The sequence below is a fragment of the Tachypleus tridentatus genome, chromosome 13 (genome assembly GCF_004210375.1).
Source record: "Tachypleus tridentatus isolate NWPU-2018 chromosome 13, ASM421037v1, whole genome shotgun sequence".
Classification (NCBI taxonomy): domain Eukaryota; kingdom Metazoa; phylum Arthropoda; class Merostomata; order Xiphosura; family Limulidae; genus Tachypleus; species Tachypleus tridentatus.
In genome coordinates, this window is record NC_134837.1 from 228172070 (window position 1) to 228316248 (window position 144179).

At 32.2% G+C, this 144179-nt stretch overlaps 1 protein-coding gene across 7 annotated transcripts; it reads right to left on the minus strand.

The window, feature by feature from the left end:
• Window positions 1-5226: 5226 nt before the first annotated feature.
• On the minus strand, window positions 5227-113070 carry LOC143240849 (unconventional myosin-VI-like). Of its 7 annotated transcripts, none has more exons than XM_076484021.1 (29): window positions 112227-113070; window positions 111376-111473; window positions 85479-85557; window positions 84446-84566; window positions 83739-83808; window positions 81548-81621; window positions 79338-79467; window positions 71703-71867; window positions 71162-71259; window positions 70341-70505; window positions 63636-63801; window positions 61475-61718; window positions 54593-54750; window positions 51176-51267; window positions 50863-50935; window positions 49049-49272; window positions 48489-48786; window positions 44371-44501; window positions 40441-40648; window positions 38778-38868; window positions 36517-36667; window positions 32446-32663; window positions 31737-31815; window positions 25192-25241; window positions 24581-24688; window positions 23675-23778; window positions 16316-16447; window positions 9581-9769; window positions 5227-7754 (listed from the first exon to the last, which is right to left on the minus strand). In XM_076484021.1, the coding sequence occupies exons 4-29, from the start codon at window positions 84557-84559 to the stop codon at window positions 7591-7593; spliced, it is 3696 nt and encodes a 1231-aa protein (XP_076340136.1). In that variant the 5' UTR covers window positions 84560-84566; window positions 85479-85557; window positions 111376-111473; window positions 112227-113070; the 3' UTR covers window positions 5227-7590. The 7 variants fall into 7 exon arrangements, with proteins under 7 accessions (XP_076340136.1, XP_076340135.1, XP_076340141.1 ...); XM_076484020.1 differs by having other exon boundaries at window positions 112641-112883; XM_076484026.1 differs by having other exon boundaries at window positions 111380-111473; window positions 112641-112857.
• Window positions 113071-144179: the final 31109 nt, after the last annotated feature.

The window sequence follows — 144179 nt, forward strand, 5'->3', positions numbered from 1 at the left end:
ATTTAATGATCAGAAGGGTGACCATATAATTGGTAGTTGATATAAGAGAATAAATGTAATTATTGGCCAGAACATCAAACCAGCAGTAAAATTACAGAAGATGGTAAACATGAAACAATAACTGATGATTAAAACTCTGTTATACTTATCATTAGTATGAATATAATAACACCTAGAATAAAAAAACAGAACAAAATTCTTACAGTAAAAATAAGTACACTGCCATTCTTAATCACACAGGAAATAAGAGAAGAAATGTAGCTCATAGTCAAAACATTGACATGTCAGTTAATTGAATTAAGTTTCAAATAGTCTGAAATAACTGCAGAGTAAACTGAAAAAAATATCAATATAAAAATAAACCATCATATTTACTTTTTATTATGAACTAATTATGGCATTTCAAGCAAATGCTTTTTCGTCAGATCAAAATACAAGTTATTAAAAGTAATGAAAAAATGAAAAAGTAGAAGATATGACAGTAAAAAACAGACATTTAATATAAGAGAAATCACAACTTTTCAACAGTGTTAAAAGATACTAGCAACAGTATGTATTTGTGATAATAAGGAACACACTTTAAAGTAAAAAAATATATATACCAGAGAAACTGTTACTTGTTTTGTGGTTTTAAATAAGTTTTCATTACCCATAACAGCTGCCTCTAATATATATATATATATATGCCCCCATTGGCACAGTTGTATGTCTACAGACTTTCACTTCTAGTATCCTGGTTTCGATACTTGTGGTGTACAGAGCAGGGATACACCATTGTGTAGCTTTGTGCTTCATTCCAAACAATCAATCAACTATGCTACAGAACAGAAGGTACTTTTGTGAAACAAAATAATAAACACTACACACAAAGTTTCAGAGGTTTTGAGATTTTTAAAGACCTTCACTTTTTCCTTTTAAATACTTTTACAAATTTTGTATTTAAACCACACAAAGAGTGGTTACTCATTGAAACTTCTTTTATTTAATAATAAAGAATATCTTGGGGATTAGAAATCTCTATTTTATTGGGTAGTGGAATTAAGACATAATATTAGCTGAAGAACAATACATTGATTTTCTTAGAAGAATTTAAAATAAATGGACAAGTAGCATTTTACAAGGGGTGAGAATCCATAAATACAAAGGTTAGTAACAAAAGGCATCTACATATCTTATGAACAGTATACAACATAACTGAGGACATTTGGAAAAATGACATGAGTTGCTTCCATCAAATAACCTTTCAACTTTTGCATATCTTAATCAGCTGAAGAATGAAATGGGTATTCATTTCATTGCAGATAACAATATTGTTTTCAGAGTATGCAAGTACACAATAAGCTGTATCTGCATTCTGTCCACTAGGAGAAATCAAGTCCCAGATCTTAGTATTTGTCAATTCCTTAGATGCAGTGCTTAAGGATTTCTGTATCACCATTCTATTAAAAAGGGCAAGGGAAATAGTCATATGTTAGATAAATTATGAAAAGCCAGTAGAGATGAGTGATTTACTTTGGACATAACAATGTTATGAGAAAGCTATTTGGATTTTGTTTGTTTAGAATCAAGCACAAAGCTACATAATGGGCTGTCTGTGCTCTGCCCACCACAGGAACTGAAACCCAGTTTTTAGTGGGTGAGTCTGTAGACATTAAACTGTGCTGCTGGGGGGCAGCTTTTTCGAATGAAATTATATGGCAGGACTGTTTCCAAGAGCACTGCCAGACACTGTGAAGTGGATTTAATAATGTGGTTACAGTCCAAAATTGTTTTAATGTAACACACCTCATCTATGTGCATGTCAAGAAAGAAATTGAAAGCTTTCCCAAAATTCTGTTTTATAGATTCTTCCCCAGTGAGATTTGAATAACCTGAAACTATGCCAATTAAAACTTAGGTTCAATGTACTGTTTTTTTGTTATTGTTGAAAATAGCGTTTTTGAAATGGTTATCACAAGAATTTTAAGAATGGCACACCATTTTTGAAGTTAGAATTCTTCTAAGTGAAACATAGTTTATATAAAAGTATATGACATATACAGCTTTTACATTAAGTACAATGCTACAAAATTTTCTTTAATAGACATGTTGGAAAAATTTCAGTACTAAAATGATGAAAATGTTAAAGCATATAATGTGTATCTCAAAAAGTAAAATGTTGACAAAATTATAGTAGTTAAAATGTTAAAACAAATAACCTAATCTCAAGAAAAAGAAATCTTGTCTACTCAGGTCAGTCCCATAGTTTAGTTTGTAGCATAAACTTCAAACACTAGTTTCTTTGCCCTATAAGTCATTTAATAAGCTAGTAAAATGCAAACATAATTCCATATTCTCAAAACCAGCTATGAAACTTTGCATCATGGAACAAAACATAAAAGACCAAAGGTCTGGAGGCCATCTCATGCCCTAAAATATTTGAAGATTCTAATTGTGTCTAATTTGATTTTATTAATGCCTCTCTAATGTTTATAAAAATATGTTTGCATATGTTGTCTTAATAGCATGGGTGGAGGGCAATTAGAATTTTGTGGTATACAAGTATAATTTCATATTCTATTTTTGGAAACTTGTCAATTATTGTGACATATGCAATTTTCACATAACACATGGTCAAGTAAGTCATTAAGTTGTTTTGTTCTTTATCACATTCTTGATGTAAGGCCTGATCTCTTATTAGTTGATTATCAGTGATTGATTATGGTTGGATCTTGTTGCATTAATGATTTTAAGAGTAGATTTGAGAAGAAACATCCAAAAACTTTTTATTGTGTTGAAAAGAAACCACACAACCATAGAAAACTTTGTATAATAGCTACTAAATATGTAGATCCACGTGAAAAGGACTGGAAGTCTAATGAGTTTGCTTTGTTATTTCTTAGTTAGTAAACTTACAACATTAGCTAACTGTAGTACACCTCCTCTGAATGGAAATAACGTAAATTCAAGTTTAATGAAAGATTATCTTAGGACATAAAATGTAGCTTCCTTTGTATGTAATTGCAAAGAAAGAAGATATAAAACATCTACAAAAGCTGCAAAATACAAGAAATATGTGAAACTACAAATTTTCATTTATGTCTACATGGACCCTACACACCTTCATGCCAAATTTGATGAAGATTCATCAACAGGAGGTGAGGTAGTGGTAAACAAACTGCAAATATGTCTGCAAAAAATCACAAAATACAAAACTGAAAATTTGTATATACCCCACGTGGACCCAATGATGCTTTACACAAAATTTAGTGAAGATTCATTTACAGGGGGCAAAATAGTAGTTAAGAAATGCAAAAATGCCCTTAAAAACTATAAAAAATTAAAATTTTTATGTACCCCCACTTGGACCTATGAACCTTCATACCCTGGTGAAGTATTGCATGGACAGAGAACAAACAGTATTACTACATTTACATAGATTTATGATCCATTTAAATATTTTAAATGCTGTTTAAGAAAGTACTTAAAATACGTTTTTATAATTTTATTTGAAATTGAAACATGTCAGAAATATAAAGAAAAAAGTTTAATCTGTATTATGGTTCTTGCCATTCAATTTTACATGCATATATGAAGCTTCATTTCTTGCAATTGAGAAAATTCTTCTAACCTCCATAATGTTTTGAAAGAAGTTACCAATGATAAAATAAGTGATGCTCACATCATTAGAATATAGAATTTGGGTTTTAACACTGATGTCTTAGACAGCTCTCTCTTTCTCTGGCTTAAGTCATATGTTTGATAAGAGAAATTTAATTTCTTTCTGTAAATAATAAACTCTACAGTTTAACCTGTAGTGTTAATTAGTTCTTGATAAATCTCTTACTAAGTTGTCATAAAAGTTTAGTATTAACTATATAGCAAAGGTTCTGTCCTTTGTCCAATTTCACTCAAAGCTACATGAGGTCTATTTGCACTAGCCATCATTAATTTAGCAGTGAAAGACTAGAGGGAAGGCAGCTAGTCACCACCACCCACTGCCAATTCTTGGGCTACTCTTTTTACCAATGAATAGTGGAATTGACAATCACATTACAATGCCCCACAGCTGAAAGAGTGAGCATGTTTGGTGTGACAGGGATTCGAACCCATGACCCTCAGAGTGCAAGTTGAGTGCCCTAACCATTTAGTCATGTTGGGCTCCCTTCTCCAAAACACTTGTCATATTTATTGTTTTTGAATTTAAATAAATATTTGTTTGCACTTGTGTTGTACACTTTGTACAGTCTCATTCTTTCTTGAACTCAGTCAAAGTCAGAATTACTTCTTAATAAATAACTTGTTAAACCTCCTTTTATTCTGCAGACCTATTCCATCACTGTTAGGTAAAATCATTGTCACTCTAAAATACCATTTCATCATATTCCAAAATTATATATAGTGAATTATCTTTATATTTACATGCTTAAAATGTATTTGCAATAGAGAAAAAATGTTTTAAAATTCATTATCCATCAACAATATGTAACTATATTTAATTCTTATAATGCATTTTGAATTCACTTGTAGCCTTTTACTCTCTTTTCTAAAGCTACACTGAACGAATCAAGCATAATGATGAAAGTCCATTTGTTTTTTTCTTGTAATGTTTAATTCTCTGGTTACATTAGCATCTTTCAATTATCAGGAATAGCACATGAATCATCTTTTATTATTGTTTACTTAGAGTTATTTAGATTAAGCTCTCAAGTGACTGACTTTTCCTAAGGGATAAAAAGGAGTCACATTGGGAAAATTCACTTTTGTGATAATGAGTACAAATGTTCCCAAGCACCACTTGTAATACAACCCTTCTGATTGGCTCAAGCAACCCAATTAAGTCAGATGGAGGTCTGTGGTTTCATTATGATCTGACAAACATAAATTATATGCATGATGTGAATGAAAGATCATTAATTTTCATAAATCAGTCAAACCTTTGAGATTTTTCTCTTCATTGGTTCAGGATATTAATGGAAACATGCTAGTCAGAATAAAATCGGTGGTATTCCATGAGTTTACAGAAAAGCTAATCTTTGAAAACATTACATTTGCCTCTTTTGAATAAAACAGTAGTAGTTTTTTTCTAAGTTGAAATTGTATAGTCAATAAACTTCTTTTTTAACAACAAGACTGGCCAATATGAACAATAATTTGTTTTTCTTTTACTTTGATGAGTACATAAATTACTTACTCATTATAGAATAATGAATACATATAAAATTACAAAATCAGTAATTCAACTAGTTTGAACCTTTTATAATCCTTTTATTTCCCAAATTACTAAAATCTACACTTATATTCAAATTATATAACTACTTATTTCAACCCAGCAGAAGCAAAACTTTTATGTTCCATCACATTTTCTAACATTAAACATTTATTTTTTGGTGCACTGATAAGAAAATATGTAAAATCATCTCTATTATTCACCATAACAATCTGATATTATTAGATACATAACAACAACTTATGCAGTAATCATGATATTGTTAGATGTACATGTAAAACAAATTAGTGTAGTCAGTATGAGATTTGTCACCAATACTATCTATCAGTTTTAAGCACTTTTGTGTGACTTCTACTTAATATCATACAAAATAAGAAAATGCTGTCTTGTTATGCTCTCTTTCCTTTAAATATTAAAATTTACATTCCTGTTATATTTATACTATCAGAAGTATGTTTCTTATTAGTATTTCAGAATTACACTAACTTTATTTTCAAATAGAAAGAAGGATTGAAAACAAAATGTTATCTTGAAATAATAAATATCTGCACAAATCTTATCATAAGAATTTCACAATGAACCTCTCCTATAAAATGTTTTTGTCATAAACTTTACAAGAAAGTTTGGATAAAGAAATCTCATATACTTTATTTTTTTTTTCCTTTATAACTTGATAAATAACTAAATCAAAATAAATTGAATTTGGACTCTTGAAATAAAAATCTTTATTTATTATTATTGAAATGACAATTAAAGTGTATGGGTAGAGCAAACAGTCATAACAAATCAAGTAATTGTTCATTAATCTCTCCCAACACCTATATATTAAAAAATAAAAAATAAACTCCTTTCAGAGATCCAAATTATCACAGTATCCTTAACCACAGATGATCCATTAATAGTAGCTTAAACCAAAATTCTATATATAAAATACATGAAACAAATAGCAATAAAAAATTGTGATTATACCTAAAATTAGCAGGATACATAATGATATAAAACATATATAATATTTCAGTTTAAAAGATTATAAGCCAATGCTTTATTTTGTAGAAGGTATTTTCAAAAGCACAGTAACATACTTTGATATGATTATTTTATTTATGTTTGCATGATATATTGCAAGACATTGTTTTGTTACTTATTAGGCTAAATACCCAAACAATACAGTCCACAGATTAAAGTATCCAAGTAATAAGATAACTTGACATTTAAAAAAGTTTCATTTTCTACCTCTACAAAGGAAATTAAAGAAATGGAGGAAAGCAGAAACGTATGTTACTTATTTTGATGAATGAAAAACAAAAGTAACTAATTCAAGGTTAGATAACAGGTAATTGTTCAGACTACTAACCATGATAACTATACTATAAAAGTTGATGGATAAATGCAATAAAAACAGATAATCTTCACGTTAAACTATTTTAAGTATCAGAAGAGTCAGTCTTCAGTTTAATTAATTTTAACATTACATATGTTCAATAAATGAATCAAGTATTAAAGAGTATCTAAAAATTACAATACAAAAAACAAACAAAATTAACAGTACAATTGTTAAAGTTAGACATGGTCATTTTTATAAGGTTAAAGTATAGTAAACAACTTTCCTTAAGTATGCTTTAAACTGCAATAGAACACGAACATGAATACAAACAAAAGCAAAAAAAGTCTACAATCTTAAATACATCAATATGTATATCAAAAAGTGTAAATATTCAAAATGTAATTCTTTAAACTAAAATGTAGCAAAATAATGTTAATAAACCAGCATATACCTTTGTGGAATTTTAGCAAATGACTTATTTAAATCTTAAAAAAACATGGTAAAACTCAAAAGGTTTGAAAATAATAAGTTAAATGCAAAGAGAACCAATTTCTAGATGCAGTTACATAGCAGGTTCTTAAATATAGATCTTATCAAATTAGCATATCATATCACATCACAATTTGTAGCACACATTTTCAGGTATAAACTAATAGCTTAACATTTGAAAATGCAAAAAAACAACTGATTTCTAAATTGTTATAAGTTATTAGGAAGTAATTAGCTCATTCTTAATTATGGAGGATGCAATGAAATAATTTTAAAACATTTATTCATTTCAAGAGGACACGATAATTTGTTTATGCTTCTCAGCAAATTCTCTAATGTGTTTAGCTAACATTTAATTAGTTGCTTTTGATTAATAAAGAAAAAAACAAGCAAATTCAATAAGCAAAAACTAGGCTTTGTTTCATTCCACCACAAAAGAAAACAAAATAAATCACCTTAAAATTAGTTCAAAATTATCTCATACTTGACAATTCTTACATCACTTGAAATCTACTCTTATTCCTTTTTCCACATATTACATAAAAAATAAAAAACATTCACTTTAAGTTCATTTAATTTTTGAAGTTCGTGCAACAGCTGGAGGAACATATTTCTTCCCACCATACTTGGCCCAGCAGTCTTCAAACTCATTTTCCAGGATTTCTGCTCCCCTTCTGTAAGTGATGCCAATTTCTTCCAGGGGTAACTCACACATTTGCATGTCATCCTTACCTAAAAGAAGAGCAAACATTTCTGAGTTAAACAAAACATGTGGTGATCATGGTATGCATAAGTTGAATGATTTGTTAACCAAAACAAAGTTAAGCATACAATGAACTTTAACTCTCTCAATATAGGCTCAATCTATCTGACCACCATGTGACCATTTTGTACTTGTTTAAAGTCTCTTTAGGTTTAACACTTTCATTATAACATAGGTATCTTAACAAAATTTGGCAATCTTTCAAATACAAAATAAAATAATTTTTATTGAAGTATTTTTAATAAAATAAAATACACATCTGTCCATGAATATATTGAGTATTTGCTTTGAATAGTTTGTGAGTAAAGAAATTTTTATCTTCAAATTAAAAATACATTTCCTTATCTCAAAAATTTCAAATTTCTTTTGTGTAATTCCTAAAACTTTATTAATGCATTTCAAACGTTTTTTTTCACTAAAACTTTACATTGTATCTATTATTTTTTCTACTGTATCTCAAAATGTGATGGATTAATTTGACTGACCTCATAACAACTAAATAGAAAAACTGAAAGATCTAAAATGTCTTCAAATTGTAACATGAAACTACACTTGTTTATCCTAAGTATCTCTAAGTTTGTAATGGTATACATCTATTTATAATTAAATTTTATTGTTTTATTGCCCATTTAGCTGTGTCTAACTATTATCTGTGCCATTATAAGTTGTAAGTCACTCAGGGCACATGTAGCTAACATTACGCTAACGAATTTCCAACAAGCTGCTTGCACATGAACCTCATGAAACATCTTTATTATAGTATTATTATTTATTTTACTTAATCTAATCTTAACTAACCCAAAAGGATCCTAATTTTTACATTTTAGTTACTTTTACAATTATGCATAAAGAATAAACAATAAAATACATAACCAATCTTCTTGCTCTCAACTGTCAAAGAATGTTAACCCTAATTTTTTTACACTAATGATAGTAAAGCACTTAACAATTTTTGTTTAATTAAACAATGCTCCAAACAATATAGACTAGTCAAGTGTAAAATCAGAGAAACTCCTTTACCTCTCAAAACTTTTCTGGCTTTTAAACTCTGCAACAAGAGTCATTAGAAACTCATCCAAATTAGTTGTTAACTTTCACATGGGAATGATGCTGGTACTCTGAGTGAAACTGACACCTAACCATTTATACTTAATGTTATACAGTATGTCATTTGATAGACAAAAATCTTGAGTTTCTATTGGTTATAGGTAATATATAATAGAATGTAAGAGAGAACTATTAACAAATTATGAAAAACAGGATGTGACAGATGGGATCTGATTTTCTAATTGACAGTTCTGTAACCAAACAAAATTGAAGACTATAGTAAATGTTGTTTGTTTGAGCAATGATGATTCACGGACAGTAGTTTATGTTTCATTTTGTTCTTTTTTGAGGGGTGGTGGATAAAATAGGGATGATGTCATGCTAAGAGAAATAGGGAAATTCAGAATTTTTTAAATATTGTCTTCTAAAACTAAGAACTTAAAACATATATATGTTAAAATATAGATTATGACTAAAGATTTTATGCTACAGGTATAGCATAAACAAAAAGTAATTTAATAAAACTTCAATTATAAGACATTTAAACTTTTCATCATGTACAGTAAAGAATACCCATGGTAATAGGGTTAAGAAACAACACAAATATTCCAAATCAAAGTGCATATAAATGAGAAAAAAAACACATAAAATACACTTTCAAAATTCCATGTTTAGAACTGATACATTCTTTATTCACCTACTAAAGTATTAAAAATATTTTAAATATTAGATGAGACAGAATCACTACCTGCCACAAGAAGTAATGGTGGACTTCGAGGATGGAGTTCTATTTGTCGAGCAATATATGATCCATCAAAATGTGCATACCACATTCCTTTGTCTGACTGTGAAAATCCAGGTCGAATAAATGGAATACGAAAGTATCTCTGGCGACGATCTGGGTTTTTTGGTTGTCGTGGTGGAAGAGGCGGAGGAGCTATTGTCATAAAAATATATTAAGTAATGTAGAGCTCATACATTCTAGTTAGAAGTCATTAATACTTAAAAAGAATATTATATTTCATTCATATATGATACATTTATTAATAACAGTAGCAACTACTACTAAGTTCTATAACAAGCAGAGAGAGTTCAGTTTTAATTAGTTTGAAAGACAGAAACCAATACAGAAATTTAGTGAAAATTATGAATCTTACTTCAAATTTATTTAGTTAAGAACTTACAGAAGGATTAGAAATGCATTTAGTAAAAGTGATATAAATATATACACAAAAAGCTGTTACACTTTTAACAAGGTTTGATGCAGTCTCCGCAAATAATTGTTGTGTGAAATGATTCATTTTTACCATTTCATTCTCACATGTAATGCTGTTCGACCTTGTGAGACTCCTTGAAAGGTCGATTTATTTTACAACAATTTTGCAGCTACCATCAATCTCCATAAAACGTAGATCAGACTGTAATTTCAGAAAATTTGCTTTAATAGGTTAATAACATTGTTAAAATTTAAATAGGTTTGTATGAGCTTTTAAAAACTTGGAAAATGCTTGAAGTTCTGTATATGTAAACATTCAGTGATACTTTTATAATTTTTGATATTATGTCCATTGTCAATAAAGAAGTTGAAAATTTGCTTTTTGTTAAAAGTACTGTCAATGAAAGTGTGACTGATATCATATCATTATATATATATATATCATGATCAGACCCATTTTAATTTGAATAGTTATAAATTGAGAACTCACCAATATTATAATAATGAAATGTTTTAAGTATCAGTTACAAAATGATGTTTCACTTGTTAATTATAGATCAATTTTTTAAACTTGTTAAATATTTTGCTGGATACTTCTATGAATAATGTCACATTTGGTTAGAGGTACAGATGAAATAAGTGCATATAATTGTTTTTTTTTGTTTGTTTAATTACAGAGTTCACCACTACTTAGTTTTTATAGTCTGAAACATAATGTTTAGAAAAAAATTAGACTTAGAGCAAAATGGAAGTTTTGGTTTCTACAGTTAAACACTCAGTAGAAACACAACATTGTTTCAATGTTTGTGTTAGGTATTGGGGGCTATTTGAAAGTTAGAGAAAACTGTTTATTACATCATATCACTTTAAACTTGAAGAAAAATGTACCACTAAGCTTTAATGTTTCAGTTTTGGTTATGTAAAGCATCAAAGCAAAGACCAACTTGGATAAAATAGTATAACACATGTTATAAGTGAATAATTGTTAGTTTAAGTCAGTGCTTCGGTCATGAAAAAAAAAACAAAAAAACGTTCCAAACAACCCAGGTTGAAACATTTATTTTAAAAGTATAAAATGTAACAAAAACTCAGCAATGTTAATACATTCTGCATGTATTAATGAGCTGCACTATGACAGTTTCCAATTCAGTTACATGCACATATGAAACCCACACAAGACCAACTACTGGTACGCAATGATGTGAATGATGGAATATTTTGCCATTTTCAATATACTTTACATTTAGCTAAGCATGGTTACCTATTTTAACATTTATAATCAAACCATTGTATTGTTCAAAACTCTTGTTTTATATAAAAGATGGTAAAATGTTCATATAATCCACTAAAATTATAAAGAATGCTTATTTCTGGATTTCCTTACTGACTTTTCCTTAGGAAGCTATGTATGCTCATTAGTTATACTATTTCAAACAGCAATTTATAGTAACTAACTTGTTATGATACTATTATCCTAACAATTAAGCAAAAATATTAAGCTTAAATAAATTGTTGTGCCTCTAGTAAATGAAACAATAAGGTGAAGTCTTACGTAAGTAATGTTTTGGTGTTCTAAAATTGATAGTTCCATTTCTCTAATTTTGTTTTTGATCAAGTTTAAAAACTCTAAATATTTAAAAACAGTTAACATATTCTTTACCCAAAAAATGTATTTCCAATAAATACTCACATCTGTACAAATATAGCTATTTCCTTCTGAGTTCACACATTCTCCCTGTAAGATCTGCAAACCACCACCCTTGTGAAAACTCCCACCTAATTTCATGTTTCCATGTGTACAATAAGAGTGTGACATACATCCATGCATATATACTTCCTTCACATTTGCATTTGAGAACTGTCATTCTTTGACGAGGCAATAAATACAAGTGTACTGGGATAGTGGGTAGAACATATAGGTGAGAATATCTAACAGAAATACATTTTCAAGTAGGAAAAATGTTAACTTCCAATTTGAATACTTGCTTGTGTACACAGATATCTAGAATCTCACATTGAGATCATAGAAGGATGAGTATAAAGATTACATGTGATCTATCTTCAAAGAGCATCCAAAGGAAGTGTTAAAAAAGGAAAGGATTAGTGAGAAAGATGTGAGTGTAAGCAAGTGATACAGTTACAAGTAACCATAGCCCACTAGGAGACTGTGATGTATATAATGTATGGGAGGTGAACAACACTACACTCTAGAAACACCTCATCTCAAATTCTCACCTTATTCTAACCCCAGCAGTTAGGTCACTATCAGTTACAATTCTCCATGACCCTCTACTCCAGCTGCTGGGAGATGGTAAATAGCAAGAAGAAGGGAGTGAGGATAGAATTTGTATAGGGGAGACCCAGAGAACATTCCTGGAACCCACTGATCTCTCTATCCAGAAAGGTCCTTCACTGGAAACAGTGCACTGGATGACAACAAAACCCTAATTTAAAACCTGGCAAGTATAGGCCAGGGAAATGGGCAAATATGCAACTCTGGTTCTGGCTTTTTCTATGATATTTCATTGAATGGGTACAGTCTTGACAGCACAAAAGATATACGTATATTTAGAAATACTATGATGAAACGTCAAGTGGTCTAACAAAATACCTCATCTCATAGAAGCACATGTAGAGTCAGGGTAGAAAGAATGAGCATTTTCTGTTATTCTGGGTTGATGTGGGATTTGGGTAAGTATAATCCAGAATGCAACACTAGCTACATAGTGGGATCCTTTAGAGATTGGGAAGTACATACATTTAGTTGATTGGTTAAACGTAAGGTGGACTGAAGAACGGGCATGAATAGAAGTAAAAATCGTAAGAGATGAGACAGCCAGAAAATTCAAATAGTGTGGAATGAAATGGTGTGGAAAAATTCATTCACATGTGAAAACCTGAGAGGAGAAGACTGATAATCATCCATTTCTAGAGGGAGCACATACAAGAGGTATTAGCTGGTATCCCAACCTGTAATAAGGGAAGGAGAGAGCCTACAAATGAAGGAGGTGTCCCAAGATATTTAAGGATAGTAAGGGGAATCACAAAATGAGAAAATGATTAGCAAAACATTGAGTGGTCAGGACAAAATATGAGCATCTCTTCAGATTAAAATGATCATCTAAAAATGAAAATAATAGAAGGAGGGGATACAATAGAAAAAAGAGTGACTACAGTACCTTCCCATGAAATGCAAAGGAATGAAAAACCAGCCAGGATGAAGGAGGAAGTAACTGCAGTAATGAAAAAGCAGGAGAAAACATGGGCACAGACATAAGAACAATGGCATTGTGTGTAGGGAAGTGATAGAAGGGTGACAAGTGTGAGACAATGTGACAGCTACACAAACAGGGAGGTGGCCCGGACAAATCCCATACACAGAGATAAATTGATGTTTAATCCTAAGAAAAGAGTGATGTGTGAGGGTGGATCAAAAGAGATGGAATATTGGGAAGGGAAAGTCAGAGCTGAGACATGAGCAGTTGGAGTAACAGAAACCATAGTTGGGATTGCCTGTAAAGTATCATCAAAAGGACCCCAGAAAATGTTTTCTAAAATAAAGTAAGAACCTCGAGGAAATTAGGATAAAAATGATGAAAAAGATGAGACAAGCCCTGATTGAGGGCACAGACATGGCTGAAAAATGAGGCAAAGGAGACCAGAAGAAAGGAAAGTTAGTAATGAAGGGTGTGGCAAAAGTAACAAGTTGAGTGCATGGGTTGGAAGTGGTAATGTCAAGAAGACAGCTTGTGATAATGTACAGTGCCCTTAGAACACGAAAGGCCATGAAAATCACTTGAAAAGATAAGCCCAAAACTGTCTGAACATTATCTTCCATGTGTATTTGCTAATGAGTAATGAACTAGATCTAAGCATTATCATCTAGGTGTGTGTGTTAAGAATAAAGTAATCACATGAACAGTTTGGTGTACATAGAAAGAAGCAATAAACCATGATCAAACACTATCTTCTGTATTGTTAATGAGCTAAGAATTAACTCCCTCAATACCAACCACATGACCTCTTTATACTGATTTAAAGTTTTTACAGATTTAATACTTCTAACTTTCAACATTGTGTATATATCTTCACTAATGTTGGCAGTCTTCCAATTAATATAAACTTTCACATACAAAAATTTCATATTTTTAGTGAAGTACTTTTAATAGAATAAAATAAAAATTTGTCCATGAATATATTGATTATTTGTTTTGAACAGTCTGTAATTTTTATTTTAAACTTAAAAATATTCTTCCTCATCTCAAAAATCTCAAATTTCCTTGTGTAATCCTTAAGACCTCCCAAAAGTTTTTCTCACTAAACCTTTGTAGTTTAACTATTATTTTATTACCCTATCTCAAAACAGTATCAGTCAATTTGACAAATTTCATAACCAACAAAAAAAAAGTCCTTGTAGAATTAAGAACTAAAAACTTTCATAATATTAAAATATGGATTATTAATTAAAATGTTATGATATTCTAATTGGTATAACATAAACAAAATGTACTTTAATAAACTTTTAAATGTAAGACATGTCATGTGCAGTAAAGGATATGTAGGTAATAGGGTAAAGTAAAATGAAGGTGACACTTGAAGATTGATTGAAAAAGATATATTACACTAATAAATTTATAAAAACAGGTATGCAAATTATCTTAAACAAATAGTAAGTTTTAGAAAATTCATCTTTCATATTACATGAAAAAAAGAAGCAAAAGATAGAATTATTTTTCTGACAGAGATGAAACTAATGAACAGAGATCACCGATTCCAGGATCTAGATTAATTCAGAAAGGTTGAACAGTGTTTTGGTTAGCAATGAATGTAGAGGACATATTTTCAAATGGAGATGAGATGTGTTCCTAATGGTGAAGGATTTTGCTGCATGATACTTCATGTAGTAGCACAAATTCACGAGGACACATTTAATTTGGTGGGAATTTTCACAAGGCTGGAGGCATACAAATCTCTCAGGTAGAATGCACAAACTCAAGAGGAAATAGTATCAGAACAAATTATTTTAATATTTTATTACAGGATGGATGTAAATAATGTATGAATCACATCCAAATTGGTTTTTTCATTTGTTCTTCAGCTACTCACATTTCAGAATAGGTAGCAATTCAGTTACTACACATTTTACTGAACCAAAATGACAAACCCAGAAATAGAATGATCAACATAACATTAACTACAAGTGTAGTAAATACAAAACAAAAAGATTAAAGTTATATTTGGTGAAAACAAAAAACAGAAAAGTAACAGCAGTACTGAGTAAAAACAAAAGAATAACCAGAGAAGTGACAGTAATATTCAGTACAAATGACAAAAATGAAGGCTGTGCTCAAATATTTGTTCACTAGCCAGGAATTCAGAAATAGTTTCAAACATTCAAATGTTAGTCAAGCTGGATCCAAGCAATTTCAGGATTTTTTATCTTGTTAACACAAATCATTTGAAAATGTTTGAATAGTAATCACACATCAAATGCTATTTACCTGATTTTTTATTCGTATAACACCCATTACTTAAATGTAAGTTGTATTAAAAAAACTTTTTCTTTGCATGGGTGCAGATTTTTATAGTGGAGGAGAAGGTATATTAGTAAGTGCAGTGTTTGAATAAAATGTACTTAATGCCTTATACATAAGATGTAAAATAAGTGTAATGATAGAAAAAGGATAAGTGAAATAACAGCTAACACTAATACTTTTAATGTTGAAAAAGGAACACCAGTATAACTCTATACTTCTTAATAATAGCACTTTCTCTTCTAATTTGATATAACTGCAGAACTGTATTTGTTTTTTAACTGGAATGTTAGTGTTACTCTATTCTATTTGTTTATTAAGTTCAATTGATTAATGATCTTATGTTAAAAAATTATTATTGTTAACCTTCTTGGAAATGATATCATAAAATAAAGATCTATTTTACTTAAACCAGCTGCATTTTTTTTAACTGTTTGCAACAAGGTATTCTTGCAATGCATGCTTGCTGTACATAGTTGTAAGAAAGCTGCATGTTGCATCAAGTACTGTACTGCTGTTCTATGTAACAATATATGTGTGTATTTTATTTCATTTATACAGATTATTTGTGAAATAAAAGGATTTTCAATCAAATATAAACTAGTAGTTATGGTGACATTTTTAAAGGATTATGCCTATCAATACTACTAAAGGTTAAAACCTTTGTTACGACTCCAATAAAACTTGAAGAAAAAGAAGGTATCACAAAGTTAAAAAAAAACACTTAACATACCTGAGTCCATTACTAATGGTGGGGCTCTATTCTTGGGTTCCTCACCTTTCTTCAAATTTTTACGTTTCCAAGCATGATATACTTTCAATCTTCGATGGAACTCCTCTCTACAAGCTTCTAATAAGTCCAGATCTAAAAGTCAAAAGATAACATGTTCATAAAAAACAAAACTATTTATGCTTAAACAATTGATAAAACATGGTAACACTTTTGTATATATATAAAGAATAATTATTCATTTGTCTGTCTATCATGAGAAACTGAACAAACCAATTTAATGAAAGCTGATAACGGAACTAAGGTGAACCTCAAAAATAGATCAAATTTAAAGTTGATAAGTAACTGAACAAGTGCCTTGGGTGTAACATACATTTCAATTTCACCAACTTAATGACAACTCAACTGAATGAAAAGATCAGGTGCAAAATACATGAAGTTTATGCCAATCAAGAGTGATGTTTAATGCCATGTGTAGCCTAAGTACCTATGCATCAGTAGTATAGTTCACATGCTATAATTCAAAACAGAAGAAAGGATGTCAACATTTTCATTACTTTTTGAGCCTGACATTGCCAGGTATCTTTGGTAATTAATGTACAATGTTATTTATTACTAAGCAACAGAATATAACTAAACCAATAAACATGTAGAAATCAGTTAGAGAACTTTGTAATACTAATAAATGTGTATCTAGAAATAATTAAAAGAGCACAATATTGGTATATGTAAATCCAGAAGTAACTATCAGGAAACGTTAATTTTTCACAAATAAAAGTGCAGATTCAACTAAAATTAGGTGGAAATTTTACACTTAAAAGTATATGACTGTAAACGATAGTTTGAACACAAAAATATCTAGGAATAACTTATAGTAAATAGTAATTTAAATTGCAATCAGGGAAAGAACAGGTTTGCTTTACAGAAGTTAAGCAACTGAGAAACTACAGTAAAGTATTTGTGATCTATCTACTCAAACTCTAGCACTCAAGCTCCAAATACAAAATTTTACACAAGTATACGATGACACATGAGAATGTTTCTTTTGAGACAAAGCTCTTAGGACTATCAAGTAATATTGTATGATGCCATTTTTGGGTCAAAAGTTACAGAAACAAGTTACTATTGTTTACCAAAAACTACCCTGATAGATATTTCCCATCAGATTGTTGAAGGTGGATATGTGTCTGTAAAAACCAAATAGTGCTGGAGAGAAACTATTTGATTCAAGAAATTAAGCAAGACTAACTTTTCTCTCTTTAATGTCTTAAAAAGTTAGCCAGTTAAAGCAAAAGCCTATGTAATTGGTGTAACTTGTGAGATACAGTTATATCCCATATTTCAGGAAAGTTTCTTCTTGCCAGATGCTTTTAAAAAGGAAAAGATGACATAATCTTGTAGTGGATATAATATAGTATGAAGAATATACTGCCAGTATATGTAGTACTAGTACAATTCCAATTCCATTTAATACATGTTGTATTATTTACTTCCAGTGGGTTGAAAGTTTAAGAATAATATTTTCAGCTAATATCTTAATGGCCAGATAATCAGTTGGAGAAACACAAGAATATTTAGCAAAACAGCTGCTATCTAAATAAGGGAGGAAGATACTTTTCATTCACTTAAACATTTTTAAAACTAATAGAAGAGATGATGGAAGTTTAATCCATCAGCTATGTCATGGTTGAGTTCTACCTTTAAGTAATGAGGTCAGAATATCATTAGTAGCCTGTATGATCATCCTTGTCAAATTACCAATTAATTACTACTCCTAGATTGCAATAAATGGGATACATACAGAAATGATCCCAGACTCTATTCTGCCAAAGTTGAAGATCAAAAGGTATAGTAGTTAAGGTTGAACTTGACTGGCTCAACTAGTATAGTACTTTTGAAAGCAAAGCTTGATGGTTATACTATCTGAATTCTTTAGAAGCAATTTTAATATTGACTTAAAGGTAAACTATAGCTCAAAAATAGATCAATATAAAATTATATTCAACATAATAATAACTGACCTATTTTCTGCCATAATATGGCTAAAATGTAATATGAAACTATCTCTGGTCTTGAAGAACCTACTTTGAATTGAAAAAAGTAATATTGTTCTTCTAAAAACAGGTCTTAAGCAAACAATTGCCTATTAAAATCCTTGCCACATCATCTAATGTCTATCAAGCCTATGAAGAAAAAGTTTGTTCTAAGTACATTCATTTCTCTGCACAACCACATAATACAAATGCTAAATAATTGTGTACTGACATATACTACATGACCAAAAGTATGCAGAGACCACTTCTAATTAGTGGGTTTGGCTATTTCAGCCACACCCATTGCTAACACATGCATAAAATCAAGCATACAGCCATACAATCTCCATAGACAAACAATGGCAGTAGAATGGGTCGTAGTGAAGAGCTCAGTGACTTTCAACGTGGCACTGTCACAGGGTGCCACCTTTCCAACAAGTCAGTTCATCAAATTTCTGCCCTGTTAGAGCTATCCTGGTCAATTGTAAGTGCTGTTATTATGAAGTGGAAACATCTAGGAGCAACAACAGCTCAGCCATGAAGTGGTAGGCCACACAAGCTCACAGAATGGGACTGTCAAGTGCTGAAGTGAGTAAAAATTGTCTGTCCACAATTGCAACACTTGCTACCATATTCCAAACTCCCTCTGGAAGCAACGTCAACACAAGAATTGTTCAGCAGGAGCTTCATGAAATGGATTTCCATGACCAAACAGTCATATACAAGCCTAAGATATTTCCAATTTGAACCAAGAAAAATGTTTACATTTTAAATTTATATATGAGATACATACACTACAAAAATGTGAGACTATACCTTACAAAACATGAAAATAAACTTTAAAATCAATATAAACTCTTTAAATACTAAAAATAAAACATGAAATTATACTTATTTTATAAAAATAAGGAAAAAAACAAGGAATGTACATCTATAAAGACAAGAATACAAAATGAAAAATACATATGAATTGCATAAAATAAAACCACAATTAAACATATCTACACAAAAAAGAAATACAAATAATAAACAAGTAGCAATGTAATCAAAATGCATGTGAAAAGAGAAGATACATAATGGTGGGCAAACATAAAAAGGTGTTGAACACACCAGTTGACCATGGGGTATGAAGATTCAAGATAAAATAAAAATGCAACCAAATAATGCAGTGTTAGAACAAAGTATGAAAATAAATATTTTACATAAATGAACACAATGAATCTGGAACAATAACAAAAATCAACATAATGAAAAAAGCCTTTAAAATCTCAAATGTAACAGTGCCAAAAATTAAAACCTTGAAATATACAGTGTAAAATAAGATTAATGATAGTGAGCAAACTGTCCAAAACACCAGTGGAATACTGACTTTTTGCTAAAATTCTCTAAATAAAGTCTCTTGGTCAGGTCTCTTTTTTAACTTTCTCCAACTTGCACAGAGCTTCACATAAGATTACTGGTACTATGGAGTAATTTAAATCTTCTGCTGCAAGGTTAATGATAATTGGGATAGAGAATGAGGTGTCCAGAACACTAAAAAAATTGTCAGTTTCCAGAATAACTTTAGTCAGCTTGAAAACATTTAGAATCGAACTGCTTCTCTACTTCAGTTTCTACATCTCATCATTAGGTTAAACTTATTTGGAAAAAGAAAATTGGGAGACAACAGTCCATGTTCATCAGTTTGAATCCTAGAGAAGCATCTGCACAAACAAAACTGTCAGTAGTCTTGACCAAACTTTCCAACTCCACCATAATATTAATGTTACGATCAAGGATATACTCCATGATGAAACAAAACTTTATTTATTTTGCACTGTTAGTAGCTCATAGATAATCTAACTCTAATTACTAAGCTTTTATTTATCACTTAACTGATGTCTCCCAATTACAATTTGAACCAGTCAGAAAACTGGGTCACAAGAATCCCAAAATATCATTGGTTCATGTTTCAGCTACAGAGTAGTCCACTTATAAAGGTGAAGCTGAGTATAATTATACCATGAAAGAGTAGATAGCTTCTGTGATCAGGTCCTACTACAGAAAGTAATAATTATGGCTGAATTTAACGCAAACAACCTTGATAAAATTTAGAATGTTACAAATCAAAACTCATATATCTCACAATGGCTGGTATGGGCATTAACACTTTTACTGATAAGGAGAGAACAACGTTTCGACCTTCCTAGGTCATCTTCAGGTTAAGAAAGAGAGAGTGTTTGAACATGACCGTTGACGGACACGTCTTAGGGATGAGAGTATAAACAGGTACCAGATTGCAGAGGGAATTGCAGGTGGATGCTAGGTTATTAATTAGTATAGGTATAACGGTGTTCCTTTGTATTGGTTTAATTTTGGTTTTAGTTGCTGTATAAGTAGGGCTACTTTGATTTTGCATTTGTTTATATTTGTTTCTCTTCTTAATATCTGAGTGTTTTCTTTGGTTATGTTGTGTTTATATGATTTGCAGTGTTCAAAAATGTGTGAAGGTGGTTTTTTGTGTTCTTTGAATCTAGTTTCTATCTTTCTGCTTGTTTCTCCAATATAGAAGTTGTGGCAGTTATCACATTGTATTTTATAAATTATGTTGGTGTTGTGTTTGTTAGTGCAATTTTTATATAGTATGGACTTCAGTTTTGTACCTGGTTTTTGAATAAATCTGGTGTTTACTGAAATGTTGTGTTTTGTTATAAGTTTTATCCAAATGTTGGTTATTTTTTAGTTGATGTTGGGAACATACAGTATGCAGCAGTATAAGGTTTTGTAGTTTGTCATATCTTGGGATTTATCGTTGTTTGTTTGTTGTTGGGTCTAGGTGTGTGTGTATAATTTTTTCCATGGTTTTTTGAGGAAATTTGTTGATGTTAATGATGTGTTGTTTTAATTTGTTGATTTCATCGTTAATTTTATCGGGTGAGCATAGCTTTGTGGCTGTGTTTATTTGGTTTCTTAATATGTTGAGTTTTTATTTTGTTTCATGTGCTGAATCCCAGGGAAAGTATAATCTAGTATGGGTGATTTTTCTGTATATTTCTGTTTTGATTGTGTATCAGTTCTAGCGATTTTGAGGTTACGAAATGCTAGTTGGTTAGTTTTTTCCTGTTTCCACGTGAACTTAATGTTGGGGTGTGTCAAGTTAATGTGATTGAAAAAACTAAGAGCATGTTCTGTAGATGTAAATCCAGCAATTCTATCATCAACATACCTGTACCAGTATAGTGGCTGGTGTAAGGCTGAATTGATCACTTGTGATTCAATCTGTGTCATAAAAATATTGGCTACAACTGGTGACACGGGATTCCTCATACTTAGGCCATTTATTTGTAGGTAGTTTTGGTGAATATGAATTCTATAAGGGTTGCTAATAGGTTGCTGGGGGTGTGTATGAATGGGTTGGGGTCTTGGATATAAAGTTCTAAAGCTATCTTGCAGGCTTTTGTCATTGGGACATCTGTGAAGAGGGAGATTACATCAAAACTGGCCATTAAGGCTTTATGATTTAGTTGATTAAGAATATATTTAAAGTTAAAAGAGTCTTTGAGAAAGGAGCCTGCTGATGTTATATATATAGAAAATGCTTGCACTATGTATTTACCTGGGTTACAGTTAACTGATTCATAGGTCAAAATAAGGGGTCGTAGTGGACAATCAGGTTTGTGAGGTGTGGGAGTGCTGTGTAGTTGTGGTGTGTGTGAGTCGATCTTTCATAGGTAAGAATAAATGTTTTCTGAGATTATTTTGGTTTTATTCATTTGTATTAGTATTTTGTTCAACTGGTTTTCATGTATTTTTGTTGGATTTGTGTTTAGTAGTTAAATTTGTCTGTATCTGACAAGATGTTTTTCATTTTTTGAAAGTACTTATTTGTGTTCATTATAACTATAACATTGCCTTTATTTGCTTTTAGAATTTTGATGTTGTTGTCTTGTTTTAAGTTGTTTATAGAATTAATATATTCTTGTGTGAGGTTGTTTTTTAGATTTCTTTTCTGTGAAATCATGTTGACAGTTTTGTGTGAAAATTTTTGAAAAAGTTGTTTAAGATACTGTTTTGAGATGTTTCAGGGAAATAGATATTTTCAGTTCTACCTGGAAAGATAGGTTCTTGGTTGTCGATGGAATTTTTGTCAAAGTTGTCTTCCTTCTAGTAATTGTTTTTTTTGGTGTTTTCAGTTTGTCTAGAATGGATCACCAGTCTTCTAGCTAGGTCTTCCAGGCAGGTGTTCATTTCAATTGATGGAATATTTCTAAATGTTACTGTGAAGTTGATTTCTTTGTTGAGTAGATGATGTATTTCTTCACTGCTTAATTTTTGGTCAGATCTGTTAATTACGTGGTTAGTTGGTGGTTCATCATGTTGACATCATTTTTGTTGTTGGCACCTTAATTTATCTAGTTTCTTGTTGTGGCAGACCTTCTTTTACTTATTGTTCTTACAATTGAGTTGATTGATGTTACATTGTATGAGTCCATAAATCTCTGGTTGAATGCAACAGGTTTGTTGATAGTCTAGATTCAGTTTTTGTTTCTGTAGGTCATTTAGTTCTTTATATTTCAAGCTTAACATTGCTTTTAGTACTTCTTTCCCGTAAATTATGGATAATGTTTGTACACTGGGTAAAATTCTTCGACAGTTTTATCTTCACAAAATTAGGTATTATTTTTCCTTTCTGCACTGTTGGATGAAATAAATGTCATTTCTTCCATTGATATACTTATACAGCAACTAAAACTAAAATTAAACCAATTTTAAGGAACAATTTCATACCTATACTAATTAATAACCTAACATCCACCTGCAACGCCCTCTACAATCTGGTACCCACTTAGGCTCTCGTCCCTAAGACATATGTCCATCAATGGTCACATTCAAACACTCTCTCTTTGTTAACCTGAAGATGACCTAGGAAGGTCGAAACATTGTTCTCTCCTTATCAGTAAAAGTGTTAATACACATACCAACAATTCTGAGATATATTTCTATTTCAAGTGGGTTTCTCGTCATCAAGAAATCAAAACTCGGTAAATTCAAAATTTTGTTAATATGAAATATACATTACAGGAAAGTGAGATATATGGTTTTTGCAAGCTATATTATTAGTTATTATTTCAAAATAATAGTGAACTCTCTGAATTTTCAAAAATACACACATCTTGCACAAAACTTCAAATATTTGTGTAATAAACATTTTTAATATCTATCTACCATCCTACAGAGTTCTCTTTCAAGAATTTTACCTCCTGAAAATGTGTTATTAGAACTGGTTTTATTCAAAGCATAACAGTTTGTATTTAATAAGATAAAGTTCAATTCATGCAATTATACATACCACAAGATGTGTTGATAGTCTCTCGAAGTTTAGAGTATGTCCACTTAGAAAGGTCATACTTTTTGTTGGCAAGTTGTTGTCTCTGCTTGATAACAGTGGAAGATCTATAACACAGAATGGAAATATTTTAAAATCTATTTCATTGTTTTTTTAACACGTTTTATTAGTATTAATTATTATTATTTTACTATACTTACTGTATTTTTGCCAGCTTCCAAATATCTAAAAGAAATCTAACCTAAAAAAGTTACAATTCAGTATTTAAAAAAAATGTATAAATATTTATCCATGCAGTTACAATAATGAAACATTCTTAAAACAAATGAAGTTTAAAAATTCCATTTTGTATTTGATATAACAGATATGATGAATTATGTATTAAGACATACCAATAATTTTATCTGTGTAACTCTAATAACAAAGGACTGTATAAGACGATTAACATTAAAACATTTTTAAACATATTCAAGTTATTTCTTCACTGACACATAGAAAAACGATTCATTTTAAGTTAAATGCTTATATCCAGCACTGTTTACTATATAAATCATCATGATTGTTTGACTGAAATGTATGTATATTGTACATAACTAAATTACTTTAGTATTATTACAGATAAAATTTTATATAATTTAATTTTCTAGGTACAAATTAGATTCCCTTTCTTTATTTTCATGAAGAATGCACTTTCAGTTACTTATTACATTTTTATTTTGATTGAAATGTTAAATGCAAAACTGTTTACTTGTATACTTGAATATTGTCTTCTTTTAGTTGCTAACTCACTTTGAAGTTCTAACCAGTAATTACTTTTAATATTACTTTAAATGTAGTTTTCATGAATTGCTGATTATAAGAGTATTTAGACATCATGTGCACAATATCTGTATGGATAGATAAACAAACCTTGGAAGAGTTGGAGTTGCTGGAACATCTTCTACTACACCATTATTATCTTGAGCCAAGCGTAAAGCCAATTCATAGTCACGACGTTCTTGTTCTAACTGTTCCTGCCTGAAATGTTTATAATTTTATATCTTGAATGCAAGAATGATTTATACATTAAAAATAAGCATATCTGTTCTTCTATATTTTTGTTTTATTTTCTGTACTACATAGCAACAAGCTGAGTATGATCATCTTGATTATTCCTAGTCTTCCAAATTCTCATACACTATATAACATGTTCCAAAAGTAGCATCTAGACATGGAATTAAACACTTCATGTACTAACAATTATTGTTAAATCAGAATGATGATTACTTTGGGTTAACCTTTGTCTCTGTCACAAATTACTCTGTTAATACAAATAAAGTAAGACAAAATAATGTTTTTTAGTAATTGGATAATTATTTTAATCTCTTACACACAATAGGCATTAATCTTTTATAAAATTTCAATTAAACACCTTTTAAAAAACTATCAACTTGTATGATTAACCAATCTGTAGAGATGTTTTCTAAGTCATTCTTGCAAAGATTTAGAGTATCTATTCATAATATGGTTATTAAATTAACCTTTTAGATTCTTCTTCTTGTTCTTTCTTAATTTCTGCTTCCATAGCAATCTACAAGATAAAATATCAATCTTGTAATAAAAATACATGAATTATTCAAAGATATTAAAACAAACATCTCACATAGTAATAAAATCATATATACAGTGCTCTCTACAGACACTACTTTGGACATATAATTTTAGATAGTGAAATCATGTAGCATTTAAATACATATCTGATATGATATACCTTACTTATTAAATACTATTGTAAGCATATTATGTCATAAAGGCTTTGTTGAATTAAAAAAACAACAACAAACAGCACCCATAATGTGTTTATTCCTAGCTGATGATACATAATAGAATAATTTTATGTGATATAAAAATACCCAACAAAGAAAAAGTTAAAATACTGGTTCAGAGAGTGGAATACAACATAAAAAAATTGTATTTATGTCACTTTTTTGCCTTTAGATTTTAGATGCAAGTATTATTATTATTAAAGTATTATTATTATAGTATTTTTAATAATGCACCAGATTTTTTTCTTCTTTAATTACAAAGCATCAATTACCTTCAGAATATTTACAGTTTTAAACTATTATAAAAAATATTAGTGTCAATGGTAAATTGCTTGTTTTTGCAGGTAATGCTGAATAGTGTTTTATGCTTGGTAGCTAAAATTACATAAAGTCATAAAAGTGCAAAATTATCATCAATCACATTATTATATAAATTTTAATATTTACTTGAGCCAAAAGTTATAATTTTTCTACACTGAAAATGTATTTTTGAAAGGTACTCACGTCTCTCACACAATTAGCTATTCTTATTCAGAGCTGCCCTCTTATATGCAAAAAATGCTTACACATGCTACATGATGATTTGCATGACACACACATTGGAATGAGTTATTTCCAATGGAAGAGAGGCAAAAGGCTCCACCAATTAAAGTACTATAAACTCTTTTTATGCATGTAACTCCCTCTGTTCAATCCTACCAAATTATCACTTTGAGATTTGGCAGAAAATTTCCAAACTTAACATGGTAGTAGTTTTGTTTTTAAACCTCTATGGGAAAAACCCAAGATGTAAAGCAGGAGTGCCCATAACTGTTGTTTCTCTTCAGCCCCACATGTGTTCATAGGTTAGGCCTGTATTGAAGGATAGGGGAGTATCTTGTTACATGTCTAGGAAAACTGAGAAATCAGAAAGGCTGTGGAGAAGGACAGCTGGGCCATTTCAATGGGGGCAAATTCAAACTTGAGATAGGGACTTCAGATGAAGACATTTGTGGAGTAGCAGAGAGATCCAAGCTGCAGCTCATCATGTTTTATCACAGGATGCATTGAATTAAGCAGATAGAGAGGTGAGAGAGGAGAAAAAAAAAAGAGTAAGGAGAGGGGGAGGAGGAGGAAGAAGTATAAGAGAAGAAGACAGGAAGGACTAAGAGTAAAAAATACAAAAAAAAAAAACAACATTAACGTAAAAAAAAAAAGAGATGGAAGAAACAAAAAAAAAAGAGGTTATAGAGAAAGGGGTCCATTCAGGGCCTGGATGCCAGGGATCCATAAATCCAATGGCTAGAAATTTTGGTGTGGGAGAAACCGGAGTGCCCAGAGAAAACCACTTTCACTGGACAAGTGCTGATAAGTCTACCCACCCAGTGCCCAACCTGAAATTTAAAGCATTATAAACATATACATAAGATAGTACTAATCAGTGTGATTAATGATCCAGTTTAGTGGTGATGTGTACTTGGCCCAGGGTTGTGGAGTGTCAGCTAGTTGAGACATTTGACGTGTTTATGTGTTTTTGTCTTTTGCTTTAGTATAGTAGCGATAAGTTCATTTAATGAACCAGTCTTGTATTGGTAAGAGTTCTTTTAATGAATTGAGGTATGTTGAGGGAGTGTAATTGGGCAGACAAAAAGCAATTTTGATGGTGCGATTCTGTAACACTGAGTATTGGTTTTCAGACATGTTACATGTAACTTCACTGCTGTACTCAAAAAGGTGTCTAATGAATGTTTTGTATATGGTGAGAATGATTTTGAAAGAGCAACATTTGGAACTAGTGCATACCTGATCACCTTTGAACTTCTAACTTTCATTCTTGATTACTGATAACATTCTTGGCAAATGCTATCACAGTAGTTTGGCAGAAAATGGAAGAACTATTTTTCAATGGGGAAGAAGGGTGGGAAGTGTGAGAAGAGGTAAGTACATATCGAAAGTACTTTTCCTTTATAGGAAAATTATAACTTCCGATATGGTACATTATCTCCTTCACTTATCTAATTAGTTAGAATCCTGCACTGAATAGGTGATGAGGCCAGTGTGAAGGAAAATAAGCTTCCATAAGACACACCTTGAGACTAGAGTCAGATTTGAATATCCAGTGTGGGAAACTGCACTACTTCTAAACCAGGTATACGCTTCATCCATCTGAGAAAAGTGTTATATATATAGGTAACAAACACAAAAGCACATCCAACTGGTATGGGAAAAAAACAATAAAAGCTTGTTTGTTTGTTTTTGAATTTTGTGCAAAGCTACTCGAGGGATATATGCACTAGCCATCCCTAATTTAGCAGTGTAAGACTAGAGAGAAAGCAGCTAGTCATCATCACCCATTGCCAACTCTTTGGTTATTCTTTTACCAATGAATAGTGGGATTGTCCATCACATTAGAATGTCCTCACAGCTGAAAAGGCAAGTATGCTTGTGTGACGGGGATTCCAACCCGCTACCTGCAAATTACAAGTCGAGCTCCCTAACCACCTGGCTATGCTGGGCCAGTTATTTATAAATGTTAAGCAAGCTAAGCTAAAAGTTAGTATAAACATACTTCGAAAATGTTAGAATTTGTCTTTTGATTAAATTAACTGTTTATAAACCAATTTCTTGAGAGCTTGGATGGGGATTTGAACCAGCAACCCTCAAATTACAAGTCAAACTCCTTAACCCACCTGGCCATGCCAGGCCAACAACAATATAAGTACCCCCAGGTGTAGTGAACAGGGCATGACACATTGTATTTGGCAAGTCAACTACATCCAAAACCCATGCCACTGGGAACTGACATCTATGAGAGTTAGGATGAGAATCATATCATCTTCACCTAAAGTTTAAGAGACCAGAAGAGATATCAAACTCTCCTGACTTCAGAACAGGACACCTGTTAAGAATGTGTGATTTTTAATATGGCTCCAGTAATGATAACTGTTTTAATTTTACTTTTGTAATTCTTATTGAAACCAATTTCTTTCTCACAACTGTCTACAGGTGGAGAATAGTTTTAAATGAGGGATTTTGTGGGCTTGAACATCTAGATTTGGAGAAACTTACTGATAAAAGTTAAACTTATTAGGTGTTCATCACTGCAGATAATTCTCTTACTAAAGTATATTCTACTCTTCCTACATTGTTGTGTGTACTTTAGTTCTATACGTCTATCTTATAAGTGCAACAGTTTCTAAATATAGAAACACACACACACACACACATTTTAATAAATAAAATAATTATGGGACTAGGAATGACAACTTAAATAGATTTTATTAATAGTACAAAATATTATCACAAAAAGTGCAAAAGAAAAGTAAATAAATTGTACAATGAATTATTTTATGTGAGCTCTTTACTCTCACAGAGCATTACATTTATCTTCTTTGCACCCACAGAGATCATCAATATACTAATATGAAATTTTGTTCCAAATCTTGTGTATTACTTGTACAGTTCTGCTAAGATGTTTAGTCAACTTTGAACCTTCTCAATTTTTACATAAGCCCATACAGCATCAAGAATATTCATACTAAGACTTGGTGCTAGTCAAGCCATGGTTGTAAGTGTTATAGCAACCTCTTTATTCTCAAGAATTGTTTTCACCATATTTTCTATATACTTAGAATCACTATCTTGTTGGAAGAAAAGTACCAGCATGATGACTAGTATTCCAAAAGGAATGATATGATGAATCAGAATCTGTTTGCACTTGTCAGCACTTATGATGTAGTAGATTTTGTGTAGACTACCAACCTTGTAATGACCCACCACTGTAGATATTGTACACTGACTTTGATACCAATCTCATCTCCATTATGGAACAACCTGTCACTGCTTGTTCCTGAAAAACTTGCATTTGGATTCATCTGCAAAGGAAACATGTTGCCATCTTCATTCATTCCACTGTTTGTGCTTCAATGCCAACTTTAACATTTTAGTTTGGTTATCTCTTTTCAGAAAGGTTTTTGAACCATTACACATCCAATGAGAACACTTTTGCTAGTGTGTATCTTATTGAACTCAATGTAATATCCACACCTGTATTACAGCAAGATCTGTATTTAACTACCATATATCTTGTCATACTCATGGATTTTTAACATAAATTTGGAGAGTTTTGGTTTTCTACCTCAAACACTTCAAGTATTTATAGTATCAGTTCAAAGTACCTCTTGGAGTCTTGCATACATATTATACTGAAACATAGAATCTTGCTGCAATTGGTCATGTGTGGAATCTTTCAATAACAGAAACTCTGATTTGTATACACTTCTAATGCAGTATACCAGTGCTATAAATTATGACTGAATTCACAATACTACAAATGTTGGGCATACTATGAATGTCTGTATTTTTATAGACTTTGTACTAGCATGGTACTTTGAACCTAACTGGATAACAACTACTCACAGTGTAACATATCAACCTGTGACTTTGCTCTAGGACAGTTCCTTTTCCATAACAACAGGGTGGCATTCTTGAAATATCTTCCCTTTATACTCTTTCCCCATTGTTTCCAGTACTATATACACACTAAGAAAGGGTCTATTATTTTTGTACTGAATTATATAAGTACATTCCATTCTTATGACATATTTACATAAATCATGGGAAAAATTTTGTGTGAGACTAAACTGTCATAAAACTATTTTACCTGTCACTTACATAAAAAGCATTCCTGTGTTTCAGATCAAATTTTATTGTGCAAATCACCTAGAATTGTGGTAAGAATATAATTTACTGAAAATCTATAAAAGGTTTTATAGCAAATAAACAAAATAAACTTGTATTTATCCTAAAGTACATTCATAACTTGCAAGAATAGGATACTTACTTCCATAACTACATTTCTTCATTATAGACATAAATCACTATTAGATTATAGAGAAAATCAACATTTATATTTCTGGTGTACATTTGACAGAAAAATTGCTTGTTGTTATTTCATTTACTACACTATCAGTGTACAAATATTATTGAAAGGATTGGTTTATCCTTAAGTAGTAGTCAAGCATATTTTAGAAAAAAAGGTATTGCTTGAACATGTTGTACAGGTAAGTAAATAAGTACTTGAAGGAAACCTTGCTGCATCAAATCTTGATCATTAGCATAAGAAAATGTTAGTTATAACTTCAATTACAGAAGAAAAACTGTTCAAATGTGGAAATTTAATAATAATAACAAAAAATAATGTTGGTCAGACAAAAGTAATTAACACAAAATAATGGTTGTCTAATTATAGAAGCCTGTTGTTTTTCTCTTTTTTTCTATGGATGGTTTAGAGCAAAGCTGCACACTATATATTCTGCATTGTGCCTAAACCAGGAATTAAACCATAAATTATAGTATTATATGCAACACTGTCAAACTTAATGCCAAGCCACAAGGGGAGCAAGATATCTGAAATATATAAAAAGTTTAGATACAGGAAAATCTACATCGATTAAAGTATTAGAACAGAATAAACCAGTTTTGTGAAGTTAAAATGACCATACAGAGAAAAGTAAAACAGAGGTGGCTTATTTTTATATTAAAATGATTTTGGAACCTGAACATGTACTTTACTATCATTTCTAAAACGTTTTCTGGTAAAAATGATTGAAATAGATTAGAATTACACACTGTAATTAACTTTCTAACAGAGAAATGCAAAACTGCATTCAGAAGAACCTTGTGTAACACTGGCAGTGAAAAAAGGTTACATGATATTACATGGTACAAAAAGTACACAAATTTTCTCCTCATTTGTGAATACAACTATTTTCTTACACATAACTCTGCAATGAATACTAATGCCTCATACAGTTAAGTGTCACAGCTGAAAAGCTTTTGCCAGACATGAATACTTTTTTTCAGATTGGCACATCACTTAATGTGCTTATATCCTTACATTTTCAAAAACATGTCATAACTGTAGTACAATAAATTAATTTAGAGTGCAAGAAAATAAAACTGATGCTAAAATAACATAAATAAAAAGAAATATTTTTATTTTCTACTTGCAACTAAAATTTTCAATAATTAAAACAAGAGTTTTAATAAAGGTGTAGGTGTTTTCTTATAGCAAAGCCACGTTGAACCATGTGCTGAGTCAACCTTTTCAATAAAGAATACGAGTTAAATAAGTTAGTCACAAAAATAAGTCTTAAAATCAGTTCTTCTGTAAAAGAAGAAAAATTTATAAATGTTTTATATATTAGATAGTACTCATTAACACCTCTTATATTTCTGTAAGGTATTCATTATAAAATGCCACATTTTGTATCCCCTACCGTAAGTTTTCTGTCTTCTTCTTCTTGTTTTTTACGCTTCTCTTCTTCAGCCTTTCTTTCCACTTCCAGTTCAGCTTTCCTGTTTATGAATATGTCAAACTTACTGTTTTATATATATATATATAAATATCTAAGTTCTATTATTATTCAGTGCACCAAATTATTAAAGTCCAAGCTTTATTTGTGCTTTATGGTTTAAACAGAAGTTAATAAAAACATGTTCTTCAACTATTTGTAAATGCTCCAGATTTTAAACAAAGTAAAAATTCAAATTAAATGATAGAAATATAATTTTCTTATCCTTCTATTATTAGAATGTAAAAATAAAAGGCTTTATAAATTTACTCTAATTAAAAAATATACACCACCGGATCTATGCAACAGAGTTGTTGTTTGTAATCTTTTTAGTGCAAACATTGATAAAGAAAGGTGTTCATTTTAATAAACTTCTCATATTTCAACTGTACAAACAGGATTTACACTTTAAAGTAAGTGGATTTTACTGTTTTAGAAATACATGTTCTTATATCATGACTAAAGATAAAATCTTTATTGTGCAGTCAATAACTGGGTTTTTAAATGCAGCATAGTATCATAAGAGTTATGAATGCACCATCTTTAAAACATTTCTTTTAAAGTCTGTGACTTTATTACAAAACATATAATTCATATTCATTGATTATATAATAAAGTGTTTATGTTTCCTCACTTTCTTCTAATTTCTTCTTCTTCACGTTTCTTTCTTTCTTCTTCCTCTTTCTTCTTTCTTTCTCTCTCCATCTCTTCTTGAATTTTTTGTAAACGCTTCTGTTCTTCTGCAATCTTCTGCTTTTCTAGCTTACCTTTCAATGTTACTAAAGTATTATCCATGGCTTTCATCATGTTTGTGTAGTTCTTCTGAATTTCAGCTTCCTTCATATCTGTTGTCTAAAGCCAATATTAATTCACGAGTAATTTTCGTTTCTTTTAACTCAACGTTACTTTCCCAAAAACAGTAACTTATGTTTAACCTACCTTGTAAAAATTCCTGGGTATACCTTACTTATTATAAGTATTATATTGTGAATAGAATATACACTATGGACATTTTTCTACATAGTTTATACAATTTTGAACATGTAGGATTTTTCAATCTTACATTTTTAAATGTTAATTTATATTTTATGTATTTTACTAATTGTGAATTAAAATTATGTGAAAAATGATATACGATATACATATTTTTCTGGTTTTGTTTCCAAAAAAATTAAACAAATTAGGCTTCTTCTTTAACCATTTTACACATACTTGATATATTTATGTTACATTTTCCACTAGCTATATGAGGAATGAATAGATAACACTGTTTATCACTTTCATGGCTTCTGGAATATATTTTAACAATCAAAAGTTGCCAACATTAACCCTTTCACCATGGGCTCAGTCCCTGGGATTGACCTCATAACCATTTTGTGCTTATTATAGTTTTCATGCTATCATTTTAAATTAGTAAGCACATATTCATGAAATTTGGCAGATTATCAGTAAATATTACAATGTGTCCATATGCAAAACATGAGATTTTTTTTTATTAAGTCTCAAGGTTTAGCAATCAATGTTTTTCAAATGCCTTTTTATTTTCAATTATTCCCTGTCAAACACGCAAAGTAATTTTCATTTCAAGATTAAAAATACTTTTATGCATCAAAAAATTTTCAAATTTCACAAGTGAAATTCTTATAATGATCAGATAGTTTTACCAAACTTTTTTCAAGAAAAACGTTTATATTTTATGTTATTTTTACCAATGAATCTCTGTATTGTTTCAATTAATTTGACCAATCTCATAACCACAACATAAAATTAGGAAATAAATGTAAATTACACCTTTTTCATTCTACGACTACAGGTTTTAACATGAAAACTTAATGTTTACACTAATTAACTTAAATTTCATTACATTATACAATTATATAGATTCATTATTTTTATTATGTTGAATTTTAGCTATGCTTGGCTAATAATAAAGAAATTACAGTGAGATGGAGCACATGCACTCATATTACTGTATCTGATAGTATATAAGTGACCTATCTCAGCTGTGTTATAGTGGCTTAGTATTTTGTAAAATACAGTAAAATTTCAATTATTATAAATTGTATATGTATACAGATTATTCTTATTTAGAAACAACTTCATAAATTTATTTTTTTTTAAACACTAAAGAGTAAATAAAGCAAACAATTATCTCTTCCAGTTATGACCTTTGCTGCTTGTCATAACTTGCTAAGCCTTAAAAAATTTCATATGTGGAGGATGTGAAACAAAATATTTTTTCTTTTAGGTTTTATATATACATTTGTATAGCCAAAAAAAAGAAAAAAAGGACACCATTACATTTGAAAATAGCTAATAAGATCACTTACAAGACTTTCTGAGCTTTTAAGTGGTTATTCACATGTTCACATACAGAATTACATGCACATAAGAGTCCATTTGCAAAAACAGAAACAGGCGAGGAGGGCCACTGTGTTACTCACTAAATACAGTAATGGTTCAGTAAATAGAAAAGACACAAGGTTCTTATTTTCAAATCTAGCTTTTCAATGTCAGTTATTTGAGTTCCTAATTTGCAGAAAACTATAGATTTTGTATTGTGACATGATAAACATCTAATTTCAACCAGTGCTGCATTCAATATACTACGTGACACAGAAAAATCAATACTTTATTAATACTTACTTTTCAATTAAGAAAAATAATGCATAACAAAAATCTGAATTATAATCTACAGTTTGATACTAAACTTAATGGCATAAATTCATAACATAGTATTTCAATAATATTTTAAATGAAATTCAACAAACATGATGACCAGTGAATTGGCATGATAAGGTCAATTTCTCCAAGGCTTAGAAAGAATTTGTCTTTTCACCTAGTCAACACCATCTTCAAAGAGTTACACTGAATGACTAAAAGCTGATGTAACCTGCTTGTTCTATTTATTATTTGTTTTTGATATACTTATTAGACTATTGCTGTGATAATGCTATTCTCAAATATCTACTAAATGGTTATTGCAGCAAAGTACTAAGAGTAAATTTTAACCTTTTTGCAACAGGTCACAAGTCAAAAGCCATGTCATTGTATTTGTTGACTTCCACTTAAAATTTTATTGAACTATTATTTTACAAATTTTTCAATAAGTTTGGAATCACATTCTAGATTATATTTCAAACTTTAATATTATATATGAGTTAATTTCTTAATTTAAAAGTAAATATTAAAAGAAAACACCTAAATACAAATTTTAGTAAGTAATGTGCAGTACTGGTTAAAATTAAATGTTTGTGATGTCAATATACTAAGTCTATAGATTTGTAAAAATTAGGAACTCATATTATCAATATTTACAAGTTAGAATTTAAAATAAGAGCTTCATGTCTTAATTGCTGAGATTTGGCTTATGTACTGAAAGAAACATAATTGCTGTGTTTAGCTTTTTCCATTTCTAGAAACAGTCCCTTATACACTCTTACTAAAATGTATAACATGTGAATGACCAACTGACAGCTCAGAATGTTCCCCTTATGAATTTCTCAGACATTTCAATCTGTGAAAAGGCTACCACATTCTTCTGTATCAAGATTTCAAGGAGGTAGGTTGTGTCTTTAGTCTTATATAAAAGTTTCATATTTTTTTAGACCTAAATACAGCTTAGTTACTAGGCTTAATAAATTATAGTGCAATTCTATTGTATCAGTATGGTTATTTATTATTTTTGTGTTTTTTGGTTATTCAACTGTATATGTATATAAAACCTAAAAAATTTTTGTTTGATATCCTCCATGTGTGAAATTTTAAAAGGCTTAGCAACCTATTAAAGGTCACAGTGAGAAGAGACAATAGTTTGCTTTACTTCTTGATTTATTGTTCTATATTTTAAGAAAAATAAATTTACTAATTTATATCTAAATAGTAATACTCTTTATACATATATATATATATAATGTATAATCATTGAAATGTGACTGTATATTATAAAATACTAGTCCTCTAAAACACAGTCAAGAAAGGGACGAATAAAGGTCTGTTGTATATTATTCGATAAATATGCTGAATACACATGCACCTCATCAATGTAAGTTATGTAATGTTAGCTAGGCATGACTGGAAGTTGAGTATAATAAAAAATATATAGCGTTATGAGACTTTAAGCTATTTAGACTAAACATTTGTACTTTTGTGTTATAATATGTAGTCATTCCAGCATGAAAGAAAACATAATTCATATTTATTTCCTACTTTTTTATGATGGTTATGAGGTTGACATACCCCACATAGTGTACAAAAAATAACAAAATATAAAATCTGACTAAAAACAAATGTTTGAGATACATTTAGCAGTTTTAGAGATTACACAAATAATATGTGAGATTTTTGGAACAAAGAATAGTTTTTAATCATAACATAAAATCAATTTGCACTTGGACCAGTAACAACACATACTTGATCTTTTCACAAACAATTCTTTAGTAAAAATACTAAAAAATCTTGTACTATTTACTAAATGTCTGTCAAATTTTGTGAAGGTACACATAATGTAACAAAAGATATAGGATGAATACTTAACATGTGCAAATGTGCATATGAATTTGTGTATATTATACCAAGCCCGTTGAGATGTGGTTAAATCAGTCAGACATATATTTTATATTCATGAGCTGCAAGCACTGGCTTAGAGAGAGAAAAACAAACTACAATTCTACGCACTATTGAGCTAATTAAATAGTGGGTTTACCTTTAGTTTTTTAATAAACTCCAACATTTCTGACTCAAGTACATGTACTTGTGACAATGACTCTTGTTTGTCTGATTTCATCTGGTTGACTAGTGCTGTCATTTGCTTAAGCTGGTCCTGTAAGGATTTCACCTTCAAGATTCCTAAGTATCTGTGTAAATAAACTTTACATTAGAGCCAAAACCTTAGAATCTCAAAGAAAGTAATGAAGAAGAAATGCTTGAATGTGAAGGCAGCTGCTTAAATATCAAGACTCAAGAAAAAATGTGTGTTGTCTTTATTTGTAATTTATTCACCATAGTGAACTTATTTTTATATGGGATTTTAAGAATGTATGGCATCGATACTACTAACTATTCTTCTAAATTATTCAAAAGACAGGCTGTTTGAATACTAAAAATAAATATGAAACTTAATCTATCATTGATTCATCACTTGTCTCCAAGTTACACCATTTAAACAAAATGTTCTACCCACAATTAGTAACACTGGACCAAAGCAAATAAAAGAAGCAACATCAAGCATATAATGTATTTTTTTTAAAAACAAAAAGGTAGTTTAGTCTTTCCAATTTGTCATTATCCAGTATTTCTTATGAGAGGAGAGGGGATTTCCCAAAACCAGTAAAACTCAGTGACAAGCAGTAAATCAAAAAAAAAAAAAAAGGTCTTTATATTTAATTTTAGTAAGAATACTATATTATTCATATCTTGTTAATGAATATTACAAAAAATATCACTTTCATGTAAAAATACTCTTCAAATGTCAGAACTTACTTGTAATAATAAAAGATAGTGTTGCTCAGATACAAATACAGTAACAGAGGAGAGCGCTGGTCTGATCAGTGAAAGACTGTTACATAACTGTTTGTTTATTGTTTAGAATAAAGCCACAAAGTATATTTTCTGTACTTTGTCCAAAGTAGGAATCAAATCCCAAATGTTACTATTATAACCCTTCAAGTTTAATGCAGTGCCACCAGGGAAAAGCTGTTCGAACTATAAGAAAAGTTTAGAGATAGATAAATTTATGTTGATTAAAATACTAAACTACAATAAATTGTTTTTTGTACGCTAAAGCCATCACATGAAGAAAAAGAGATATCCACTATGTTATTTTAAATTGATACTGAAGCCTAAACACATCATTATATTTCATATCCCAATGTCCAGTTATACTCTTCCTGAGAACTTTGCATCATGACAACAACCATGCAGTACAATTTCTTTTAAAACAGAATATGACACAAAGCTGTAAAGTCTGAAGCACACCATCCATTCTTGCAGTCTTTCTTGAGACCATCTTGTGTACAAGAACGAGTATTTCCTAGTACCTACTTGACCAGTTCAATCTTACACAAATACACTGTATTGCAATTGGCAATGTATGGAATGAATACCCATTTCATTTTCCAGGTGCTTAAGGTATGAGACGGCTGAATGGATATGAAAACAGCATACAGATGGTTTGTATCATTTTTCCACAGAGATCCTTCTTCATGATGTTGTGTATTGTTGCCTCACATAAGTGGACGGCTTTTGTCATTAACTGTTATGTTAATGGACTCTCACATTATAATATACCCCACACTTTTCTTATCATTGACAGGTCATGATTTCTTGTGTGTCTCCACTACAATGGTCTTGAGACCTCAAGTTGAGCTATATTTCTGTTTTCCAGTTTCATTAAGTATAAGAGACATCCCCATCTTGGAAATTCTAAACCTCTAATATGAGCACATATCATTTGAACATTTGAATATATTACAATGGAAAAGACAATAACAAGCCCTTCCCCAGACCAGTAAACTTTGGTGGCATCACACTATGAATGAAATGCCTAACAATGTCAAAATGTAGTTTTGATACATTCTGCTCCACCATAGCTTTATATTCATTGCAGTTGTGATGTCATTTGCTAATTTGTCTATAAAAATCATTATAATACAACAGTTAAACCTTTTGGGTGTGTGTGTGTATGTATGGAAGTGCTGGTAAGCTAAATGTTTTATGTTTAATGTCCTATGACAATGTAATATAAAAAAACCTTGTATGATTACCCAAGTTCAACAGTTTGATACAGTAAGTGTTACAAAGCATAGTTAAATTTTGTTTAAAACTGTGTATAAATATGGCTTGCTGAACAGAATTAAATCTTAGAAAATTTAAGAAGGAATTTTATTAAGGGCTGACAAGGTACAGAAGATTTCATACATAACATTCATCCTTAAACATAACATAAACAAAAATTCCGTTTCTCACCTTGGTCGATATTTCTTTCTCGCTTGATACATTCTAATATTTTTCTGAATGATGATTAGGTTTGCAGCTCTATACAGGATTTTGTTTTTCACTAAAAAAAATATTATGAAAGTTCATAAAATTTACACAGGCATAATTAACTTTTACAAATAAAAATGAGTTACTTGGTTTTCTTAACCACTGTTCATACTTTTTTTAGCCTAGTTTTATGAATACTATTAAAATTTAATGACTAAATAAATGTTTTGGCAAAAAATTTTTTCAAATCACAAAAATGAATGATATCTATATTTTTAGGTGGATGGAAAAAATGCTACTAAAAACTTAAAATGTTTTTTAAAAACCAGGATTCACACACTACCAGGGAAAAAAAAGAGTAACAAATAGTTCTTGAATTTTCTTCAAAATAAGAATTATTTAAGTGATTTTTTGGAATTTATAGTGTGAAGTTTGCAATTAAAAACTATATATTAATATATTTCAAACTACAAATTTACAGTATCAATCATAAAACTGAGAAAATAATATTATAAGTATTTGTCATGATTATACATAAAAACTACCAAATACTCATCAAAACAATCAATATGACTAAAACAAAACTTTAGATTTTGCTGTAAGTAGATTACAAAATAACTTAAGATTTTAACTCACTGCACTAAGTTTAAAATAAGTTTAGAATGCAATTACAGAATCACCCATAATGAAAATGTATTAAAATAATTTAACATAATTGAAACACAAGGTCTTTGTTCTCATGTACAATGTGTGAAACATAACTGATCATATCTCCAATTAACTGAATATCATTGCTTTTTTCTATCATCAGTGCAATTTATCCTGAGTAATTTATATCAACTGTAAATCAAATTAACCAAAAAATTAGCAAACAAGATTAATTAATCTCTCCAAGAAAAATATATCCTAGCATAAGCAGCAAAATATATAACTACCTGTGAAATAGTATGATTGCAAATGTGATTTTGAGTATTTCATATGACATAAAACATAATAATAACACAAAAATATACTACAAAGTTTAAGAGATTTTGATAGTTTTGTCAAGTGCTGCTGTTAGAAAATGCTCATTGACAGACATTAATCCCATGAAAGGAGGAAAAAATATACTTTTGCAAGCAAATGATTTATACAAACTACTATTTCCTTGCTAATTCATGTAGAAGATACGAGTTATTTTGCAACTTTGTTCTTGCAGTGTCAATTTGTTCACTTCTATTTCATACCCTTGACAACTGAGAAAGATGTAGTTACAAACATTATGGAATTATTAAAAAGTATGAATTGCACATAAGGCAAAGTTGTAACAACTTAGGATGTATTTATTTTATTTATGACTAACATTTCAGATCATCCCCATATTAGACAATAATTTAAATTTCACAAACATACTTCAGATACATTAACAATAAATGTGGTTTCATCTTGCCTTCCATATCATCAAGAACAAGCTACCAAATTAATACTGTTAAATACTACTATCAATACCCTAAAACTAACATTATAAAAGCAGGGTAAAGAATATCCTCAAAAATACTTATGTAAATGTTTCTCAGTTTCAAGAAAGTGTATGAGCCCTGTCTCTCTATCATAACAAGAATGTAATAAAGAAAATGGTTTTCCAAAAATATCCTAAACTACATACATTTGATGACTGATAACACACACCACTGTGATTTCTTCCAGCGTGAGGCTAAAAGCCACTTTTTCACTTTTTTCACTAAAAAGGCCAGGTTCTCTGGATCTGATTTCATTATCTGATCGAACTCTGAAAACTTGCCAGGTCTGAAAAAGACTTTTGTCATCCCAAACCTGAAGTCATTTTCATTTAGTCCAAGAGCCATGAACAATGCCTATTAACATATTCATACATTAATAATTCAAGAATAAAATGTAAAACTTTAGTATAAATAACTGAATCTTGAGCTCACAAAAGTTAATATTTACCTTAGCTGCAAGGGTAATTTCAATAAATAACTCCAAACAGAAACAGCTATTTTCCTCTTGAAATCATACCATTCTGCTTCAGCATGCCACCAGTATTGTGAAATTCCCACCAAACATTTATATGCAAACATGTAAAACTGAGCTACTGCATAAGCAAAACCTTCCAACAACAGGAGTGGACACACTTCCTTGCACAGATGCTCTCTCTACATTCACAAATAAAAATCCTCATTCTCTGATGAAGCAATCAATAAAATTGCATCAGGAAAGTTGGAAGAAAAAATGGTAATGTGTAGGAAGATGATTATTTCCCAGAAATACATTTTCAGTTTAAAAAAATGTTAATTTCTGAAATAGTGACTCAGTTCCATAGACAGAACAGCTAGAATTCTATGTTGAAGTAGTGGAGGGACTGGTGTAGAAATACCTAAATGATTCTCCTTTTGAGAACACCAAAAGGTAGCCCTATGTCAAAACCACTATGGTGGAAAACATCATTGGTAATTGCATTTCATCTCAATCAGTGTATACTTTTCACCTGACTAAAGGACAGGGAGAGGTGAGAAGCCCAATTATTAAAAGGTGTCACAAGGATAAGAACAGATCAATATACACAGTAAAATTGGGGCACATTCAAACTGTACCAAGTACATTCTTCTCCTCAACCATCAGTCTCTATGGGTCAATACCAGCTATGAGAGAAGGGAACATGTGAAAAGTATCTGTGCATAGCTCCTTAACCATCAGTCACAAAGGCCCACACCAGTCATGGGAGGAGGACAGTAGTTTAAACAAATTTTAAGGGCACTTAAGAAATCACCATTCAACCATCAGACTCTGAGCCCATTGCTAGCTGTTGAAATAAAGTTAATGAGCAATATATAACAACTGGATCTTAACTGTCTCGCTAGGGACATCCTTTTTCTGCATATGTTACAAGGTTTTAATTAGTTACGTTTAAAATTTCATTAATTTACTTTTCATCATGGTATACAAACAAACACAACATAAAAACATAGCAATAATCCAAATGTTCAAGTTATGTAAGTTTTAAGTTTTTAATTTTATAAGGAAATATTTTTTTAAAATCCTCAATTTCCCCTAGCTGAGAAATGTGACATCTGCTCTTTATGTATCTCCTTTTCTTTAATTTATTCACCATCACTCCAATAAAGTATGTAACTGAATGTAAATTACTCATTATAATATTGTCATCACTTAGGCAAAGTATAATTTTCAAGTAATTGAAATGTAAAAAGAGGAAACTCTCTAGTTAAGGTTAGATTAAGTAAAGTATATAATAAAAAATTTTCACGCTGCATGCATGCAAGCATCTTGGAGTAGCTCATTTAATGTAATTTAACAGTGTAGCGTGAATCACATTTAAACCTCATAATGGAACAAACAGCAGTTAGACATAATTCAAAAGGTAATAAAATAATAAAATTCAAGTACAAATAGACATATACTATTACGAGTTGAAAACTACTTAAGATACAGAGATGTAAATGTAGTTTCATGTTACAATTTGTAGTCATCCTAGAAAGAAAAAAAGGTAAGTTAATTTTATTTTGATTTCTTTTGGTGATTACAAGGCAGGTCAAACTGACCACCCTTGTATAGAGTGACAGTAGAGAAAATTACAGGTAACATATAGTTTTACTTTCAGAAACAGTTCAAACTGTACTTAGGAGGATCTAGAGATTACATAAAGTAAACCTGAAATTTTTGAAATGACAGAAAGTACTTTTAATCTTAACATGAAAACTGTTTTGCCCTAAGAATAGTAAAAAAAAAGACTCAATATATTCACAAACAAATCTCTCTTTTTTTTTTTAAGTCTATTAAAAATAATTCACTAAAACATCTGATTTATTATAGGAAGAAAGACTTTTAGCATTTACTGAAAGTCTGAAAAATTTTGTAAAGAGGCACATGCTATATTAAAAATTAGTAGTACCAAAATTGTAACAACATCAAATAAGTACAAAGTGATCATGTGGTCAGTTAATTTGACCAAGACTGTTCAGAGAGAGAGAGTGAAGGAGTAAGAAACTATGATTAAACATTATTGTATATATATATATATATATATATTACAATTTAAGGAGTAATAAACTAGTGCTAAATGATATACTGTACATGGACATGCTGAGAAGTAATAAACAATGCCTAAATATTAAGTCCTATGAGTTACATATTAAGGAAGAATAAACAATGTCTAAACAATGACTTCTACACGTTATTTGGTAAGGTAGGCACCACAAAACAGTTCATGGTGAAGAAAGGAAAAACTTAAGGGATATTCACCAGGTAGAGAACCATTGGGTGGAAAAAATCACTATTTTGTCCTCCTCAATTTCAGTTTCAACATTAGTGAAGAAACATGTGTAGTAAGGATGAAAGAAGGGAAGAGGGTCCAGGAATCAACATGGTCCCACCACATGTTGGACAATGTTATGTTGCTCTTCTTATGTGGTATTTTTAGATTAGAGCTATGCCTTTCACAATACATGATGGCTGTCACAATCTCAACAGACAAAAAAACTTCTCAAATTATTACTAACTATAAGAAAAATTTACATTAAAAATTGATAATACAAAGCAAATTATTGAAGATTTACTTCTACAAATCTTAGTAAAGATAAACATATATTAGCATAACGTAGAAGGAGCATTTGGCACAAGGATGTGTATTGCATTCCTACTGGTGGAGCATTTTGCTGCATGATACATCATCATGCATAGTGCAAATTCACATGCATTTTAGGTGGAAGTTTCACAATGGGTGATATACAAATCTCTAAGGCAGAATAGCATGACTTTTAGAGGAAAAACTGCTCTTCTGTGTATGGAGTTAAGTCATTGTATCTAAAACTTGTTTGTTGTTAAGCACAAAGCTTCACAATGGATTATCTGTGCTGTGCCCCACATGGGTACAGAAAACATGTTTTTAGCATTACAAACCTTTAATATTGCTATTCAACCACTGGAGAGGCTAAGCTCATGACAGAAAAATCTTCATTTTTAAAATGACTTGCTAAGTCAAAATAACCTAAGAAAAACTTATAAAGGTCCATGGCATATACTACTGAAATTGATTTGATCATTCAGTGATGATAGGAATTTCAAATGTTAATGAGAAAAATGAATTATATAACTAAACGTTTTGTCAATAATAAGTTATTGTTTAATCATTACAAAATAACAAAGTTAGCCCTTTAGAATAAAATACAATTGTAATATTATTTTCATACAAAATACACATAAAATACAACATTTCTGTATATATTGAATTTAAGCATTAGGAGAAGGAACAGTGATTGACAGTGTACATTTATTTTCTGATTAAACTCCAAGTACTATAATGATGGTTATGTTACAGTCTAAACTACAAAGAAAACAAAATTACTGGCAATAAGTTTTTTAAAGAGTTATCAGAAAATGAACAATTTTTTGTTGAGCTACAAGTTCATTTAAAGAGATAACCTTTTATAAAACACTTGTTTATATAAGTGTTAATTTATTACAAGTTTTAGGATAAAAACTCTAAAGATGGAACTTGGGAAATGAGTATCAATAAGTATTTTGGTGAAATAACACAAACTACAGCAGATGTCAACCTAACCTTACAGAAGAGTCGTGCATCAAGTTGAGCCAACTCGGAAGGAAGGTACCGCTTGTACATGTTGTACAGATCAGTAAAATGAGCACGTGAAGGAAACCCTTGCTGCATCAAGTCTAAGACAGATGTCATACCTAAGGATGGAAAACCAGAAACACTTTAATATTTTAACACATTTTTCATTGGTCAAATAAATATTAACACACAAGCAAATTATAACACAATACATTTATACATAACATTCAGATATACATATCTGTCATAACTAAAACAGAAGCTTTTCTAAAAACACTCTATGGGCCATCATTTTTGTTTGTCCATAAAAATCTACAAAGTAAGATATATACAATAAAGCACATTTTACATAATTGATACTTAAAACTGTCAGTACTTTGTGAAATCCATAAATACAGAATTGAGGAAAAACAAGACAACTGTTAGTAAAACATACAATTCTCTTTTTTCTCCCCAGTTCTGTAAAACATATGCTGGTTTTATTTATGTATAATACAATAAGTTAGCATTTTCACCAGAATAATGATTAGTTTTCATTCCTTTGAATATGTCACAAAAATATATGATGAAAAATCAAATGATATAAATATGCATGTGTGCCTGTATATATTTATATAAATACACACTTAAGATGTTAAGACTGATGCAGAAATGGTGAGAAAAAATGGGTATAAAAGGCAAATACAACATGAATGCACCTCCTTATCATGTGAAAATGTGCTGTACCAGAATACAAACATGTGCTAATAATGTTGTGATTAGATGTTACCTGAACAAAGAAAAGTGTTACACCAATATAAGGTCTATATTATTACAAGTAATCATACTCTGCTCATATGCAGAAATGAAAATTTATCCATAGCTCTCAAGACTGAAATACTGATAATTATATTTGAAAATTGTAATTGACCCATATTTACTTAGGAACTTAAACAAGACTCTGAAGAAGGTGAGTAAAATAGTCACATTTAATAATAAAAGTGGTTGAGATAGAAAACCAAATGTTTTGAAAGTGATGTTACAAATCCCAGAATACAACACGTTTTTATGAAATTTACAATGACTAATCTTGCCCAAAACTAAGCTGTAAATACAAGTGTGAATGTTGCATTGATAACAGTAAGATAAAAAGTATCAAAAAGTAGTATGAAACCACTGCTGAGAACAAGTGTCAAACTAAAGGGCATCAGATCTAAAACAGGTGTGCTCTTTAAAATAGTCCAGGCTAAAATTGTTCCTAAAAACAGTCAACAGTTGTTTGTTTTACAAAGAAGAGTAGAATATGAATGGTATGAAAATTAATGCACAATATCTATTGTGAAACATTGTGGGGATCCATATGAGTTTGGATCTTCCTCTTAGCATGGAAACAGACACAGTATTGTACACAATCTGACTACTGAGGACTAGATGTAAATTCAGAACTATTATGCTACTTCCTTAGGATCATGATTCAATGTTTAGGAATTTATATTCCAGCAAGACAATAATCCCAAACAAACAACAAATGTGATGAATCAATATTTCAAGAGAAAAAGTGCCAATAGAATACTCCCAAGAATGACTTACCCGACATAAAATGTTTATATATTCATTCTTGTAAATATATGGACTTATGTGAAAAATGAAAAGCTCAACAAGTGATCACACAATTTGGCTGGGCTGTAAGGGTCAGAGGTCAAGTTTTGCACTCGCATTCTTACAGTTTAAGTGAATTTTCCATAAAGTGATTCAGAATTTTTTCTACTTGCAGTTTAAAATTAGTACATATTTGCAAGTGACACAAAAATTGAATTAAGATATAAAACTACAAAATCAGGTAATTCTTTCAAATCCCTTAAAAGGGTTGATTCTTCTATTAAGATTGTATTCTCCATTTATTACACACCAAAATCAGATTTTTCATCTGATCGCTGCTTCAATTATGGACATATACATTTATATGTAAATTACACAGTTTGATAGAGACACCCCTCTAATCATTTTGTTATGTTCCCAAAGTGTGCACTACTTCATCAGAAATTATACAGAAGTTGAAATAGCAACACCAGTTGACATTTAAAATGCTTTTCTCTCTCTCTGAAAAATTTCAAATTTCTTTTGTGTGTCTTCTGAGATCTCCATAAATGAATATCAAATGTCTTTTGGTGAAACTTTATATCTTATTTGTTATTTTCTCTACCCTAGCTTCATATAAATCCAATTAATTTCACTAACCTTGTAATCACCATTAAAATACAAAATAAATCTAAATTACCCATTTTTTTCTTTCTAGAATGACTACAGGTCCTGACAGGAAACTGAAATTATTCTAAAAAGCTTGAAACTTGGAACAGTCTACATCTGTTTATACTTAATTTTATTGTTTTATTGTCCTTTGAATGGTATCTAACAAATAATCTTTCCACACAACTTATAAATCATTCACTGAAATTATAGCTCATGTTACTATAATCAGTGACATAAATTATAATGTTTGTGAGCATACCTCAAGAAGAATTTTTTTTATTATTTTGTTTTTCATTTTACAACTTTATTTAAACTAATAAGTTCCTAATTTTTGCATATTAGTTACATTTACACCAATAAATAAAGAATATAGTTGAAAAACAAGAAGTATAGTACTTACTATTGATCTTTTCTGTTTTGTAGCTTATATTTGATGCAATTTAAGCCTACTTTTCTTTGTAATAATCTAACACTAAATAATTATTATTTTCTTAAATACTGTACCTTAGAACACAGAATAATACCATACAAGAAGTAATCAGTCCTATAACTATTACAATTTAACTGGCTTTCTAACTAAGACAAGAAGAGTTTAATTCCTTTTGCTGCTCAATCTGAACACAACAAGATAAACTTCTGAAAGGAAGATGAATTTGACAATGCTCTATAATGAAAACAATGTTGTATTATTTCATTCAACAGATTAAAACTTAGTCTTTCTATTGGCTGCAAGTGACTTAGTATAAATTATCAGAGAGAATTCTTAGCAATTTGTAAAAGAAAGGATGTAACAGGTGCATGCAGAAAATGGATCTGATTTCCTAGTTTATGGTTCCATAAATAAATAAGATTGAAAGCTGTAAAAACTAGACTTTGCTTGAATGATATCTGTATTATAATGATCAATCTATATTAAATTTTATACTTCAGAGAAAGGTAGTAAATAATTCAGAGAAGGGGAAAGTGTGTGTTTTCTTATAGTAAAGCCAATCAGGCTATCTGCTGTGTCCACCCAGGGGAATTGAGCCCCTGATTTTAGCATTGTAAATCCATAGACTTACTGCTGACCCAGCAGGTAACAGAAGGGAAAAGTCCTAGAGAACAAATGTCACAGTTCTCATACTAAGGGACATTGATGATTTTTGTAAATATTTGCTTATAAGATTAAGAACTTAAAATTAGTATAATTTTAAAATTTGATTTACTAACCAAATTTTAATGCCAAGTTTATTCAAATACATTGACAAGTAGGTAGATTATATATATTTTGAATCTAATTATGTAGCAATTTGTGACATGCAGTTTGACCTACCTATAGTGAGAGGGTTAAACAAAATGTTGGTGTATACACTGACATAATATTACACTTTTAATTTCAGTTTGTGAATAGAATTAAAACTGTGAAGTAGGGATGACCAGATGCTTACACAAAAATAAAGACACTGTACTTTAATTATTACACATTTACTGTAAAGCATGAGCATTCAATTAGACTGTAAAAAAACACCATCTGTCAGGGGCATGCAACTCATGCACTAGATGACCAATCAGAAAGCAAAAGTTGTTGCAATAATATTATACAATGAATTGTGTCTTTTACATTTATTATAAATTACTATTAATGTTATTTTTATTATTTACCATTTTTTTTCTGTATGTTTCTTTGTGATACAGTAGCCTTTTCATGTTATGTTGGAAGAACTCTGCATGTCTAATCTCAGTTGTGTTATGCTATGACAATAATGCATACTTGGCATTGAATTTTAACCAGTACCCTTTGTTCTTTAATTTACTTTAACATAAAATTTATTTTGAATAAAGGAAAATAAAGAACAGAAACTACACAGTTTTCTTAGAATTCATGTAGACCTACTCACCAGCACATCTCAACTGGCTTAGAATCTGACCACCTTCAAACTTGTGATCAACCATCTGTAAGTTAGGTTTAACACAACGAATAAAGTGTGTTCCTGTGCTGCAAAGCTTGGTCATCAGTTCCATTAGTTGAGAACGAAACTTGTTACTAACACTGATGAAGGTCAGCTTGCCTTTTGATGTCTTAGTAGTTGCATCATCAACAGAAAATAACTGCTTCAGAAACTTGTTCTTAGAATCTAAAATTAGGGCTTCTAATGAGGCATGAAGGGCATCATTATTCTTCTCTAAGAATTTTTCCTACATAAAAAATTAAAAAATTTATGTTTGGAATACATACTTTAACTGATTAAAATTTTCAACTCAATCTTACATTCCAATACTTTGTAGATTATGTCATATAACCTTTAAACAGTATTTTGACTTTCGTTAGGCACTAAGTATTTGGCAAAGGTTATTAAAGCAGCATTCATGAAAATTTGCACATTTTACTTGTTAAGTTAAACTTATGCCTGTAGTTGGTTTTCTTTACTAGTCTGAAAAAAATGAGAATGCAACGTACTGTTTCATAACAGACAGCTCCTGCAAAATGGCGAATCAGAAATCCTTCATCATCTCTCACTTCACGATGGTCCTTAAGTTTTGACATTCGTGGCACAGCTAAGCGAAAGTGTTTGCTGTAATTATTATGTACCGCTGCTGTAAAATGATTGTGACTAGGCTTAGGTAACTTACTTTCCTCATCCAGAAGATCAAAGATACCAACACCTTTTGACTCCAGAAGATCTGTAAATAAAATCATGATCCAACTATAAATTTAACATCAATTTTTCTTAAATACATACACAGAGACTACTATCTACTATTTGTAAGATAACACAATAAATTGTAAGAGCTAGAACAGTAACTCAAGCCAATGAAGAGGAAGGGTGGTAATCTCTCCTTTGTCACAAGAACATTTTTGACCCAATTTCATGCAAGTTATGCATCTTACACAAAAGCAAAACATACACAAAGCATTTTTACACAATTTAAAGTATACAATACTTTAAAGGTAAAGCATTTAAGCAATCTTTTCTATGAGATGTAGAATTGTGTAAAGCTCTTTGAAACTTTCAGCAACAACTGTTTCTAACTGAAAATCTACTTATCAACACAAGTTTACTGACTGGAAGTCAAACATCAGAAATCTAAAAGTCCACATAATTATGGAAACTAAAATCTGTACCAATCTTCTCTGTGATGTTTAATGACGTTAAAAATACTACTATATATTGGAAAAAATAGACCATTTGTTTCTAATGACAAATTTAGAAACAACTTTAAAAGTCAGATCTATTTTTATAGTGTTATAAGAGCCTGGAAACCTGGTATACCATAAGTCCTGCATACAAGCAGTAACTATTTAACTCTTCCTTTTCCATGTTCATTAATTTGATGCATACATTTTTCTAAATTCACAAATTAAGCCACTGAGTCTAACTGCCTGAAACTTTGCACATACGTTCACAACATTGTCAGGTTTCTACATTTTAAAAATCATGTAATTTTATTTTGTACTTGTACCAATTTCCATCTTTTATAATTTTATTAGGAACATTTTTTTTTATAGAAAAGAAAGTTAACACTCTTCCTTACTTTTTAGATTTCCTATTTTTCATATGGTGTTTGTCTAAAACCTTGTATGTATTTACTAGATTTTGTTTTCTTTAATAGAATTACAAATTACATATTCTGTTATTATAAGTAAAAAAGAAAGAATATATAATTTCTTGATTAAAACAAGTGGAAATTTGCATAATGCTGCAGTCTACTTGCTCCCATTTACAACCATTTTTAACTATAGGGTGTAGCTATTTTTAAAAGACACATGCAGTGCTGGGAGAAAAATATTTTTTGTACTCAATGAAAAAATTAATAGCTCAGCTTACATTGTCTCTAGCACTCTGAAATCTAATTAATTTTCTTTGCACTTCTATAGACTTTAATTGACGGGAACAAATGTAAGCCTTGATGAACATCAAAACAAAATGCAGAGTTAAAATGCTTACTGACATAGTGCAAAAACAAAAGTTTAGACATTTTAAAAGTTTATTAAAACTATAAAATAGGATAACTACAATATAATAATATCATTTGCTGGCAAAAACATTTATAGAAATATATTAGAATTGAACTACAAGAAATTTTTGAACTTAAGAGTTGAAAAGTTGCACCTGGAGTGATTTTGTGTAGTACAAGCAGTAAAAGGGTTAAAACACAATATGATTTGTAAATCATGACTTCTTAACTTTATATTTTTCAAGCAAAATTAAAACCACAAATATTAACAGTCCTAAATTAACAATATCTTGAAAATTAAATCATGTTTCTTACCAATACAATCTTGATTGTCCACATATTCAATCTTTTTAACACCTAAGCCTTCCTTTTCATACAGATTTTGTTCCTGAAATATTAAATTGAAAACAAAAGGTTTAGAATATTTTACAGTATTAGCCAAACTGGCTGATTAACTGATTAACTGTCTAAGTTCATTAAAGTATTAAAAATTAATCTGATGAGCATTTTTATTTATTAGTTTTCTAGCTTTGATACTAGTAAAACACCATCAACAGATAAAAAAAATTGTTATGAATTTAGTTAACACTAAAGAAAAAAGCAGATTAATTTTGAAAGTGCAACTTACATCTTTAAGGATTCTTCCATTAAAAAACTGTTGAAGCTTCTCATTGCTGTAATTGATACAAAACTGCTCAAAACTGTTCTTCTGGAAATATTCTAGATGAATACCAAAATAATAATTGATCTAACTGTCACATTAAAATAAATGTCAGTTTAGAATCAACTTTTATGATATGTAAACCTCATGTATAAACACACACACACACACACACACATGTACAATATTTCAATAATTATGAAGATAATGAGGAAAAAGGAGTATGAAAGGCAAATACTAATGTCATTATTTTATTACATGAAAACATAATAGGTTAAATTGTGATTGATTGCAACAATGAAAAAAGTGTAGCAGATCCCATATTTTTGTAGAAACTGTGTGCAAAACTCTGAAGAGGGTACACAGAGTGTCAAAGCAAAAAATTAAACCTATCCAAGCATGATGTTAAGTATTTCAAAGTACAGTTTTACAAGCTAGACAATGATTAGATTCATATCTTATCAAACATCTTACATTAAATGTAGATATGAATTTACTTTAGAACCATAAAACACACATTAGTATCAAGTAGTATCAATAAACATGTAGCCACTTAAAAACTGCTGATGAAAAAGCTGAAATGTAAACTGGACCACAAACATTTGAATAAGTAAACCTAACAATATGCATTACTTAACTATATGAGATATAATTTTGATATTTTTTATTGTATTACAAAAAAAAACATGAAATAGCTAAAATCTTTGGAATTCCTTTCTTATGTATATTTTGCAAATATCTTATTTTTATGTGATATTTCTAGGAGTCTGTAGCTTTACAAATATGAAAATATTTCATTGTAATAAGTTTTTATGAAACAAACATAACTACCTTTGTTGTAGATTTTGGTTATTGATTTTTATATCTTCTCAGGTTCTTTTACAACTTTCCTATAAAGTTTTTATTTTATAAAAATTGTAAATTTTATCTTTGTTTTAAATCCCAAAGCAATCCACACAACTAAATTTACAATCACTAACACACAATAAAAATTACTTTTTGTTATCTTACCCAAATTACATGCTAACAGACTTTTTAAAAATTGTTGATCGGAAAATTTCAATGAATGTATATAATAAGTTGTAAGTTCATTTTGTAATCATTTATATATTCTGTAATACATTTCTTTTTAATGATTTTCTTTACTCATTCAAACAGTTACTCAAGCTGATAAGGTCTAATACAAATGAGAGATAACACAGCAGACTTTTTAATAAATGAAATTGATATGATTGAATGAAAAATGGTTCAACTAAATCTACCTTATTTTCTTCTAAGAAAAACATATTTTTTAACACTTGAACATTATAATTGAAATGAAGTATAAATTAACATAGCAAAACTTTTTAAAAAATCAGAAATGCACTTTTATCAGAAGTTGGTGACAAATATCTTTTCTCTTAGCTACATATTATAACCTCCATACAAATCTTTGCTGAACTGGGGCATTTATTACTTTAAAGTAATGAAGATCAGAGAAAAAAGACCTTTTATGACATGTTTAACTTGATAGTATGATAACAGAAATTGAGAAAAAGCAATTGGCAAACAATTGCTGAAGCTACACTTGTATTTACCTTACAGGGACAAATTAGCATTATTTTGTACAAAATACAAAGACTTTCCTCTGTAGAGGATTTAGTGCCATTTTATATTAAACTCAAATCTAGAAAATTCACAAATGCTTAAAAACTTATCATAATGAATTTTTTCAAAAATTTAAAGCTCTGAATTCATACAAATATTATGTTTAAAAATGAAATATTTCATTTATAAAAGCTACATGACCTGTAGATCAAAATTTTGAAGTTCCTAATCATTTCATCCAGTATTTTGTTTGCAGTGCAATAAAACAAAGCACACAAAAATGCATTGAAATCAATGTTGTGAGTACCATATTACATTGTGAAATGAAATGAGCCAAAAATTTAAATTTGCATTATTTAAAAATTTTTGTGGATAAAATCAAATAAAACTTTTTTACTGAACAACTTTAAACTCTGAAGTTTTTTTTAATATGTGAACAAAATGACCACAAGTTTATTTAATATAATTTCTTAATTCCATAGTACAACTTTGTCCTTTAAACAGATTACATTCATCCAGGAATGAAAGAGTGGAAGATGAATCCAAGTTTACAATTGTTCAGCAATAATCAGTGGCAATCTGTTCAACAGCAAACAGAACAGTATCACAGCCAATGTCTGCCCAAAGCATGATGGGATATCAGTACAAGTTTGATGCTTCAACTCAGCCAATGGTATTGATGACATACATAAAACAGATAGCACCCTAACTGCTTACAAATATATGTAGATAGTGATTCATTTTGCCACTTCTTCAGAAATATAACTCATTATGCAGGGATTCATCTTCCAGTTACATACCGCAAATATGATGAAATTATATCCTGACAATAAAGAGGCCAGTGGAACACAACTAAAACTTGATCTGAACAAATATATGAGGTGTTTGTTCCTGAGGTGTATGTACTTATGTTGAAACCGAAAAATTCATAAAGTGACAAAGCAATTTGGTTGAACTGTGGAGAGTAATACAGAATATTTAAAATAATATTTTATATTTTCCATTGATAAATTATATTAAAGCATAAAAACAAGGTGTAATGCTCTATGCAAAATACAGAGCTCACACTGTATAATTTGTTTTTCTTTTATATTTGCTCTGATAACATTTTGAACCATTAACAACTAAACAAATAGTTGCCATTACTTGTTTTAATGGCTCCTATACATATACTGCTTGGTTATTTCCATTACTGTGCATGTACATTATGTTGTAGGATTGGTTTCTGTACATTAAGATTTCAAAACAAAATAAGCCATTTGAACAAAAATGTATTACTCATACATTTAAATATTTCACTCATGATGTTAGAAAAAACACGCGTGTTCAAGAAGCCTTGATAGAAATAAATAAAAACCCTATAATCTGAGCTATTCAGATTTAGATATTTCATTACTTTCTACTAATATTTTTTAACTTATGCGAAAATATATCTTTACTAAAAGTGACAAAGAATGACATCAAAATTCACTACATTTATAATCTCAGCATAAAAACTTGCATAAAATGCACAAATCATGATAAGGAAAATAATTTTTTTTGAAAATATATATGACTGAGAAAGTTAGTATATAACATTTTTAATTTACTTTTTTCAATGATAATATTTAAACTTTAAGCTTGTTTGTTATGCACAAAGCTACACAAAGGGATCCACTTTACCAGTGAGAAGCAAACTTTAAGTAAATGAATCAAGATGTTTCATGATCTCCACTTCAAAATATAATAATTTAATGACAAATCATGAGTGAAATATGTTAATAAAAAATGCAACAAAATCCATTAGATTTAACCTACCAAAGCCTGCTATGTCAAGCACTCCAATGTAGTAGAGAGAAGAACTAAAAGGAATACTTTGGTTTATGCAGTGTACTATATAGTCAAAAAGCCTGGAGTACATAGCTTTTGCCAATGCATCTCGACCATTCTGGGCCTCGTGTACTTTCAATGGTACCCTGTCAAGCAAAATGATTTGTTTCAGACTTCATGCAAGTCTAAAATCTTTCACAAACAGTTCCAAATAATAGTAAAACGTTTTCATATACTTTAAGTAAATTTATATTTATACAAACAACTTACAACAAATTGATCAATTCTGGTTAAATATCAAATCTCCATTTACCTTGATGTATGTCTTAAAAGATCACAATAGAACTATGCTAAATTGCTAACAATAACATACTGATATGTTTATAAAAACAATTAACAGTATCGGAGGTGAAGAGGAAGTTCAAATCAGAAAGTATTAATCAAGATCAGTAAAAAAACATTATGGCAAATACGACCTCTATAATCTCAGACCCACAGACTGACCCCATAACCATTTTAAGCTCATTATAGATTTCCTGCTATAACTTTTAATACAATAAACATATCTTCACAAAATTTTGCAGTTTATCAGTAAATATTACAAGGCTTTTTGTACACAAAATATTATTTTTTTAAGAAATGATTTTTTCATGCATTTTTCTTTTTGAATGTTGACTATTCAACATACAAAGTAACTTGATTTTAAGATTAATATACTTTTATGTATCATAAAATTCTCAAATGTCACATGTGAAATCTTCATAACCTCCAGATAATTATCAAATGTTTTTTACTATTGTATCTAAATATGGCTTTAGTGAATTTCACCAATCTTGTAACCACCATAAAAAATAGGAAACAGATATAAATTGTTTTTTTTTTAATTTTAGAAATACTACAAATTACAGATCATTAAAAAGTCTGTGGAGTTATACATGATGTTTTGTTCTGAAAATAAAATACAAAATTTATATCTCAGATTGCTAATGCCACCCAATTTATTCTCCTGATACTAACTGTTCTGTTTAAGGATCTTACAGTAATTGTTACATTTCTTGTCACTGTCCACTCGTGTAGTTTAGCAAGTTCATTTCTAAGAATACCAATAGGGCCTTATATCCAGAAAAATTAGTTAGAAATGGAAAATGAAGAAAATGGGCCAGTCAGTTTTAAATATTGATAAGAACAAGGTAGGAACTAATGTGAAGCAATTCCAGGACCAGTAGAGAGTTAATAGAGTCACTATAAATAGTACAACTGATGTATTACATAGCTTATGTGTGATTCAGAACAAGAAAAACAGCATACAACTCAGCAGTGAACACAGAAACTGTACAGGGAATCGTGTAAGCAGCCACTGAACCACAACAAACCATGAAAGAACCCACAGACTCACCTGATTTCAAACCATCAATATAAATGGGAATAAAAAAAATAGTTTAAAAGATATTTGGCAAATAGAAGGTGACTCAAAGAAAAGTCACAGGTGGGTATGGTAATAAGCCATGGTGGGATGGGCTGACCAGTGGGAACAGTAACATCATCCTAGGACAGACCAAATTTAGCAAACTATTCCGGACACAAAGGTCAAATGAAAAATGGCAGATCATCTATTCCAAAAGAGCAGGTGGAATACTGTGGTAAGAATCACAGGTTTGAAGCATACTGTAAAGAAATTTGCAAGCATCGGAGGTGAAGAGGAAGTTCATGGGACTTGGAATACAAACTTTGGACTGGAGAAGTGTCAAAAACCCCCATGCAGAGCCAAAGTCCAAGATTGTGAATGAGATCCAACATCTTCCAAGCCGAGATCCTGGCAAAACTATAGACCAGAGACCTATAGTCTAGTTTCAATTGAATGAGGACATGATAGATCTTTAGCACACAACATCAGTCTGTTCCCCAAGAGGTGGAAGTGAAACACAATGGATGTTTGGTGCCTTGTACACTTGACACATAGCTGCTTGATGTATGGAATGAATGTCATCTTATGGTTAAAGATAAGCCCCAAGAATCTTACTTCAGAGACCATGGGAAGAACAACATCCCTGTAACAGAGCTCAGGATCAGGGTGAATACTCCATTGGTAGCAAAAGTGCATGCAAATGATAGCATTAATCTACATACTGAAAAGTGTGACAATCAAGGCACAGCCCTCAGGGACTCCAAGTTCTTGTGGAAATGAACAGGAAAGCATCGAGCCCACATGGACTTGAAATCACAGGTCCATTAAAAAGTTTTGGACAAAAGTGGGTAGGTGAATATGCAGCCCACATGAATGGAGGTCTTGCAAAATTCTGTACCTTTATGTAGTATTATAAGTCTTCTCATGGTCAAACAAAATGAAAAAAAGATGTTGTTACTTGAGAAAAGCTTCTCTGATCAACGTTTCAAGTCAAATCAGGTGGCCCATGGTGGAGAGCCTTCACTGGAACCTATAGTGGGTGGACAACAGGAGCCTGTTTGATTCAAGGAGCCAAATGAAACAAGCATTAACTATCCTTTCTAAAACCATTCATAAACAGTTCACCAAAGCAACTGGATGATAGTTAGAAGGCATCTTGGGATGCTTCCCAGGCTCAGATAAAGGGAATACAATAGCCTGGTGCTAAGCTTCATGAAAACCATTGTCTTGCCAGATTCGGTTAAAAATGACAACAAGAGTAGCAAAAGAGGAAGGAGAGAGATGGTGCAGCATTTCACAGCGAATATCATTAGGTCTGACTGATGTGCTGCCAGACAAACAAAGCGCAAACTTGAATTCCACCAGGGTAAAGGGGCTATTATAGTCACAGAGACAATCAGTCTGAAAGGAAAGAGGTGATTACTCTGCCCGAGACTTAATGGCCAAGAAAGGTGGAGATCAAACATAAATACTATGATGCATGAGAAAAACTTTCACCTAGAGTATTGATGATGCTCTTGGAATCAACAGCTTCTTGGCCATCAAAGAGCAAGACTGCAAGGGGAAAGGAAGTATACTGGCCAATGATCTTCCGAATATTGTCTCATATGATTTTGGAATTGGTGGTAGAAGAGATGCTATTTGTGAACTTAATCCAAGACTCCTTCTGGCTTTGATTTCTTCCCTGATGAGCATGGGCTCAAGCCTGCTGAAAAGCAATGTGGTTTGGAAGTGTGGGATACCTACAAAAGATATCCCAGGCCTGTTTTTGAGCCTTCCATGCTATTTGGCAGACAGGACTCCACTATGGATGAAGATACTCTGGAAAACACGTTGATGATTTATGAATACACTGAGAAGCTCCCTGGACAACACAGTCAGTCACCGTTGCTATGCAGTTGTCTATCAATGCCAGGATCAAGTTCCAAGAGAGGAGTGAAAGAGATCCAGTTGGACTGGTCCAGCTTCCACCAAGGTATGTGGGTCAGGTGGCACTGACCACAGCCAGTCTCCCTCAAAATGATAGCAAAATAGTCACTGCCCCATGGGTCAGTCTCAACCATCCAAGAAAAGAAAAGTGGAGCAAACAAAGATATCAACCAAAGTAAATGACTGACAAGGTGCATGAATAAGATCCAGTATTGAAGAGAGAAAGGTTGTTATCCTAGGGCACTCGCTCTATGAAATGACACCTCCAATCAATATCAGCATCACCTCATAGGGAATTATGTCCCTTAAAGTCCTCCAGGATTAATAAAGAAAATGGCAATTGTTCAATGAGAGTATTAAGGTGTGACTGATCAAGAGATATCCAGGAGACAGGTAGAGAGAACAAACAGTGATAGTTATGACCCAAGGAAACACGTATGGTGATAGACTCCAAGAATATACTGAGTGACAAAGACAGGGGATGCATGTGCTGGTCGACCAGTAGTGCCAATCCACTTTGCACTCATTCATCACACAACCTGGTATAAAGAAAACTGTCAAAAGGTGACTGTATCAACAAGTTTTAGAAATGTTTCCTGTAAGAAAAGATACACAGGATGACAGGAATCAATAAGGTCTTAATACCATCCAGATTAGAATGAAAACCTCATCAGTTCTACTGTATCAATGTAGCCATTTTCATTTAGGTGGAAGAGAACTGGATGGAGAACCCTTCAGTTTAAGACAACAACATTTTTTTTTATTAGAAGAAAATCTTTTGACCTCCATGAAGTCTGCCCTGGATCAAGTGGGTCTCTGTCAGTAGACATAGATTCCAGCACTGAGAATGAAAATGAATAATTGTTCTACATCTCAGGGCTGAAGAAGATGAACCTGAGCATGTACCAGAAGCTGGGGCTGAAGGAAGTGAACCCTAGCAGTCACTGAAAGGAATGGTGAAAAGAAAGACAAGAACAGACATGGACTTGTCAACAAACTTATCCAAACAGGGTAAAACACTCTGCACATGGTTTGAAAACGACTCTGTTAAAGCCACAGAAAGATCTGTGTGCACTCCCACTGAAGGAGTCATATGCAGTGCGGCAGCGTATGTCCAAGATGGAGGTGGGAATAATAACTTCCGAGCCTTGGGGTAAGAAATGTTATGAACCATTTCCAATCAATTAACACAGTGATGGTCCAATTTGCACTCACAGACATCATGGCCTTTGCCACTGCAACGTGCTCATGTCAAAGAACCACAACATGATGTCTTTGAGTGACTGAACCACTTACATTGGAAATATATAGACATACCTTATATTTCCAGCAAATAAAAACTCACACTTCCTCTAAGAATGTTTAAACATTTTGTAGCTTAACAAAGATTTTAATTACTACTCGTAGGCCTAAAAAATACTTCTTTACCACTTAATGTTAATTGGCAGTTACATATTACATTATATTCCTTGTCTATTATATTTGCAAAGACACTGATTTCAGTAACACAAGTTAAAATTTTTTCATACTGAAAATGTTTTTCCTATAGGTATTTACAGTCCCTCACATATATAACTATTCTCATTCAGTACTGCCCCCTATATGCAAAGTGTTTTCATCTGCCATATACCCCATGATTAATACGATTCAACCAAGTCTCATACATAAACCATTATGCAACAGCCCTCCACCAATAAAAGTGCAACACATTCTCCTGATGCATGTGACTCTCTCTGTTTGATTCAACTGACCAACTACTTCAAGTACAGGAAGAAATTGAAAACACCCTTTTTCAGTGGTGTGGAAAGGTGGAAAGTGTGGGTGACAGTGTGCCTATCTTACATGAATTTTGAATATAGGAAAATTTTTTGATACAGTACATCACCTCCATTCACAGATACAGTTAGAATCCCACATTGACTAGGAACCAAAGCAGCAGAGGAAAAATGCATCCAAAGAACACCTTACAAGAGGAGATCTTCACAGTACAGAATCATATACAGGTTGGCTGGTTGATTTAGTGTTTTATGGCACAAAGCAGTATGTAACTGAGTGTTGGAATGTAGAGGGTGGTGTTAGATGTTTGAATATATAATTTTATATTATTTATTTTATTATATTTAATATAGGTATAAAGGTGTTCCTTTGTATTGGTTTATTTTAGGTTTAAGTTGTTGTATAAGTAAGGCTTCCTTAATTTTGCGTTTGTTTATGTTTGTTTCTTTATTTAGTATTTGAGTGTTTTCTATGGTTATGTTGTGTTTATTTGACTTGCAGTGTTCAAAAACGTGCGAAGGTGACTTTTTATGTTCTTTGAATCTGGTTTCCATTTTTCATCTAACACCGCCCTCTACATTCCGACACTCAGTTACACAACCCCTTCCAAACATGTGGTCAGCTTCCGGTCAGTTACCTCTTTCTCTCTTTGTGAACCTGACGAGGACCGAAGAAGGTCAAAACATTGTTCGCTCTTCTAGTAAATCTCCCAGCCTGAACCAGAAATTCAGGGAGGAGGAGAAACTTATTAGCCCCCTCCCTATAACCAAAGAGGGAGGAGTCGACACAAGGGAGAGAATGAAAAGCCTTATAATATTACAAATCCAAATTATTAATTGCAGGAAAAGAATCGGATCCAAATTGGACTCATGGGAAGCCAACCTAGTAAAGAAAAGTGCATGAAAACAGAATCTAAATTCTCCCCAAGGTCAAATAAAAGGCAACTTCAGATATCCTAGGAATAAAACATGACAAATGAATGTCTCCATCTTTCAGTGAACACACACTAGATAACAAAGGAGGAGTAGCAAAGGTCAGATTAGCCAACTTGCTGACAACAGCTATACAGAGATACACAACCATAAATATCACATCTTATTTGTTTTGTTTTTAATTATAATTACACTGAAATCCACAAGGTGTCACAAAAATCTCAATCTATAACTAGACAATGTGTAACACTTTGTTACAGAAAACTATGACCAACTCTTTGTTCAGAAAAAGTGATAACATTATCTAAGTGAGGTGCTTGTATACAGTACCAGAAAAGAGGGTGCAACTGATGAGGGTGGAGATATTTGTAAATTATATATTGCAAAGGGCATTTAAGTGAGGCATAAAAAACTTAAGCATGCAAGACCAATGCTTAGATAGGCAAAGCCAATGTCAATGAATAGCTATATCATCAGCAGATGATAAGTATGCTTTGGAAGAACTATTTACAGGAAGCATGGGAATTTACAAGTTAAAATTATTTTCTGAGGTTAATAGATGTGTATACTTACTTTTACTATGAAATTAAATAATACTCTGAATTGCTACATAATGATTACAAAATATAAAAAGCTTAAGTGATTTTCAAACGTTGTTTTTCTGATTTTTAAATTTTTGATATAGATAAAATCATAAAGTTGTAAACCCATTGACTAAAACCTTTAAATCTTTACTATTTATTTTTTGTTGGAGTACTTATGAAAGAAATACAGAAATTAGTACAAACAGAATTATCCTAGCAAAGAGCAATGTTGTACGATACATACATGATGACAGTGCCTTTGACTCCACCTTTGCTAGGCTGCATAATTCGATTAAGTAAACTATGACGTAGGTCCTCGGGATTTAATCCCATCAGAGAAGCTGCTGTTTGGAGTGAAGTTTCAGCTGCTTTGGTCACTTTACACCCACCACTAGTATCATTAGGAGAATCCTCAAAGGTTATATTTCCCAGGTGAAGAACAGCTGCTACAACTGTGTAAATGGCTAGTTTCTGTTGATCATTTAAGCCTAAAAGAATTGCAGTATAATAACTGTAACACAAAAAAAATTCTTTCTACCAAACCTAGCTGTATGATATGATTGGGTTTTACAATTGGTAGAAGGTATTACTCCATGGCAAATAACCATACAAGATTAAACAGCAGTGCACAAGCTACTATATAATACAGAAGCATCTTGTCTGATCAATAAAATCCACATCTTTAACAATTATAGAAACTTAATTTCATAGTTTTTCTAACAGACTATTTCAGTAATATTCAATCATTTAAACAATTTATCTACAACATTCCTACTTTTTAAGGGCTAAAGATATACTGTTAACTTTCAGTCATCTTTACTGATCAATAGATTCAGAACCGTAACGAATCTAAAGGTTATTATATTTTTAAATACTTCTATATTTGTTCCCTTAGGATGTTTATGAGAAGAAGAAAAGTATAATATTTCAACCTCACAATGTCAATGACACCCACTGCTGAAGATGTTTCACTTAATACCAAAGATAATCAAGGTGGCAAACACAAAAGAGGTCTGAACATGTTTTGCTAACAAAGCATGATTATAATCAATTACATTTCTCAAAAGATAACAGCATTAGATTAATGTAATATTATGCACTCCTATTCTCAGAAAAGTCCTAACTAATCAAATATAGAATACAATGTTTTAAAATAAAATGAGCCTGTTAATACTGCCTCATGCCAAATATAATTACTATTAATTATGATTCCCCATTAAAAGGCACTTTAATCATTAAGAATTATACAAAATGTTAAAGTTCCTCTGTAATACATTATCATTTTATACTAACAAACTTTGCACTATTACCACTGTATCACACAACCATTTCATTTCAACAGTACTTGGGTCATTCCTTGTCAAATCATCCAGATTTTGGAAAATTTTCCAGGTGACCCTCTCAGAATGTCTTGAAAAAATTCACATGTGCTCACCTACCCATATAATGAAAAATTGCCAAAGATTAGATAAATATCTATAATAGTTTCTGATTTACAGCCCTGTAAAATTTGATTAATTTTTGTTTATTTTTGCCAAATTTCATTTGACTGCTTAAAGCTGCAATTGTAATGGTGGTAGAAGGCTAAAATTTGCTACACTGATTGAATTACTCCCACAGAATTCAAAAATGGTCTCAAACCAAGTTTATCTCTCTTAGGATTTACACAGTGAGGGATGTAAAATCACCTGAAAACCCAAAATCGTAAAAAAACATTGGTTTATTTAATAAGCCATAGCTCTAAGACTTAATATGATACAAAGCTGAATTTGTTTTTCAAATTTCCTATAACATATTTCCTGTGGCCTGAAGTAGAACTATTTTTAGCTAAGTCATAAAAAGATGCATGCAACTAAATTTTTTTTACAGGAGATCTAACAGACTTTTAATTACAACAATTGCTGATTTATCAACTGATATGTTATAGGAAATTTGAAAAAAAAAATCAGCTTTGTATCATATTAAGTCTTAGAGCTATGGCTTATTAAATAAACCAATGTTTTTATGATTTTGGGTTTTCAGGTGATTTTACATCCCTCACTATGCAAATCCTAAGAGAGATAAACTTGGTTTGAGACCATTTTTGAATTCTGTGGGATTAATTCAGTCAGTGTAGCAAATTTCAGCCTTCTACCACCATTACTCTTGTAGCTTTAAGCAGCCAAAGTTTCCAGCAACTGAATTTGCCAAAAATAAAAAAAAATATTTAAATTTACAGGGCTGTAAATTAGAAACTATTATAGATATTTATCTAATCTTTGGCAATTTTTCATTATATTGGTAGATGAGCACATGTGAATTTTTTCAAGGCATTCTGTGGGGGTCACCTGCAATACCCTGGATGATTTGACATGGAATGACCCATTCTACTTTTTCTAATATTAAAGCATTACTAGATGTCTTACCAATATTGTGTAGAGCCTTATCAAGATGTTGAAAATCTCTAACATCATCCACAATTGGATCTTTTAATGGACCTTTCAGTTGATGATCTTTAGATTTTCTGTTTGCACTGAGGATTGTTTCAGTAGCAGTAGAGGTGAAGTACTGAGTGCAGCTCCTTTTTAAGTACTAGAAGTAAGTATTACATTGTGAATTAAAGAACTGTGGCTTTAATAAATTACTAAATGTAAAACTTCCTAAATTATTAGAAATAAACAGAACATCATGAATTGAAAAAGAAACTCAAGTCAATTTAGTATCCTGTAAATAATAGTATGCATGTTTTGGTATATTAAAGTTATTAACTTAAACATCCAGGTGTGTTGCTTTGAAGCGCTTGTTATGTGATTTGTTGATGCACACTGAAAACAAAACAAAATTGAATGACATTGTATGAAAGGTGAGATTAACTTTCTGCAGATCATGTACCTTCTGCAAAATATCTTATTTTATATGTGATGTTTGTATGAAACCACAGCTTTGAAATCCTAAAATGATGTGTTTGTTTTTAATTTTGTTAAGAACCATGATTTTTAACACCCAGGTTTTAGTAAGCTTTGAGACTTACTGCTGAGTCACTGGTGGCATGTCAAAATGGTTTTATCATGACATGTTTTTCTATGAAATAATTAAAAATACTTTGTTAAAGATTTCAAATAGTAATTTTCATGTATTCTTGTATAACTTTCCAATAAAGCTTTTTTATTGTATAAATTTGTAAATTTTATCTTTGTTCTGATTTTAAAAACACTACATGCAATTTCACTATGTTTAGTGAAATTGACTATCATAGTCATAAGCAAATTAATCTTGTTTCAACCCTCTATACCAACATATCTTATAAGAAGAAAAAACTGCCTACAATAAAAAAATTTCTAGCCAAATCAAAGTATCGGTAGCCATTACCCTGAAGCACTATACAAATTCAATATTAACATTTTCCTTACCTAAAAATATATTTCCAATAGATACTCACATCCACAGATAGAATAGCTTGATCCCTCATACAATTGCCTATAATATTTTCATATTACTAGCCTTGAGCTAATTCCCACCTAAAAAATTATGTGTTTAGCATGAATTACATACATCATCCTGTGACATTAGCCCTCCACCAATAGGAGAACAACACATCCTTCTTACTAAGTAACGCTTCCCTGAGCACTTGTACTTGAAATAACTTCATTCTAAGACAAGGCATGAAGAAAGTGCACTGAATGTGGGGAGGACAATTAGAAAGGCGTATAACATGAGTATTTGTATGTACACACACACATATATATAAATCAGAAATACATTTTCCTTACATGAAAATGTTAACTTCTGAGATAATACCTCAACCTCTATATAAAATATCTAGAAATACCACATTGATATGATGGAGGGGCTGTTATAAGCATTAAACATAAATCAGTTCCCTTCAGAAAGTACCCAAAGAGAAAACCCATGGAGTATGACACCCAATGGCAAGGGCTCTACAGTCATTTGTAACAGACCTCATCTTGTCTCAGAGTAGAGGAAGAAAAACAACAATACTCCAAATGTCAAAGGGGTGGATAGAAGTTTTGCATTACCAACCATGCACCCACACACAGTGATCAGGAATCCAAGAAGTGTAGTTATAATCAGAATGAACTCTGTGTTTCTCACCTCATCTCAACTAAACAGACTGAGATGGGGTTACAAGCCTGTCCCTATGCAAGAGGAGGGCACAAAAGCTGTTTCAGGGATGGCTCATTCTACAGAGACAGTGCTGTCACTGCACTACTTTCAACTGTATTGTGCTGTATGCAATAGGTAAGGAACTCTCCAATCCTCACTACCCAAATAGCTAAGAACTGAGAAGCAGAAAGGGTTTCCTATATTGCATTTGAAAGAGCAAATATGAATGAAAAATTCAAGTTGGTGAAACCCAAAGAAGTGGCTAGCTCCACATAAGATGCCTGAAAGAACCAAAGAAGTAGAAAATCATTTCCTTGGTGTTGGCTTTTCCAATGACAGTCCATAGAATGGTACTATCTGGATCAAGCAATTGAGTAAATTTAAGAACAAAAAGATATCCCAATGATCTTAAAGAAACACCCCATCTTGACAATGGAGACTGATGAGCTAAAGTAGATTGGCTGAGCTCTTTTCACTACCCATGGTTCAATGCAGGTTTTGGGAAATTAGCATAACCAGGAAGACAACAACAGCCATCTACAGGAGATAACACAGCCAGATGATGAAAAGAATGGGAGATGGTTTGGATTTGACTACATGCCAGATTGCAATATCTAATCCTAGGATTAGCAAAAATGAGACACAAGACAGTGGAATAGGTGACAAATTTGATGCAATGAATACACCAGTTGGAGAAGCTGGCACGTCTGGTCAGTAAAGGAAGGAAGCAATTAAGTCTGTAGACAAAGAGGAATCGTACAGAAGAAACAAATGATAATGATGAGAACTTTACGTAGGAGACACTAATCTCAAATAACACTGATCAGTACAAACTGGACACAGAAGGAAATCCAGGTCCAAACAAGCATTGAGGAGAAAGAGGGGAAGATAGAAAAGAAAGAATGATAACTTTCTCAAACAGCTAAAATTAGAGAAGAAAAGTGGGTTGTGGAAGAAATAAGTACAAGGAAAGTGAGTTGTAAAAGCATTGATGGCATATGTATTCCAATGACAACCACAGGCAAGTATGTTTTCAAAGAAAGATGGTGTAAAGAACAAGAAGCCAACAACTCAAACATGTGTGAAACTTACAAAATCCCATTAAGATCTCAATCAGCTATAACAGTTGGAAGAGAGAGAGAGTGAAGAAAGAAGAATCAGAAAAACTGAAGAGTGAAGGAAAAAAAACACAAAGCAGTAATAGAAAATGTAGTTGACAAATCCACCCAATAACAACAATGTAAAAAATGACTGAAAGAACCCAGAGTATGGAAGTGGAAGATAAGCCAATGTTAAAAATATCTTCACTTGTTTCAATAAATGAACAAAGTTGAGGAATGATGGAATGGGATAAGAAAAAGGCTACATGATTGCAGTATATGGTTCTATTTAAAATGAAATTTTGTCGCTTTACTGCCCTTTGAACCATTACTAACTACTGTCTGTGCCATTAAAAGTTATAAATCATTTGGTGCACATGCATCTCACCTTATGCTATTGAATTACAATACCCAGGTGGTACTACAAGTAGTACCCACAGCTTGCATGCAAACCTCATGAAATATGTTAGTTACATTATTATTAATTGAATCTCAGGTAACCTAAAAAGATCCATATTTTTGCACCTTAGTTACTTTTATAATTACACATAAAGAATAAAGATAACAAACAAGAAATAAAATAGTTACTCAATCTTCTTTCTTGCTCTCAATTATCAAAGGAGGTTAACTCTAATTTTTTTATACTACTTATATTGCACTTAATTTTTCCTTAATTAAATAATGCACCATAAAATACAGACTAACAACTTGCAAAAAGTAGACAAAATTCTCTTACCTCTCAAAATATTTCTCACTTTATATCTCTGCAATAGTCATTATAAATTAACCCAAGATTGTTGTTGACTTTCTAACAGGAGCAATGTTGGTACTTTGAGTGAAACTGAGATTTAACCATTCAGAACAATACATCATACAATGCATCATTTAATAGATGAAAGCCTTGAGTTTCTGCTGGTTATAGAGAATACATAACTAAATGTTAGAGAGAACTATTTATGAATTACGAAAGAGAGGATCTGATAGATTTTCTATTTAACAGCTCTGTAACTGAACAAAATTGAAGACTATATTAAATATGATTCGACTGGACAATGACAATGTTATAGAAAGTAAATTTACATTTAATTATGTACATTTTCAAGAGGTGGCAGATAAAATAGGAATGATGACATGTTGAGAGAAAATATGTCATGTGTCACACTGAGGAAAATTCAGGATTTGTTAAAATATTGCCTTGTAAAATTAGAAGTCAAAACTAATATACTACTAAAATATGGATTATTAGCTAAGTTGTTATGTTATTGTAATTGGTATAACATAAAGTAGTTTAATATTTAAACTAATATAAATTAATTTAACATAAAGTTTGTCATAGCCATAAAAGGTACCTGTGGAAATAGGGATAGCATTACAAATATCTTAGCAGAATTATTAATTTTATCAAACTATGAGAAATAATAAAGTACACAACTTACTTCTTTTTTATTTTTACAAGATTTTCATCAGAGTTTTCTGAGCCACAAGCATAAACCTCCTTAAAATGATTTCTTTCTGCTCTCCTTAGGCATATTATAACACACATAATCACATTTGCATGTGTTTTTTTACAAATCAAATGAAAAGGACTGAAATAAAAAATGTCAGTCCTTGCAGGAAGTTTGGGATGATGAAGAAAAGGAAAGGTGGATTGGAAGTAGAATGTGCATCCGAAATTTAAATTGTACGCTGACAGAAAATGTAGTTGTCAAATGGCATGTATAAGAATAATTCTGTCCACCAAATAATACATTTTAGTCACATTTGCCTTCATTTTAGTTGCATTGTAAGGCTCTTTATTAACTCTATCAACATGGAGTCAAGCCCATTTGAGTAATCATGTGACCTCCTTGTACTTGTTTACTTTTTATATATTTAATACTTTGAACTTTCAATATAGTATGTGTATCATCATAAATTTGGCAGTATTTCATAAGTCTTTAACACAGAAAAAAAATTATATTTTAGTGAAGTATTTCTAATAAAAATATTTGTTCATAAATATATTGAGTATTTGTTTTGAGCAGACCATTTGCAAAGTAATTTTTGTTAAAATTAAAAATGCTTTTCCTAATCTCAAAATTCCATTGTGCAATTCCTAAGACCTCTTAAATGCATTTCAAATACTTATTTTCAGTAAAACTTAATAATTTATGTTATTTTCTCTAACCTAACTCAAAATGGGAATGGTAAATCTGACCGACCTCATAATTACAAAAATACATATATATACATAAATTTCCATTTTTTTTCTCTCTTTAATGACTTCATATTGTAATATAAAACCCATTCATTTATCCTAATTATCTCTAAGTTTGTAACAGTGTATACCTATTTATAATTAAATGTTATTGTTTTATTGCCCTTTGAACCATGACTAGCTCCTGTCCATGTGCTTATAAGTTATAAATTACTTAGGGAATGTTTAGCTAATGTTATACTATCAAAATACATTACCCACAAGTTATTACAATTAATACAAGTAGCTCGCTTGTGAGACACTAAAACTTTGCATCATGTGAAGTAAAAAGTATTTGAGTGGACAGGGTAATCAGAGGGTTTAATTTAATTAAACTTTTGATCCCATTTTATATTAAGTTATATAATTTGTTTTTGCATTTCTATTTGACAGTTTTCATTTCTCACTCAAGCAGTTACTTAGACTCATAAGCCTTACAAACATTGTAGTTGTCAAGGAAATAGAATAGGATCAAGTGCAAAATGATCTAACCAGGAGTACCACATTTTGTTCCACAAAAACATTTATTTTCCTATCATATTGCAATATTATAATTCACATGAAGTATGTAATGATAAAATATTCTTTGAGAAAAAGATCAAGTTTGTAATTGTGACTGAAGTTGTTTATGATCATCTTTTCTTCTAGCAACACATTATCAAGCTTAACATTTATCACTTTTGTTTTGCAATATTTATATAAGTCTTCATTAACTTAATGCTATATCAGATTCTATAACTGAAAAGAAAACTTTTATTATGTGCTTATATCACTAGCTAACAGCTTTTGAAAACTTAGATAACCAAAGTTGAGTAGCTTTGACTTCCTACAATCAATAAAACTACAATTCCATTGAAATTACCAGGTTCAAATTGGCATTATTTTGTTCTAATCTGTTTTAGTTTTCTTCTAGGGAGCTATAAAGCCATATTATGCTCAGAAAAAATTGCAAAAATTCACAAACAACATTTTTGTTTCAAACATGCCGGAATCAACCCAAAGTGAAAATTTATAATTTTTATGTGTGTAAAATCTAATAAATAAATAAACAATTTTATTGAACAAACTTCAACACTGAAATTTTTTTATAAAAAATATATAGAAAAATGGCAAGTTGACAAGAATGACTACAAGCTTGTTTCCTATATAGATTTTGTTTTAATTGCATGAGCAAATTTGCTCTAAGGATAGAATGGCCACAACTGGGTAGGATAGATTTAATATGCACTTTAATACTACTTCCAGTAAATATTGATATAATGAGATACATATAACAAACAAAATATGTTTTAAAAAAAGTTTGGCAAAATTCAATGTTGCATTGTTGTGAAAACATTTATGTTTAGTGGTCTGACTTTTCAGTTCAAGAAAAGGACACATCAACAAATCTGCAAATATGTCTAGCTTAAAATACCAAGTCAGAAGAGACTGTGACACAATAATACATTCATCTATTAAAACAAAATAACTTAAAAAGTTTATGTATATATATTTAAAAAAAAGATACTAGTAATCCATAAATTGAGAATCAAACTAATTCATCAACTAATTTACTATAGAGAATTTAACTTCTTGTCTTCTCATTTAAGAGTAAGGAAATGTATGTGTGCTAACTTTAATAAACAAATTACTTGTTTGGAGCTTTTGACAGTGACAGAACTAATGATTACCTCAAAAGCATCAGGACTGGCAAGTTTTAGTTGTTTCTGCAGATGCTCAGGTGCTCCACTACACATCTGATAAAATATATGGTAATTTCTCTCCCCATTGTTTTGACTACAGATCCTAGACTTCTCAAGTAGGTAGTGAGAGATGTATCCTCCTACTACAGAATACTGAAAAAATGTATTTACATACTATAAAAATCAAGACATGCTGTGAATAGTAAGCAATTTAAATAATATCTCATAAACTTACATGTTTGTTTAACATCACAATATATGTAATAAGTTACACGTGCTGACTGGATATTGTATTATGTCTAATAAATGGTATATGTCAGTTTAATTTATTACACCTAATACACTGCCCATGCCTGCTTATAATTTTATTACACCAGTATGAGATACATTCATGTAACATCACTGAACATCTAATACACTGTGCACGTTGGTTTAATATTATATCTAATACTCTACATGCTTTTTTCACTGACTTTATTTATTTATTACTTTAATAAGTTGTATAAAACATTACAAAGTTTATTCAAGTATAGGTGTAAATTCTTATAAAGTTCTTTATAAGTCTGACAGTTTTCATAGAAGATACAACATCTGTATAAATGTCTACCAACTGTCATAACAAATTTAAACTATGTAGAACTTCTGTTTGTGCTTTATTTTAACTGATCAACTTTATTACTTTATTGGCTTAAAGAATGAGTTCACTTGTAATGATATCAATCAGTACTTACTTTCTGTTGAAGTTATTGTAGAGAAAAAAATTAAATATTATATAAAATACAAGTAAAAACACAGAATGCATCACCTACCATTTTGTCAAAATGAATTTCAATGAACTTTCCAAATCTACTGCTATTATTGTTTCGTACAGTCTTAGCATTACCAAAAGATTCAAGAATAGGGTTGGCTAGAACAAAAAAAATAATAATAATTTCATCTGCTCATTATAATGTTTTTTTTTTTTTTTTACACCATGAATATTTCACTTGATAAAAAAAATATTATGTTATCACAACTCCCACAAGTTCATATCACTAAAGATTCATTGTGGTTCTAATTATTTTTACTTCAATAAACAGGTTACTTATACTTTACTTGATAAAACCATAAATTCTTCTTCATAAAAATGGAAATACAGAAGAAAAAAGAAAAAGTTGATACAACAACAAAGAACACTTATGTTGTTTATACTGTTCATGTAATAATTACAAGGGATTTTTGGTAAAGCTATGTTTAATATACAATAATTTAGAAGCTCCATTTAATGTACATACTTTCCTTGAGATTTATACTTGCATTCTAAATAACTGTATAATATCAATCAGAATGGAAAAATTATGTAAGGCTTACCATCAAGGATCCTCTGCTCAATGGGCCCAGCATGACTACCCCAGGATTTACAGAGATATCGAAGAATGTATTTTGTTGACTCTGTCTTTCCTGCTCCAGACTCTCCACTAACAATGATAGACTGACTCTGTTTGCAGGTCTTGATGTCTCTAAAAGCTTTGTCACCTATTGGTCAATAGTTTCTTCAGTTAAATGTTGTTAAAAACATTATAGAAAATTATCAATAGTATACAGAACTCTAAACAGTAGTTGTTAGAAAACCTAATCAAATGTAGCACTGAAGCATTATATTAGGCCTAATAAGTAGGATTAAAATCACAGATGACTGAAGGTATATTTCACCACATTTCTCCAACTTAGTACACTAAACATTTAAAATCAGTGAGGTATGTAAGAGCAGTGATTCAAATCTTTCCCCTAGTGAAAAATGAACACAGACAATCTTAGTTCTCATACTGATGTATTCATATTTAAGCCTGGTCTTGTCAATGTTAAGTAGAATTAAGCTTGTTTAGGTTAACAAATTTTTGTAACATTGAGGATTTCCATTGAAACTGTTTTAAGTATCAATCCCACTAAAACTAATGTCACTAATTTAGTTGATTCTTTGCTTCAGAGTAAAGTCACACTGACTACTCGTTGTGTTCACTGTGGGGAATTGAACCCTGGATTCTGGCATTGTAAGTCTATAAATTTACCACTGTTCCACCAGAAGACACCACCAGTTTAGAAGTTGGAATGTATATATTCAAGGTACATTACATAAATCTACTGTAAAAAATAGATAGCAAATAAATAATACTTAAACCTATGATACAGATTCATCCTTTGAAGATATAGCAGTGTCACTAAAATTCTATAGCTTAAAATAGCTTTCAATCAAAAAATTAATGTTTTAACTTGCATACTGCAACCTTTACTACATTGATATAAACGTTTTCATATATTATTAAAACTTAAAAGCACTTTGAAGAAATGAAAGATTACACATTTGAATAAAAAAAAAGAGGTTTAATATATTCTATTAAAATGATTTTCGAACCTTATAACACCATTACAATTTATGTGGTGTCCTAACCATACCATTTCTTCCTACACCCCTTCCATATTCTATCTAGTGTACACAAATGAAGGTTTTCCAACTCTTCTTTCAACAATCCAATCACAAAAAAAAATTCACAGGCAGTGCATATGAGATATTGCACATATAAATTATTTATGTCACTTTTCCAAATCAGTACCCTTTAAAATCATGTTTTTTAATGTTGGTTCATTTTTTTGAACTTTAAATTTTTACACAAGTTCCATTTATTGAGTTTTCAGTTTAAAATACTTTTCTGTGTAACATAAAAGTTACAGAATTCATGAGATATTTGTACTTCATCTTTGTAATAAGCATTTCAAGCAGCACCTTACTTAATTGAACAACAATTGATTTGTTTAAATCCTGTAATATCACAATTTATAACACACTACAATATGAAAGGTTCTACAAAAATATTGTCTTGTTTTTGTAAATTTCTTTAGAAACTTGTAGTTACACCACCAGTAAATACGTGAAAAAAGTTCTGTTTTCATATGTCAGAAATCCTTATGTCAAATCATCCAGGGTGCTACAGGTGACCCCCACAGAATGCCTAGAAAAAATTCACATGCTCATCTACCCATATAATGAAAAATTGCCAAAGATTAGATCAATATCTAATAGTTTCTGATTTACAGCGCTGTAAAATTTAATATTTTTTTTTGGCAAATTCATTTTCGGGCAACTTTGGCAAGAGCAATGGTGGTAGAAGGCTGAAATTTGCTACACTGACTGAATTAATCCCAAAGGATTCAAAAATGGTCTCAAACCAAGTTTATCTCTCTTAGGATTTGCATAGTGAGGCTGTAAAATCACCTGAAAACCCAAAATTGTAAAAAACATTGGTTCATTTAATAAGCCATAGCTCTAAGACTTAATATGATACAAAGCTGATTTTTTTCAAACTTCCTATAACATATCAGTTGATAAATCAGCAATTGTTGTAATTGAAAGTCTGTTAGATCTCCTGTAAAAAAATTTAGTTGCATGCATCTTTTTATGACTTAGCTAAAAATAGCCCTACTTCAGGCCACAGTTTGACCATGTCACCAGTTAGTCAGTCTTTTCAGATTTTTACCATATATTCTGACATCTATGAATATGATCTACAAAAAAAAACAAGATGGTGTTCAACCTACTTTTTGAGTTATAATTTTTTAAAGTATCCTCTGACCATACGTTTTTTTATTTTTTAAAAAAATTTAGTTCACGTGTGTTACTGTGTGCAAATATATCCATACAATTTTGAAAAATACCTGTCACAATTTTATTAATCCCACTGAAATATTCTAACTAGCTATTCACAATGTTAAATAATGAAGTTGTAAGAAACAAGAAAGAATTAATTCATTTCTGAACAAGTTTATTGGCATAACTAGTTAGTTCACATGGCAATGTAAATATATTGTGTATGCATTACAGTTATGCAGATATGGCTGAGTTTAAGATTCATAATATAATAAATACAAAGGTAAATGAGACACAAAAAGCACAATGCTAAAATAGGGGCATAACTGAGAAAGATTATAGTCACACCAAACTACAATAATCATGACAATGAAATGTTTCAAAAACTGCTTTGGCGATAAATTACCCTTAACAACAGCAAATAAACATTGCTTTGTTCAGACAGCTTGAATAAATTTCTGAAGTTTGAGTTTGATTATGTTGAGATCACTTTGACTTAGAACATAGTGGCGAGCACTACTGTCTTACACGGTAGGTGCACTTATCAGACAAAGAATATGTTGGAAAGGAATCCAACTTTCATCTTTACATGACCTTGCAGGCCATGAGAACAATTCGTTTCTTGATTTCTTCTTACGATGAAAACACACTGAATCAAAATTATTTTGTTGAACATCTGATCTCCAGGTTAAAAGTGTTATTTCTTCAGTGGAAAATGAATCTAATCTTTTTAGTCCAGTTTTATGGTAATACTTCTTTAAGTGACATGAATCAGCAAAATGAGTTCCTATACTGCACTCAGGTAAATCATGCATACCCTCCATCTCAGTGGTCATAATGGTCTGATGACCCCTGAGATTATGTCACTGGCTTTTATACTGATCCATTAATGCACAGTAAATTAAGATTATGTCATCATCAAAATTTCTTCAATTATTAAAAGAATCTAGCCATTCTTGTGCAATGTAACCAAATGTGTTTGGACAGATTTCTAATGTTTCAGGATGATGTGAGGAAAAAAGTCACTGGTCATACAGTATATGATAATTAATTAAATTAATATTGCAAATGAATTGTTTATGTGAAGTTAAACTAATATCAGTTTGCTGAGGAATAGGCAAATACTTTTGGTACTTTCCTCATTGAACTTTACATATTCAGTTGAATTGACAGTTTTTACCAGAAGTAAATTTTTGTGTAAAACATTGAGTAAAACTGAAGCAATCAATAGGACCATGGTTTCCTACAGTGACTGCAGATATAAAACCTCTACACTCCTAAACAACCAATTTTTGTTTACAAATATGTAATTCAAATAAATCAATTATTTTATTTAGGCTGCCTGTTAATTAATTATTTTTCACAAACTTGAATTTTTTTAAGATCGTGTTCAGAGATGTAAGAATATATGGTAAAGGCTGATTAGAATATTTCAATGGGATTCATAATATTTTTCAAAATTGTCTGGATATATTTGCACACAGTAACACACGTGAACTAAACTTTTTTAAAAAATAAAAAACGTATGGTTAGAGGATACTTTAAAAAATTATAACTCTAAAAGTAGGTTGAACACCATCTTGTTTTTTTTTGTAGATCATATTCAGAGATGTAAGAATATATGCTAAAAATCTGAAAAGGCTGAATAACTGGTGACATGATCAAACTGTGGCCTGAAGTAGGGCTATTTTTAGCTATGTCATAAAAAATTGCATGTAACTAAATTTTTTTACAGGAGATCTAACAGACTTTTAATTACAACAATTGCTGATTTATCAACTGATATGTTATAGGAAATTTGAAAAAAAAAATTCAGCTTTGTATCATATTAAGTCTTAGAGCTATGGCTTATTAAATAAACCAATGTTTTTTATGATTTTGGGTTTTCAGATGATTTTACAGCCTCACTATACAAATCCTAAGAGAGATAAAGTTGGTTTGAGACCATTTTTTGAATTCTGTGAATTAATTCAGTCAGTGTAGCAAATTTCAGCCTTCTACCACCACTGCTCTTGCCAAAGTTGCCGAAAATGAATTTGCCAAAAAAAAAAAAAAAAAATTACAGGGCTGTAAATCAGAAACTATTAGAGATATTGATCTAATCTTTGGCAATTTTTCATTATATGGGTAGATGAGCACATGTGAATTTTGAGGGGGTCACCTGGAAAATTTTCCAAAATCTGGATGATTTGACATGGAATGACCCTTACTTTTTACAAACAAAGTAAATTGTTTATTGCATCTTTTCTTTTGTCGAAATTTGTTTAGCTAGTTGCACCAATGGTTTTACTTAACACTAGAATTAATAATAAAACTAACTTATAAAAATTAAGTAGAAAAATAATCAAGGAGGTTAAAGCATTTTAAGGTAATATTAAATCAAATTAAAAGGCTTATGGTCTATACATAAAGAACAATGAAGATTTTGACAGCACCATCATTTTCAAAGATATGAATGAATTTTAGAAGAACAATTTGACATGTATATGTCTAAAACTGATTTACATGTCACACAACCTACATATTAGCAGGTCATCCCCTTAAAAGAGAAAAGGATATGAGACATGACTATGGCTATTTAATGCACAGCCATTGTTAGAATGACTTGTCTATGATCTTAGCAAAACTAAATTGTCAATCACTGATGATAGGCATGATCTAAAGAGAGTCATTATTCTATTTATTCATCTCAAATTGTCCACTGATTCCCAAATGACATTCTTTAATATCAATATATGGAATGAGCAGTGATTTAACAATATTAGTAAGTTCATCCCTACAAAGTTCAACAAAACTGAAAATTAAGTGAGAACTAGACAAACAGATGATTAAGATGGTGTTTATTTGTGCACATTTAAAATAAAAAAATAATGGAAGCTGATAACTTATTTTAGGGCCTTCAAAGAGATAACAAAACCCAAATAGGCAATAAAGTGATGGCATTTCTAGGGTTTTGTATGATTCAGAGTAAGTGAAATTATGTAGAACATACACAGATTCCATGGGCAATGACAGAGATGCAGAAAATAATGACAAAACCTGTATAATCTCCCATAAAGACTGTTATGGAAGAAATGTTTGAGATGTTGGTAAAAAGAAGCTGGTGATTCCAGTCAGGTGTATTAAACTTAATCAGGAGACTCACTGTAACATCATAGTGGGGAATAATAACAAGCTACAGAGAGATAGACTGATCAACAAATTCATTGACTAATCCCAGTGACTGGCCAACTCACATAAGTTTGCTTGACTATAAAAGTGGAAGCTGACCATTTACTTTCAAGAAGCATGCATGGTCCAAAGGAGCATGCAACCACTATCCTAGGTGGAATGCTGTCGCACTGATTGCAGAAAATTGAAAATAATGTTGTGAATATCAATCAAGTGAAGGTTCATAGGATTCTCTGTGTGACTTCTGTGCACTATGCTCCTGATAACTTAAGGACCTAAAAGCTACAATACATATTTCTCTGGTTGAGGTTTAAAATAGATATTCATAAACCATTTTGAGCTGAAAAAAGGCATAATAAATTCTAAGCATTGATTGTACATGGCACTCCTATTGGTGCAGGGTTGACACACGATGAATTGCATCAGAGATACATTAGAATCAGTCAATTCTAATGGAGAGAAGATAGAAGGCTTGTGGCATGCATAAATTTTTTTCTTAAAGGGCAGTACTAAATAAGAATAGCTATTTATGTAAGTAGAGGTAATGTACCTTATTAAAAAAATAAATATACCATTCACTAAATATTAGTTTTTCCTGAAAAGTGAAGTCAAGTGTATAACAAAACTAAGGAAAAGTATATTTCATTCAGTTTGGTCTTGGTTGATCTTTGTGAATTTGAGAATGACTTATAAGATTAAAATCCAGGTCAGCATCAATCCAAATCTATCATCCTATGCAAAGTTGATTACGCATTGGTGAATACTTTCCATAATACATACCATCACAAAGAGTAAATCAATGGTTGTACAAAAGTGGATCTACGTAAAGCATTTTTATATATATTGCCTTTGTTCTCAGCACTTATGAGGTCTATTTTGGCTTTGTGGCTCTGTACACTTTCACAGAAAAGCTTGAAAAGTAGAAGGCTGATTATCCTCATGCTGACAATAGTGATTCCAAAAAGCAAAGATGAGACTGTGCAGTGGTTTTTTAGGAAAGGACTACAGGAGCAGATCTAAAAATGCACAGTAGTATTACAAATGGATAAAGGAGTAAAAGTCGAGACAGTTTTATCAGCATATAAAGATACACAAGCTGATAATGCCTTCAGATTAGCCAAAAAGAGACTTAAATGGAGCTACAGCTATATAACTTTATTTCAAATGAAATACAAAGCTTAAGTGCAACTATATTTCAATATAAAGGTAACCAATTTATGTATTTCAAAAACTGAGAAAACCAAAACAATTGTATATTTCACAAATACATAATTTATTCACAGCATGGTTCCCCAGTATAGACATCATCAGGTACACACTGTAATGTATCATAACAGGTTTATATGTATTTGAATACAGAACTACAACTGACCTTGACATTCACCTGAGACAAGTGGGGTAAAGTGTGGGGAGGCACTTAAGTAATGTTATTCAGTCTTAAGTTACATTTTTGGTAAACAGTTGATGAGTTTGATACTGAGTAAATGACCTTTTGGGCAGTGACTTACTGCAAACATAAAACACATGTTTTTACACACATTTGATTCAAAATCCAAAATGAACTATTCAAATGGAACATAGTTAAAGTACAATTTTAATTATTTCAACTGAAATGTAATAATGCACACAAGTGAAATACAAATGAAGGTAAATTTAACTTTTAAATATCAGCTACCTTCACTAAAGTCTCCATTTCAGTTGATAATAAAGAGAGTTGTTTTCATAGATAGTGCCAATATCTATTTTTGTTATAAAAGTCAACCTATGGTTTATTACTTTTAAAGGTGCAATTACTGTAGACATCATATTTCGTAAGAAAAAGATATTTCAGATATTACACAAAATAAATGTATCTCTATTTCTACTCTTTGATACTATGATTAAAGTAAAAAAAAACTTTATTAAGAATAAAAGCAACCATTTGTTAGGTTCAAATTATACAATTTCCATAAGTATAATAAAAAATTATTAATTTTCTGCATATGTTCAACTAATTCTCTGACAATCAAATCACAGTTATAAAAAAACTTTAAAATTTGCACCATAATGACTTGGATCTCATTATTCAAGTAATATCTAAGAGTACATTGCGAAACAGCCAAGAAATAACATTACGTCTACAAAAATTCTTTTAAAAAATACTGTTCAACAAGAAAAAAGTTTAAAACATCACATTTGACAAAAGTTCTTACCTATTGCAAATACATGAGGAGGTAATACCCCTAGTGATTTTCCCTGGTACTTTTTAATTGTGTCTGACGAGTACAAGTTTTTTATTTCAAAATAGGGATTGATAGCAATTAATATGTTGGCAACATATGTCTGAAAATTCAAATTAGTATACATTATTTACTATAATTTAAATAAAAAACAGATGGATAACTGGAATATAATATACATTTTATATCAATTAGAAGAAAAGAGTATTTTAGAAACTTTTGAAAACAAGTATAGACCTTATTCACCTGGCACAAAATGTTATGTGCAAATGATGCTCAATGACTGATAAAAAGAAAACAGATGTTCAACATTTTGAACACCTGTAATACAATGACAGTAATGGTAATAAAGAAAATGCAATGTGTTAATCATTAATCAGCAGTTTGTGTGACATTACCTCACTTATTATAAGACACACAATAATTTTATACAAATATTTTTGTACTAGCCCTATGGTATGCTTTTCCAGTAAGAAGAACAAAACTGCATCTTGACCTCACACCTAGTGTGCTGCATGCCACAGCATGGCTCTTTCCTCAACATCAGAGCCTCAGGTCAGTGAGGAGTGCAATACACAAAGTTCTGACCTAATAAAGTAACATTTATACCAGTAATTTACAACATATCCATTACTTTAATATATAATACTTTTTGTTGGTGAAATGGGATCTACTGATTGGTAGATTGTATGTTATTACATCAGAAACAACTGATAATATTATTGCTTATGACAGATTTGATTATTTCAGTTTGCCTTTCATAATTGCTAGCAATAATTAAATAATTTCACATATCAGAAGTGTTAATGAATAAAATTATTTTATTCAGCATGACAAATGCAATTTGCATAAACAACAGCATCTGCTTCTCTTCATTATCTAAAGATGATTAACTTCATTGTTAAAATTTAACTTCCTTAGTGTATAGAAGAATATTTGCTTTCATGACACAAACATGAAGAACTTGTTAACTATGATACCTTATATTATGCATAAAACCTGACCTAAAGTAATTATATGCCAGAAGAGTTTGATATTATTCCATGTTCTGAAACATGTAATAGTCTGGCATTTTGATGAGAAACCAGAAAATATTTTCAACTTCAACTGGTGGCTACATGTTTTCTCTGTTTTTTTTTGTCTGTCATTCTGTAACGAGCAAATTGTACATGTCTATCAGTCGTACTGGATCATCCTGAATAACATACTCCTCTTCAATCAATGTTTTTTTTGGTTATAGTGTTGACTGTTTGAAAACTGAAAGTACTTCTAATTCCCATCCATTTTGTACAGTCTTGTAGGACTGACTTATAAGCACTGTTCAATGCATGTGCTAACATTTTTTTGGGTATAGTTAATCTTGTATAACTAGAGATAACCAATCAAGATAATGAGATGCATGAATAAGGTCTATATATCACCAACAGTACATAAACAGCTCTAAGAAAAGTACATGAATACTTATTAATAAGTATAAAAAGTTTTAAAATAGTATACTTCTAAAACTTTCAGTAAATTAACAGATGTGTAGCAATTTATGTGTTAACTTTGTATAAATTGGTAGTGGTAAAAAATGAGAATGATAACTACTTAAAATGATGAGTTTTATTATTAAATGTTAATATTATATCACTTAATGAATAAATGTAACAATGCATAATTTTTTGTTGTGTCTTAGCAATGTTGCTATTAACATTATGAAAAATATGAACAGTCATTTTCAGAGATCCAAGAAATATGACCTCCACTGGTGTAAAAAAAATATGTGGTAATGAGGCACAAACCAAACAAAAGCCATCAGACTAATAGTCTGGAATACTAAATTCAAGGCCACATTCAGCTTTCTAGGTAGGCTAAGCTCATGTTACACTTATTTGTCATAAACATTATATATTATGAATGAGCTCTTCATCCAGAAAAACACCCAAGGAAGAACAAAAAAACAAGCCTTTCTGAAAGCTTAATTATTTTGAGATAAATATACTTTAGAATTAACCTGCAAATATATTGTACTGAATTATTCTGTGATAGTAAATATTATATTCAAAATTTAATTTTTACAACTTATTAATATTGTTCTAAGAATTATCACTTTATACTGTAAAGCATGAAATAAAAAAAAATTTAAATCTCCTGAAGAGAAATAACTAATACAAAAAAGTTTTTCATGCTAATATACATACATATATCTGATCCCTTTGGTATCTTACACGAACGTTGTTCAGCAGTGTTGCCTCATTCAAATACATGAGTGCACCTATTCAGAATAAATTGCTAAGTGTTAACACTGTTTAAAAGACAAAAATCACTGTAAATAAATTAAAAACAACAAAATAAGATCAACCTGCAAAAAATTAGCTCAAAGTTCTGAACACAGTAAAGAAAAATTCATTTTAGTACAAAACAAAAAATGCTTAAATATTTAAAGAATTTTTACAGCTGATATAAGCAAATTTCTGGTGACTAAATGTAAATGTAACCATACAATTAAAGTGGCTTGTAATCTTTATTGTGTACAAATACAAAATATTATACTTTGGAATACAATTTTTCAGGGCCATATTTAATAATTTTTGAAAAAAAAGTAAAAACAAAACAAAACTAATGTTACCAAAATGTCATTGTGACAAGAATGTGTCAATTCATATAACTCTTTCAACATAATTTCAGAAAAGAATCTCTTAAAATTCCACACCAGTTCAGCATATCAACCAATAAATGTGTTAATAAAATTAAAGTTTTGTGCTTTCAAAAACTAATTTAAATGTTACAAAAATTAAAATATATAAGAAAAATCTAAATGCAAACAATACCTTGTAGAAAAGTTAACTCATTTTTAACTATATACCTTAAAAAGTTTTGAATATACACATATACAAAATTTATATATATATATATATATATATACACACACACATACACACAAACACATACATATTTATCTATATTACAAAGTTTAGCATGTGAATGGAAAAAAAAAGATATTAAATGAATAAAACTATCACACTCTACACATTTTGGCTAACACAAAATTTCATGACTCCTACTTTTTAAACAACTGGTTAACACTATTTTTAATTTTTTTCTTTTGTGCTATTAGTGAAATATTAGTTTTAAATAACTTTTGAAACTTTTGTCATTTTTTATAAATAGCTGTAACAAATGTATCAATTTTTTAAACTTTTCTATGAGTAATTAGTTACTATTTCCAACTGTTTGTTTAGTTTTTCAAGTAACTAGCTATCACTTCAATGTTACTTTTAAACTGTTTTATTTGTATCTTTTTTTCTTTATAATAGTAGTCTGTCTATTTAGAAAATTGTTGCATTCACTCAATAATATGTAATCAGGATATGAAGGCTCTTGAGGCTACCTCAACATATGAAAAGAGAATTTAAAACATTTTAAAGAAAACTGCTTTTAATCAAAAATAAAAACTGCTATTGAAAAATTAGACAAAATATATTTTGACAGAGAAGTACAGTGACATAACATAAGATTACTTATTAGAAATGACTCTCCAATACAAAGAGTATATTCAACCTTTGCATTTAGAATCTCTAACTTTAAAATTTATTATTTATTGTATTTAAAATAAAAACTACAGTCACTGTGATTATTCCAATCTTAATGTACATCAGTAAATTATGATTATGTCCGTTCTTGTGGATTTTACACCTTGTTTTAATCAATTACAAAATAATCAATTTTAAACTATTCAACTTATATGAAACATTTCATATTTTTACATTATTTACAAATGTCACTGCTTGAGCAAAAATGTTGCATTATAAATAGCTGATATTTGACTTCTCTTTGTACTCTGCATTTATTTGTGCAAAATCAATAATTAAGTAGAAAAGCACTCAGTACAGTAAATACCTCCATCATGCAGCACAAGTCATACTGGCCCCTCACAAAATACAAAAATGAACCATTTTTGGCAGGACAATAAGAAATAATAGTTGACATAGTTGCAATAAATTTATCAAAATCCAATCATTTTTGAGCTATAAAGCAAAAATATTGTGAAAATTGGTTTCAATGTTAACATATAGGGATGTTTTGGATTTCCTGGCCTTGATGTGACCTTGACCCAACAAATAATAACTTCTAAGTTTCAGTCACAGTCCAAATGTATACTAATTTTCATCTAAATCCATTCAACTGGTTTAAAGAAATCTTCATGACAAACACAACCACAGAGATGTATGCATAACCTCCACCATTAAAGGTGATGGAGATAATTAGTAAATATGATTGGGCTTACAGCACTAGCCCATGTGTTTCAAATGTATAAACATATGTGTTTAACATTCAAAAAACAATATTTTCTCTAACATATTGAATTATGTACTAAAACTAAAATCTTACAATTGTCATCCACATCTTTGTTGTTATCATCCTCTGCTGGAAATACACTGTCATAAGGTGCTGTAATGATCTATTGAAAAAGGTAAATAAAACAACTTTATGCACAAACATTCCTTTAATTAATGACTTAAAATCTCTAATTCTTAGAAAATCATATACTTTATTCATCACATCCTTTCATCAATTCATCTCTACTACTCACAAAAGAATACATTACATTCATTTATTTCATAACCAAAGTAATGCATTTTAATTAAAAATTACTTTCAGATTTCTGTTGATCAGTTCCACATAATTTAACAATATTCCCATATTCTTGGCTCCAGTGATATTAAATGCATCATAATATTTCTACCTAATAAAAGTATTTTACCTAAAAATGTTTACAAATGTTCAAAATAGTAAACTAAATAAGTTTCTATGGTTTTATGCTGTTCTTAATTTATTAAAATATTATTCAGTAAGTTTATTCAGAGGTTTCAAAACAATGAACACAGTTCTACTTTTGCATCTTATGGTTTCAGCAAATAATCATTCAAAATTATTTTTTCAGAATTTACAAAGAAAATACAAATAAAAAGATGGAGTAAACTTTTTGTTTAGTTACATATTCATTAAAATTTAAAAACTTATTGAATTTAAAATGTTATTTAAGATAAAAATATAACCCTGAATTAATGCCTGAAAAGAATGAAACAAAGCATTACTTGGTTTGGAGATTGTAAAGGCTCTACTGTAATTAAATCTTCACTAATATCAACAACAGTCCCAAGCTTGTAGCCATCAACGGGATCTGGAGCCCAGACCTCACTTGAATCCATTTCTTCCCTGTTGATAATGAATCAGTAGTGTTAATTACAAAAAATACCATTAAATTATCTTTAACTTAAAATCTTCAGTCAGTGAGACAACATGATGCTACAACAGTATTACCATACCATAGCTGAAATTGTGAAGCATTTTTATTGGTATACTGAGGGGTGGAGCTTTCAAGCAGCAGTCTAGCAATCTAACCACTTGGCCATGCCTGGCTGAAAACAAAATACATTGTTTTGTGTTTCTCAACAAATGAAAATGAAAATCTGCCACAATTTTCCTCTAAAAATGAAAACTTCAAAACATATATGCATACAAAAAAATCCCAATTCCACCCAAAGTTTTTGTGAAATTATCAGATTGTACCATAAGTTATTGATCTTCAGTACAATATATATGTATTCTGATGATATTTTAAAAACTTTACATAAGTGGATCTTTTGCTTTTATAATTTTGTCAAAATTATGAGCATCTCATTCAGAGCACTTCAAATAAAGCTTTTATATTGGTATCATTTTAAACAACTTCAAGGACAAATCTAGGTTGTTTTTGTTTTCAACATCAGTATAAAATGTAATAAAATAAACTTAAAATCCTGTACAGGATAGATATATTATACAATAATGCATTTTACTCTATTAACATATGGAATACTTAAATGTCTTCAATTAACTTATGCTAATAACTATAAGCATTATTTAAAGAAATTCACACATTTCTCTCAAAAATTGATGAAAATATTCCATAGCTTCAAACTAAACACATGAACTGATTCCAGATGAGAGTTATTAAAATTATCATAACTGAACAAAGTATTTATTATAAACATTCAGTCTTTTATTGTTTTTTTTTTTTTACTTTCCTTAGGCACCAACAGACTGTCAAAGCATGACAATTTTCCAGTTTTATAACTAAAGTCTCACCTATGACAGGAAAGGATCAACAAAAGAAGTGAGTTCTGCCAGCTGGATCACGTATCAAATTGTTATAGAAAAAGGCTTGCTGAAATGAAATTAATAAAATACAACTTTAAAATTCCAAACATTTATGTAGGAATGTGAATTATTTTAAATAATTAATGAAATCTTTAACATGCAAACAAATCCATACACATTACACAGATGACTGTAGTACATGTAATCTAAAATAAGGACTTGTGAATATGCCCAAAATTATTAATCTGATTTTAACACTTTTTGGATAAATATATGCATACTATTAACACAATACACTGCACATGATATCCAAGAAGTTACTAAATACAGGAAAATATTTTAGTGGTAGTAAATCAACAATAATAAAACAATCACAGAGAAGTTCAAGAAAACAATTTGTACACATTAATGAATAATTTCCTGCAACATCAATAAAATAACTCACCTAAACATCTTACATTAGTTCTATAAAAAATTCTAGCATTTGTTTACATAGTTCAAACCTATATGTGAAATACATATGTAAACACAAACACACACACACACATTAAACATTCATATGAAAAAGGGTAGCCCTACATAACAGCCTCTTAAGCATAAAATACTTGTATGGAGCAGATGGGGAGATGTATTGAAATCAAAATCTTCTGGACAATAAAAGTAAAGAAAAATTTATAATTTGTCAAAACAAATAAAAAAAGTGTTCAAAATGTTTTTTGAATTTCTAAAAGTTACAAAAAGTAGAATTAGATATTATTTAAATCTAACATAAAAAATACAGAAAGTAATTCCACTATTATGTTCTCTCAGCAGTGTGATTACTTATATGTAACAAAGGATTCTTAATTCTTGAACAGAAACATTCTGAAGCTAATAAAGTTATACTAGTTACCATAACAACAGGAAGAAAACTAAAAAAATGAAGTTATTCGAGCACTACTTACTTTAAATCCTGTCAAGTAAACAGTATTGAGGAGTTTTGAACATATAACATTAAGTCACCCTCGGAAATTGTTTGTACAGACAATTTGTATGTTGTAATAATAGACTTACAGCAATTAAAAAGAACATCAAAAAGAACTTACTATCATAGGAACCGAAACACATGCACTATTTACCAGTCCCAGTGATAAATATCACTGCACCCTAAAATTGACTAAGCACTTGAACTGTGATCATAACATGCTTGTGCAAGTAAAGGTTCAGATTATCACTTGTAACAGTCAACTTTTTAAACACATGCTTTCAATCAAGCATTTACCTCCTCACTTGGAGCAGAGGATAATTACTTAAAGTTATCATCAATTTTATTATAAAACATTAGTAAAATTATTACCTCATAAAATTTAGCAAATTTGTTATCAAATCTGCTTAGAACACAGTAATCAGACACTACTAGGCATTTATGTCTGTTAGAACCATATTACAATGTACACTGCTTTAGTGTCATGCAAATTTGCATCAAAATACAGTTACATAATACTTTGCAATATCCATTTAAATAATATTCTACAAAGAAGCACAGTAACTTATGACTAAATTTGTTCGAACCACAAGTAAAGCTAATCTATTTTTATGAGCAACTGTTCATATCACTTTCCTAAACAGATACTATTATACTTCCACATTTGAATTGCGTTGTTACACAAAGTAATTTTACTGTGCTATCTGTTTGATTACACCTGACAGCTATATAATACTTTAGTATTATTATCTGCTTAAATCATTACACAGCTACATACAACTTTATTATTAAATCCATTCAAACTAAATCAATTTTAAGTTGATACACTTTGAATTGTATAACTATAAAACTACATACAATTTCACTGTCAGAACTTTTTTTTACCATATATTCACACAGGTACATTTCTCATACATACAGACTAGGCTTTTTAATATTATCAAGTTACCTAATGATGAATTTACTCAATACCTTTAATACAAATTAGGAAATAATAATTCAACCTTGCACAGTTTTGTGAACACGACATGCTATATACTGTAATACATATGTTATCTATTGATTGCTTTCTGAATACATGCCATGTATATTAATTAATGAAATTGACACCTAGCTTAGATTTTTCATGATTGCAAGATTTAATATGCACTTAATTCTAAACCTTGTACAGATCTAACATAAAATATAAAACTTAACATAAAAGTATGATACACTTAAGGAATTCAATTCAAGTTTTTAATTTATATGACAAAAATATCTTGATATTAAAATATATAACACAAAGTTCCCTATTCAGAGTTTTTGAAATGTTTAATGAGTATGTAAAGAAACACTGTAAAATAATGCTACTTATTCTTGAACATATTATATATTCGGTATTATAAAAATAATAACTTTTTAAATGTCTTAACTTAAAATTAGATTATCTGAATATGACATTTTGGCTAGATTCAGTTTCAATGATAGGTTACTATTCAAATTAAAATGAAATAATCTCTACAATAACTTTACATTTAGTTTGAACATATCCACAGTAAGGAAAGATGGAGAAGAAACATTAAGTTTATTGTAACATTTAGCGATGTTCTAACTAGTGAATAAAAAGTAGCAGCATTTTGTATATCCTAATTATATTAGATATCTGACTGGAGAATCACATAAACTTTCAGATACATGTATGTTCAATAGCCTGTAGTTCTAAAGAATGTATGTTCAAGTGAATTGTACAATGTTTTATTGCAAAAAAAGAAGTCAATGGACCCTGCTAAACTTTTATGTTACCTGTTATAGGACTTGTACCAGCATGTCTAAATAGAACATACAGAATTAAATCAGAAATGAAAACAAATAAATTAAAATGCTGAAAAATTACTTATATTTGTTCAGCAAAATATTAATGAAATTATGCACAATGAATAATATTTAAAAGAAGAAGTTTAAAGCTTCAAAAGACATCACCAATATTTACTGGCACTATGAACAAGGAAAGTATATACATACATTTTACCATACTTGGTTGAACAAATATTATCTTCTAAGTAGACTTCAATTCCCTCACACACATACACAAGTAGAAAGAGCTACCTCAGTGGGGTACAACTAACTTGTGCAGGTATATGTATCACTCAAGTAACTTCCAGATGTAGGTCTACATGTACCTGTCTAGACTTCTATTCTACTGGTTTCATTGTTCTAAAGTAGACACTACATGTAGTTTTCAAGCTACGTATACCTAGCGTGTCTCTTATACTAAAAACCTAGATGGTTCACTTAAGAATAATTACTAGCTACAGTTGACTAACTGTAAACTTGTTTGACCTAGTTTGGTTCTCCCAAGGTACAAGTATGTGTGAACTGCACAGAATATCAATAAATATATTAAAAGTTCAATTACAGTCTATACACCTCAAGAACAGTTTTTACCTATAAAAATATAACAGATACAAAAACTATTTAACATTGTACTTAATACTGTGCTTTCCTGATCAAGTCCTATTTTAGCACTAGTTTTGCTGGGTACCTTTTATAATACACATTAATATTAAAATGTATTAGTTATATACTGAACATTTTCTTTGATACTTAACCTATTACCTCAATTAAGTTTCTTCTTATTATTATGAGTTAAACAAATAAAGATTTGTTTAGTGTTTAAAAAACCATTAAGCAAAGTTTAAATTTGGAATTTGAGAAAGAAAAATATTTTTTTTTTATATTTTTTAAAGTATCTTCATGTTAAAAAAAATTCTTAAGTTCCTTTGTTGCTTACTTTAGGAATGTTGACACTTAAAAAACAAAAAACAAAATCTTATCACTATCTCAGTTAATGTAAGAATCTCATACAAGCCAATAAACCTTTATCAACATAAAATAAATATCCGATAATATTTTTGTACACCACAGTATAACAGGAGTGCCACTTTTAATATGTTAGTTAGATATAGATGTACACCTACATGAAAGCATTCAAGTAAAGAACAGTCTACAAGATGATGCAATGACAAAGCTAAGGTGTTCAGCACAACAATTGGGCTTAAGGAAAAAAAAAAAGAATTTGTGAAACATGTTTCTTAGGAGTTGACTTTTATTTTCATATATGATCAATAAAGAACACAAAACAAGTTAATTAAATGTTAAGCAGTGTATTAAGGATGAAAAATAAAATTGGGCATCAACTATTCTACACATATAGCTATACATTTTGAGAGATAGTATCAATAAATTGGGTTAAGGTGATGATATTTTAAGTATAGTTTTGCTGTTTTTGTAAAGCAATTGGCACCATTTTCAACTTTGTTTTACTGAAACAATTTCTTTCATATTCTTTGCTTCAACTGTGAGCAGGATCAAGATACAAATACAGTACCAGAAATAATTATGAAAATAGTGAGAAAAAATAATATTATAAAAGATGAATAACATGAAAGTGTCATACTTTTATTGTGTGCAAATGAAATCCACCAGACATACACAACAGGTTATGCTGTGATTGACTGATATGCAGCCAAGCAGAAAATTACACACATGTATAAGGCTTATGAAATTCACAGTCGAAGTAACATTTAACCATTTCATAACTAGTTTAGAATGTCTGTAGTAGCATATAATATCATTTTTATATATTTTCATGCAGATTTTGTAAAGAAAATTAATGTCATTCTTGTAAAACTGACTTAGAATGATTATAAACATGTAATAATTAATTTCCTTTAATAAAGGTTACATGAGCAAATGCTATCCCACAGAAGCTTCAACTAGTTTGACAGAGAATGTGTGTGTATACTTCCTGGGGAAAAACAAGCCCATTTCAAAAGATGACAAAGATAATTATACAAGTGTGGTATTCTTTCCCTTGAACACATTAGTTGGAATAGTTACCGATATTTTTAATCTTAAATTATGTAATATGAGACATTCTTCTTGCTATCTTTATTCAGTGCAAATTTTCTTCAAAAACCTCTTTACACAAACAGCCATTTAAAATGACAATGAGAAGTTAAAACCAAGCAATTTTGTGTTAAGACATGACATTTCAGTGAATAAAGATTTTGTTTATTTGCTTGGCTTTCCTTTGCTGTTCATGTTAAATATATTTTCTGAATAATTATTCTGGAACCTGTTGTTTTTAGGAAACTTTTACATTACCTGTTAGATATTAGTTAACTTCAATACCAGAGAGCCCCCTTCTCATCTTCAGCCATAGGAGTATTTTTATGATACAAAATAAAGATTTCTCATGTACTTACTGTTAATAGCATGTTCATCTATTTATTGCATGATCTTACAAAAGTTGTAAGTTTTATTTCACAATCAAAATTGTAAAAATAACACTACTCTTAAGATTAGCCATAATTTTGTTCCAGATTTCTTAAGACAGCTTAGCCAATAGCAACTCACAATAAGTATCTACCCACTTAAATCATTTTGATCCTGGATCTGTACTCACTCTCTGGGGTAGGACAACATTAAGGAGTGATAAAGATACTTTTACAAACTTGCACAAATTTGTGAGTCTCTCTTTTTTTTATTTGTAAATCTTGCAGAAGTTATAAATTAGGTCTCACAATCCAAACTGTAAAATGTAAGAATAATCTTAAGTTTACTGATAAACTGTTTCCCAATTCTGGAAATAACTTAGCACTTAGCCAATAGCAGTTCAAAAGAAATATTAAATCCCTTGGAGATATGCTTAACAGTCAGTTAAGTGCAAATTTTTGGTAATACCAAGTACAGAACTCAATTTAAATGATAAAAACTATAATTAATATTTGCTTCTTTTGTTCTCTAACAAAATATTAATCAAATGAATTTTAAAGCATTAAAAATTAACAAAAACATAAGGGAACAAATATGTATAAATACAATGTATAGTCAAAAAGCATATAAAATGAACAGCAATCACAAGAGGTTTGTTTTGTTTTGAATTTCATGCAAAGTTACATGAGGGCTATCTGTGCTAGCTATCCCTAATTTCACAGTGTAAGACTAAAGGGAAGGCAGCTGGTCATCACCATCCACTACCAATTTGGCCATGCAGGGCCATCATAAAACCTGAATAGTTCTTAGAGTGATGTGTTATTCCTTATTTTGTACGTAAATGTTATTTTAACTACAAAGCTTTCCTATAAATTTTTAAACTGTCTTTTTCTGTTGAGCTTTAGGTTAAAATAGTTTTAACATTAATGATCAGTTAATTTTACTGAAGCATTTTCAACAGTCACAGACAGGAAAATCTTTAGAGTAGCTGCATCACTTTAATAAATACAAAACAAAGAAAGTGTTACTGTTACTTTAATTTGTTTCACTGTTTATTTATAAATATCTTAATTATTTTCTCATCTGGGTGATACCTTTGTTCCATGTATATGTCAGATATAAAAGATTATTTAGTGTAAGTAGTATTATTAATTAATCTGTTTTGTGTTTACTATTCACTGATGTTGAGACTATTAAATGTTGTCTTGACAGTCCATTGATAAAGAGACTCCAGAGATTTCTAAAAGGCCTAAATGACAGACATATAAATAGTTGCAATCAGACAAGCAGAAGTAGAATACAAGTAAAGTCACAAGTAAGAGAGGTTCAATCAAAGAAATGTTAGAAAATATAAAGTTAACCTTTGTAGCAGTGCAGGCCTAGCCTAATGGTTGTTATATTAGAGTGAAATTAAAAGTTCGAGAGAGATAAAGAGTATAGGCTTCTCAAAGGGTGTTCTAACCTAACTCAACTCACCTCTTTGGACTTTAACTAAAAGGCAGACAATTATTTGTAAGTACAAAAAATCAAACTATACTCTTCAAAAAAAGAAACGCAAAAGGGATATTTTTGTTATTTAAAAAAAATATATATGTAATAACGTTACAAGCTCAGAGTATGTAATGTTACACGTGTTAAGGCACCAATTGTCAGACCAAAATGACAATCAAAGTTGTGCATATTGAAAACGGAGGAAAACGTTGAATTTTTCGCCAAAACACATTCGTGTCCAATAAATTTGTTTAAGAGATCTGCATGTTCTGCAAGTGCAACATGTGCAAAATCCCTATAAAAGTGACGGGTTCTTGGTTTCCATAGCTCAGCATTAAGCCACCGACACGCAATACAGTTACGCCAAGACTGACTGAAGTACAACGCAACAACGCCATTGGTCGCTTGGAAGCAGGCAAATCTCGATCAGATGTTGCCAGAGCTGTGATGTCCACCCAAGCACAATCACAAGGCTATGGAATCGTCACCAACAACATGGATCAACTTGTGACCGTCCACGATCTGGCACACCTCGTGTGACCACGCCCGCACAAGAACGCGACATCTGTTTACGTCACCTTCGGGATAGGACCACCATTGCGACGCCTAATGCCTCAACCATACCAGGGCTGTGTAGGATTTCCGATCGGACCGTACGCAACCGTTGAAGAGGTTCTTAGGCCTCATGTGCAACCCATCATGAACGTCAACGACGTTTTTCAACATGACAACGCCCGTCCTCACACAGCCCGACTCACCTCTGTCTTCTTGAGACATCACAACATCAACGTTCTTCCTTGGCCCTCCAGATCACCAGATTTAAACCCCATCGAACATCTTTGGGACGAGTTGGACCGACGTCTGTGACGGCGACAACCTCAACCGCAGACTCTACCTCAGCTTGCAGCAGCTTTGCAGGCTGAGTGGACAGCCATTCCACAGGATGTGATTCGTCATCTCATCACTTCCATGGGCAGGAGATGCCAAGCAGTTATTGATGCTCACGGGGGACATACTCGTTATTGACGTTGAGTGACGTTAAACTTCACCTAGTGAGCGTGGACTTCGCCTTTGCAGACTTTGGATGTTCAGCAGTGAATGTGCAATGTTTCACACATCATACAGAACTACCCAGAATAAACTTTTCAACAAAATGTCTCAAATTTTGCCTTTTGTGTTTCTTTTTTTGAAGAGTATTTATCAGAAGTTCAGGATACAACTGTGGTTAACTCAGTCAACAGTGCAAGTGAATTATACTTGGATAGAAATGGAGAAAAATAGTTCAGCTTGCCAACTGAATTATAAAGCAATTGAATTGGACTAAGTGGACTTTAGACAAGAAAAAGAAAATTATATAGTGTTTAACAACTATGATCCCTATAGTGTAAGAAATATTTGTGCATACACTTAACTGGTTTTGAATATATGTGTTACTTTAAAAACAACTGGAGTGTGCTGTTCGTTTATCATTAAACTTATTACTAACAAGTCACAGACACCTATGGTAGAAAAATCCTTAGCCCAGCACACCTATATTATTCAACCTACTTTCTAGATACTACTACTTAAAAAAAAGTGTGTGACATTTGGTAAGTCGCAGTCAGGATTATATAGTGATGAACAAAGATAGGAGAAAGCATGAATGACAGCAAGTATAATTAGGCCTGTATATACACAATTGTGATAGTTGCAAAAATAGTCTGGAGATAAAAATCATACTATATAACCATGTCAAATCTGTATAAAATTGATAGAAAGAAGAGTGTGTGTCAGGCTGAAAGACAGTAAACTATACAAGTTTGTTAAACAAGAACTACAGAGAGAAGAGAGAAAGAAAGCCTAAAATTAAAAAAGGAGAAAGTAAAAAATGAAAGAAAAGACTGGAAATAGAGAGAGAAAGAATAAGAGCACAGATCAAGAAAGAAGAAATTGTGAAAGAGAGGGGGAGAGACTTCAAATAGAGAGAAGAAGAGCACAATTTGAGATTGCAAAGCTTACCCAACCAAAGGAAGAAGGACTGAAGAATGGCAAAATAGACAGGGCCAGCCAACCCAAGCTGTCCATATCTAAAGAACAGAAGGATAACATGGATACTTTCCTGGAAGGATATGACAGATTTTCTCAAAGTCAAAACTGGGACAAATGTGAATGGGCAGTCTGTCTCAGACCAATTCTCACAGGAAAAGGCCTATAAGTGCATGTGTGTGTGTGTGTGTTTTCTTATAGCAAAGCCACATCCGGCTATCTGCTGAGCTCACCAAGGGGATTTGAACCCCTAATTTAGGCATTGTAAATCCAGAGACATACTGCTGTACTAGCAGGGTGCACAAGTGCATGCAAGCATGATGTCAAAAGACACCATCGAGTATGACATATTAAAAATGACTTTAATAAAATGATATGAACTTACAGCAGAAAGTTTTTCTGAAAATTTAGAGAAGTATAACCTGAAACTGAAAAAAACTGCACTTCAATTTGTGACATATCTATGGCAATAATTCACCTGACAGACTGGCACAACCAACTGTGAAAATAGTTTTTAGGGAATGGTAGATCTACTAAAATGAGAACAGTTCATGGTCAAATGACATGCTACTGTTCTTAAAGGAGAGAATAAAAAAAATGTGAAAGAAATGATCAAGCTAGTAGTGCAATGTACGGAAGCCCATGGAAGAAGTATAAATGGCAAGTCCAAAAATATCCAGTTAAATTCAAAACCAGTGATGGGTGACCAAAAAGAAAGAGTCTACCAAAGGTGACAGGAGGTTAACAAATAGAAGGGAGAAGAGGTGCTTTGTTTGTTATAAAATGGAACACACTGCAGATGAGCACAAGTCTATTACCAGCAAGCAACAGCAGAAATTCCAAGATAAAGAAGCTGGAACCATTGAAAAAGATAGTAATGGTTAGAAACAACAATACGTGAATGGCACCATGAATGCTACTGCCAGAAGAAACAGAATTAAGAAATCACATAAGATTCACCACGAAAAAGAAGTGCTAATTCTATGAATGAACAGTGTACAATTAAGGATCAGCTGAAGTTTGCAACTGGATCAACAGTGCCAGTGGTACTAAAGTGTGTGACAAACATCAAGAGAATATACTAAATAATAACATGCCAATAAGTGAAGGATATGTAGGAGGAAAGAAAGTGAAGGTTCTACGAGACAATGGGTGCAGTAGTGACAATCACTTGAACATTTGATGACCAGGTGATGGGCAAAGTACATCTACATGTACTAATTGATGGGACAGTCTGGAGGTTTTCCAATGTAAAAATACAGATGCTTCATATTGTAAAATAAACCTGGCCTTAATAGACTTTTGTCAAGAAGAAAACTGTATGGTGTTAAAGATACAACTATGATCTCCATAGCATAAAGCACTTTTGTACATACATTTAACTTTTGAATAAATTATTTTAAAAACAAATGGAGTGGGTTCTATTTGTTTATCATCAAATTTATTGCCAACAAATCACAGACACCTACTGTAAAAGAATACTTAGCCCAATTCACCCATATATTTACATTACTATATTTAATGAATGAAAAATGCTTCAAATAAAAAGTGACTAATAATGACATTCTTTTTTGGACTTTTTAAAAATAACTGATGGCCAATTTATTTTGTAATTAAACTGCTAGTGTTACTCTTCTGCTGTGCTCTATATTTATTACCATGTTCATTAGATATGTTTAATTAATGACTAACTTAATGTTAAAAAATACTATAATTGCTAACTGACTATAATTGATTGTTCAATAAAGATTTATGTAACTCAATTCAGCTATAGTTCTTTTAAATAGAAACAACAGGGTCTTGCAATGCAAATTCATTGTATGTAGCTATATGAATATTGTTTATAACTTCACACGTGTACCTAAACATAGTGCCAATATCTTACTCAGACATAAAATCATGATAACTATTTTATACAACATATTTTTAAGCTAAATGTGAATATTTTATTTCATTCATGCAGATCAGTTGTGAAATAAAATGGTTTAGAATCAAATACAAAATAATAGTTACAGCAACAATCATGGAAGTGATGTGAAACAGATAATCCTGTCAGTGTCTAAATGGATAGCTAAAGAACATTTTGTTTGTTTCTTAATGAGTTTCAGGCAAGAATGGATTCATGAAATGAAAACATAATATCTTATACCAAGTCTAGATGATTCTGTATTTGACACTTTGGATGAGGATCAACTTGATGAGTGGGTTACAACTGTCAATGATTTATGTGTAGATTCAACCCAGTGGATAACAGAGTAATCTAGAGGGCTACGTCCAAACAATGAAAGCAAGTACCCTATAAAAATTTGACTGTTTATGTACACAGTTTAGGGTGATAACTTGGTCAGGTTACCCAAACGTTTCCCATAATGAGCTACTCATCAGTACTGTTTATAGTGGAACTATGAAGCAAATATGGATCTGCCATTTATTTCTTAAAAAAGCAATTTCAACTATGATGTTGTTTTACATGGTTCACATGAAACTGTAGACTATAGCAGGGTCATTCCATGTCAAATCATCCAGGGGGCTGCAGGTGACCCCCACAAAATGCCTTGAAAAAATTCACGTGCTCATCTACCCATATAATGAAAAATTGCCAAAGATTAGATCAATATCTCTAATAGTTTCTGATTTACAGCCCTGTAAAATTTAATTAATTTATTTTTTTTTTATTTTTGGCGAATTCATTTTCGGACAACTTTGGCTGCTTAAAGCTGCAAGAGTAATGGTGGTAGAAGGCTGAAATTTCCAACACTGACTGAATTAATCTCAAAGAATTCAAAAATAGTCTCAAACCAACTTTATTTCTCTTAGGATTTGCACAGTGAGGCAGTAAAATCACCTGAAAAACCAAAATCGTAAAAAACACTGGTTTATGTAATAAGCCATAGCTCTAAGACTAAATACGATGTAAAGCTGATTTTTTTTTTCTAATTTCCTATAACATGTCAGTTGATAAATCACCAATTGTTGTAATTAAAAGTCTGTTAGATCTCCTGTAAAAAATTTAGCTGCATGCAACCTTTTATGATTTAGCTAAAAATAGCCCAACTTCAGGCCATAGTTTGACCATGTCACCAGTTATTCAGCCTTTTCAGATTTTTACCATATATTCTGACATCTCTGAATATGACCTACAAAGAAAAATCAGGATGGTGTTCAACCTACTTTTTGAGTTATAATTTTGTAAAGTATCCTCTGATCATATGAAAAAAAAAATCAGTTCAGGTGTGTTACTATATGCAAATATATCCATACAATTTTGAAAAATACCTGTCAGAATTTTATGAATCCCACAGAAATATTCTAACCAGCCTTTCACAGCATTAAATAATGAAGTTGTAAGAAATAAGATTGGTTGGTTTGTTGGTTGATTTAGTGTTTTATGGCACAAAGCAGCTAGGCTATCTGCACCAAACATTCAGTAAAAAGGTAATGTAGTAAAATTCATAAAAGGAAATGAAGGTAAAACAAAACAGTAATTAAAAACAAAAATGGCATAAAACCAATGTTGACATCCAGTCTACAATGTTAAGAGAGAAACTACAGAAAGAGAAGTTATAAAGGACATTCTGTAGTATAATGGTAATTATCATAACCCACCAGAAAGACTAATAGGTAAGTACAAGAACCACCGTCAGACACCTGAAGATGGCCTTTCCAGTCCTGGTTCCGGGTTGTGTCATTACAGCCATTATCAAAGGGTGAAGTAATAAAAGTGTTAAAAGACATGCAGCAAAATTGTAATAATAACTTGCCAGGATGACTAACGGGTAGTTCAAACAGCAGCGTCAGTCACCTGAAGTTGGCCTTTCAAGTCCTGGTGTTGAGTTATTTGAAGTTACGGCCATTTTCTAATTTAAAATCGAACTAGAGAGATTCTGACTCTTAAAAAGGGAAGCACAATAAAAAAATGTTTAATGAAGAAATATAAAACACTTAAATGACATTAAAAATATTAATGACCAATAAAAACCTAAAAACTTTATCAAGGTGGACAGTGTTACCGTCACCAATAACACTGTCTAATTTTAAGGACAAACCTTGAGACAGAACATGTTTAAAATAGTGCCATCAGTGAGAGTCGTAACAATGGCAAGAAAGTAAAATGTGGCTTATAGTGATCTGAGTGTTACACAAACTACACATTGGCGCATCAGTTTCAGATAAAAGAAAACGATGAGTTAAAAAACTGTGACCAATGCATAGTCTACTCGGAACAAGTTCCTCCTTCCGATCCTTATGGAAGCAAGACGGCCAAAATCCCAATATAGGGTTTTATTTGGAAAAGCTTGTTTTCGTGTTGCTCACTCCAAGTCGACTGCCAGCTGGTATAGAGCAAGCTTTCAATACAGGACCATAGTCCATGTATGGAATAGGCACAGTAGTGATAGTGCCAGAGCAGATAGATTTAGCTGTCGTGTCTGCAAGCTCGTTCCTGCAAATACCAACATGGCCTGGTATCCAGAAAAACTGGATAGATGTGGATGTTAATGAGAAATCGGTCAGTCAGTTTTGAATATCAGTGAGAACAGAGTGTGAACCAACGTGAACCAATTCCAGGACCAGTAGAGAACAAAGCGAGTCAGTATAAACAGTGCAGTTGGAGTACTGCTTAGCTTCAATATGATCCAGGTCAAGAGAAATGGCATACAGTTCAGCAGTAAACACAGAAGCTGCAGAGGGGATTCTGCATGCAACCACCAAACTGCAACAAACCCTGGCAGAGTCCACAGTCACCTGAGTTGGAACCATCTGTATAAATTGGAATGGAAATATTACTCGAAAGATATTCAGTAAATAAAAGACAGTACTTCCAATTGGGAGTATCTGCTTTTCTCAGATGACTTAAAGAAAGGTCACATTTGAGGACTGTAATAAGCCATGGTGGGATGGGCTGACCAGTGGATTCTGCAATGTTATCCAAGGACAGACCCAATTCATCCAATTGCGCCTGGACGCGAAGGCCAAAAGAAGCAATGGCAGATCATCTGGTCTGAAAAAGCATGGCCCATGGAGGAAGGAAAACACAACCCAAGGTGGGATGCTTTGGTACGAAACAAAGTTTCAAAGAATACAGTAAAGACAATTGCAAACGGCAACGGTGCAAAGAAGGTTCATAAGATTCTATGTATAAGCTCTGAACTGGGGAGGTGCGGAAAACCCGAATGCAGAGTCGAAGTCCTTGATGATGAAAGGAGTCCAGCATCTTTTAGGGTCTGGCAGAGGCACAGACCATTGATCCATAGCTGAGTTTCGATCAAATAAGAGCACGATATATCTTTAACACAGAACATCGATCCGCTCCCCAACTGTTGGTAGATAGGACACAGAGGATGTTCAGTGCTCTTGTGCATTTGATCCTAGCTGCTTTAAGTATGGTATAAAGGTCAGCTTACGATCAAAGATAAGCCCCAAGAACTTGATCTCAGGGACCACAGGCATCGAAACTTCACTGATACGGAGTTCAGGATCAGGGCGGATATCCCATTGGTGGCAAAAGTGCATGCAAATGGTTTAAGAGAGAGAGGAATAAAAGCCGTTCACCACGGTCCACTTCAGTACACGATCGAGGGCAGCGTGTAGTTGCTGCTCAATATATCTCATGTTCAACGACTGACACGATATGAAAGTCGTCGACATAGAGCCCGTTTGCAGCAGTGAGAGGGAGTTGTTCAGTGATGGCATTAATCTTTATACTGAAAAGTGTAACACTCAAAGCACAGTCCTGAGGGACTCCAAGTTCCTCTAGAATAGAACGGGAAAGTCTCGAACCCACACAAACTTTGAATCTTCTGTCCGTTAAAATTTTTTAAATAAACATGAGTAAAAAGTATAGGAAAATGATCACTGCCTGGTGGATTATTGTCAACCTTCCATGAAAAATGGGAGAATAATGAAGGGGAAGCAAACAGAGAGATCAATAGCAGTAAAGGACTGACTATGTGCATGAAAATAAGTGGAAGAACCAGAATTGAAAAGAGAAAGGTTGTGATCAGAGAGCATATGCTTTACACAGCAACCCCTCCTATCAATAACAGCACTTCCCCAGAGAGGATGATGCCCATTTAAGTCCCCCAGGATTAGAACGGGAAATGGCAACTGTTCAACGAAAGCATCAAGGTCTGATTGATCATATGTATCTACAGGTGACAGGTAGAGAGAACAAATGGTGATGGTATGACCCAAGGAAACACGGATGGCCACGGCCTCCAAGGGTGTGTTGAGTGACAAAGACAGGGTGGGCACATGCTGATCAACCAACAGTGCCATCCCTCCATGTACTCGTCCATCACACAGCCTGAAAGATGACTGTGTCGGCAGGTTTCAGAAATGTTTCTTGTAAGGAAAGACATACAGGATGGTAGGAAGCAATCAATGTTTTAATGTCACCCAGACTAGAACATAAACCTTGACAGTTCCATTGTGCCATTTTTAATGACACATAGGCAAAGTGGCTGGAAAACCCTTCTGTTTATGACCACATCTTTTTTCCTTAGTGCCCCTTATTCGGAGGAGGTCTATCGACATCCATGGATGCTGCCCTGGGTCGACTGGGCAGGTCTTTGTTGTTGGAAGGGGATTCCAGTGACTGAGAATGCGAATGAATGATTGTTTTGCATCTTGGGGCAGGAGAAAAAGATGTATCTGAAGAAATGTCTGTATTTGGAACAAAAGGATGTGGATCTTGAAGTTTGTTGGAATGTATGGGAGGAACAGAAATGGGTGTAGAAGTTGATTCATCAACTTTTTTAACCATGGAGGTCAAAATGCTTTTCATTTGTTTTGAGAATGATTCTCTTGGAAGCACTGAGAGATCTGTCTGCACTTCTACTGTAGTTGTGGAATGATGTGCAGCAGTATATCTCCGAGATGGAGTGGTGGACAGCAATTAACGAGCCTCAGGATAACTAATGTTATGAGTTGTTTTCAAATGCTACTCCTCTTTTAACTCCAACCATTTAGGGCAAGAACGAATGTAGGAAGGATGAGAACCACTGCAGTTCACACAATGTGGGTCTGTGTCACACTCACAGGCATCATGGTCCTTGCCACCACAATGAGCACGTCGGGAAACCACGACATGATGTCTTTAAGTCGCCATTGGAAACACTGGAGAGGGTTTGGAATGTATGGCCATACCCTACAATTTAGATATCCTGCCTTGATGGTGGCAGGTGCACGTGGTGATGTAAATGTCAGAATGAAGACATTGGTCAGCACTATAATTCCCTCTTTGCAAGTGGAGATATGCCTCGCTGCAGAAACTCCTTGGGTGGAGAAACCAGCGAGAATCTGGGAAATTCTTCAAATTCCTCTCAACAATAACTCCTCGTGATGAATTCAAAGTAGCATGAGGTGTAATCTCAATAGGTATATCCCTATTTGCTTTTGAAATCAACAGGAGTTCACTGTGTTAAGATGTGGATGTTTCCACCAATATGTCACCAGATTGAAGTTTCTTACTGACTTTGGAGAGCTGACACTTCCCTCTTGTCTCTTCTGAATGAAAAAGAGAGACATTTGCCCTAGGTTTGTCTGATAGTAAGTGCACTATAAGAAAATGAGGTACAACAGATGATACGGATGGTGAGGATTGCTGCTCAGAATTTTCAAGACATTGTCGTTTACCTATAGACTGTTTTTGTCACTATTTTATTAAGATTTTTAATTGGAGTATCCATAATAAAGAAAGGGAAATTTTGGTGTCTACTGACCCTACCCTCGTAAGGCTTCATGGTAGGTTGGTTCAGTAGATACTGCAGCAGTGCCAGAGTTTTGTGAGCACTATACCCAAACACCAGCATCAGATGTAATGTCCATAACATCCAACACTGGTACTTGGTTGACACTAGCCCGAGTGGACCAGCCAACTGACCCAAGGCCACCCATCTACAGGAATTCAAGGCCAAAGTGGTGTGTTAAGGTTGAACCCCTTAACCACCAGGATCCTCTCCTCCCCTTCAAGGGTTACCAGAGGAGATAAACTGAAAGAACAGAACCTTCTCTGGGAGGTCCCCTCACCACATACAGGAATCTACACTGAGGGGAATCATATAAATTGTGCTGATAATGATATATGGATGCAAGGTTGAGATTTTTGAGGCACTGGACAACTACAAACTTAATATCATGTATCACACATTATGCACAAAGTCACCACTTGCCATTAAGCACCAGCTTTGTCCTAGGCAATTGTCAACAAACTAGACAAAATTGGAGACTATATTTTAAATTTCTTCTTGGCAATGTCATTTACTGAGCATAAACAGTTATTTCACATCTCAGTTCAGATATTCATATTTTACACATGGATATACAGTATTGTGCAAAAGTGTCAGGATAAAGTCAAAAATTAGATTTCAGGCTACTTTCAAAGGACAATGGAAGGTAAATCACAGGTGAAACATCAACATTTTATTAATATCCAAACTTTATGCAGTAAAAACTCAATTAAAGTGTTAGAGTTCATCAAACAAATAATATTTTGTGCATTCTCCTTTTATTTTAATAATTGCAGACTGTCTTTAAGGCATTATTGCAACATATTTAATCAAAGTATCTTTTCGGATTTTACTCCATATATCTCTGATACATTCCCATAAAGTTTATTTGGTATTAACTTTTGATTTGTCAAGGCTGTGTTCTATCAAACCCAAATCTGCTCAATTGGGTTGATATCAGGGCTTTATGATACCAGCAAATTCTTTCTTAGCTAAGTAATTTCTTCAGAGGTTGGATGAGTGCTTAGGGTTATTATCTTCTTGGTAGTAGAATCATTTACCAATAACATGCAAACCACTAGGTATACCACAACAAATCAGTATCTGATGATGCTTGTGCTTGTCCATTATTTCATCTATTCTGCAAATATCTCCTGTTGCCTTTGCAGAAAAACACCTTAAGCTGTCACAATGCCTCTCTCATGCTCCATGGTAGATGCTATGCAATGTGGTAAGTATATTTCACTTTTCTTCTACTGGATGTATAACCTAAACCTTGAGTTAAATATTTCAATTTTGAACACATCCATCTATAACACTCATTTCTAACCATTAATACTCCAGTTTTTGTACTATTTAGCAAATTTCAGTTTCTTTCTTAACAATATTTGAAGATCCAATTATATGTTTTTTTAATCACTACATAACCAAATATTCTACTCTCACCGAGTCTTCCCGATACTGTAGATCTGGACACACGTTTTTGTCATTTGGTACATGGTAATTTATCTCATGCTTGAAATCAGAGGACGTCTTCCTTCTCTCCTGAAGGCTGCATAAACAAAGATACTTAACATTAATATCATTGAGTTTAGGTGTTTTGCCTCTTCTTTTCCTATTTTCAAATTTACCTTCCTCAGTCTCACTATCTAGAGCATATTTGATACCGCATGTGGAGCATTTCAAGTCTGCACCAACTTGTCAGAAAGTCCAACCTGTATCAAGTATAAAGCTTTTATACAAATTTTCTGCTCTACTGACAATTTTTTACACTTTCTAGGCTATGGCATGACAATAAAACTTAATATATCATGTTAAACACTGTTTTTATCAAGGTTTAATGGTGGAGTGCTATTAAATTGTTTTTTTTCTAGTACATACTGGTACCACAATTTAAAGGCTAGCATATCCACATATTCTAGCTTCTTTCTATATAGTTGACACTGTATGGAGTACCAAGACAGTTACTTCAGACCCGAAGTGTGATCTGTGTGTTCATTCATACCCTTGGTACAAGTATATGGGAATTCTAAAAAATGATAAGTATTCTCACCTTGGCTCATTCAGTTGTCAACATGGATCAGTGAAGCATTACTACAATGTAAAGGTTTACATTTTGTAATGGCATGGAAGAATTAGCCCTATAAAATGGAAAGAATGACATTATATCCTCTTGTCCTAACACTTTTACACAGTTCTGTACAACAAAAATTATCAAGCCAGTTTTCTCTTGCAATAGACAAACTTTACTTCTGCAGCAAAATCCATCCAGTTTTAAAAAAATTGGCAAAAAACTATGAACTGTGCATATGAACTTAAAAATAGAATGTGGTATTCTGCCCAAATATCCAAGTGGTGTTCTACGGTGCAATAGAGACACAGTTCATTGTATTGTTACCTTCTACTGCAAATATAGAACCTACACATAAAACCCTAGTTACAGAAAGCAGGCTGTTCCAACAGCACTAGTCTATAGCTACAAGACTGAACTTTGACACTGTGAAACAGGTAGAAAAGACAAAATCAAGATAGGGTGCTAGTGTCACAACTACTGTACCATATCCAAAATTTGATAAACTTTTCTACACCTTCGAGGATGATACAAAATCAGTTTTTTTCCATCAGTATCTGATGGTGCTTGTGCTTGTCCATTATTTCATCTGTTCTGCAAATATCTCCTCTTGCCTTTACTTTAAACTATCTACAAACTGGTTACAAGGTAGCCAGTGTAGGTTACATAACTTCTCACTTGGCAGCCCATGGAGGGGTTTACGGTACAGTACCAGCAATCAGTCATGCATTTCTTCACATGCAAGTAGTAATGTTCAGTGTGTATGTGCAACATAGTACAAAAGCTATAACAAGATTAAAATAAGAATATTATTCTGAGGGATCTTCCCTAAAACTTTTCACAAGATCACTCAAACTATTGACTTTTGTTTATAAAAATAAATATTATTTCATGACGTCGGTTACAAATCAGAAAACTACTAAACAGTAACTAGGAGAATTAATATTAGGTAAAGCTTAACATTATTCATCTATACACAGTTTGGGGACTGAGTGTGCAATTTCAAATAAATACCATGAATATAAATTTATTATTGTTTCCTACACAATAATATTTCAGTGTAACGACAGCAAAATATTAATTTGAATCATTAAAATGCTGGTTTGATGCATCTGTATTATTCTTACTATTATTGTGTTTACTTATCATTGCACATCATGAAGGCTACATTGTGGCTGTAGTCAGTTTATCAATATTTGAGTAAAAGGTGTTTTTATCAAATTAATTATTATTTATGAAATAAAGTACAAAGCAGAAGAAAATATCCATATGAATGTTGTGTTTTTCTCACCTTAAATAAAATGACTTAAACATGTAAGTTTAAATTCTAATTTATTGATTTTATTATTTATTCAAATTTGGTTAATACACTTAAATTTGCAATTTCCTATGATTTTGATGGTCACTGGTTTGACTACTGTTATCATTAAATAAGCTTGCTCTTTCGGCCATGAAACAGTTATATTTGCTTATTTTTTAGTTGCAGCAAAGCTACTTAGGCTATTTGCCATTGTCTCGAACATTGAATTGCCAACCAGCTGGAAGGTAGTCAGCCTCCAACTCTTGGGCTACTCTTTCACTAATGAAAAGGATGGACCACTACATTACAGAACCTACTGGCCAACATGGTCCAGTGATTGGCTTTTGAATTAAGGGTCAAGGATTTGACACTATAACTCTAAACATATTCTCCCTTTCAGCCACTGAAGCATTATAAGATGAAAATCAATACCACAATAAGTTGGTAAAAAAAAAGTGTAGCCAAAGAGTTAGAAGTGGGTGGGTACTTATCCAACATAAAGATCTTGGGTTACAAGATAAAGAGCCCACAATTAAGTAACTTGTATGACAATAATACAATAATTCAGCTAGATCAGCTTAGTTAAAAATTTCTAATCAATTCCAATGGAAATATCCATGAAATCGTTCACAAACACACTGACAAACTCTGATCTAACGCCTATTTCCACTTTGCAAGACAAAGAGCACTAAAACCCAGGATACTGAAGAGGTACAGTGCATTAACATAAAGTTGGAGACATCCATCAGTACTTCAAGGAGGTACACAAAGTCCTCTATCTTGGTGCAGTCTTCCTGAAGCTCTGCTTGCCTGGCAATTTGAATCTGAAGAATGTCAGCCCAGGGTTCAGCAACTACCCAGAATTCTAGATATCCAATAGACCAATAGTCAGAACACTGAAAAGATCAAGCCATGAAGTAAAAAGAGGCCTTATTACTTTTGCACTGTGCAGGGAACAAACTGTTCAAATTTACAACACACTGAAACTTGTGTCTAATTTTGTCCTGTATACCAGAATATGATGACCAGTTTTTGTTTGATATTTTAGTTACAATTTTAAATTTGTAATATGTTTTATTTTGTATTATGTGATGAGCAAGCTATGTCTATGATTTTATTTTGATCTAAATCTGAACTTTTTAGTGATCTTTATTTTCTGTTCTGACCAGGTTCATGTATTATAATTTCAATAAATTTAAATTGAAGTTTTCTATACAATTACTGTACTTCACTTTAATTGGGTTTTTTATTTCAATCACTTTTTTTACTGATTTCATTTGTATTTATTTTTAAATCATGATTTTTATTTTATCATTATGAGCTGCTTTTGTTCACTGCATTTCACTTACTTACATTTTACTTTGACTTAACTAACTACTACAGTTTTTGTGTAATTCTCTGTTTCCTCACATTGTAATCTGTAGGCATCTTGATGTCTTACGTGCAACTCACCTGACAAAGATGGTTACTACATAATGCAATCTATACTTATCTTGTCAACGTGGACAGTGTTAAATTTTCAAGTTTGGGTTTCAAAAGAACATGAGATAACTGTTAATTTTACCCTAGTATAGAATTTTTTGTAGTGCAGGGCTCAAAATGAATTATAAGCAAATTGTGGTTAGTGTTGCAGTTCTGCCAGTGAAACTTAGAAGGCACTAGAAAAATTGTGCTCAGCTGGTGCTTATAGAGTTAAACTCTAAAATAAGTGCAAATACAATTCACGAATCAAATACCAACTCTATTTATTTACTGCCTTAGAAGAAAAATATATAGAGTGTGACAAATTTGCCTTGGTCTATTTTGGTTTAATTGAATAATCTCAATTCAGTTAATTTCATAAAATAAAGATTTCACATACACACAATACTAAAGAAATGAAGGAGTGAAAATTGATATATAAATATATAATGATTATAATAGTACAGTTGTTGTTTATTCAATCCAAAAGCCTCAAATACTCTACACAGGTTGAAACATCGTACTTATCTGGAGCACAGCAATATTACATCATTTTATCTATTAATCTACAGACAACTTGGGTTAAATTTATGAAACATATTTTCATCAACTTCAAATATATGTATTCATTCATTAAGCAGTACATAAAATAACCTTTTCATCTATAACTAATATGATATTCTCCACATGCTATAACAGCAATCTGATACCACATTACCTCAAACAGCTCAATCCCTATGGTACACAAAGAATTTACCCTCTAGGTCAAGTAAATGAGAAAACTTGTTAAAAACACAATACAAGCCTAATATCAAGTCTAAGAAAATAGAGGATGATGTATCTCGGTAACAGTGTCCTAATAAATCATTTGAAATTTCCTGTTTCACAACTCTACTCACCATTTCCACATACACTGATGTGCCCTCTCACAGTAATGATGTTAAATATATATTACACCTTTAAACAGATAGTGCATATTTCTCCCCACTATAATGTTACACTTGATTTTAATATAGTTTTTTTTTCCCTCTACTATAATTATTACAAGTTGCACACTGTATTCCATTCATACACCTCACATAAAATTTATATATTATTAAATTAGTAACACCACCAGTACAGGGGTACCATATATGCTAAAAATGTTGAGTAATAAAAATAAAATTCAGTTATTCCATAATGCGTAGGCTAGGTGACATCTTACACTTCATAACATAAAATATGAGGGACTAAAAGAGGCTCTGGCCCATCGTGCTGTCTCATCTGTTTCATCAAATATCCATTTGTATGTGTCTTGCTCTGATGTCCTAAATAATCCCCAAGCCAATTTGCAGACAATTTCTACCTTTGCAAATCTTAAGTCAAAACTATGTTTCCTAGTCCTATTACCATTAAACACAAAAATGATGATGCATTAATCTTAAATCCTTTAATAATTTTAAACACCTCAATGATACCCCTCCTTACTCCTCTTTTTTCAAAGGCATACAACTTCAGAGACTTTAACTGTCCTCATATGAAATCCTTTCCACTCCAGGTATAATCCTAGTATCCATTCTCTAAACCATTTTCAACAATTAAATGTCCTTCTTAAGATAAAGAGCCCAAGATAAACACATACTCCATACATGACCTATGCAATGATATGATAACCTCTGTAAATCTGTATTCACTATTTCTGTAAAGGCAACCAAAATCCTATTTATTCTACCACTAGGAATGGCACATTGCATGGAGAGCGTAGGAAACTAATCAACAAGAATACCAAGATCCTTATCTGCCCAACACTATTAGGCTTATTCAAAACCAAATTATGATTTTGTACCTTGCATTTATTATAATAACTCACATAACTCACCAAATCCTTCTGTGAATCAGGACATCTTCTCACAACCAGCAATATCCAAGACCTGAATGTTCTCATCAAATTCAAGATACTTATTGATCATTCCTTTGTTTATATTATAAATATAACTAAAGAGGAGCAAAAGTCTCAACACAGAGCCTTGAGACATCATGCTTGCAACATTAATCCAGTTTCGCTGAATCCCATTTATAACATCTCTCTGCTTTCTTCCTCCAGCTTTGTTTATATCATTGAGCAAACTTAACTCCCACACCCTTAGAAATCAATTTCACAACAAGCCTTTTATGCAGCATCTTACCCAATGCTTTCTGAAAATTCATATATGTCCAATCCACACTTTACACTCATAAACATGAGCAGTAATCTTTTGAAAGAATGTCAAAGGATTGGTAACACATGATTTTCCCCTAGTGAAACCATGCTGGCTATCCAACAAAATTGTAGATTTTGTTAAATGTCTTTGCAAAAAAATGTTTATCATACTTTTGTAAACCTTTTGCACTAATGTAAAAACTAATGTGCTTATAATTATACAGATATTTTTTGTCACCTCTCTTAAAAAAGTATATAAAAAGAAGACTGAGTAATATTAACCATCTTTTCCTCTTTTAACCCCTGCCCACTACTCAAAAACTTTCAAAAAATGCTAGCACAAAGCTTGAATATCCACTCCTTAACCTCTTTCAAAGCTGGTTCATTCTTTAAACTCCCAAATAATTTTTGAACAAGCTCAGAAGGCAATCATCTTCTTCATCAATCATGGTTCCTTCTAACAACTTCCCAAAATCAGAAATACTACTTAAATACTCATTAGTAAAAAGTGAACAAGCAGGAGGATTTAGTAATCCATCCATCTCACACACATCAGACATTAACATCTCTCAAAGCCCTGGCTCGATCCTAACATTCTACCTATCCTTATTGTATTTAAAGAATATCTTTACATGTTCTATTTTTAAAAGCCTAATGTCCTGTTTGGTTAACTCTGGATCTTCTACAGTGCTCAAAGTCTTCCATCATATAAGTCAACTTATACCTTATGACAATCTAGTTCTGTCACACAGTGACAATACAGTCTAAAATAGCCTTGACTAGTTCAATAAAGACACAAGTAATTTTGGGAGCTGTTTATTAACACAAAGATGGGTTATGCATGATATTTCACAAATACTCAGTAAGTGTCATTAGCCTAAATAGCAAATCAAGTCAGATTCTAGTAGATTGCCACTAACGAAAATAAAACAAAAAAACTACCAAGAATAAATGACTCTTAATTTGCCTCTGAATTATTTTTATATCACAGATCAGCTATGTGTCACATTTACAATATTTAATACAACACTTGGTCACATGTAGATGAATAATAAATATCTTGTAAAACATTACGTTAGTGTTCAATTATATACAGTAGGTTAAGCTCAGACACAATGACTGCATAAACTATACATTACATGCATATAATAAATGTACCAATAGTTGACTGAATCTAAAGGAAGAAATAGTGCTAACTTCAAATATCTTGTAAAACATTACGTTAGTGTTCAATTATATACAGTAGGTTAAGCTCAGACACAATGACTGCATAAACTATACATTACATGCATATAATAAATGTACCAATAGTTGACTGAATCTAAAGGAAGAAATAGTGCTAACTTCATTCCTTGTAACATCTTAAATTTCTTCTGTTTTTTTTTTATCCATAATACCTTTGGTGAATTACATCTCTTTTTTTTAAATGCATGTCTATTTTGAATGAAATCTGTAATGCAAATTTTATTATTCCCTACCTTTTTTATGCAGTAAAACATCAAATCTGACAGAATAATCATTGCTTACACCCAGTAATTTGCCATATCTACCTTTTCAAACGTTCTCATATTAGATGTCAATGATAAATTGAGAGTGTCATCTTCTGTAGTAAGTTCTATGGCTAATCAATAAAGAAAACCATCCTAACAGGTTTCTAAAAACACAATTTTCTCAGTCTGACCCAAAAATATACCAATCTATATGTCTGAAATTAAAATTCCCATAATCAAAACCTTATTAATATCCATAATCTCAATCTTATTGTGAGGTTTCTAATAAACTGTCTCAAAACTGTCTACATCTGACGAAGTCTCAGTTGTTCCCACAATATCAAAATTTTTCATTCCAATGAGTACTTTAGGGTCATCTATTTTACTTCCAATGCTTCCACAGTATAACAACAACACAATCTACCCTACCTTTAAAACTATTTCTGATTTTTGTTCCAACATTACACTTTTCATTATATCTAATATATTCTGGAGTTACTTGCTTTTTAAGAGGGATCCACTTAATTAACAAATACTACAAGTTCTGAAACAATCTGTGGCATACATATCTATACAATATTTCATCTCTAACAGTGAGATATGATCATGTATAACATTTAAATGTAAACCATCAATTTCCAAAAACTTCCTTTTTCTATCAAACTTATCTCACAAGTCAAACCAAACAACTTGATAGTCTTTACACAACAGCCTTTATTATTCAGCAATTAAAAAAACCTTTATCAGTTCCCTGTACTTATCAATTAACTTCTCTACCCTTACATTCACTGCATCATTAGCCCTATATGCAAAACATTTCATCACTGTTAGCACAGTTACTATCCTGCTTTTCTGTCAGTTGTCTGACCCTTAATAGCATAATATTCATTTTTAACCTATAGACTTCATAAAGGAATTACCTACAACTTTACTATAGCCTCTTTTTAAACTTGGTACTGTCATCTCTTCCTGTCCAAACTCTTTTCTTTCTCTGTTTCAACACCATCTTCTTCATTAGCTAAGGTAGAAATGTGTTAGTGTTAATTAATTCTTGTTCCATAGCTAAAATTTAAGCGCATTATTATCAAATCTTCTTGCCACATTACCATTTTTATCTTACTAAAATTCTTGCTCATTTATTGAAACATTTTTGTGTAAAAGCTACTGTTCCTCTCCAAGCCCTGGTGTTATTCCCACAATTTGCACTTTTCTTTCTCACACTCAGAAACTATAATTAATTAATATGGCCTCTACATTTTCCTCTAACCTGAAAACATTGCACATTCTTGCTAGCTAATTTCACTAAAAGAGTGGGTTAACCTAGAATTATCCACCTTTATAAATAATATTCCTGTACATATAAACCACAACTCGTTTGTTTTCCCAAGGGCAACAATTAACACACACTGTCTGATAGCTTAAAAAAATTGATTGATCAAACTACTATGACCTTTTTTTTTCTATAACATTATCAAGCTACTTTGCACCAAGGTGGAAATTTTACAATTTCAATTAAAATAGCCCACATGCATTACTTTTTTTAGTATAAGTAAAAGATATCTTAAACCTATGTACCCAGTTTTCCAACTGATCCAAATCCCTCTATAAAACAGCAACCTTCTCACAGTTAACTATACCAAAAGCTTTAATATCATCATTGAAGTTGACTATTTATGTAAACCATTCTCTTATCATTATCAATAACATTAATGTATATTAAAATGATCAAGGGTCCCATTACAAATCTTGAGGTACCTCACTTGTAACTCACCTCCAGTTTGAATGAACTTCATTTATTATAATCCTTCCCTCTTTCTTCTCACTCACGAAGATAATTTTATTTACTACTCAAGTACCTAATTAATCTTAAATATGACAATTTGTCAAAAGTATTTCAGAAATAATTAACCACAAAATAAAACTAGTAGTAGTCGTACTTACGTTTTTTTAGTTATAAGTGCGGAACTGGTGTATTTCATCAAAATAAAATGTAGTTTAAATAAAAAGGATAGTCTCCTTTAGGTATGTCTGTAATTATAATATAAATTACACAATATATGCATCACAGAGAATCATTTGATCCTTTAACATTCAAGGCTATCCATGAAAATCACTGCCAATGTCACCAACCCGTAAAAGAAAAAAGAAAATATTCATAGATTCATGAAATGTAAATGTCATCTACAATATGGTTGTCCAACTAAGCAACCAATTATTCTTTGTAAAAACAAACTGTTATCCCAATTGCAAACAGCCTGATCAAAATAAACTTTGTATCATCAGCAAATTTAACCATTTTTCCGACAATACTTCTATTAAAATGAATGTAGTATATTTGAACTTTATGGAAGCTTCATTTTGACAATATCTCACAATACCTAACGTTGAACGTAAAAGTACCAGTAAGCTGAAGTTGGTTAAACATTCCTGCCTTCTTTCCAAACCATTATAGCTATGAAAAGCAAAAAACCGAAATCAAACCTAGGAGAAAAATATGTACTTTCTACTGTATTTTTAAATTAAATCAAATAACATTGTATGGGTCTGTTTGTTCGTTTAAAATTAAGCACAAAGTTACACAATGGCCAATCTGTGCTCTGCCCATCACAAGTATCGAAATCTCGTGTCTCACGGTCTGAGTTCGCAGACATGCTGCTGTGCTATTGAACTGAGGCCATGGATCTGTTACACAAGATATCTCACTAGTGGCATCAAAGCTATTAGTTTTAACATGCTGTGGAAAGTAAAATTTCCAGAAAATTGCTTGCACTTTCGAAGGCATTTTGAAACGCAAGCATGTCTTTTAACTGCTTTTCTATTTATCTGTTAAAAAAAAGTTTGTTTATCTTCCATCCTGTAATAACAGCAATAAGTGATCCACAGAACCTTTGAGATTGCCTTGTTCTGTTTAGTTTATTTCTTCGTTATCTGTAGTAGGTAATGTCTATTCTGTACGTTTCTTTTCATTCTTGATAGTATCAGGTCATCCCAGAAGTAATGTCGTTTTCAGGATAAGATAAGTTTAAATGCATATTTCTTTGTTAAATGAAGTTAGTCTCAAAGTCATTTAACACTCCTACGAAAAGTGGGGCCTAATAGGCCCCAGAGCAACTTGAAAGGTTATTAATATTAGGCTAATAATTTTGTATTTAAATGAAATTGCCATTTAAATCCATTAATGAATGGATTAACGAGATTTCCACTGTCCCTATCTACTATCTAGCGAAACCACAGCCAGGGGAACGGGCTTGGAGAAATCAGGACTAGAAACGTCTTTTCGTAGGAGTGTTAAGTTATATGAGATGACTTGATAGCATTAATTGTAAGCCAGTCAGTTTCTTTAATATTTTTATTTATTTTAGAAGCTCAATTATCATGAAGGTGTCAGAGGAGCAAATAAGGCATATAATATTTTATGAGTCCAGAAAAAGGAAAAAGTGCTACCGAAGCTACGCTTAGCATTCAAGAGGTGTACGTCAATGACATCCTAAATATGAGGAAGTGTCAAAGATGGTTGAATAAGTTCAGAAGTGTTGACTGCAATTTGACAGATGTAGCTGGCACTGGGCGCCGTGTTGAATTTGATAATGACCTGCTTCTACCAACACCTGACGAGGATTGAGCTGTAACTGTTAAAGAATTAACCCAGAAACTCAATTCATCTCCTTCCACTGTCCTTCGACATTTGCAACAACTTGGTAGAGTTTCAAAGTTGGGAAAATGAGTACCACATGAGTTGTCAGTTGATAATTTGAGAGAACGAGTAAACATCTCTTCACTCTCATGATCTTCAAGCTTTGTTTGGACACCCTAGTGATGAAGATGAGAAATGGACACTTTATTAACATGTTAAGTGCCGCCGACAGTGGGTTAATTCAGGAGAGCCAGCTACACTACAGTCAAAAGCGAACCTGCACCTTAGGAAGGCTTCATTTAGTGTTTAGTCGGATAAAAGTGTTGTAATACACTTTGAGTTGTTATAACCAAATCAGACAATCACTGCTGAGAGATACTGTAAGCAACTGGCTCGACTGAACACTTCATTAAAAAAAAAACCCTGTTTTGATAAATCGGAAAGAAGTTGTTTTCCGTCATGACAATGCACGTCCTCACACCGCTAGGATCACTTCCAGAAAAATGGAAGCGCTTGCCTGGGAGAAATTTCCCCGTCCTCCTTATTCTCCTGATCTTGCTCCTTCAGATTACTATCTTTTCAGAAGCTTGCAACATCATATGAATGAAAAATACAGTTTACTTCTATGGATGTGTTAAAAATGGCCTTTGTACCTTTTATTGTCTCAAAACCACCTGATTTTTATAAGCGTGGTACTGAAAATATTTTGAGACTTGGTAGACTGTTATTGAAAGTGATGTAAAATACATAATTGATTAAAGTTGTTATTTGAGTTCTTTTTACTTCTTTTAAATTTTAGTGTTACAAATGACAATACTTACGGGATGACTTAATAACTATTTTATTTCAAAGCTCAAAACCAAGCCAATGGCTTGGGATTTAACGCAACCGAAAGAGTTTAGAAAACGTCTTCTTTTCTCCCCCACCCACGAAAGGCTTTAGTCTTGTATGAAAGAGATCGAGAGAAGAAATAAAAATAAAATACAATAGTATAAAATAATAATAATAAGTAAATACAAAAATTAAAATAGAAAAATATATAAATAAAATAAAGGGTATAGGTAGAAATATTTAAATATTTGAAAAATGATAATAATTAAATATATATATATGTATAATGAACTAAAAATAAAAATATATTTAAAGTGAAAAATAGATACAAACTTTTTTGGCTTCTGTATAGTACTGATACCTTCTCCGTGAAGCAAGCAAAAAACGAAAAGAACTGAGGTCGGCGATCGAGCGCGAAAGGGCTGTGGAGTGTTGTAAAATAAACGGTTGTGAATCTATAAATTCTATATTTAAAATTTTGTTTTGGGAGAAAAAACTAGAGCACCCCGAGAAAAACGCACTTTCAGTATCCAGGCGCCGAATTATCTTTCCGGATTGTGTCTGAGCTATGCATTTGAAATGAAAGATAGAAAGCAAATATAGTATGGAGATTGGTGGGTGCGCCATGTTTCAGGTGTTTCTGCTAATGTTGAAAATTGTTGTGTTAACGTGTTACCTGTACTAACTGTTTGATAATGTCTTTTTGCAAATTATGAACTTTTTCTCTTAGACTAGGTAGTGTATCTAGTGAATCTATGTAACTTGGTAAGATGTACCTTGGTAGCCAGAAAGATGTACCGATTACTTGATATTGTAAAGCTTCAAGCTTCTGCATTAGGTTATTGGACATATTCCATGTAACCATACAGCCATATAAGGTAAGTGGTCTGATATATGATTTGTAAATATGGAACCAGGCAAGCATCCTTTGTGAATGCCTCCGATTTTCTTAAGGATTATGTTACGTTGATTTGCAGATTCACAAATGTTACCAAAGTGATCTGTCCAGTTTAGTGATCGATTTAAAGTGATGTCGAGAAATTTTTATATATGTAGTGAATATGATATTGGAGCTTAGCAAATGTATTTTTATTTGGATCAGCTTTTTCTTCCTAAAGCATCGGTAGAATGTAATAACTTGTATTTTGCCCAGGTTTAATGCGACTTAGCTTCATAAGACAGAATTGAAATCTTAGTTTGCAATGTTAGAATTAACAATAATTTACAACAATTACTCTTTATAGTTGGAAATAGTAGGACCAAGTTAGCTAAATTAGTGCAAGCGTTGTTTGTAACTACAGACAAAAAGTTGAGTTCAGACTTTATACCTCCAAGTAACTTAGAGAAAGTGTTAAATGAAATTCAAAGAAAAAGTACCTCCACACTTCAATTTGTAATTCCTACACATGATGAAGAGATTTACATCTATTATATATGGGCTGATTTACGCCACAGTGAAGGATACGCTAAGAATGTTTACAGAAGTACCTTTGAAAGCAACTGATAGAATGTTTAAAATGTATAAAATCGTACCCTTAAATTATTTATTGGCTCTAACTGTAGAAAATAACAACCCATACCTTACAGTGTCAAGTGATCAGCGTATTTATATGGAAATGAGAGAAGAATATATGCTAAAATGTATAGGACCCATTACAGTACGTAACCCTAGTTCAGGAATTTATTTTGTACCCATTATTACTTGTAGTTGTGCAATATTTGCAGGAATTAAAGATAAGATAGTTGAATTATGTAAAAAGAGAATAACTGTCCCTTAACCATTTTACTTCTATAAAACAAAGATCCCTGGAACTTGTTTTTTTTTTAATGTAAAAGATGAACTTATCGTATCATAGTATGCCCTAAATCGAATATTAACCAGTTTGATTATCGAACTGAGGTAATTAAATTGAAGAATAGTGGGTATCTCAGGTTAGCTGATCATAAAATAAATATATAAATCAAAATTATTAGGAAAATTAATAAGATTTATGTGAAAGAATGTTCAAGAATTCAGAAATGAAAAGTTTGAGAACCAATGTCTGACAAACAAGATTAATTACAAGAGAAGTGATGAAATATTACCACAAAACAGTTAATCAATGGCAGATAAAAAGAAAACTGATATTATTACATTAAGACAGTGTTATTCAAGAAAAAGACAACGTGAACAGAAAAATGTTGAGTGACGACAAATCAAAGTGCGAAGTGTGTATAAAAATAGTGAAGTGCGTTACTGATTATAATGTCTTCAGTCCGTGACGAAATCCGAGTGATTTAAAAACTGGTTGTGACCGATATACTATAATGAGACATAGCTAAAGCTGTGTTAAAGACACTTGAAGTCAAGTAAAATTATTCTATTGCAGGAAAACCAAGACAGCTATAGCGGAAATAGAAGGATTCCAAGTGGAAAATAAGTATTTCCTTAAGGAATTAACTATTCTGGACTGTTCCACCAGTTGGACTGATAATTATTGCTATAAATCTCTAATCCCGAAATAACTATTAAGTCAGGAGATCAAAGACATATAGATTAGTGTACCATCTACCTTCATGGACTGACCTGGGAGGAAAACGAACGCGATTTTCCTCATCTTTTAACTACATGTAAGGACGTGTGTCAAATTTATGATAAAGTGTGTACGAAGGGTTTAGAAAAAGATACTTAATCAGTAAGATAATGAAAGTAGCATATATAAATTTGGAGAACTATTTGTGTCCAGCATATAAGAGGATGAGCATTATTAACCCGGTAATGTGTATTTACGATGCGTATCTACATGAGCATTATTTAAAATGGAAAGCGACGACCTTATATGAGTGGATTATTAATAGCAACGAGACAGTATTTCAACATTTCAAACAAGAATTTCAAGGAAGTCAGAAAAAGAAAACGTGAAGACATCATTGTTGGTTAAAACTGAACTTAATGTAATAATAATAATAAATAAATAAACATACTAATACTAATTTCTTTCCTATTTTTTTATTATATTTTTTACGGATTTTGCTTTGGTTGTATTATGAAGTAATATTTAGTTAAATGATGTATAACCTAGATGACGTATAACCGACATACTAGGCCCGGCATGGCCAAGCGTGTTAAAGCGTGCGACTCGTAATCTGAGGGTTGTGGATTCGCATCCGCGTCGCACCAAACATGCTCACCCTTTCAGTCGTGGAGACGTTATAATGTGATGGTGAATCCCACTATTCGTTGGTAAAAGAGTTGCCCAAGAGTTGGCGGTGGGTGGTGATGACTAGTTCCTTCCCTCTAGCCTTACACTGCAAAATTAGAGACGGCTAGCGCAGATAGCCCTCGAGTAGCTTTGTGCGAAATTCAAAAAAACAAACAAAACAAACCGACATACTCTTAGTGAAAGAATAGTAAATGATGACCGATGTGTAAATGGAAGGATGGAAACGAAGAGCTATGGGGATGATATATTTATGAAAAATTTAAAAAAAAATTTAGGAGTGAGGCATTGCTAGATATCAGGATACCTCGAATAATCATTTTAATAAGCAGGAAGTAATAAAGTATAAGAAAATATGTTAATAAAGCGATGATGTTTATAGAACAATGACAGCTCCAAGAAACTTGTCGCCGTATGATCAATCGATATCTAGTTTATAAAGAATTGACACTATCAAGGACAACAGAAGAATTATTTAAGACAAAAATTCAGATAAAGCCGTTGATAAACTTTCTCTATGTGTTTAGATTGGAACAAATATACGCTATCAGGGTTAAAAGGTGATATGAAACTTGGATAATGAACCAGGAAGAAACTTTGATAGTGGACCGACGGTACAGTATTGGCTATTGTTTCAAGTGAATGATTAACTAACTAACTTGGAAGTTCGTAAACAGAAAAGAAATTTTGATCGCTTGAAGACGTATATATATACGTGTGTGTAAATATTAAGTGTTGGATGGTTTAAATAAAAAATGTTATTGGAAGTCATAGTCTCGAGTCTCTTTGTTTTAACTGTAAACCCTCAAGCTAGTGACTCCATTCGCCCACTGCATCCTTACTTCAAATAAATATTTCATGTGTCAGTCGAGTGCATTAGTCGAAACTCCAACGGCTAAGCCTAAACAACCCACTCGGCCTGTCTGGAAATCAGCCTACGACCACGTTACAATAATGTGGCGATCAGTTCCGCTGTTCATTTGTAAAAGAATAGCTCAACAGTTAGTGGTGGATGGAGATGACTAGCTGCCTTCCCTCTAATGTTACACTGTTAAATTAGAGACGGCAAAATTCAAAAACAAACAAACAAAAAACAACATAAAGCAATAGAATATGTTTATATATAAGCATTTATAGTATTTCTTATACTTGCAATATTTTCACTCCTTCCTCCTCTTTCTCTCTTCTGGCCATAGTAAGGCTATTAACAGGTTGCTGCTTTGCTGTAGCTGACCAGATTTCCACTTACAGCGATATTCCGCACACTCCATAATGTTGAAAACGTGATAATTAATAATTGATTATATTAATAAACCTTCCCTCCTACATTTATGATGGTGTTTGGGTGGTAAAACTTCTACGACCTTCTTCCACTGTAGCAATTCTAAACTCTGGTAAACCGTCGCTTGTGTATAATTTATCTGAAATTAATTATTATATATATACGTTATATAGCTACAAAATTTCTGTCTCATTTTCGTCTTCTCCAGTTTGCATGACTCTTGCTACTCCTTATGGTCAGCCTCATGGATGGCTACTTTATTGTTTTTTTTGTTTTTTGTTTTTTTAATTTCGCGCAAAGCGACTCGAGGGCTATCTGCGCTAGCCGTCCCTAATTTAGCGGTGTAACACTAGAGAGAAGGCAACTAATCATCACCACCCACCGCCAACTCTTGGGCTACTCTTTTACCAACGAATAGTGGGATTGATCGTCATTTATTATAACGCCCCCACGGCTGGGAGGGCGAGCATGTTTGGTGCGACCGAGATTCGAACCTGCAACCCTTGGATTACGAGTCGAACGCCTTAACACCCTTGGCCATGTCGGGCCCTGGCTACTTTATCTGCAGGTTCTATACAATTAACAATATCGCAGTGTTGGCTATAATTCGACACTTATTATCAGCTGCCACTGGTAATAAAAAGTTGGCTTAGTGCTATCTTTTAAATTAAGACTTAAAGATATCTGTTGTAGAAGATAGCCTAAATGTTTGTGTTACATGGCAGAAATCGATCAATGGTAAAAACAAGAGTGTTCTTGTCAGCAGTGCATGTCATGTGCGGAAAGGCAGGAGCCTTATTTATACATATGACAGCGACATCAGTACAGTAACAACAATAAGTTAATAATCGCTATGATACATGTGCCATATCTTCCATATAAGAATTAATTTATATTCATGGCCTGCACGCAGCTGTATAGATACGAGGGCTGTTCAAAAAATACGCGGACTCACGTCATAAAACAAAATGTACTTTATTTAGAAGTTACAGGTCTGGGACTCCTTCAAAGTACTCTCCTCTCCAACGCGCACACTTATCCCAACGGTGTTTCCACTTGTTGAAACAGTCCTGGTACGCTTCTTTTGTAATGTCCTCCAGCTCCTTCGTCGCATTTGCCTTAATATCGGGAATCGTCTCAAATCTTCTTCCTTTCAAGGGTGTTTTGAGTTTGGGGAACAAGAAAAAATCGTAAGGAGCAAGGTCAGGTGAGTATGGGGGTGGGGAAGAACAGTGATCGAGTGTTTGGCCAAAAACTCACGAGTTCTGAGGGCTGAATTTCGCAGCAACGCGGTGCATCTTCAATTTTTCGGTCAAAATCTCGTAACAAGATCCAACTAATATCCCACACTCTTCAGCAAGCTTCCTGACAGTCAGACGTCGATTTGCCCGCACCAGGGTGTTGATTTTGTCAACGTCAGTTGACGTGGAAGGACGTCCAGGACGCTCATCATCTTCAATGGACTGTCGACCATCCTTAAAACGTTCATGTTACTTGAAACATGCCGTACGCTTCATAGCAACATCACCGTAAGCCGTGTTAAGCATAGCAAAAGTTTCAGTCGCAGATTTTCCAAGTTTAACACAAAATTTCACAGCAAGTCGTTGCTCCTTCAGGTCATTCATTCTGAAATCCGCCAAACGAAAAAATCGCACTTCACTTAAAACCGCGTAGCTAATACACAAATGAAGATATCTGCAATCAGGAAATGGCGTCGTAATCAGCTGATCTGTGCGAACCTAGCGACACCAAGCGGATTCCCCTGGAACCAACTAGAGCCGCGCAATTCAAACAGTCCGCGTATTTTTTGACCAGCCCTCCTACTTTCCAAATTTCACCGAACTCGCCTCACATCCATGCCGTCTTTGGCATCACTCTATACGGGAGAAAATTTCTTAAAGTCGTACTCCCTTTCAGGTCCGTCTCAGACAGACTATGCCCCCTAAAGGAAGGATAATAGAGATCCAAACAGAGGTCTTTTATTATTGTATAAGACTGAACTTATAGTTCAGGAACTTACTATCCCTTCCAGTAATGAATCTATAGTTATTAATGTAAAAACGCAAAATCAGACAGACGTTACTGTGGCGGGCATCTACTGCTCGCCTAGTACCGTGTTAGATGTAAATCTATTGAATATATTGTATAATAGCAACTGTAATCTTATTATTATCGGCGACCTAAACAGTAAACATATAGCATTCAACTGTCGTTGCTCAAACGCAAATGGCAAATTACTTTATCAATTTCTGGACGAATCAAACATGACTTTATTAAACGATGCAACACCGACACATAGTTCGTACGCACATGGCACCAGTGAAATACTGGACCTATGCCTGTGTTCGTCAAATATGAGTCGCAAATTCGTAAATTTTCATGTTGGTCACGATATAGATAGTGACCACCTTCCAGTTTGGTGTATCTTCAATCTCACCCCCACTTAAATAAAATCATAGTGAGAGACCAACTGAACTACAAAAAAGCTAATTGGCCAGTTTTCCAAACTATATTAAATGAAACCTTACCTCCAGAAGTACTACATATTGCCGCGGACGCATCAGATATAGATGCATACTGTCATATCATCTCTGAGTGTCTAAAACATGCAGCCAACAGTTCGATACCGAAACAAAAATACTTCACAACAACTCATTCATGGCAACCACATAAAGATATAATACACTTAATATAAAAACAGACGTATACTCCGCAGACAGTACATTCAAAATCGCAACCCCACACTTAAAACTCAGATAAACACAATAAGAAATAAAATACGAAACTTAATCAGACAACAGAAACAAGAAAACTGGGACACCTTCTGTTCCGATCTAAATCATAAAACTGATCCTAAACAATTCTGGACACATTTGAAAAGATTTACAAACACAGGAACAACAAACACAGTATATCCACCACTGGAACTGGATGGAGAAACAGCATACACTAACACAGAAAAAGCCGAGATATTTAAAAACACCTAGAAAACACGTTCAAAACACATCATGAACCAGACATGAACAGATACTTTTATAATACAGTCACAAACTTTATTGACCAAAACAGAAGCATTTTACACCTAAATTTCCAGTCAACAATATTACACACCAAGAAAAAACAAAAGACTGGAGCACTCATCAACTGGTAAAACATATCACTGTTACAGAAGTAGTAACTGCTATTAAAAAACACAAAAAAACAAAGCTCCTGGAGAAGATGGTATTCAAGCTATCCTCCTAAAACAAGGCACTCAGAGATTATATGAACACCTAACAGCGTTATTTAATCTCTCACTATCAGCTGGATATATCCCCGTTTCTTGGAAGGAAGCAATAGTATTAATGTTCCAGAAAGAAGGAAAGTCAGCGAATAAACCAAACAACTACCGCCCGATTAGCTTAACCAGTTGTATTGGCAAAGTATTAGAGAGGATAATTAGTAATCGTCTGTCAGTTTACTTAGAAGAAAATTCAAAATTACCAGAAATTCAAAACGGATTTCGAAAAACGCCAAACTACAGACCACCTGATTCGACTTACAGAATCAATTACCGACAGCTTCAACAAAAAAGAATGCACTGTAGCTTGCTTTCTCGACATTGAGAAAGCATTTGACACAGTGTGGCATAACGGCTTAAGACATAGATTGCTTGAAATGGCATTACCCCAGGAAACTATTCGCTGGCTGTCCAACTTCCTGGATAACAGAATGTGTAAAGTAAATGTAAATGGGGCCCACTCAGGGTCCTTTTCACCCGAAGCAGGAGTCCCGCAGGGAGGGGTTGTTAGCCCTATATTATTTATCATGTACGTGAGTAATATGCCTCTGTCGGACCTAAATTTAGGTTATGCATCACAGTTCGCTGACGATGTAGCAGTCTGGAAAAGTGCCCCACTCCGTCAATAGCAGCAACGAACCTACAACCAGTCCTAAATAACATCGAAGAATACTGCCAGAAATACAGAATCAAAATTAATATTCCAAAAACCCAAGTCATAGTATTCAGCAGACTGAATAAGCTGAAAAAAGATCCACCAAAACTCTATATGAATGGATCACTTTTACTGACTGCTACTTCTGCTAAATTTCTAGGTCTAACCTATGACTCAAAATTAACGTGGCTACCACATATTAAAAATGTACTGATACGAATCTGGAAAGAGCAAACTATGCAAGAAGTCTTTCAGGTAAAATCCAAGGAACATCACCAGACAACATACTTAAAATCTACAAAACGTACATTAGACCAACAATAGAATATGCATCACCTGCCTGGATTAACATAGCACCCACACATGTACAGAAACTTCAACGTATACAAAATTCTGTACTAACTTCAGCATACAAAGTACCACGTAGCACCTCAACCACATTCATGCACAAGTATGCAAACATAGATACAATAGCTGAAAGACTCTTGCATAATTCTCTAAAATATTTCAATAAGAATTGGCACAAAAATGACTTAATGTGTGATCTCGACAGATATCACGTACATGATGTAAATGGTACTAAATACCTCTCCCCTTTTAACATATATTTAAGAAATGTAACACAAGCTGGCCACTATGCACTAGACACTTAGTCCTTGTTTCTTTTATTTTTATAATTATTATTTTCTTTTTTTAATCATTATTATTATTTTTATTTTCTTCTCTTTTTGAATTATTATTCAAGTATTGAATAATAATAATTATTATTACTTTCTTTTCTGTGTGAGTGTTTGTGTTACTACAAGTAGTAGTAGCATTCTCTCAATCGAGAAAAAGGAGAAAAATACAAAAAAATATATATATATATGAAAATACAAAAAAAAAAAAAATTAAATGGAAAAAAAAAAACTTCTTGTTCGTCCATGCATGGACTGAGCCCTGAAATGGACCTGAGTATGATGTTATACTTTTACTCTGGCCCAAAGCTTTAAAAAAAAACCAAAAAAAACCCTAAAGACAGACGCTATAATCGTTCGGGAGGGAGGAAGAGGTCAAATGTACCTGACCCTCCTGGGTATTTAACAACATCAATACCCAAATACCCACACAGTCAAACAGCCCTCCTATGCATGTAGAATATTATGGAGCTCCATACAAGACACAAATACATAAAAACGATTAGGTGTGAAAGGCTATAGAACCGCTCTTATTTGTTAGATAGTCAAATATACTCATGAACTACCTTACACAACACACAATTATGAGGTTTAATAATATTGCGCAGGTTTTATTACAAAACTCGCAACAATTTTTGCTGAAGGCTGACAGAACAATGCTAAATAATGTTAAAGAATAACAAATGGTCGACCCTATTATCATCCATAAACATGTTTAATGATATATGAATTTTTTGTCTTTATCATACTGATTTAGAAACTGATTTATTTATTATAAAAATACCCAGTTCTTGTGTGAACTGAAAACGTGCGCACATCTTACTGTTTAAATGCGCATGTGTTTACACTGCATTTCGACAGGCGGACATAAATATATTTCAGAAGGTGTTTTATACAGCGACATATTAAAAAACTTATAAAGTTTTTTTAAAAAAATTTAACGTTAGGTTGTAGAAAAAATTATAAGTTTTTTCTTGATAGTATTAAGTACGGTAAAGTTCAGCCCTAACTAAACTAAAGCAAAGAACATACAAAGTTACTATTTTAATTCACTTTTTTATGGGTTACAGGCCGTATTTAATAAAGAGTGGCCGGCATGGCCAAGTGATTAGGGAGCTCCACTCATAATCCGAGAGTCTCACGTTCGAATTCCCGTTACGCCAAACATGCATGCGGCGGTGACATTATACCATTCTTTGGTAAAAGAGTAGTTCAAAAGCTGGTGGTGAGATGTGATCATTAGTTGCATTCCCTCTAGTCTTACACTGCTAAATTTGGAACGGCTAATCGTAGTCGAGCTATGCACGAAATTCAAAAAATAAACAAACAAACAAAATTAATAAAGCCTTTATTAAAAGCTTAACTAATATCAGGTTGTTACGCACCCTGCATTAGCCATTAAGCAAAATAAGCACGTGCTTAGGGCGCCAAGGAAAGGGGACACCACAGAGTTTTCTCCCTAGCTATCATGCCCTTAACTCAACTTTAGTCGATTTTTGTGTAATTGTCCTTATCTGCCATGTTCGACTTTACTCTGCATTGTTAAAAAACGTTTTATTTTGGCTCTGTGAGTGACTAAAGTTTCAAGAAAGTACTAAACTATGTATCTAAAGTAAGAAGTCATTGATTTGCGAAAGATTACTATAAAGAGCAGAACAAAATGTTGATAAAACTTCAGGTTAAAGATCATCATATGTTATGATGTCTGAACAAGAAGATGAAATATTTTTCTCAATCATTCCTTCTGTTGTGGTTATTTATAAATTATAAGCAGTGGAACTGTTTTGTTTTACCTTTTACTGCTTTATTCAGTCACATCTACAGAAAAATAAGACTATAATACCACAGAAACACAAGTCAAACGAAATGGTGACAGAAGTGTACAGAGACGTGGCTAGTTATATATTTTTTCGGCTTCTATTTTTGTACGTTATATTTGGATTATTGCTTCGTGTTTTAGCTTTATTTGCGTTAGTATTGCATTATTCATGTGTGTTTTGTAATATTTTTATAAGTGTGTTTCTCACTGAAGCTTTTCTGAACCTTAATGTTTTTGGCTTCAAAATGTTGCTGTAAAAAAACATCCTTTGTGTGTAAGTACATGTTTTGAAATTTATCATACCAAGAAAAATTTAGAAAGGAATTCCACTGTAACAATGCTCCGTTCATATATTACATGCAACCTATAAGAGTATTTGGGCATGTATGTATTCCCTTGAGATTATGTAATAATATAAACAGATCTGAAGCTGAGATTTTCTTAGGGGATAAATACAAGGGTGAACCCTTGTTTGTATCTCCATTTATATATAGCCAACAAAATTTTGTCAAATATACTATTTTTAAATCCAAAAATGGAGATCACAATTATATTCTTCTTACTTTTTCCTTGATCTTATCCTGACGTCACAATGTCCCGACCCGGCCACCTGGTGATACATTTTATAAGACGAAGGAACAATCCGAGACAAAAACGACAAAGTTGTAGGTGTAATTCAACTATTTTGCAACTATAAATTCAGATCAGTATGTATTCTATTTCATTTCTGAAAAGCTGGGAAAACAGTTGACTGATTAGAGCAGTCTAAAAGCGGTAATTCGACCTTTTAGGTCAAATTGCGTAAACGTCGACAAGTACGACCATATGATTCTTAACGTTGTTTTGTATGCCTTATACACTATACTACAGTACTACTAGTAGTCCAGTACTGTGGCACCGAGGTCATACAAAGATACTGTAAAGAACCGACAAATCAACAAAATCAATTTAGGATTGTCTGAAAAGTTTATTGAGCAAGGTTAGTGCTGAGTACTAGGCTTAACGTTAGTGGCCTCAGTTGCAATGTATTTGTGTTAGGCCTGAGTAAATGGGGCCTGGCATGGCCTAGCGCGTTAAGGCGTGCGCTTCGTAATCTGAGGGTCGCGGGTTCGCGCCCGAGTCGCGCCAAACATGCTCGCCCTTCCAGCCGTGGGGGCGTTATAATGTGACGGTCAATCCCACTATTCGTTGGTAAAAGAGTAGCCCAAGAGTTGGCGGTGGGTGGTGATGACTAGTTCCTTCCCTCTAGCCTTACACTGCAAAATTAGAGACGGCTAGCGCAGATAGCCCTCGAGTAGCTTTGTGCGAAATTCCAAAACAAACAAACAAACAAACAAAGCCTGAGTAACAATAACGTTAGGCCTAAATACTTTAACTAATTTAGTGTAACTACACTGGAAACGCTACTGTAGCCTGGAATAATGAAGTGGGCTATATTCCTAATTTAAGGCCGTTTTTTTTAATTTGACTTCGCATCCAGGCATGCAGATAAAGTTTCAGAAATATGCCTAGTTTGTTGGCTTATCTAAGGTATCCAGGTCAAAACTGAGCTCATACTTGAGGTTACAACTCATTCTTCAGGTATTTGATTAGTATGAAGGTATTGTAGACTAGTCCTAACCCCTGTATTTAGTAGTTCAATGTGCAGGACAGTTTACAATTAATTTTTGGTTATGTATGTGTATCAGTACAGAATAATAACTGTGGATATAGGCTACTACAGTATGTGTTGTTGATTACAGATTGTTTTAGAATACTTTTTGGCTTACAATGAAATTGCATGTTACCATTGACATTGCTTCTTGCATACAGCTACCATAGCAACAACCTCAATGTAACTTTTGCAATGACTCAAAACTAATTTTGCTAAAATCGATTGAAGTCAGTCTCGAATGGTTTTCAACCAGTCAGAATGCAGTAAATCAATAAAGGTTTTTATGAGTTCATGTTTATGTGCTGATGGACCAAGATTCTGGGATGACTTTCTGATAATCTTTGTCTAAATGTAGACCTAGATTTTAGTTTGACTGTCTTACCAACTTTTTTCTTTATGAATTTCAATGTTTTTTGAATCATTATAATTATAAATGATCGATATTATTTTGTTTTTCTTTATTTTTGTTTCTGTATTTTTCACAATGAAAGATGAAACGTGTTCAATTAAATGGTGCACAAAAGAGAAAACTGGCAAAAAAACAACAACAAAAGGCTTTGGATTTAGTGGCCAAGACTGGAAAGCTAATTTTTTTCACTCAACTTACACAATATGATCTTCCAAATCAAAACCCATCTCTGCCGTCAGAAGTCACTTGTACTGTATCTGACTCTAACAAGATTGAAGATGAACCATGCTCCACATTTTCAAGTACTACTTTGTCCACTTCAAGGTCAGAATATCATGATGACGTTAAGGTATCACAAGCTGGCACAAGTCTCACTTTGCCTGTAAATTCTCCTGATATCTCTAGTGCTAATGTTGATGCAAGTTGCTCTACAAGACAGTCTGAAGTTGAAATAATTGCTGAAAATGAAAATCTACTGGACTATGATAAAATGCTTCAGTGTTCAAAATATGAAGAAACTAAAGCAAAAGATCCAGGGTTGTGGCTCGATTTCTCTGCTGATGATGTGGCTTATTGGATTGCTTTTGGACCCACTGACTGTCAACACCATAATGGGCCATTTTGAAAATTTTGCAAGACTTTTAATAGTGGCAAACCAACGAGATACTGTTCGCAAACACTTTTCTTTGGGGTAAAAGCCAATAGTGAGCAATACAAGAGAGAGTGGTTATTGTTTACACCATCAACAGGGTCAGTTTCCTGCTTTGTTTGTAAACTTTGTGCCCCCTAACTTTTCCTCGCGTTTTGTTGAAAGAGAAGGGTTCAGTGACTGGCGAAATACTATTGTAAATGATCATCATTAAAGAAACATTACTCATCGAGACTCTATGCTGACATACTTATCTCGCAAACAAGGTTTAGGCTTGCGACAAATTGGAGAAACAAATTAAAGAAGAGTGCAATTACTGGGAACATGTCTTGGAGCGTGTAATAGCTGTTATTCGTACATTAGGTGAACGTGGCTTGGCTTTTCAAGGAACAGATGAAAAAAATTGGTTCACTGCAGAATGGGAATTTTTCAGAGTTGCATGAGCTCATAAGTCAGTTTAATCCATTTTTAGTAGGGCACGTTTCGAAATATGGAAATTCTGTAAAAGGAAATCTCTCTTACTTACAAAAAAATAACCTCTGAAGAACTCATTGAACAGATGGCTCAGTAGGTCTACGCATTCACTGTTGATGAAGTAAATTCTTCTGATCATTTCAGCTTGTCAGTTGACTCGACGCAGATCTATCGCATATAGATTAGTTAAGTGCTGTACTTCGATACCTAAAGATAGATTTGCAGCCTATTGAACGATTTTTAACCTTTCTGGAACTGAAAAGCCATACCAGTGAGGAAATGGCAAACTAGGTATTGTAGTACTTACATGAAGTTTGCAAACTTTTTCAAAACGTAAGGGTCAGTCTTACTACATGTCACTGCTACCAGATGGAAGACGAATGCTATGGTAACAATAGCAATTTTGAAGTCTTTTTTTAAGATTTTGGAAGCTTTATAATGTCTAGTTAAAGATCAGTCACAAAAAGGATACAGTAGAAGAGAAGCAGACAATATTACAAATAAGATGCAAGAGCTATAATTTGTTTTCATGTTGATCATGTGGGCTGAGATCTTGCAAAAGTTTCATAAAGCAAGTCAAGTTCTGCAAAATGAGGATGTAAACTTAAAAACACGTGCAGATCTGTACGGTTCATTAGCTGACCAACTACGTACTTTAAGGGATGACTTTGAAAGATTTGAAGCAATTGCAAAGGAAATACCACCAGTTATTTATTACGATGCAGCTCAAACTTGCAAACGTGTCAGAAAGAAGGTACTCAATGACGGAGATGCACAAGAATGCCAGAGAAAATTTCGTATCACCACCTTCTACTCAATTGTTGACCAATTAGAAACCGAGATGAGAAGAAGAGGAGAGGTGTACAAAGAAATAGCAAACATTTTCTTTGCTGAGTGATGTGTCAGATGATGTCACTTCATCTCTTGGCACTGAAAGGTACTCTCAGTGTTCCCAAAAGCTAATTTGTGCTTACTCAAAGGACTTGGACACTAATCTTTCTGCCGAGCTTGAACAGTTTCACTCATATATGCGCCATAAATTCAGTACAACAAAAACTGTAAGAACCAGATTCAGTCATGTTGAACTTTGAAAAATAATTTCAGAAGACAAATTTGAGTGTGCGTTTCCAAACGTAGAGATTGCATTGCGTAAGATTTTAACATTAATTGTCACAAATTTCACAGCTGAGCGTTCATTTTCTCAACTCAAGCATGTTAAAAATCCCAACAGAACAACTATGCGACAAGACAGGCTGGATGCCTCGTCTCTGCTTAGTATAGAAACAGATTTATTTCGCCAAATTAGTTTTGAGGACTTGATCAAAGACTTTGCAATTAAGAAATCTAGAAGAAAACTTTTTAAAATTTAAATAAATATCAAGGTATAAGTAAATAATTTGCTTACAGTGTTTTAAGTTCAAAGTAATAACTTTTTGAATAAAACGGTTTTGAGTAAATTTTTCATTTTTGTTAACATCAAAGTGAGAACTGTTAACTCAGAGTAAAAACAAATGTACAGTAAAAATGATTCTTTTTAATTATCATTAATCAAAGAAGTGATTTCCTTCATCATTTCTAAATACAAGGTCTCAATCAGTGCTTGATTTTGATCTATGTAGAAGGAATGTAGATAGTCATCACCACTCACCGCCAACTCTTGGGCTAATCTAATACCAACGACTAGTTGGATTGACCGTTACGTTATTACGCTCCTACAGCTGAAAGGGCAAGCATGCTTTGTGTGACGGGTTTCGAACCCGCGACCATGAGATTACGAGGCGCCCTAACCACCTGGTCATGCTAGGCCTACCACGTATCGCACTAACGTCGATCGTCAGGCTGTGAAGACTTGAGATTTCAAATTGTAAATAAAATGCTATGAAAAAGAAAATAATATTAATAACAAAACACGAGTACAACAGTTTCATCAAAGAAAATCTGTTTACGGAGAAATAAAGTGTTATAAATGTGCTAAATGCAAAAAATCGAACTATTAATTACAAATAAATAATAAAAATCAGTACTATTAATGAATGTGTTTTATGGCATAACAGTATGAATAGAAGAACGTAAATGAATCTATCAATATCAAATAAATTTTTCTGCTTTAAAATATTTAAATAAATTCATGAAAGTCTTAGATACCTAATATCATGTAGTGATGATGAGTAGTTTATTCTACGATTATTACGAGACCTGCGAATTTAAACTTCATTAATGTTTAAATTTACTTGGGAAGTTTAAAAGTTTACACAAATAAAATTTCGTGTTTGAAACAAAGAATTATTTTTTGAAAGACTATTTATGAATAAGTATGCAACATCAAAAGTTTGTTTGAAAGTGAGAGTCAGTATTCATGAAGGTGAGACATGGCCTGGATCTAAGTGTTTTCATCCATCAAAATAAAATTGGGGACAGTGGTATGAGTGAAAGTGGTTACTGAGACCTAAGATGTACAGATATCAGGCATAACGTACAGAGCACCATTCCTAATGATACACAGATTAGAACGTCGATAGAAGATGATCATCAGTGAACCATATTGTGGACTTGTCATTATTAATAAAGCGTTCTAGTTAATGTAATATTATAAATATTGATCTGGTAATGAAGCATTGGAATGCAATTATATGTTTAATAATAATAATTATATACTCTTCAAGAAAAAAAACACAAAAGGGATATTTTTGTTATTTTAAAGAGAAATATATGTAATAACGTTACAAGCTTAGAGTATGTGATGTTACACGTGTTAAGGCACTGATTGTCAGACCAAAATGACAATAAAAGTTGTGCACTTTGAAAACGGAAGAAAACATCGGATTTTTCGCCAAAACGCATGCGTGTCCAATAAATTTGTTTGAGAGATCTGCATGTTCTGCAAGTGCAACATGTGCAAAATCCCTATAAAAGTGACGGGTTCTCGGTTTCCATAGCTCAGTGTTAAGCCCCCGACACGCAATACAGTCACACCAAGACTGACTGAAGCACAACGCAACAACGCCATTGGTCGCTTGGAAGCAGACAAATCTCGATCAGATGTTGCCAGAGCTGTGAATAACCAATCAAGCAACACCACAAGGCTATGGAATCGTCACCAACAACATGGATCAACTCGTGACTGTCCACGATCTGGCAGACCTCGTGGGACCACGCCCGCACAAGATCGCAACATCTGGTTACGTCACCTTCGGGATAGGACCACCACTGCGACGTCTACTGCCTCAACCATACTAAGACTGCGTAGGATTTCCGATCAGACCGTACGCAACCGTCGACGAGATTCTTAGGCCCCATGTGCAACCCATCATGGTGAACGTCATCGACGTTTTTCAACATGACAACGCCCGTCCTCACACAGCCCGACTCACCACTGTCTTCTTGAGACACCACAACATCAACGTTCTTCCCTGGCCCTCCAGATCACCAGATTTAAACCCCATCGAACATCTTTGGGACGAGTTGGACCAACGTCTGCGACGGTGACAACCTCAACCGCAGACTCTACCTCAGCTTGCAGCAGCTTTGCAGGCTGAGTGGACAACCATTCCACAAGATGTGATTCGTCATCTCATCGCTTCCATGGGCAGGAGATGCCAAGCAGTTATTGATGCTCACGGGGGGCATACTCGTTATTGACGTTGAGCAACGTTAAACTTCACCTAGTGAGCGTGGACTTTGCCTTTGCAGACTTTGGATGTTCAGCAGTGAATGTGCAGTTTCACACATGCCATACAGAACTACCCGGAATAAACTTGTTAACAATGTATCTCATATTTTGCTTTTTACGTTTCTTTTTTTGAAGAGTATACTTGGTGGAAAGCAGTATTGATTTCCTACTGTCATCTAGTCTGTATGAGAGTGATTATTTACGTTCCATTTTTCTCTCCAGCACTTGATTGCTTTCACAATACACTGTACATTATCCGTCAATCAGTAGATAACTCTATATAATTACAATTTAAGTTCATGAATTTATAAAGGTTAAATGTGTTCATTTGTGTTGGACATCTGTAAGAGACTCCAATGAACAATTTTTACTTGTTAAAATAATTTGTTTTTGTAATGAGTATTTGTATAAATGTCTAATGAATTTTATTACCACAACACTTTCTCCTGTCGTAAATAATGCAGATAACTTATTGTGTTGCTTTGTGCTAAATCCAACAAACAAAATAAAATAGGAAAACTCTTTTAAAGTGACATGAGCCTACCCTTTTTAGTTTAAGTTGCAGCTAAAATAGGAGAATAGGAGCATAATATTGGATGAAAAAGTATTGATTGAATGTAGAGTTCCCCATAACAGAGATCAAAAGTGAACTACTAAAGAATGATTATGATTTGATATTTGTTGTTCTTGTAAACAGATGGTCGAATTCTTCATCTTTGCTCTTTTTCTCCAAAGACTGACCCTATCATGAAATGATTTAATTCGTTGTAAAGCACATCCGTACTTTGCTCACCTTCGTGATGGATCTCCGAATTTTAGCTCCAGTAAGATGAAAGTTGAACAATGACTTTGACAACATTGTTAGTTACCAACATATTCTCCATTTGGTTTATCAGTTAATACTGATTTTTAAGGAGTACAGAACTGTATTTTTCTAACAGAAAACCTTATTTATTTCTGTAGATCTGGATCGTTCTGGCACTGAAATCAAACTATTCTGATTTCACCTGTTCACCAAGTATTGTGATGTACAAAGTGAACAGATACAACGAACCTCGATCTTTTAACATCAAATGAAAAGAGGGATCAAAAAAGATGTTATACAGTTAAAATTTAACTTCCTTGTAAACTGTGAGAAGCCTTGCTGATGGCATTAAAAAGCCACCTATTACTAAAGTGTTAAAAAGTAGAGTAAAGAACGTTAGCAGCAAGAACATTTTTATTGCGCAAACAGTTAAACAGATTTTGTATATGTAAAAATGGCTGGTATTGGTTCAGAAAATTGTTTATGTAGAGGAGCGAACAATCTTCTCAACCCAAACCATCCGTTTTCACATATATATTTTTCTCTACAAGTGGATTTTTTGTCATCATGGATTAAACAGATTTTGATTATGAAAAAAACATTTAGTCTGGTGTTTGGAACAATGGAACGGGTGCTTTAGGATGGACGAGTTTATATTATAACTATTTGGTTCCTACAGTTAAGTATATATTCACCAAACAGTCAATGAAAAGTTTCAGAAAGAGTGTCTTATGCCAACAGTACAGGATGCAATACACTTTATAATTGTTTGGAATTTAATATCTTCGTATAATGCAGACCATATTCATACAATTGATAGAATCTTTGGTCATTATAGAGACAACTCTGTGTTAGTTCATCATGTTGTATCCTCTGGAAGTGAGATGTTTGGGATGAACTTCAAGATAGCAATGAGTCCAAAACAAACTTCCAAGAAATGCGAAGTTTATTTGGCAGAGAATAAAAGCTCAGACGTTCTTCAGCGAATTGAATAGCTGCCACTAAGTCCAGATCTTATCCTTATAGATTAAACCTAATAGTTGTTGGACTCCATATTTGATAGAAGTACCAACTTCGCAAAATATAGCTTTTAGAAACACTTTCAGGAACAATAAAATCAAATTACATCATAGTTTGTTAAAATACTTAATACTTTGTTAATTGTTTATTAAAAAACAAACAAGCATTTCATGAAAGATCTTAATTCTGACTGACTCACAAAGTAATTTACCAACATTTCACTGTCTCAACTAGTTTTCTACAGTGCTGTTGATCAGACTTGATTTTCCAAAATTTCTATTATTTTAGTTAGGTATGAAATGTGAGGTTTGGGTGTACTATGGAGTTGGGATGGTTATTCTTGTCTCGTTATGTTTGATGGGTTATACGATAGTGAATATATATACAAGTGCGAACGTTTATTTCTCTTTGGTAATCGCACTGGTAGAGGTATTTGGTAAAATTCTGACACCAAAAAACTCAATCATCTTTTGAGCCAACTAAATCTCTTACGGTCTTCTCACCAGTCCCACAAGTAATCCTGGATAATCTCTCCAATGACTTTTTTATGTGCCAGATCATCACCGAAAAACTTGAAAGAAATCAATAACAAATCGATATTAATATGAATATAATTCTAACTGAGCTATAGTGCCGAACAAGATATAATTATTCCCTTAGAGCACTCCAGTCTATTAATTCAAGAATTAGGGACGGTTATGTACAAGTAGCCCTCTGGAGAAGTTCATAAGAAAGTTAAATTGCTAGGTTTAATAATAATAATAAATAATTAAAAAGTATCCTTAATACCGTTATTTGTCTCGCTACAAATTTAACAAGAGACATTATAGGGTAATGAATTTGGAGTTACAAATAAAAGTCTATTTAATTCAAGTATGCAGTCGTGAGTGAAATACAAAAGTGATTAAGTCTAGGAGGTTTATAATGAGAATAAAGACTTAGCTTTGACACTGGTATTCAAAAACACAAACAGCACTTTAATGCAATATATTAAGATACTCAAGTAAAGAAAGAACATGTACAGACTAGTTATAATCTACTGAAGTCTAAAACCTCTTTACTAATGAAAAAACATGTACAGACTAGTTATGATCTACCGAAGTCTAAACCCTCTTTACTAATGAAAGAGCACGTATAGTACAGACTAGTCATGATCTACTGAAGTCTAAAACCTCTTTACTAATGGAAGAACATGTACAGACTAGTTATGTTCTCCCAAAACATAAATAAGTACTGTAAGTACCAGACCAATAATATTTAAAGGAGTTACATATAAGAATTGAGTAGAAACTCTGTTTCTTTAGAAATCATTCTTCAATGGCACGGCGGTACGTCTACGGGCTTAAAACATCATAAACCGTATTTTGATACTAGTGGCTGGTAGAGTACAGGCACCCATTGTGTAGCTTTGTGCTTAACTGGAAACAAAGAAAAAATATTTTGGAATTTTCTCCCGAAACTACATAAAATACTATCTCGCATAGCTTTCACTAATATTTAAATTATATAAAAAAAAAGGAAAACAGCTAGTAAACAACGCTCATCAACAACCTTTAGGCTATCCTAGTTTAAAAGAATAGTGGGATTTGACACTAATTCTTACAACGCAACCGCAGCCCGACAGTGTGGAACACATTTTTTTTTTTTGGCAACGTTATCTAGCTAAGAACTAAGAAACTTAAGAATCATATTTGAGGTTTAGTAACCATTGAAAAGATACATAGAGAGCCAGTTAGTTTGGTTGTTGTTGTTGAGCACAAGACTATAAATTGTGTGCTCTGCCCACCACGAGGATCAAATCCCAATTTAGTGTCAAAAATCTGCAGAATAACTGCTCAGCTACACACACACATAAACACAGGAACAGCTTAAATTTAGCTGATATTAACCTGTATTTATGTTAGTTTTGGAGCCATACGCTGATACATCATGAGAATACCGAAATGATAGATGTTGCTGTTTCGCTACATCCGAAATATATCAAAAAAGGAGTAGGGGAACGATTTTGATCGTCGTTAAACATGAAGGGTTATGCTCGGTGTGTTTAGAGTCATCTAGGGGCCAGTGAAGGGCAGGGAATCAAACCCCAGTTTTTATTTTTATAATTTTTCAAGTTGTCGCTCAGATATCAAGCAGTCAGTTTGTTTGTTTTGGAATTTTGCACAAAGCAACTCGAGGGCTATCTGTGCTAGCCGTCCCTAATTTAGCAGTGTAAGACTAGAGGGAAGGCAGATAGTCATCACCACCCACCGCCAACTCTTGGGCTACTCTTTTACCAACGAATAGTGGGATTGACAGTAACATTATAACGCCCCCACGGCTGGAAGGGCGAGCATGTTTTGGCGCGACTCGGGCGCGAACCCGCGACTCTCAGATTACGAAGCGCACGCCTTAACGCGCTAGGCCATGCCAGGCCCTCAAGCAGTCAGTGAAGTTGAACTTCTCTTAGTCTTCCTGCCATTCATCTTTAAGATTTGTTTGTCTTTGTAGAAAAGACAGTTATACATTGTTGCCATGGATCCGAGTCATAAACCAAGTAGTCACTAGGTGTGTTGTTTCTTTGGTTGAAACGGGAAAAGAGAATATTTTGATCCATTACGCTTACCTCAACATAATCACAAAATTAGAAAATTTGCCAAAAAGAACTGTTGAAAGTAGACTTACAGACAAGATGTTCTACAAGGGCTGTAGTTGTGAGAATGTGTACAATATGTTATATTATGTTTATTATTTGGTCGATGTGTTGTAACAAAATCCCGTATCTAAATGTGGATCCTACAGAGATAATAATGGTATAGTTGTTAATGATTTTGTTTCAAAACGCTTTCGCGTAAATATGTCCTTAATAATTTGTCCTTAAACATTAGTATTAATAGCAACAGAGTTTACAATAGATCACTGGTTTTTGATACTTAAGATTTATATTCAGGCTATAAGTATAAATACAGTGGTTTTAGTCCAAGTGTTCGTGATTTACTAGATGTAATATGTGGGTTTTATTTGGGAACTTAATACTAGCATGTATTTTTAAGGAAGCTAATAATGAAGATAAGCAATTTTAATGTAGAGTTTATAGGTTGGATGAAAAGTTAGAGACTATCGTAATGAAAGTATAGACAATAAATAAAGAGAAGTGCAGACAGTAGGAATGGCAGCAGGTTTTCAGGAACAGCTTCAGCTTTAATATTTAAGGGATACATCAGATAACAATAACTTTCAGGAAGTTAGAGAGAGTACCATTAGAATAAAAAGCAGTGAATTTAGTTATAATGAGTCTGCTCTGTTGAATAATACATTTCAGCCCTTGGCTTACATATATAAGAAACTATTGAAATGTAGGAAAACCAAATGATCAGAGAAAGATATGGATGATAAGGAGGTTATAGTTATAGGTGATTTCTTGACAAGGCACGTGAACAGGATAGTCTGTGCGGTATATGGGTAGAAAAAATCCAATTATCTTACCCAGGGGCACACATAGAAAATGTAACTGACAGAACTGGATCTAGCAGAGACGCAGTTCGTTGATAAAGATATTAAAGAAAAATACCATAACTTAATTTTGTCAGGGAAACTGCTCAAAATTAAATTGTCTGTGAGGATAAAGTTATAAATAGGTCACTATGGTTAAATTCTACACTGAAATTTGTACATAAGGATGATCATGTTAACTACTTGAAGTTATGGGATTAGTTCAGTAGAAAAAGGGAGTTTTATTGGAATGGATAGTCGACATTTAAAAAGTGTAGAGGCTAACTTGTTTACTATGGATATTAACTCAATTATACGAAAAGATTTAAACTAGGATTAGACAGTGGTGAGGATCAGGAAAACTAACTGCAAAACATATAAGATGCAGAGAAATGATTAGCATGGGAATAAGCATAGAAGTAATTATATGGGTAAACTTAATTGTTACTATTGTAATGCTAGAAGTATATGAAATAAAATAGATGATTTTAGAGCATTAGCAGAAATGAAGGGTTTTGATGTGATTGGAACAACTAACACGTGATTAAACATAGATGATTTTTAAATAGAATTTCTTTTAAAATAAAGGATTTCTGTATGTTTAATTGGACAAAGTATTAAAGAGAGTGGAGAAGAGTGGCTTGATGTGTCAAATATATGTTATATCCTGTTGAAGTTGAAGACATTAAATATAATAGTATGGAAATTAAACCCATTTTGATTTCTATAAGTGGATATAAATGAAGAAGCCTTTTAGTGGGAATATATTACAGGCCAACAAGTGATACTGATGAAATTAGTGAGAATCTGTACAAAGAGATTAAAACTACAGATGATAATGAAGTCATAATTATGGGCGATCTTAATTACAGGCACATACATATATTGAAAAAATGCTAGAGTCATACTATGAGGGAGAAATGTTTTCGAATCTTTTTGAAATGACTTTCTTTACCAATTAGTCAAGAAGCATATTAGAAACAATGCTATCTTAGGTTTGTTGTTAATTTCAAATACAGAAATGATCAAAGAGATAGATGTCTGAGAACATCTGGATTCAAATGATAATTTCTCTATTAGGTTAAATGTTTTGCTGTGAATGTAGATAAGGAATAACGATATTTTAATTACAAATTTCAATAAAGGATCTTTTGAAAGGATTCAACAAGAACCATCTGTTGTGAATTGGCCAGATGACTTATGCAGTGATACTGATCAGATGTGGAAATATTTTAATGATATATTTTTCAATGTTCAGGGTAAACTTATTCCTTATAAAACGAAATGGTATGTACGAGTACAAAACAAGTTTGTCTCACAAAGAGTTTAAGAGATAAAATTAAAGAGTGTGTTTGTTTGTTTCTTATGAAAAAAAGCCACATCAGGCCATCTGCTGTGTCCATCGATGTGGTTCAGTCCCCTAATTTTACAATTATAAATTCGAAGGCTGGTTGCTATCCCAGCGGAGAGACAAGATTTAAAAATAAAAGTCATAAATTTAAGAAATTTAAATTGACTGGAATGACAGAAGACTTATAGGAGATCAAAGAGCTGGTGAAATAGAAAATTAAGGCATCAAAAAGGGATGTATTTTTAAAAAATTGGGTGGAACTTTAAAAAAATATATGGATCAGGATTTCTTTAAGTACATTAAGGTTAAACAAAATGTTAGAATGGGGTAGGACTCTTCAAGGGTGATAAAGAAAGTCTAATATCTGAGCACTGTGAGATGGCTAGATTATTAAATTTGGCTTTTTTCTTCGATTTTTTAACAATGATTTAAGCAGTATTCTACATCTTGAGTAGTTGATAAAGGTAAATGAGGTTGAAAAAATTGCTGTATTAATTTTGAACTGTTAAAACAATTTGAAAGATTAAAAAAATGATAAGTCTCTTGAGCCACATAATATATTTCAAATGATTTTGAAGGTCGTTAAAATTTGGATATGTTAGCCACTTACTACTATTGTTTGTCAATTTTTAAATAGTGGGCAGAAACGAGAAGACTGAAATATTTATAAGTTCTATTAAAAGGTGCTTTGCAAAATAATTTCACAAAGTTTGAAATTTTATTGGACAGTGAACATAGGTTCAATAAAAAAAACCTTACCTTACAAATCTTTTGAGATTGTTTGAAAAAGTTACTGTTTGTTTAGATAAGGGTAAGGGTGTAATTTGGTGTATCTGGTTTTTTTCAGAAATCCTTTGACATAGTGTCACATAAAAGACTTGGAAAGGAACTTATCTCTATATGTGTGGGATATAAATTAACTACTTGAATAGAAGAGTAGTTTGATGGAAGAGAACAAATGGAGTTCAGTCATGCTGGATTAATGTTGTAAGTGATGTACCTCAGAAGTCAGTCCTAGGACTCTTTTTTTATTTACATTAATGACATGAAGAAACGGTCAATAAATTCCACAAATTTGATTATTATATCAAGTTATTAGCTGTTGTTGGTTGTGAAAAGAATGCTGCTTCTTTGCAAAATGATTAAGATCATTTAGTGAGCTGTGAAAATAGATAGCAGATGGGTTTTAATTATGATAAATGTAAGATGTTCCCTGTGGGTTTTAATAATTTGAATTATAAGTACAATTTGGATGAAAATAACCTTAACACTATCATGAAAGAAAAGGATCTTGGTGTAATGGTTGATCAATCTCTGAAGCCATATAAGTAGTGAGCTGTTGCTAAAGGTATGACAAATAGGATTTTAAGTTGTACCTAAAGAAATATTGAACACAAGTCTGAAGAGTCTATAACTTCATTGATCATGTTACTGGTTAAGTCATATTTAGGGGATTTTTTGATGTATTTAAAATTGTAAAAGAAGTTCATACTGTTGCAACATCTTTTTTCATATTTAAAAGTGAGAATAATAGGACTAGGAGACTTAAATATAACTTTTGGCAGGTTGGAGTCATCTTCAGCTAAGAAAGTTTCAATTTAATAAGAGGGTGGTTGGCCTTAAGAATGAAATATCATCAGATGTTGTGGAAGTGGTAAATTTTAGTGAGTTTGAATAAAGGTTAATAAATATATGAATGATAATGGCTGGCTTTAAAAAAATTTAAATTATTTTAATGTAGTTCAGAGGATGGAACAGTCGAGATGGACCAATAGCTGAATTGTTATCTCTAAATGTTATGGCGTTGTTTTGTGTGAGTCATATTGCAAAATATTTCCTGTGAAAAAAATAGTTATTGAAAAGAAATATGTTCAGATTATTTTATTATAATCATGTTACCATAAATAATTTATCACTAAATTTATAATTTAAAAGTTAAATATTAAATTTTAATTATTCTATGATATTCTCGTTTTTAAGGATGATGTAATTACATGGTAAGGAAACACAATTAACTAATAAATTAATTATTTAAATTGATTGTATTAATGATACTGATGTTGATCAAATTTTTACTGGCCCGACTTTTTAGACATCTGACGTCGTTGTTCTCAGTCACAGCGGTCTAAAAATGTGTCCTCTGATGACATCTTTTGGAAATATGATGTCATGTCGGTGTAATAACTCGCACTCTAGTGACAATTTGTTGAACTATGATGTTATCATATTTGGTGACACACGTGTGGCGTTATCTAACGGTATGTTAAACAAGATCTGGAATAACTGGTTGAGCCTGTTATTTTTGTTTTGCGAGCGTGATTTCGTTTACTTATCAATAAAATTCAACACATAATTTTGGAAATATATATAATACAAAAAGATAATTTAAGTTTTTCTGACATTTAATGTTTTACAATATTAATTTTCATAACGTCGCATATACAAACACATAGATAATACGATTAATAATAAAAATGATCAATAGAAATCCCAGTTTCAAATCTTTAGTAAATGACGGGTCAACGATGGCCGACAGTCATGCGTAGTTTGTTTCGTAAACCTCTAAAGGTTCGTCATCTGCATAAAACAACCAACCAATTGAGTAAAATCAATGTTTCATAATCTCTCATCCGGGTTATGAACACTACTGAAACCGTCAAGACAAAATATACATGAATCGTTGTAGTGATTTTTTGTTGTTACAGCGTTCTCTCTACCCAACTCAAATTCATCCAAGATTACCTAAGCTGTCTTGTTCGTCTATGTAAGTGAGGTTAGACACTAATACGAAATAGCCTGAAAAACTACTATCCATACACAGAAACAAAATGCTTGAAAATATAGATGTGGTAATTAATTAAAATCTCTTATTTCAAATTATCTTATTCTCCTTAATGTCATGGCCGCGCGCGTAAGGCGTGCGATTCGTAATCCGAGGGTCGCGGGTTCGCGCCCGCGTCGCGCTAAACATGCTCACCCTCCCAGCCGTGGGGGTGTATAATGTGACGGTCAATTCCACTATTCGTTGGTAAAAGAGTAGCCCAAGAGTTGGCGGTGGGTGGTGATGACTAGCTGCCTTCCCTCTAGTCTTACACTGCTAAATTGGGGACGGCTAGCACAGATAGCCCTCGAGTAGCTTTGTGCGAAATTCCAAAACAAACTCCTTAATGATTCGACAGTTACAGATGGTAAAACTGGTGTTTTATGCCAGTTCCCTTTATCATTTTCTATATGTAGGAATTTCCCAAACTGACAATTTATGATTTTAACAAATGAATCATAATGGTCATATTGAATGTTGCTTGAGTGTTTTGGTATAAAAAATAATAAAAACACATTGAATCTTTTTTGCCACTACCTGACTTGTCCTTAAAGGGTGGTCCAAGAATTAGTGGTGGGTTTTATTTAATAAATAAAATCTGTGTTTGTGTGTGGGTTTAATCTTAACAAGGGGTTATCTGCGATAGGCCCACAGTAGCTATTATACCAGTGGTTCTTAACCTTGTTGAAGGTACTCAACCCCGAAGGTTTCGTACTTGCATTCATTGAATCCTTCGCAATTGGAAAAATAAAATATGATTTTTTTCAAATTCAAAACATAAGTAGATATTTTATTAGTGCACAAAATGAACCATGCATCAGTTGCACACAATATCACTGTGTTCAAAGAACAAAACCAACTATTTCACACAAAAACAAAAACATAGCTCAATGAATATTTACTGCAAATCAATGTGACTTTTGCTGTTGCCTTTGAGAGACAAGTTCAGAAATGCGCGGCTTCTGCTTGGTAATTTTCGCAACAAAGTCTGTTTCTTTTCTTCGTTTTTTATGTCTACCATCCTCGAAAAGGATTGCTCACAAAGATACGTTGTAACAAACGGTATGAGTATCTCAAGGGCTTTCTTAGCAATAAGAGGGTACGCTACGATTTGGTGACACCTAAACGTTGAGAGCGTTGTTGTTCTGAAAAGTTTCTGTTGAACCTGGCTCTGCTGAAGTTCAATGATTTCGTCGAGGTATTCGTCATTAACATCTGCTGCCGCAACACTAAACGTGAACGGCTGTCTCACCCACGCTGGATATGACTCTCTGGTGGGGATGTATCCGTCGAGAGATTTTGCGAGCTCATCTAGGCGCATAGCAATTGCTTGCTTCAGTTCCCCGGGTACAGAAATGTCTCCGATTTCAGACACATCTTCGATCTTACTTACACAGTCGTCCAGCAGGGGAAAGTTTGCGAAGTTATCATTCTCTGTTCGTCGTTTCCATAACGGTAGCTTTTTCTGAAAAGCCTTCAGGTTTTCTTCCTCTTCCATGATGTTAACTCCACCACTCTGCATCTGTTGATGAAGAGCTTTGAAGATATCGGCCATGTACGCCAAAATGAGAATGAACTCAGATTTTTCGAAGCAATCTGCATGACAATGTTGGTACTCTCGCAAAAACAGGGCTAATTCCACACACATGGCAAAAACACGATTCAGCACCTTTCCCCGGGATAACCACCAAACGTTAGAATGGTACAGAAGTACCTCGAATTCAGAGCCCATTTCATTACACAGCTCTTTGAAGATGCAGTGCTTCAGGGCACAAAGTTCACACATTCCACTACAATGTTTAATACTTCTGCTAGTTTTGAAGGCAAGGTTTTTGTTGCCAACGTATGCCTGTGCAGATCACAGTGCATTACAATGATGTGTGGTGTATCGGCTTTCACCAGCGCACCAAAACTAGAGTTTCGTCCCAGCATGACTGGAGCTCCGTCCGAACAAACTGTAAAAACCATATCCCACGAAAGATCGTTGTCTCTGAAGAAGTCATCCACAAGTTTCTTCACGTC

Bases quoted from the DNA above. Each gene is read 5' to 3' on its own strand.
- LOC143240849 (XM_076484021.1), bottom strand. From the start codon at position 84,559: ATGGATTCAAGTGAGGTCTGGGCTCCAGATCCCGTTGATGGCTACAAG. The intron at 79,468-81,547 runs GTATGTATATTA...TTGAATTTTCAG, and splicing joins ACCAAAGGGATCAGATATAT to ACATATGTTGCCAACATATT. The intron at 61,719-63,635 runs GTAAGACATCTA...CAATTCTTTTAG, and splicing joins TAAGGCTCTACACAATATTG to GCTTAAATGATCAACAGAAA.